The sequence below is a fragment of the Poeciliopsis prolifica genome, unplaced genomic scaffold, assembly GCF_027474105.1.
Source record: "Poeciliopsis prolifica strain line A6 unplaced genomic scaffold, Auburn_PproV2 SCAFFOLD015, whole genome shotgun sequence".
Taxonomy (NCBI): domain Eukaryota; kingdom Metazoa; phylum Chordata; class Actinopteri; order Cyprinodontiformes; family Poeciliidae; genus Poeciliopsis; species Poeciliopsis prolifica.
The window spans coordinates 750-138,062 of NW_026562390.1; the positions used below are offsets into that span (position 1 = coordinate 750).

General features: G+C 39.4%; 2 protein-coding genes and 6 pseudogenes across 2 annotated transcripts; 4 read left to right on the top strand and 4 right to left on the bottom strand.

Annotated features, from left to right (window-relative positions):
• Positions 1 to 6,663: 6,663 nt before the first annotated feature.
• Positions 6,664 to 8,182, bottom strand: LOC129366702 (nuclear factor 7, brain-like; annotated as a pseudogene).
• Positions 8,183 to 16,466: 8,284 nt separating this feature from the next.
• LOC129366701 (nuclear factor 7, brain-like) lies at positions 16,467 to 18,935 on the top strand (annotated as a pseudogene).
• Positions 18,936 to 30,299: 11,364 nt separating this feature from the next.
• On the top strand, positions 30,300 to 32,381 carry LOC129366700 (nuclear factor 7, ovary-like; annotated as a pseudogene).
• Positions 32,382 to 46,017: 13,636 nt separating this feature from the next.
• On the bottom strand, positions 46,018 to 48,339 carry LOC129366677 (nuclear factor 7, ovary-like; annotated as a pseudogene).
• A 3,319-nt stretch (positions 48,340 to 51,658) lies between these two features.
• On the bottom strand, positions 51,659 to 53,993 carry LOC129366678 (nuclear factor 7, ovary-like). The gene is made up of 2 exons (XM_055040649.1): positions 53,869 to 53,993; positions 51,659 to 53,797 (listed from the first exon to the last, which is right to left on the bottom strand). Exon 2 carries the CDS (start codon positions 53,778 to 53,780, stop codon positions 52,422 to 52,424), a length of 1,359 nt encoding a protein of 452 aa, XP_054896624.1. The 5' UTR covers positions 53,781 to 53,797; positions 53,869 to 53,993; the 3' UTR covers positions 51,659 to 52,421.
• An 8,984-nt stretch (positions 53,994 to 62,977) lies between these two features.
• On the top strand, positions 62,978 to 79,644 carry LOC129366470 (phosphatidylinositol 4-phosphate 5-kinase type-1 beta-like; annotated as a pseudogene).
• A 9,101-nt stretch (positions 79,645 to 88,745) lies between these two features.
• LOC129366443 (tight junction protein ZO-2-like) lies at positions 88,746 to 119,064 on the top strand. Its single transcript, XM_055040284.1, is given in 27 exon segments — positions 88,746 to 89,392; positions 93,607 to 93,736; positions 103,563 to 103,616; positions 105,430 to 105,554; positions 105,668 to 105,746; positions 105,748 to 105,771; positions 106,318 to 106,881; positions 106,883 to 106,973; positions 108,288 to 108,391; positions 108,668 to 108,821; positions 110,071 to 110,176; positions 110,720 to 110,847; positions 110,924 to 111,005; positions 111,533 to 111,675; positions 111,748 to 111,879; positions 111,957 to 112,052; positions 112,055 to 112,181; positions 112,262 to 112,449; positions 112,521 to 112,616; positions 113,333 to 113,412; positions 113,495 to 113,705; positions 113,791 to 113,891; positions 114,588 to 114,899; positions 115,178 to 115,393; positions 116,338 to 116,415; positions 116,557 to 116,642; positions 117,196 to 119,064. Coding segments are annotated over 27 exon segments (3,765 nt in total). The 5' UTR covers positions 88,746 to 89,285; the 3' UTR covers positions 117,347 to 119,064.
• Positions 119,065 to 120,093: 1,029 nt separating this feature from the next.
• LOC129366589 (amyloid-beta A4 precursor protein-binding family A member 1-like) lies at positions 120,094 to 133,308 on the bottom strand (annotated as a pseudogene).
• Between the last annotated feature and the right edge of the window lie 4,005 nt (positions 133,309 to 137,313).

A 137,313-nucleotide genomic window follows, 5' to 3' on the forward strand; every position in this document is an offset into this window, starting at 1 on the left:
ACCTTTCAAAGACTTATGGATCATGTTTTGAGGGATGTGTCAAGTTTTTCAGCAGCTTACTTGGACAATGTAGTTGTGTTCAGTCCAACCTGGAAAGACCACATGTCCCATTTAAAACAAGTGTTAGCATGCATTAGAGCAGCTGGAATGACTATTAACCCCCAGAAATGTGCCATTGCCCAGAGAGAGGTGGCCTATTTAGGCTACATCATTGGTTTTGGAAAAATTAGACCACAGGTGGGGAATCACAAGTAAAATTGAAAGAGCAAGTTTTCAATAACCAACAAATTTATTTACATCAAGTTGTAAATAATAAACATTCAAAACATTACAGTGGAAAACAGAAAGATATGGAAAAAGTCTCCAGTTTCTTGATTAAAAACAGAGTTTAAAAATGATATGAAGAAATTCACCAAAACCAGCAAACTATACAATCAATCATGAAACCAATCAATCATCTGATCAATAAGTTTTGATTTGGATCATCAGAGCTGCTGCTTGATCACTGAGATCTTCATCGGTTCAATCTTTATGGTTTCATTAGTGGTGAAATATGGAAACATCTTGTGAGTGAAGGTGTGTGTGAAGGTGTGTATGTGTGTTAGTATCCAGATCAGAGAAGGACAGCTTTCCTCTGTCCCAGTCCAGATTCACTCTGATCCTCTGGAGATTCTTCTGGACTGAGAGACGAGTGGAAGGAGCTGGTGGAGAGTATATTCACCTTCATTGACCAATATAAAACAATTCAGACTTATGTCTCCCTTCCTCTGAAAAGACTCTCTAACACACAGCTCCAGTATGAACTGCCTCCAAATCAACATCCCAGCTGTGGTTCCCTGAGTTAAAACCCTCAGAACTCAGAACAGTGAGAAACAAATCATCAAATCTCTCTGGATTATCAGGAAGCTGCAGTTTCTCTCCTACAGTCAAACTGGTCAGATCTTCAGACAGATGGAGGTATGACCGTGTTTGGGTCCAGAACCAGAGGAGTGTAGGTCACCATGGTCTCCATGTTGCTCCAGATGTTGAAGGCCAGGTTGCCCAGATGTTTGGCCTGGTCTATCAGAGCTCCTGAGGGCAGCTGTGGATCCTCCAGCAGGGGGCAGCGCTGGACTCTTTCCACTGCAGCCTTGTAGTTGTGCAGGAATGAGACGTCTTCAGCTCTCAGCTCCTCCTCTGTGGCTCTGACTGTTCTGAAAGAGCTGCTATCTCTCTGCTCAGAGCCTCCATCTTCTCCTTCATCATCCCTCTCTTCTGCTCCTCTTCCTCCCTCAGTGCAGCCAGCCTGGCCTCCTCTTCCTCTGCTAGAAACTGATGAAGCTGCTTAAACTGCTCCCTAATCTGCCTCTCTGTGTGTCGGGCCTGGACCTTCAGGTGTTCTGCTGTCTGATCAAACTCCTCCTGAACTTTCTTCCTGAGCTCCAGCTTCTCTTTAAAGGCTCCAGAGTTTCCTGAAGCTTCTTCTTGTGTTGCTGAGCAGCTTCATCAATGGGTCTGAATCTGTGACTGGTGTAGTTTTCTGAGTCTCTGTAGACGACACACACTGGCTGCTGATGGTCCAGACAGAAGAGTTTGCGTTTCTCAGAGTGCAGACTGCAGAGATCCTCTGAAGCTCTCTGCTCTCTCTGCTGTAAGAAAGTCTCACACAGATTCTTCAGAGCCAGATTACGTGGTGGATTTTTGATGAATGATCTCCTTTTACAAACTGGACACTCTCTTCCTGGTTTCTCTCTCCAGGATTTCTGCAGACACTCCTTACAGAAGCTGTGGCTGCATGACAGAACCGGATCCTTAAATATGTCCAGACAGATCGGACAGCAGAGATCATCGTCTGATCTGGAAGCCATTTTGTCTCAGAGTGAAGCTGAAACCACAGCAGACAGAACGTCAAACCAGGAAGTCAGTTTCCCTCCTGTAGAAACTTTATCCTCTTACTTCAACGGTGTTATTCTTGTTTTTCCTCCTGCAGCAGTCTGTGTTCCAGCATCTGGTTCCTCAGTTTTCTCTCTGTTTTCCTTGTTCATTGTCAGTCAGTGATGAAGGTGATACTGAGTGTTTTCTCAGTCAGTTTTCTCTCTCTATTGGATTTAAAGGTTTGAGGCTCTAAATATCAGAGACAATGTTTCACTGTATCACATCCTGGATGACACAAAGTGCTGCTAATCCACCTCATTTGCTTTTGCTGCTCCTCTTTAAATATATATTTGGTCAGAAGAAACAGTTTCAACTTCATCCTTCTCTCTCTGCTCTGCCTTCATGAAACCTCTGTTTTAGCTCCTCCTGGATTTGGGGTCGTAGTTCAGATTTTATCTCAGGTTTTGTGAGGTAATCAGGTGCACCTTGTTGTCATGGTTACCATCATAAAAACTGTTGGGTCAAAAGAAAACAAGAGATTTATCCAAAGTGCAATATGGCTCATTATTTTATTTCCTTCTTCCGAGAAGCTGTTAAACTCTCCAACTCTGCTGTTTTTTGCACATTTAAGTCATTTCAATTAAAATCTAAATATTTGCAAACTTTCTAAGTTTCTCAAACTATTCTATACTCTTTCACACTACTTTAAACTGTGGGTACTATATCCGCCACAGTCTTTTTCTCATTATATAAATTTGCCCTGACTGTACAGTTTTAGTTTTATGAATTTTTACCTTTGTGTATGAGTCTGCATGCTTCCATTTTGGTTGAATATACCCAGAATGTCTTGTGCTGTGGTCCACTGCTAGTTTGGTTTACTAGCAGCAAAGTCTGTTACTTTGCTGCTAGTAAACATGAATTTCTCAGTGAGTCACTGATGTCTATTGATAAATCTCTCAAATCTGGTGACAAACATGTTTACCAAAACTTTGGAGAATTGTGTAAATGAAGAAACAGGCCTGTAATTTGAGAAACGGTGTCTGTTTCCCATGGTGTTTTATTGTTCCCAGATGTTTTATTGTATGTTATCTGTAACAGGTTAATATAAAAAATAATCCCAACAAACCTGATAACTTTATCTGTTTATATTGGTTTTATTTTTGATGTTTCAGATTAATAAGAGACATTCATAAAATATAATAATTTGTTTCCATGAAGCATCTGACACATTTGTTTGCATAAAATTCTTCCTAAATGAAGAAAAACATAAAATAACTTCAGGTTTGGGTGGGAAGGAGCTCATTTGTACAACTAATAATGTAGCAAACAAAATGAAATGGATAATGTTTGGATAACAGTCCAGATGACAATGTTGAAAATTTAAGAGAATAAATCTACCTTTCTGCTAATTCTGCTCATCTGTAATTATTGCTTCTTTCAACAGATTAGTTTCATGTTATGGCAGTTTTCATGTTCTCATCCTCTGGAGATTCTTTTCTTCTGAAGATCAGGAACAATGGGAAATGGTATGAAGACTGGCAGACGTTTCAATGCATTTTGATATAAATCAATTTCCAGTTTTAATTCTGCACATCCAGCTCTCCACCCACTTCTCCAGACTCTAGAAAAGCTGAAATATCTTCTATCTCAAAAGAAAGAGTTTGGTGACTTGTAGGAACAGATTTTGAGTAATGATGTTCATAAAACGTATAAACCAACCATCCAGACTTTATTCCCTTCCTCTGAACAGATTCTTCTAACACACCGAGTCTCCAGTATAAACTGTCTCCAACATCAACATCCCAGCTGTGGTTCCCTGAGTTAAAACCATCAGAACTCAGAACAGACCAGTAATCATCAAATCTCTCTGGATTATCAGGAAGCTGCTGTTTCTCTCCTACAGTCAAACTGGTCAGATCTTCAGACAGATGCAGTTTTGATCCAGCCGTGTTTGGGTCCAGAACCAGAGGAGTGTAGGTCACCATGGTCTCCATTCGCTACAGTCTTTTTCTCATCATATCAATTTGCCCTGACGGTTCAGTTTTAGTTTTTACCTTTGTGTGTGAGTCTACAGGCTTCCATCAGTCTATCACTTTGCTGCTGGTAAACCTGAATTTTTCCACTGAGGAACAATAATTAACTTTTCCTCCAGAGCCAAACTAGTCGTCTCAGACCATAGCGCTCCAGTTTCTTGATGAATATTTTGTGATTTGTTGTATAAAATGCTTTTATAAGTCAATAAATATCCTACCAGCAGGTTTCTTTTGATTTAATGAACTGGTAAACTCTTCTATTAACTGATGAACTGTCATTGCTGTGGATCTTTGGGACACTAAATCTACAGACTCAGCTAGTAATTGATAATTATTAATAAATGTCTCAAATCTGGTGACAAATATGTTTTCCAAAACTTTGGAGAATTGTGTAAGTAAGTAAAGAAACAGGCCTGTAATTTACTTGAGTAAATGGTGTCTGTTTCCTACGGAGCCCCTAAGGGGCCAAGAAGGAAAAGAAATCCCAACAAACTCTCTGGATATCCAAACAGTCAGAGACATAATAAAATAATCATAGCAATGCAGGACATATGAGGGAGATTTATAGGTTTTTATTTTGAGTTTGGGCTAAAGTATAAACATATCAGATCAGTGCTTGACAGGTTTTCTACAAGTGAGATGCATCTGAAGAGAGTTATTAGCCGCTGGTGTTCTGAATATCTGTGCTACCCAACAATCTATCTTTGTGGCAGAGCGCATAGGAAAACCTGACCAGATGGCACAGATTATCAGAACAATCATCATCAGATTTTCATGCTATAGCGAATTTAGACATTTAGCTTGCTGTTACCTTTAAAAAACTGCTACAGTCATGTTTACAAAACCATAGCATTTAGTAAATATAATCAGAAATCATTCTTTAAGTGACGAGGTTTAAGTGGAGATTAGCAGTTATATGTAGCATTTAAAAAATGTTTATGAACGAAAACTTTCCTAAGACCACCAGATTCCTTCATTTGAAAATCTTGATAAACTATATACTGTCATCCTTTCCAGGGACAGAACGGTACTAATTATTTAATCCGAATGTCTTCCTGTGAAATATGTGTTTGTTATATCGGTGCATTAAAACACCGCATCATGTCCTTCGGTACTTCAATCTCTTTTAGCCTCTTTTATCTGCTTAAAAGCACATGCTGACGCTTACATAACCATGTTTATGGATGAGTGCGGCAGTCATACATACAGACAGAAGCTGATCAGATGACCCTTTAGGGATTAAATGCATTGCAGAGAAGAATAAAAGCTAAATTCACTATAATATTTGCCTCAGCTGGTTTCATCCATAAGGTGAGCTACATGATGGTAAATGTAACTCTGTATCTGATCCATTTGGCTGACATGGATGAATTGTAACATTTGATAATTTTTCTGCGTTAAAACTCGCTATTAAGTGAAACCAAATCTCATTATTTCTCAAGGTCATTTACACTGAGGGGTTCTGGTCAGGTCCTGAAACTGGTTCACCAATTTGGTGGTGCACAGACAGAAGCCAATGAACTTCAACAACAGCACAGTTCATGGAATCACACTATAATATCTAAATTCCAAACAGCAAGTGTTGAATCAAGGAACATAATTCTCTGAGAGCTGGTCCAGGTGAGCGTATTCATGGTTCAGCAGGAAGATGACCTCCTCAGCTCCAAGTTTGGGCTGGTAGGAGAACTGCAAGGGGTCAGGTGTGGTTGGACCAGAGTCCAGAGCGGCTCCAGGATGAGTCTCTCCAGGGTCTTCATGATGTGGGAGGTCAGCGCCACAGGCCTGGAGTCCTTGGAGTCACAGGGACGCCGCGTCTTTGGTACCGGAACCATGCAGGATGTTTTTCACGGCACAGGGATCCTCTGTAGGCGCAGGCTCATGTTGAGGACATGTGCTTTGCTTCCCTCTGCAGGACTGGAAGGTGTACTGCATGTCGTCCCGTTATTCACATTAGAAACCTTTTAATGTTTAGAAATATTAGTGGTAAATAATTGCAGTAAACTGTAATAAACTTATACAGGTTCACATATGGCCAGACTCTTATTGTAGGTTAGTCAACACTGTACTGATGTTTAGTTAAACAGAAAGTCCTTAGCTTTTCAGATTTGGATGTCGGAAGGATTTTTAGCTGCAGATGCACAAAGCCATTAAACCTAACAACCCTGATAGCGTTATTTGTTTTTACCGGTTTTATTTTTGTGGTTTCAGATTAACAAGAGACATTCATGAAATATAATAATTTGTTCCTATAAAACAGCTGACACATTTGTTTGCATGAAATTCTTCCTAAATGAAGAAAAACAATAAATAACTTGGGTTGGAAGCAGCTCATTTGAACAAATAATGATGTAGCAAAAGAAAAGAAATAGATTATTTTCTGGATTTCTGACCAGAGGGTGAAGCTGAAATAATAAATTTATGTTGCTGGTAATTCTGCTCAAGTATTTTTGTGTTTCTTTATTTCGTTTACCAGTGAAGCAGCGCAGTGTAGATGGTTGGATACATGTTGTGAAGGTAAAGTTGTTTTAATTTTCTAATTCTTAATAAATAAAACAGAAACAGCAAAAGTTCATGAACTTACTGCAAGATTTTGGTGCTGTTGAAAAACAAAAGACACTCTTATCAGCTACAAATACATTTATTAAGCATCTCATTATGCTTTCAATCTTCTGCTAGAAATTTATCTACATCAAGTTGTTGTAAATAATAAACACAACATTCAAAACATTACAGTGGAAAACACAGAAAGGGATGAAAAAGTCCCCAGATAATCAGATCATCTCCAGTTTCCTGATTAAAAACAGATATTAAGAAATCCACACCACCAAACTATACAATCAATAATAAAAACAATCAATCATCTGAACAATAGTGATTCAATTGGACTTTTTGTTCTTCATGCTGAGATCATCAGAGCTGCTGCTTGATCACTGAGATCTTCATCGGTTCCATCTTTAAGGTTTTATCAATAGTGCCGAAGTATGGAAACATCTTGTGAGTGAAGGTGTGTGTGAAGGTGAGTATGTGTGTGTTAGTATCCAGATCAGAGAAGGACAGCTTTCCTCTGTCCCAGTCCAGATTCACTCTGATCCTCTGGAGATTCTTCTGGACTGAGAGACGAGTGGAAGGAGCTGGTGGAGACCATGCTGAGTATTCACCTTCATAGAACCGTATAAACAACAATCCAGACTTTATGTCTCCCTTCCTCTGAAAAGACTCTCTAACACACCGAGTCTCCAGGATGAACTGCCTCCAACATCAACATCCCAGCTGTGGTTCCCTGAGTTAAAACCCTCAGAACTCAGAACAGACCATGACCCAATCCTCTCTGAATTATCAGGAAGCTGCTGTTTCTCTCTTCTACTCAAACTGGTCAGATCTTCAGAGAGATGGATTTTTGGACCAGCCGTGTTTGGGTCCAGAACCAGAGGAGTGTAGGTCACCATGGTCTCCATGTTGCTCCAGATGTTGAAGGCCAGGTTGCCCAGATGTTTGGCCTGGTCTATCAGAGCTCCTGAGGGCAGCTGTGGATCCTCCAGCAGGGGGCAGCGCTGGACTCTTTCCACTGCAGCCTTGTAGTTGTGCAGGAATGAGACGTCTTCAGCTCTCAGCTCCTCCTCTGTGGCTCTGACTGTGTCTGAAAGAGCTGCTATCTCTCTGCTCAGAGCCTCCATCTTCTCCTTCATCATCCCTCTCTTCTGCTCCTCTTCCTCCCTCAGTGCAGCCAGCCTGGCCTCCTCTTCCTCTGCTAGAAACTGATGAAGCTGCTTAAACTGCTCCATAATCTGCCTCTCTGTGTGTCGGGCCTGGACCTTCAGGTGTTCTGCTGTCTGATCAAACTCCTCCTGAACTTTCTTCCTGAGCTCCAGCTTCTCCTTTAAAGGCTCCAGAGTTTCCTGAAGCTTCTTCTTGTGTTGCTGAGCAGCTTCATCAATGGGTCTGAATCTGTGATTGGTGTGTTTTTCGGAGTCTCTGTAGACAACACACACTGGCTGCTGATGGTCCAGACAGAAGAGTTTGCGTTTCTCAGAGTGCAGACTGCAGAGATCCTCTGAAGCTCTCTTCTCTCTCCGCTGTAAGAAAGTCTCACACAGATTCTTCAGAGCCAGATTACGTGGTGGATTTTTGATGAATGATCTCCTTTTACAAACTGGACACTCTCTTCCTGGTTTCTCTCTCCAGGATTTCTGCAGACACTCCGTACAGAAGCTGTGGCTGCATGACAGAAGAACCGGATCCTTAAATATCTCCAGACAGACCGGACAGCAGAGATCATCGTCTGGTCTGGAAGCCATTTCGTCTCTGCTCTCTATCAGTGAGGCCTTCGGAGAAAGGAATCAGAGTTAATCAACAATACAGAAATATTCTTATTATATAATGAGATTAACTAAAATGAAAGCACAAAAGAAAGACACATAATAAAGCAATGAGAATAACAAATATTTGATTAACAATATCACAATTTCTCCAACACCGGTAGTTTGGTGGAAGGTAGGTGACACATATGATCCTGAATGTTTTCTTTGAGTTTTTTTCTCTGAACTATTTTCTGTTTTTCTGTATTTCTAGGATCCTATGGAAGATTTTCTGTTAATCTGCAGTTTTATTATTTATTTTCTAATGAGAATCAGATACAATAAGGTGTTAATTATCTCACATTTTCTGCCTTCTCTAATGTCTTATTTAAACAATTGTTCTTTTTTTGTTTAGAGGGAATGTGGTTTCTGTTTCAAACTGAATGATCTTATAAAAACATTTTTCAGTCTAAATCCTGCTGTTTAAAACCTATCAGCTCATGTAAATGCCCTTTAAAAGGGAGATATTTTAATAAAAGAGCCGAACACGGTGCTTTTGCTCCAGCGATTATTATTATCTTAGTTTAGCTTCCAACATACAACATGGCGTCAGCGTTGAGATAGCAGTATCTTAGCACGGTGCTAACAACGGAACTAACAACGGAATTTTTTAACATTAGAAACATCGAAAATAACTTACAGCTTTCCGAAAGTAAATAAACTTATTTACAATCTGAAGGTGTGTATTTATGTATGTACTCTTACCTGTAAAAGGGGGATGTTTTGATAAAATAACCGGACACGGTCCTTCTGCTCCAGCGATGATTTTTATCTAAGGAGGAAATTCCGGTGCTCTTCACTATACTAGCGGAAGCGTTAGACTCCCCCTGCTGGTTGAATCTGGCCACTGCTTCAGCCAAACAGACTCAATTCACAGCAGAATAAAACAAAATACATATACACAAACAAGACAATACATCTTCAACATAATATTAAACACTTCATTTCATACAATCATTTCATTTCTAAAAATACTCTTATAAATATCAATCCAATTAATAAATTCTAAAAGTCACAGTGCTTTGCTCCCCCTCTATATTTGGTCTCTCCCAGAACCTTATAAGGAAAGAACTGAGATAAGCCAATCTAAGTAAACAATTAAAACATTTAAACTGTCTTCCTACACGTAATGAAGACCTTCATTACAGGCTGATACCAAAAGCTGGATACGTAGAATAGCCATGAAAGCAAAATATTTGGATTTTTTTTTCAGTGGGAGCCATATAATATATTTTAAGCCTGAATTCAACTAGAAATATATAAAAATCTAAAATAATCAAATTCAACATGTTTGTGGTGCGTTTCTACTGGTAACCAATCATTTTACAATAAAAGGGATTTATTTTTGTCAAGTATGTTTTTATCAGAGCTGACAAAAATCAAATTTGGGGTCCCTCAGGACTCCATCTTGAGGCTCCTGTTAACTCAGGTTATCACAAGAATAAGATTAGCTAGAGTAGCTACGCAGATGACACTCAGCTCTACATTATGATGACTTTCAGTGAATCTTAACCATCCAAGAAGAAATCAATGCATGGAGACGTAATAAAACCTGTTTCTAAGTATTTGAAACAACATGAAAGTTTTTTCAACAATGAAAAGACTTTCATGTTTCATAGCTGATCTTCATTGTCAAAGAAGTAATAGCAGATTGAGTTCTAGCATTGCAAGATCTTCAGTTGTGTCAAACACTAGTTCAGTGGCTCGCATGAAAGAGGAGGCTAAAAGAGCAGCTCTTCTAGCACAAGCTGAATCACTAAAAAGGAAAAAAGCGATACAACTGCAGGAAGCAAAGTTAAAGGCTGAGTTGGAGGAGCTAGAGATTGAAACTGCAATAGCAGCCTCTACTGCTAAGCTCAAGGTTTTCCAGAACCATGAAGAACCCCGAGATGCAATGAATGAATATTTGAAATACAGGCTGGAAGAACCTCTGTCAAGTCTCCCAAGATCCCAACCTGTAAATGAATTCCATGCTCCAATAAAGGCTCATGATGAAGAGAGGAAAGATCATCCGATTTCTGATGTGTATGCTAGTATCACAAAACATTCGTCTCATGCATATTTGTGTCATCAGGATCACTTGGAAGGAGCCCCACCTACCGGTCCTCAGGAGCCCACATCTACAGGTGACAGAATTTATGAAGTGATGCATCATCAGAACCTGATCACTGAAATGTTGGTCAAGCAGCAAAGCCTATCACTCCTACCCACGAGAGACATTCCTGTGTTCTCAGGTGATCCACTCACATATAGATCTTTTCTCAGAGCATTTGACAATGCTATTGACAATAAGACAGAAAACGAGAAAGATAAACTCTTCTTTCTGGAGCAATATACACGTGGAGAGCCACAAGATCTGGTGAGAAGCTGTGAACACATGATCCCAGAAAAAGGTTACAGAGAAGCCAGACAACTACTTCATAAGCAATATGGCAATAATTTAAAAATAGCCATGGCTTATATCGAAAAGGCTTTAAAATGGCCACAAATAAAAACAGATGATGTTAAGGGCTTAAATGCTTATTCTCTCTTCCTGATTGGTTGTCGAAACTCAATGCAAGATGTTGACTATATGGAAGAGATGGACAATCCAACAAACATGAGAGTCATTCTGACCAAATTGCCATATAAGATGAGAGAGCGATGGCGTAATGTGGCATTTGAAATGCAGGAGGCCAGAGGAAGAAGAGCAAGGTTCACGGATCTGGTAGATTACATTGACAGACAAACAAAGATCATCTCAGATCCATTGTTTGGTGATCTCCAGGAAGTCAGTTTATCTACAAAGCAAAAGGAAAATGGTTGTTTTGAGAGGAAAGCAAAAGAACATACACCAAGAAGAAGCAGTTTTGCTACAAGTGTTGACACAGAAAAACAGAAATTTTCACAGTCAAACCAAATCACAAAGACTGATAATGGCAAAGTATCTCAGAATAATTGTTTGTTCTGTGGCAAGAATCACAGTCTTGACAATTGTGAAAAGTTCCAGAAGCAAGCACACAAAGAAAAGATTGAATATTTGAAATCCAAAGGTTTATGTTTTGGATGCCTTGTTCAAGGTCATTTGAGTAAAGATTGTTCAAGAAGACTGACATGTCAGTTATGTTCGCGGAAACATCCAAGCAGCCTACATGTACAAAGAGAAGAAATGACATCACCTAAAAAGGAAAGAAGCACCATGTCTGAATCTCCGACCACTAGTGCTGTAAGCCAAGAGATGTGTGGATACACTGGGGCCGGAAGCAAAGAAGTTTTGGCCATTGTTCCGGTAAAACTCAAGTCCAAGAAAGGCACACAAATAATTGAGACATACGCCTTTATAGATCCTGGCAGTTCAGCGACGTTTTGCACAGAAAAGATCAGGAGAGCACTGAACTTAAGAGGCAGAAAGACGGACATTTTGCTCTGAACTATGGGACAGGAGAAGCTTGTCCATAGTCACATCTTGTCAGAACTGGAAGTCAGTGGATTCGAAGAAGAAAAATACATTGACTTACCTTCAGTGTTAACACAATATGAAATTCCTGTCAAAAAGGCGAACATTCCCGATCAGAAAGACCTCCGGAAGTGGACATATTTGGATGAGGTGCACCTTCCAAGTATTAAGGCAGAAATTGGCCTCTTGATAGGTGCTAATGCTCACAAAGCAATAGAGCCGTGGAAAGTCATCAATAGCCAAGGAAATGTTTTAGCCTATGCAGTAAAAACATCAATCGGCTGGATTGTCAATGGTCCTGTGAAAGGGGAAGAAGACGTTCAACACTGTGAGAATGAGTTGCCAAGTTTAACAGCAAACAGGATATCAGTAGCCAGAATTGAGGAATTGCTGACACAGCAATATAATTTGGATTTCACAGAGCGTAGCTGTGAAGACAAAACAGAGATGTCACAAAATGATCGGCAATTTATGAAAGATGTGGAACAGTCTTGTCAGTTCGTTGATGGACATTACTGTATAAGTCTCCCATTTAAGAACAAGTCTCTAAAGATGCCCAATAATCGCAGTCTGGCTGAGCAGAGAGCTATCAGTCTCAAGAAAAAACTCATAAAGAACCCAGAGTTTCATGCTGACTACAAAGCCTTCATGTATGACATCATAGCAAAGGGTTATGCAGAAAAGGTGCCTGAAGACAGTCAGTGCAACAACGGTGAGGTGTGGTACATCCCACATCATGGGGTTTATCATCCAAAAAAGAAGAAAATCAGAGTTGTTTTTGACTGCACTGCGACATATCAGGGAGTGTCACTGAACAACCAGTTACTCCAAGGCCCAGACCTCACAAATACCTTGATTGGAGTGTTGACAAGGTTTAGAGAGGAGAAGATTGCACTGATGGCTGATATAGAGGCAATGTTTTATCAAGTCAGAGTACCGTCAAAGGACTCTGATTTCTTGCGTTTTTTATGGTGGCCTGATGGAGACTTGAATGGAAAACTGGAGGAGTACAGAATGACTGTACATATTTTTGGAGCCACATCATCTCCAAGTTGTGCTTGTTTTGCCTTAAGAAAGACAGTCGAAAACAAAGAAGATCAGACAACAGCTGAAGCAGCTAAAACAATCAAGAGAAAGTTTTACATGGATGACTGCTTGGCAGCTGTGGCTTCAGAAGACCAAGCAATAGAACTTTCACAATCTCTGAAGGTTCTATGTTTGCAGGGTGGATTCAACCTGACAAAATGGGTCAGTAACAGCAGAAAGGTTCTGTCATATATTCCTGAAAATGAAAGAGCTGCAGAGATGAAAGATTTAGACTTGAAAAAAGACACTCTGCCTACTGAGAGAGCTTTAGGAATACACTGGTGTACCGAGTCGGACACTTTCACATTTAAGGTGAACATACCAAGAAAACCTGCCACAAGGAGAGGAATTATTTCAGTTGTTAACTCAGTTTATGATCCTCTGGGTTTAATTTCACCATGTATTCTTCCTGCCAAGCTGATTTTGAGAGAACTCTGTCAAAGGAAATTGAGCTGGGACAAGAATATTGGAGAAGGAGAGTCACAAAGATGGAAGCAGTGGGTGTCAGAACTTGAAGAACTTTCCAGCTTCCACATAAAGAGATGTATGAAGCCAGATGATTTCTGCCCCACAGCTAAAGCAGAGATGCACCATTTCTCAGACGCGAGCGATGTTGGTTATGGTACTGCTTCATATCTATTGCTAATCAATGAAGATGGACGGAGGAGCTGCGGATTGCTCATGGCCAAATCCAGAGTTGCCCCTCTAAAGAAAATAACACTTCCTAGGATGGAACTGACGGCGGCAGTCATAGCAGTGAAGGTCGACATACTGTTAAGGCAGGAGCTGGAGACCCCCCTTGGGGAGTCTGTTTTTTGGACAGACAGCTTGACCGTACTTAGGTACATAGAGAATGATGCTTTACGTTTCAAGACCTTTGTGGCCAACCGGGTTACATTCATTAGAGAAGCTACTTCACCATCTCAATGGAGATATGTGAATAGTTCACTTAATCCAGCAGATACTGCTTCACGTGGCACAAAATTTACCACTCTCATCCAGAACCACAATTGGATCTGTGGTCCACATTTTCTCTATGAAGAGGAGTCTGAGTGGCCAACAAGACCTGACATACCAAACACCATGGAGAAGGACAGTGAGTTCAAAAAGACAGCGCTAGTCAGTCTCTTGACTATGACTGAAGTTTCACCCATTAAAAAACTGGTGGAATACTACTCTGACTGGCACAAACTGAAAAAAGCTGTTGCATGGATGCTACGCATGAAAGACCTACTTCACTATCTCGTGGAGAAGAGAAAGGAATGTAAAGAAGTTGCTGTCCTGAAAGAGTCAGAATCATTGAAGCAGTCCCAGAAAGTGCATGAAAAATTGATAAGATTGAGAAAGTCAGTGAAAGGAAAACCTTTGTCTGTTCAGGACCTGGAAGATGCAAAAATGGTGTTAATATGTCACAGTCAAAGAGAGATGTATCCAGAAGAGTTGTCTTCACTTTTGGGTAAGGATTCCCATCTAAAGAGGTCAAATCGACTTTCTAAATTAGATCCTTTTCTGCATGATGGCATCATCAAAGTTGGAGGTCGACTGAACAAATCAGCCATGCCAGAGGAAGCAAGATGCCCAATTGTGTTGCACAAAGAACATCACATTGCTAGGCTGATTCTGCAACAGGTTCATCGACAGAATGGTCACTGTGGAAGGAACCAGCTGATTGCAAAGGTCAGACAGCAATACTGGATACCAGGACTGAACAGAGCTGCCCGCACAATAATATCAAAATGCATCACATGCAGGAAAATACATGCAAAGCCTGCAGTCCAGAAAATGGCAGACTTATTGGAAGAGCGTGTACTCCCAGACAAACCTCCGTTCACACATGTGGGAGTTGACTATTTTGGACCCTTTGGTGTGAAAAGGGGACGGAGCATAGTGAAGCGCTATGGCGTACTATTTACATGCTTTGCACTGAGGGCTGTCCACATAGAGGTTGCTCACTCTTTGGATGCCTCATCATGCATAAATGCCATCAGAAGGTTCATATGTAGAAGAGGTCAAGCTTCTACTCTGCACTCAGATAATGGCACTAATTTTATTGGTGCTAAAAAGGAGCTTAGAGAAGCCATAGCTGAGCTTGATCATTCTAAAATAAGAGAAGAGCTAATGACAAAAGGTATCGCTTGGACCTTTAACACACCAACTGCCTCCCATCAAGGTGGAATATGGGAAAGACAGATTCGTACTGTCAGAAAGGTGTTGAACTCTGTTTTGGGGGAACAAACATTAGATGATGATGGTCTTCACACACTATTATGTGAAGTGGAAGCGATCATAAACGATCGTCCTTTGACTGCTGCATCAGATGATCCAAATGACCTGGAGGTTTTGACCCCTAATCATCTTCTGTTGTTAAAGAAACAGCCAGTCCTTCCTCCAGGCTTATTTGACAGCAAGAGACTTAGACTTAGACTTAGACTTGACTTTATGATCAAGACTCCCTCAGGAAATTATAGTTAATACATATTCGTCGACGATGGCGACAGACACAATACATGGCTGACTTGTTTTGGTCGAGATGGACAAAGGAATATCTTCCATTGCTACAAGAGCGGCAGAGATGGCGGATTCAGATGAGGAATTTTATCCCTGGAGACCTTGTACTCATTGTTGACAGTTCAGCTCCAAGAAACGCTTGGTTGACTGGAAGAATCCAAAAGACCTTCCCGGACTCTAGAGGAATTGTGCGACGGGTTCAAGTTCGCACCAAGACTAGTTTATTAGATAGACCTATTAGTAAACTCTGTTTGTTACAAGAAGCAGAATGATTCAAGGAAAGACTGCTTGTTTGTCACAGCTAAAATGTTAGATTTTTGGTAGGTTAGTATGGCTCTTTTTCAAGTTTAATTGTTATGCATCCTGCCTATACAATTAGGGGCCGGAATGTTAGAGCCTTAAATAGAAAATATGTAAGTAATTTGTTTGATGGTTTCTTTTTTATTTTATTACACTTAGATAAGATTATTTGTTCATACAATTTTTATTGTGAAGTTTAGTTTTATTTTGAAAGGCTTACTTCCTGTTGGGAATATGTTGTCAAGGAACAATTCTATTAACGGTTTGACACTTAACGGATTATTTAGACACGGTGCAATACAGTTTTTGACCGTGTAAACTGTGTATTGTTAGAAAAGAAAGAAAAGGAAATTGTAAACGGTAGCTCTAATTTTTGTATTTATGTAATTTTTATAGATAAATATTTTTCGTTAAAATTCATAGTTTCACGCGTCCTTTACTCTCCGTGTCTAAGGAATGACACAGATATTGGATCTGTTGCCATAACGCCTGTAATGAAGGTCTTCATTACGTGTAGGAAGACAGTTTAAATGTTTTGATTGTTTACTTAGATTGGCTTATCTCAGTTCTTTCCTTATAAGGATTCTGGGAGAGACCAAATATAGAGGGGGAGAAAAGCACTGTGACTTTTAGAATTTATTAATTGGATTGATATTTATAAGAGTATTTTTAGAAATGAAATGATTGCTATGAAATGAAGTGTTTAATATTATGTTGAAGATGTATTGTCTTGTTTGTGTATATGTATTTTGTTTTATCCTGCTGTGAATTGAGTCTGATTTGGCTGAAGCAGTGGCCAGATTCAACCAGCAGGGGGAGTATCCCGCTTCCGCTAGTTATAGTGAAGAGCACCGGAAATTCCTCCTCAGATAAAAATCATCGCTGGAGCAGAAGGACCGTGTCCGGGTTCTTTTATCAAAACATCCCCCTTTTACAGGTAAGAGTACATACATAAATACACACCTTCAGATTGTAAATAAGTGTATTTACTTTCAGAAAGCTCTAAGTTATTTTCGATGTTTCTAATGTTAAGAAATCCCGTTGTTAGTTCCGTTGTTAGTTCCGTTGTTAGCACCGTGCTAAGATACTGCTATCTCAACGCTGACGCCATGTTGTATGTTGGAAGCTAAACTGAGATAATAATAATCGCTGGAGCAGAAGCACCGTGTCCGGGTTCTTTTATCAAAATATCCCCCTTTTACAGGTAAGAGTACATTTATAAATACACACCTGCAGATTGTAAATAAGTTTATTTACTTTCGGAAAGCTGTAAGTTATTTTCGATGTTTCTTATGTTAAGAAATTCCGTTGTTAGTTCCGTTGTTAGCACCGTGCTAAGATACTGCTATCTCAACGCTGACGCCATGTTGTATGTTGGAAGCTAAACTGAGATAATAATAATCGCTGGAGCAAAAGCACCGTGTTCGGCTCTTTTATTAAAATATCTCCCTTTTAAAGGGCATTTACATGAGCTGATAGGTTTTAAACAGCAGGATTTAGACTGAAAAATGTTTTTATAAGATCATTCAGTTTGAAACAGAAACCACATTCCCTCTAAACAAAAAAAGAACAATTGTTTAAATAAGACATTAGAGAAGGCAGAAAATGTGAGATAATTAACACCTTATTGTATCTGATTCTCATTAGAAAATAAATAATAAAACTGCAGATTAACAGAAAATCTTCCATAGGATCCTAGAAATACAGAAAAACAGAAAATAGTTCAGAGAGAAAAAAACTCAAAGAAAACATTCAGGATCATATGTGTCACCTACCTTCCACCAAACTACCGGTGTTGGAGAAATTGTGATATTATTAATCAAATATTTGTTATTCTCATTGCTTTATTATGTGTCTTTCTTTTATGCTTTCATTTTAGTTAATTTCATTATATAATTAAGAATATTTCTGTATTGTTGATTAACTCTGATTCCTTTCTCCGAAGGCCTCACTGATAGAGAGCAGAGACGAAATGGCTTCCAGACCAGACGATGATCTCTGCTGTCCGGTCTGTCTGGACATATTTAAGGATCCGGTTCTTCTGTCATGCAGCCACAGCTTCTGTACGGAGTGTCTGCAGAAATCCTGGAGAGAGAAACCAGGAAGAGAGTGTCCAGTTTGTAAAAGGAGATCATTCATCAAAAATCCACCACGTAATCTGGCTCTGAAGAATCTGTGTGAGACTTTCTTACAGCGGAGAGAGAAGAGAGCTTCAGAGGATCTCTGCAGTCTGCACTCTGAGAAACGCAAACTCTTCTGTCTGGACCATCAGCAGCCAGTGTGTGTCGTCTACAGAGACTCAGAAAACTACACCAGTCACAGATTCAGACCCATTGATGAAGCTGCTCAGCAACACAAGAAGAAGCTTCAGGAAACTCTGGAGCCTTTAAAGAAGAAGCTGGAGCTCAGGAAGAAAGTTCAGGAGGAGTTTGATCAGACAGCAGAACACCTGAAGGTCCAGGCCCGACACACAGAGAGGCAGATTAGGGAGCAGTTAAGCAGCTTCATCAGTTTCTAGCAGAGGAAGAGGAGGTCAGGCTGGCTGCACTGAGGGAGGAAGAGGAGCAGAAGAGAGGGATGATGAAGGAGAAGATGGAGGCTCTGAGCAGAGAGATAGCAGCTCTTTCAGAAACAGTCAGAGCCACAGAGGAGGAGCTGAGAGCTGAAGACGTCTCATTCCTGCACAACTACAAGGCTGCAGTGGAAAGAGTCCAGCGCTGCCCCCTGCTGGAGGATCCACAGCTGCCCTCAGGAGCTCTGATAGACCAGGCCAAACATCTGGGCAACCTGGCCTTCAACATCTGGAGCAACATGCAGACCATGGTGACCTACACTCCTCTGGTTCTGGACCCAAACACGGCTCATCCATACCTCCATCTGTCTGAAGATCTGACCAGTTTGACTGTAGGAGAGAAACAGCAGCTTCCTGATAATCCAGAGAGATTTGATGATTTGTTTCTCACTGTTCTGAGTTCTGAGGGTTTTAACTCAGGGAACCACAGCTGGGATGTTGATGTTGGAGACACTGAAGCCTGGAGCCTTGGTGTGATAGAAGAGTCTGTTGAGAGGAAGGGAAGAATAGAGTCTGGATGGATGTTTTTATGGTTCTATAAAGGTACATACTATGCAGAGTCTCCACCAGCTCCTTCCACTCGTCTCTCAGTCCAGAAGAATCTCCAGAGGATCAGAGTGAATCTGGACTGGGACAGAGGAAAGCTGTCCTTCTCTGATCTGGACACTAACACACACATACTCACCTTCATATACACCTTCACTGATAAGATGTTTCCACTCTTCACCACTAATAACACCTTAAAGATTGAACCCATAAAGATCTCAGTGAACAAGCAGCAGCTCTGATGATGCAAGTCAAAACTAATTGATCAGATGATTGATTGGCTTTATGATTGATTATATGGTTTTCTGGTTTGAGGAATTTCGTAATGTCATTTTTAAACTCTGTTTTTTCAGGAAATGAAAGATGATCTGATCATCTGGAGGATTTTTTACATATTTCTGTTTCCACTGAAATATTTTGAAGGTTTATCATTTATCACTCGATGTAAATAAATTACTAGGTTTTTGTTGAAAACTTGCTCTTTCAATTTTACTTGTGATGGATTATAAATGAAAACTATCACATGTATCAATGTATCAATATATTTCCTTCTAGTTAAAGAATTACTGTTTACACAAATGTAGATTATTAGTTGTTTCCAAACCTGAAGATTTTTCTTTTTTTTCTTGTTAATTTTGTAAAGAATTTCATGTAAACAAATATATCAGCTGGTTTATGGGATCAAATGTTCATGAATGTCTCTTGTTTACTTGAAACAGCAAAAATAAAACCTATAAAATCAGATAACGTATCAAAGTTTCTTTTCATTGATGGCTTCAGATTAAACATGCATCAATAAATGATGCATTAATGTTTTCTCTCATCCTCCTGATAACAGAAGACTTGATTTTATTGGTCAGACTGGAGGAACGCCGCCCTCAAGCTTTTAAAGATGAAGTGATGTGAAGAAATCAAAACAAGGCGTCTAAATGGATCCTGTGGGGAACAAAGACCTGCTGCTCCACAAAAAACTAAACACAAAGGAAGGATCTCAGGATTAGGACCAGAAATGCACCAGAAACCACGTTCAGAAACAGAAAGCTAAATGTTAACAAAATGAAACATTAAGAAAGGCAGAACATTTGAGCGACTTACCATCTTATTGTATCCAATTTTCCATTAGAAAAGTAATTATAAAACAAAGAAACCAATTAGAGGCACCAGAATAATGAGGTTTTGGCAACAGCTTCAGTTACAAACAAGTTTTTACTCTGAAGTCAAACTTTTATTTGAATTAAACTCTTAGATGAAGGGACCTGGTGTGTTTTTGAGACAGAAATATAATGTTCTGATTTTCTTCTATTATATCAAAGAACTTTGTATTTTCTGTCATCAGGAAAGATAATTTTCTTTCATCAAGGATTTAGATGGTTAAATTTCTCTGAGTTTTGTAGGTTGAACATCACGTTTAAGTGAGTTTTTGAAGGGCCCTCTAGGTCAATGTCCATTGGCTGAGTTGTGTAGATGAAATATTAAAAATGTTTTATTTGCATTGTTATGGGACTTAATGTAGTTTTTGATTATTGATTGTGCACTTTGAAATGCCTTGCTGCTGAAAGATGCTATAAAATAAAATTTGATTGATTTGATCAGAATTGTTTGGTGCTTGGAGGTGGACTAGACCAGCAGCTGCTCCAAAAGCATGAGGTGGACCACAGCGCAAGGCTTTCTGGGTACATACAACCGAAGCAAACAGGCTAGCTAGCATTAGCAGGAAAGTTATTATTTACCGAATACAAAAAGGAAATCCTGAAACTGCTTCTATTTTCTGGAAGCCATTATTAAATTGATCAATGGAATCACTAAAATGAAACAATTTTCAATGAGATTTTAATGTTCTTTGTAGTTCTTTGAAATGATTTTTATGGAATAAAAGCATTTCATGCTTTAAAGCCATGAAATGATTTAACAATTTTAAAGCTCGTCTTAAAACCTATTTATTTTACTTGGCTTTCAACTCCAGCGACATCTAGTTTTATATTGTATGTTTGTTGTTTTAAACTGTATTTGTTTTTATCTATTTTATGTACAGCACTTTGTTTCAGCTGTGGTTGTTTTAAAGTGCTTTATAAATAAAGTTGGTATGGTATGGTATGGTAATTTCTAGAACTAAAGAAAGAAAACTGGAACTGATAATTAGAAGCACTTTAAAATATACGATAAACTGGGAGTAAAATAATTGCAAAGTCAGGGATGCAGAACAGATCTATGTATTTTATCCTCCACTAGATGGAGCTAAAGGACAAAAATAAGGCAGATTCATTAAGAGACAATCATCCTGTCACATGATGTATTTCAATCATGTCATAATTTGCCAAAACTTTATCTTTAGTTATGGATAAAACATGAACACCTCTATCAAAAACATTTGATAACATTGAATATTAAAGTCTAGAAATAGAAAAGGATTTGGATCCCGAAAAGAACTTTATCTATAATAATGTTGACCATTGTTGCTACTATTCTACTCAGCAATACAATTTGACTGTTAAAGCAGATAATACATTTTCCATCATACATTTCAACAGCAAAAGCTGATATGTGAATTTGACCAGCATCAAAGACTGTTTAATCCAGTTCATTCAGGCTTTAACTATCATAACTATGTCTGAAACCTGGATTAATATTAAGGCTGACTTGAACTAGATGGTTATGAAATTAGTTACATTAACAGAGATGTGAAGACAGACAGTAGACCCTGAAACATTCCAAGAACACATCAATCCATGGAGGTGCAATGAAACATTTTGCTAAGTATTTGAAACAACATGAAAGTATTGATACTCCTCCATTAACAATGGAGGAGTATCAATACTTAGTTTCTATTATACTTTCATGGCTTTTATTTAAATTTGTTGAATTTCTTAACATTATTTTGGTTTACATTTACAATATTTTTGTAATTTTTCTATCTCCGTTTTTAACCACATTATACAAAGGTCAGAAAAATAATCAAATTTGCATCAAAGCATTTTTTATTCTGAACCTGATTATTTGCAGAAGGGCAAAGTTTTCCTCAAAATCCAACACTGCCTTATCTCCAGGACTGCAGTTTTTTCTAAAACAGATTAACAGAAAATCCATAAGAGGGCGCCACATCTTTGCCTCAAGACTGGAATTCAAACAGGACACCTTGATATACAGAAAAAACAGAAAATAGTTCAGAGAGAAAAACTCGAAGAAAGCAATCACGAATCTTTCTCACAAGCCTTTCACCAAACGACTGACTCAGGAAAGATTAAAGGCGACCAGAGAGACAATTGAAGAACAAGACACTGAAACACAGACTGCTGCTGGATAAAAAAAAAAAGGAAATCAAAGTGAAAGTAAGAGAATACAGTTTCTGCACAAGGGAAACTGACTTCCTGGTTTAACATTCAGTCTGCTGTGTTTTCAGCTTCACTCAGAGACAAAATGGCTTCCAATTTGCGGGAGAATCTCTGCTGTCCTGTCTGTCAGGACGTCTTTAAGGATCCGGTTCTTCTGTCATGCAGCCACAGCTTCTGTAAAGAGAGTCTGAAGAACTGGTGGAAAGAGAAACCAGTAAGAGAATGTCCAATTTGTAGGAGGAGATCTTCAAGACATAATCCACCTTTTAATCTGGCTCTGAAGAATCTGTGTGAGACTTTCTTACAGCAGAGAGAGCAGAGAGCTTCAGAGGATCTCTGCAGTCTGAGAAACTCAAACTCTGTGTCTCGTCTGCAGATTCAGAAAAACACACCAATGATCAATGAAGCTCAACAACACAAGAAGAAACTTCAGGAAATTCTGGGTTCATGGATGATGTGGATAATGAATATAATACTGTTCTAAATATTTTTAAATCATCATAGGACAATAACTGTCCTAATAAAAACAGTAAATAATCAAGTCAGGGAACGGCCACACACTCACACACATTCTGTCCAACAACGATACGATACTTCAGGACACAATGGTCAAGTTACACCTTCCGGGGACGGCCACACACACCACACACACACACACACACCACACACACACACACACACACACACACACACACACACACACACACACACGCATACACACACACATTCTGTCCAATATGGACACGTTGGAACATAATGATAACGGTATACCCACTGCAGGGGACAGCATCACACTCACCCCAAGATTTATGGTCCTGGTGTGGCTTTGAAAGAACCAGTTTAAGGTCCTGGTGTGGCTTTGAAAGAACCAGTTTCAGGTCCTGGTGTGGCTTATTAAGAACCAGTTTAAGGTCCTGGTGTGGCTTTGTAAGAACCAGTTTCAGGTCCTGGTGTGGCTTTGTAAGAACCAGTTTAAGGTCCTGGTGTGGCTTATTAAGAACCAGTTTCAGGTCCTGGTGTGGCTTTGTAAGAACCAGTTTCAGGTCCTGGTGTGGCTTTGTAAGAACCAGTTTCAGGTCCTGGTGTGGCTTTGTAAGAACCAGTTTAAGGTCCTGGTGTGGCTCTATAAGAACCAGTTTCAGGTCCTGGTGTGGCTTATTAAGAACCAGTTTAAGGTCCTGGTGTGGCTTTGTAAGAACCAGTTTCAGGTCCTGGTGTGGCTTTGTAAGAACCAGTTTCAGGTCCTGGTGTGGCTTTGTAAGAACCAGTTTCAGGTCCTGGTGTGGCTTTGTAAGAACCAGTTTAAGGTCCTGGTGTGGCTTTGTAAGAACCAGTTTAAGGTCCTGGTGTGGCTTTGTAAGAACCAGTTTCAGGTCCTGGTGTGGCTTATTAAGAACCAGTTTAAGGTCCTGGTGTGGCTTTGTAAGAACCAGTTTAAGGTCCTGGTGTGGCTTTGTAAGAACCAGTTTCAGGTCCTGGTGTGGCTTATTAAGAACCAGTTTAAGGTCCTGGTGTGGCTTTGAAAGAACCAGTTTAAGGTCCTGGTGTGGCTTATTAAGAAACAGTTTAAGGTCCTGGTGTGGCTCTATAAGAACCAGTTTCAGGTCCTGGTGTGGCTTTGTAAGAACCAGTTTCAGGTCCTGGTGTGGCTTTGTAAGAACCAGTTTAAGGTCCTGGAGTGGCTTTGTAAGAACCAGTTTGAGGTCCTGGTGTGGCTTATTAAGAACCAGTTTAAGGTCCTGGTGTGGCTTTGTAAGAACCAGTTTAAGGTCCTGGAGTGGCTTTGTAAGAACCAGTTTAAGGTCCTGGTGTGGCTTTGTAAGAACCAGTTTCAGGTCCTGGTGTGGCTTTGTAAGAACCAGTTTCAGGTCCTGGTGTGGCTTTGTAAGAACCAGTTTCAGGTCCTGGTGTGGCTTTGAAAGAACCAGTTTCAGGTCCTGGTGTGGCTTTGTAAGAACCAGTTTCAGGTCCTGGTGTGGCTCTGTAACAACCAGTTTCAGGTCCTGGTGTGGCTTTGTAAGAACCAGTTTCAGGTCCTGGTGTGGCTTTGTAAGAACCAGTTTAAGGTCCTGGTGTGGCTCTATAAGAACCAGTTTCAGGTCCTGGTGTGGCCTACTCAGTAGCACACCTCAACCCCAGAGAAAACATTTGCAGGGAGTTGAAAGTCTCAAACCATCTCTGGTCTAGAGGAGATCTGCATGGAGGAATGGGCTAAAATACCAGCTATAGTTTGTGCCGAGACTTATGGAATATGTACTGAAAACATTTGACCTCTGACCTCTGTCATTGCCAACAAAGGATATGTAACAAAGTATTGAGGTGAACTTATGCTACTAACTAATTACTTATTTTACACCATTTGCAAGTAAATACTTTAAATAAATCAATATGATTTTTTAGATATGTTTTCTCATATTGTTTCTTATTGTTGAGATCTACCTATGATGTAAATTACAGACCTCTCTCATCTTTGCAAGTGGGTGAATTTGCATAATTGGTGTCTGACTAAATACTTTTTTCCCCACTGTATGTTAATTTCAACGTTTCTCATGGGGATCCAGAAATGTTCAGACGATCAGGACATTGCTTCAGATTCAGTGGAAATCTGGATTCAATCTTCAGAATCATGACTTTGTTACAAAGCGTTGCATTACAAAAACACTAATATGGAGAAAGGTGAATGATTTGAGGTAAACAGGGATGAATGCTCAGGCAGGATGAGCCAGAAGTCAGATTAACTTGTGACACCCGATGGAGAACGAGGCTGTGGGAGCAGAAAGTGATGAATCAGGTTTGGAGTCTGTGGCTGCCATGATGACTCCCACCTTGGGCAGAGACATAAAGTCAGCTGATCTCTTTATCACTTAGCGTTCAGCTTCATGTGTCGGATAACCTGAGACCTCCTGCACCGCTGCATTTAGCAACATTATCAAACGGCTGTGGGGTCCCTCAGGGCTCCGTCTTGGATCTCCTCTTACTTAATACCTCCATGATCCTGTTAGCTCAAGATATGATAAGAAATAAGATTAGCTGGCGTAGCTATGCAGGTGATACTCAGCTCTTCATCATGATGACCTTTAGTGACTCTGAGCTATCCAAGAACAAATCAGTTCATGGAGGAGGTGCAATAAAACCTGTTTCTAAGTATTTGAAACAACATGAAAGTTTTGTTGAGACTCCTCCGTCAGCAATAGAGGAATATCAATAGTGGGTTTCTATTATACTTCCATGGCTGTTATATTAATTTTTTGAATTTCTTACTATTATTTTGGTTTACATTTATAGTATTTTCTCCAATTCCACTGTCTCAGTTTTTAGCCACATTTTAAAAATGTCAAGAATTTATCAACTTTGCATCAAAGCATTATTTATTCTGATACTGATTATTTGAAAATGGGCAAAGTTTCCCTTAACATCCAACACTGCCTTCATCTGCAGGACTGCAGTGTTTTTCCTCCATCAGATTTACATGGAATCCTCCAAATGGCGCCACGTCTTTATCTCAAGTTTGGAATTTAAGCCTTGAAATACAGGAAAAACAGGGCATAGTTCAGAAAGAACAAAACTCATAAAGAACACACTCAGGATCACCTGTGGACGGCAGGTGATCCTGCCTTCCACAAAACTACCGCTTCAGGACCAACTGAAGGCGACAGAGAGAAAACTGAGAAACCAGACACTGGAACACAGACTGCTGCTGGAGGAAAAACAAAGAAATCAAAGTGAATGTAAGTTCAGAAAGTTTCTGCAGGAGGGAAAAGAGACTTCCTGGTTATCGTTCTGTCTGCTGTGGTTTCAGCTTCACTTGGAGACACAATGGCTTCCAACGTAGATGATGATCTCTGCTGTCCGGTCTGTCAGGACGTCTTTAAGGATCCAGTTATTCTGTCATGCAGCCACAGCTTCTGTAAGGAGTGTCTGAAGAATTGGTGGAGAGGAAAACCAGTAAGAGAGTGTCCAGTTTGTAGGAGGAGATCTTCAAGACATAATCCACCTTTAAATCTGGCTCTGAAGAATCTGTGTGAGACTTTCTTACAGCAGAGAGAGAAGAGAGCTTCAGAGGATCTCTGCAGTCTGCACTCTGAGAAACTCAGACACTTCTGTCTAGACCTTCAGCAGCCAGTTTGTCACATCTGCAGTCATTCAGAAAAACACACCAATCACAGATTGAGACCCCTTGATGAAGCTGCTCAGCAACACAAGGAGAAGCTGGAGCTCAGGAAGAAAGTTCAGGAGGAGTTTGATCAGACAGCAGAACACCTGAAGGTCCAGGCCCGACACACAGAGAGGCAGATTAGGGAGCAGTTTAAGCAGCTTCATCAGTTTCTAGCAGAGGAAGAGGAGGCCAGGCTGGCTGCACTGAGGGAGGAAGAGGAGCAGAAGAGGGGATGATGAAGGAGAAGATGGAGGCTCTGAGCAGAGAGATAGCAGCTCTTTCAGACACAGTCAGAGCCACAGAGGAGGAGCTGAGAGCTGAAGACGTCTCATTCCTGCACAACTACAAGGCTGCAGTGGAAAGAGTCCAGCGCTGCCCCCTGCTGGAGGATCCACAGCTGCCCTCAGGAGCTCTGATAGACCAGGCCAAACATCTGGGCAACCTGGCCTTCAACATCTGGAGCAACATGGAGACCATGGTGACCTACACTCCTCTGGTTCTGGACCCAAACACGGCTGGTTCAGAACTCCATCTGTCTGAAGATCTGACCAGTTTGACTTTTGGAGAGAAACTGCAGCTTCCTGATAATCCAGAGAGATTTGATTATTATTGCTGGTCTGTTCTGAGTTCTGATGGTTTTAACTCAGGGAACCACAGCTGGGATGTTGATGTTGGAGACAGTTTATACTGGAGACTCGGTGTGTTAGAAGAATCTGTTCAGAGGAAAGGAATCATAAAGTCTGGATGGTTTGCTATATGGTTCTATGAAGGTGAATACTCAGCAGGTTCTCCATCAGCTCCTCCCACTCCTCTATCAGTCCAGAAGAATCTCCAGAGGATCAGAGTGAATCTGGACTGGGACAGAGGAAAGCTGTCCTTCTCTGATCTGGATACTAACACACACATACACACCTTCACACACACCTTCACTCACAAGATGTTTCCATTCTTCTGCACTAATAAAACTTTAAAGATGGAACCGATGAAGATCTCAGTGATGAAGCAGCAGCTCTGATGATTTCAGCATGAAGAACAAAAAGTCCAAATATAACATTATTGATCAGATGATTGATAATATAGTTTGCTGGTTTGGTGAATTTATTATTGTCATTTTTAAACTGTTTTTAATCAGGAAACTGGAGACTTTTTCACATCTTTCTGTGTTTTCCACTGTAATGTTTTGAACGTTTATTATTTACATGTTGATGTAAATAAATTAGTTGCTTTTTAAAAGTTGCTCCTTCAATTTTACTTGTGATGGATTATAAATGAAAACTATCGCAACATGCATCCACATATCAATATAATTCCTTCTGGTTAAATAGTTATTGTTTACATAAATGTTGTAGATTTTCATCCATTTCCAAACCTGAATTTTTGTTTTTCTTGTTAATTTTGGAAGAATTTCATGTAAACAAATATATTTACTGGTTTATAGGAATAAATGTTTATGAATGTCTGTTGTTTACACAAAACAGCAAAAATAAAACCAATAAAAACAAATAAAGTTACACATTATTTCTTCATAGATGGCTTCAGATTAAACATGTATCAATAAATGATGCATTAATGTTTCCTCTCACGCTTTCTGATGAAAGAAGACTTGATTTTATTGGTCAGAGTGGAGGAACACCACCTTCATGTCTTTAAGAACCAGTTTACGGTCCTGGAGTGGCATTGCCAGTCTCCAGATCTGTTGGAGACACTGTGATATAATTAACCAAATATTTGTTATTCTCATTAATCTTTATAATGTATCTTTATTTTATGCTTTCCTTTTAGTTAATCTCATTATAGAATTAAGAATGTTTCTATATTGTTGAGTTGCTGGAATGCTGTAAAGCTGTTACTGTGAAGATTTACTACCTATTCTGTTTGATGTGTCTGGAACGAGATTATCACGTACAAGATAATTGTGTTGCATAGAAGGAGTGACATACACAGTACACATTCTCAAGGTACTGTCTTTGCATTTCCTGAAGGTTGTTTGTTGTTTCCCTGGGGTCGTAAAGTTCAGGTCCTAAGACACTGGGTTGTGTGCAAACGACTCATTCTTCCTGCCAGGCTGGATGTTGCCCTGGCCATCCGAGGTGACACACTCATTGCTTCAAAGATAAAAGAAACACAGATCCCATTGTAGTATCCTGGTTTTGAGTGTTTGTATTTGGTTTTGTATAGAAATCAAACACTTAGTTAGTAAATGAGAACTGGCGCTGTAGCTGTGTGATGAATTGTTTTCCCTCCCTTTAGAGTTAGAGCGTCCTTGTGATTAGGGATCCTGACAACAATAAAAAGAGAGGAACAGACAAATGTGCTTCAGAGCAGTAGGAGATTGTAACTGGAGCACATCTCTGTCCGTTCTCCTCGCGAGTAGCAAGAATACCGACTCTGTTTGTCTTTTCTGTCTTTGTTAATATATGTTCAACAGGTGTTTAACCCTAACAAGATCTAAATCCCATAGAAAACCTTTGCAGGGAGTTGAAAGCCCCAAATCATCTCTGCTCTAGAGGAGATCTGCATGGAGAAATGGGCTAAAATACCAGCTACAGTTTGTGCCGAAACTTACAGAATACGTACAGAAAATGTTTGACCTCTGACCTCTGTCGTTGCCAACAAAGGATCTATCACAAAATATTGAGGTGAACTTTTGCTATTAACCAAATACTTATTTTACATAATTTGCAACTAAATACTTGAAAGAAATCAGACAATGTGAGTTTTTTAGATATATTTTATCATGTTGTCTCTTATTGTTGAGATGTAAATTACAGACCTCTTTCATCTTTAGAAGTGGGAGAATTTGCACAATTGGTGTCTGACTAAATACTTTTCCACCCACTGTATTTTAATTTCAACATTTCTCATGGGGATCCAGAAATGTTCAGACGATCAGGACAATGCTTCAGATTCAGTGGAAATCTGGATTCAAACATCAGAATCATAACTTTGTTACACAGCGTTGCATTACAAAAACACTAATATGGAGAAAGGTGAATGATTTAAGGTGAACAGGGATGAATGCTAAGGCAGGATAAGCCAGAAAATGGATCAACTTGTGACACCTGATGGAGAACAAGGCTGTGGGAGCAGAAAGTGATGAATCAGGATTGGAGTCTGTGGCTGTCATGATGACTCCCACCTTGGGCAGACAGTGATAAATAAAGTCAGCTGATCTCTATATCACTTAACGCTCGGCTTCATATGTTAGATAACCTGAGACCTCCTGCACCGCTGCATTTAGCAACATTATCAAATGGCTGGGATGGTAAAACGAGCTCAGAGAGGCTTCAGAACCAAAACTTAGAAATGTATAAAAATCTAAAATAATCAGATTCAACATGTTTATGATGTGTTTGTAATGGTAACCAATCATTTTACAAGAAAAGGTTTTACTATTTGTTACTAAGTATGTTTTTATCAAAAGTGACAACAGTCACATGTATGGTCGCTCAGTGCTCCATGTTTGGGCTCCTCTTATTTAACACCTACAAGATACTTTTAGCTCATGTTATAACAAGAAATAAGATTAGCTAGTGTCGCTGTGCAGATGATACTCAGCTCTACATTATGATGACTTTCAGTGACTCAGTACAATCCAAGAACAAATCAGTACATGGAGGTGCAATAAATTTGTAGGTATTTGAAAAAACATGAAAGTGTTGTTGATATTCCTCCATCAGCAATGGAGGAGTATTGATAGTGGGTTTCTTTTATACTTTTATGGCTTTTATTTTAATTTTCAGAATTTTTAAAATTTTAATAGGGTGTACATTTACAGTACTTCCTGCAAATACAGTATCTCAGTTTTAGAAACATTGTAAAAATGTCAGAAAATTAATCAAAGCATTTTTTATTCTGAACCAAATTAGCTAGAAGGAAAAGTTTCCCTTCACATCAACCATCATCTTCATCCCAAGTGTTTTTTCTAAAAAAGATTTAGAGGAAATCCACAAGAGGGCACCACATCTTTTCCTCAAGTCTGGAATTCAAGCAGGAATGCTTGAAAAAAAAAACAGGAAAACATTCAGAGAGATAAAATACTCAAAGAAAACACCGAGGACCACCTTTGTCACCTGCCGTCCACCAAACTACCGACTCAGGAGAGACTGAAGGCAACCAGAGAGAAACGCAGGAACCATACACTGGAGCACAGACTGCTGCTGGAGGAAAATAAGGAAATCAAAGCAAAAGTAAGAAAATGAAGTTTCTTTCTGAGAGAAACTGACTTCCTGGTTTGACGTTCTGTCTGCTGTGGTTTCAGCTTCACTCTGAGACAAAATGGCTTCCAGATCAGACGATGATCTCTGCTGTCCGGTCTGTCTGGAGATATTTAAGGATCCGGTTATTCTGTCATGCAGCCACAGCTTCTGTAAGGAGTGTCTGCAGAAATACTGGAGAGAGAAACCAGGAAGAGAGTGTCCAGTTTGTAAGACGATATCATTCATCAAAGATCCACCACGTAATCTGGCTCTGAAGAATCTGTGTGAGACTTTCTTACAGCGGAGAGAGCAGAGAGCTTCAGAGGATCTCTGCAGTCTGCACTCTGAGAAACTCAAACTCTTCTGTCTGGACCATCAGCAGCCAGTGTGTGTCGTCTGCAGAGATTCAGAAAAACACAACAATCACAGATTCAGACCCATTGATGAAGCTGCTCAGCAACACAAGAAGAAGCTTCAGGAAACTCTGGAGCCTTTAAAGAAGAAGCTGGAGCTCAGGAAGAAAGTTCAGGAGGAGTTTGATCAGACAGCAGAACACCTGAAGGTCCAGGCCCGACACACAGAGAGGCAGATTAGGGAGCAGTTTAAGCAGCTTCATCAGTTTCTAGCAGAGGAAGAGGAGGCCAGGCTGGCTGCACTGAGGGAGGAAGAGGAGCAGAAGAGAGGGATGATGAAGGAGAAGATGGAGGCTCTGAGCAGAGAGATAGCAGCTCTTTCAGACACAGTCAGAGCCACAGAGGAGGAGCTGAGAGCTGAAGACGTCTCATTCCTGCACAACTACAAGGCTGCAGTGGAAAGAGTCCAGCGCTGCCCCTGCTGGAGGATCCACAGCTGCCCTCAGGAGCTCTGATAGACCAGGCCAAACATCTGGGCAACCTGGCCTTCAACATCTGGAGCAACATGGAGACCATGGTGACCTACACTCCTCTGGTTCTGGACCCAAACACGGCTCATCCATACATCCACATCTCTGAAGATCTGACCAGTTTGACTAGAGGAGAGAAACAGCAGCTTCCTGATAATCCAGAGAGATTTGAAGATTATTACTGTCTGTCTGTTCTGAGTTCTGATGGTTTTAACTCAGGGAACCACAGCTGGGATGTTGATGTTGGAGAAAGTGAAGGCTGGAGACTTGGTGTGTTAGAAGAGTCTGTTCAGAGGAAGGGAAACATAAAGTCTGGATGGTTGTATATACGGTTCTATTATGGTGGATATTCAGCACATTCTCCACCAGCTCCTTCCACTCGTCTCTCAGTCCAGAAGAATCTCCAGAGGATCAGAGTGAATCTGGACTGGGACAGAGGAAAGCTGTCCTTCTCTGATCTGGATACTAACACACACATACACACCTTCACACACACCTTCACACACAAGGTGTTTCCAGTTTTTGACACTTTTAATACATTAAAGATCGTACCACTGAAGATCTCAGTGATTAAACAGCAGCTCTGATGATCTCAGCATGTAGAACAAAAAGTCCAAATCAAACATTATTGATCCACTGATTGATTTGTTTTATGATTGATTATATAGTTTGGTGGTTTGGTGAATTTCTTAATGTCATTTTTAAACTCAGTTTTTAATCAGAAAACTGGAGACGATCTGATTATCCACTTGATGATCAATAAAATATGATGTAATCTAAAACCATTCATCTTTTCCAGGGCTTATGTTACCAGCTTTTGTTATCGGTCCACTAATAAACACCTTTATTTTCAGTTTTTCATTTATGCTAACAAGACACTGAAAGTCATTTTTCAGAATGTTTGATTTCTTCTTGTCCAGATCTTTGACTCACTTATCCAATCAGTTACGGTCACAAAATGTTCTTTCACAGATAACACAGCAGAAACATTTAATCAAATCTATTCTTCCTCCTCACCACTAAGTCGTAATAATGTAAATGAGTTGGTCTGCAGTTTTCTGTCTAAACTTTCAGATATCATTGATTACATTGCCCCCATTAAATTGAAGGTTGTGTCTGGTAGGATCAAGCCTCTATGGAGAAATGCACAAACATTTAGATCTGCAGGAATATTCTGACATAGAGCTGAACAAAAATGGCGTAAAACTCAACTTCATGATTATTATGATATATACAAATCACTCTACTAATCTACTAACACTCAACACTAAAACATGCAAAAGAAACATTCTTTGTACATATCATCACTAAAAACATTAACAAAGCTTGAGCTTTATTTGCAACCAATGAGAGAATCACAAAAATATATTATATATACAATTATATATATGTTATATATATATATATTATGTACACAAGTATGGCTTTGTTTTTAATCAGGAAACTGGAGATAATCTGATCATTTGGGGATTTTTTCATATCTTTCGGTGTTTTCCACTTTAATTCTTTAATGTTGTAATGTTATGTACAACTTGATGTAAAATAAATTACTAGAAGATGATTGAAAGCATAATGGGAAGCCTAATAAATTTATTTTGTAGCTGATAAGAGTGTACTTTGTTTTTCAACACCACAAAAATCTTGTAAAACAACTTTAACATAATCACAATATGCATCCAACCATCTACACTACTCTGCTTGACTGGTAAACAAAATAAAGGAACACAAAAATCATCCAGTTTGAAGCAGAAACCACATTCCCTCTAAAGACAAATAAAAAATATTGGGTAAATCAGACATTAAAGAAGGCAGAAAATTTGAGATAATTAACATCTTATTTTATCTGATATCTCATTAGAAAGGTAATTATAAAAAAAATTAAACCATTTTCAGAATAAGTTCCAGAATAATGAGATTTTGGCAGCAGCTTCAGTCACAAACAAGTTTTTACTCCAAAGCCAAAGTCTTAGATAAAGACAGAAAATTAAACTCATTAGTGGTGAAAGTTCTTAAGGTATCAGTAGTTTTAGGGACAGAAACATTAACGTTCTCATTCAAATCATATTTTAAATGACTGTCTTCTCTGTGGTCAGTAAAGCAGACAGGATTCCATTGTGTCCTTCTTGTCCTTCTACAATCTTTGTTGGTTTAGTGATCTGGTTCTTTATATTATCCTGTGTTAGAGAATCTGCTGTAGTTGGCCCAAAGATAAACACCTTTACTTTTCAGGAAATCATTTACAAAATCAAGGATAAAAACAAAGTCATGTATTTTATCCTCACCTAGATGGAGCTAAAGGACCAAAATAAGGCAGATTTCAAGAAGAGACAATCATCCTGTCACATCATCTTTCAATCATGTCACAATTTGACAAAATTTTACCTTTATTTATGGATACAAGATGAACACCTCTATCAAAAACATCTGATTACACTAAAAATTAAAGTACAGTCCTGGAAAAGGATTGGATCCAGAAAATAACTTTATCTCTAATAATGCTAACAACTGTTGCTACTTTTCCACTCAGAAATACATATTTGGCTGCTAAAGTAGATAATACATTTCCCATCATACATTTCACAACGGGGGCTTATATTTTAATTTAGAAAGCATCAAAGTCTGTTCAAGCCAGTTTATTCTGGCTTTAGGTGTCATAATTTCTGAAACCTGGATTAATATCAAGACTGACTTTAACTAGACGGTTATGAAATTAGTTATATTAACAGATGTGAAGATAGATGGCAAAGTAATTCTATATGTGGACAGCATTCTTAGATACAAAATATTTGAAAACATGACTAAAGTGCTAAAAGACATTTTGAGAGCTTAACACTAAACATATATGGAAACAATGTAATTGTTAGTTGCATATATTGATTGGGTCTTTTTTATCTGAGATTTTTAATATTTAATATTTTATGGAATCTGTGCCTTTTCCCTCAAATTATAAGACCTAATAGGATCACATCGAACAGCACAACACTAATAGATAATATATTTACTAATTTAATAACTGGATTAGTTAATCCAGTTAGTTATTAGTTAATGATATTATGATCACTTACGTCTTTCTTGCTTGTAACAACTGCAACATGAAAGACAAAAGTGAGAGCAATCCATGTTTTTAAGGAACATTTTTAAATGTGTTCCTAACAAAAAGAGCAAAAAATCAATTCATACCGTCAGGGGACAGCCACACACTCATACACCCATTCTGTCCAACATGGACTCTTTGGGACACAATGATGAAGTTGCACCCACCATCATTGGACAGCCACACATTAACACACCCATTCTGCCCAACATGGACTCGTTGGGACACAATGATCAAGTTGCACCCACCATCATTGGACAGCCACACATTAACACACCCATTCTGCCCAACATGGACTCGTTGGGACACAATGATCAAGTTGCACCCACCATCATTGGACAGCCACACACTCATTCTGTCCAACTTGGACACTTCAGGACACAATGGTAAAGTTACACCAATAATTAGAGGACAGAAACACACTCACACACATTCTGTCCATCATTAAAACTTCATAACTGAATCATCAAATTACACCATCAAGGGACGGCCACACACACACACACACGCACACACAGACGGTTGAAATTAGTTATATTAACAGATGTGAAGATAGATGGCAAAGTAATTCTATATGTGGACAGCACACACACCCACACACAAACACACACACAAACACACACACACACACACACATGGACACACACCCATTCTGTTCAACATGGACTCTTTGGGACACAATGATGAAGTTGCACCCACCATCATTGACAGCCACACATTAACACCCCATTCTGCCCAACATGGACTCGTTGGGACACAATGATCAAGTTGCACCCACCATCATTGGACAGCCACACATTAACACACCCATTCTGCCCAACATGGACTCGTTGGGACACAATGATCAAGTTGCACCCACCATCATTGGACAGCCACACTCATTCTGTCCAACTTGGACACTTCAGGACACAATGGTAAAGTTACACCAATAATTAGAGGACAGAAACACACTCACACACATTCTGTCCATCATTAAAACTTCATAACTGAATCATCAAATTACACCATCAAGGGACGGCCACACACACACACACGCACACACAGACGGTTATGAAATTAGTTATATTAACAGATGTGAAGATAGATGGCAAAGTAATTCTATATGTGGACAGCACACACACCCACACACAAACACACACACAAACACACACAACACACACATGGACACACACCCATTCTGTTCAACATGGACTCTTTGGGACACAATGATGAAGTTGCACCCACCATCATTGGACAGCCACACACTCATTCTCTCCAACTTGGACACTTCAGGACACAACGGTAAAGTTACACCAATAATTAGAGGACAGAAACACACTCACACACATTCTTTCCATCATTAAAACTTCATAACTGAATCATCAAATTACACCATCAGGGGACGGCCACACACACACACACACGCACACACACACACACACACACACACCACGCACACACACACACACACACACACACACCACACACACACACGCACACACACACACACACACACACACACACACACACACACACACACACACACATGGACACACACCCATTCTGTTCAACATGGACTCTTTGGGACACAATGATGAAGTTGCACCCACGATCATTGGACAGCCACACACTCATTCTGTCCAACTTAGACACTTCAGGACACAACGGTAAAGTTACACCAATAATTAGAGGAAAGAAACACACTCACATAGATTCTGTCCATCATTAAAACTTCATAACTGAATCATCAAATTACACCATCAAGGGACGGCCACACACACACACACGCACACACACACGCACACACACACACACACACACACACACACACACACACACACACCACACACACACACACACACACACACAGGACACACACCCATTCTGTTCAACATGGACTCTTTGGGACACAATGATGAAGTTGCACCCACCATCATTGGACAGCCACACACTCATTCTCTCCACTTGGACACTTCAGGACACAACGGTAAAGTTACACCAATAATTAGAGGACAGAACACACTCACACACATTCTGTCCATCATTAAAACTTCATAACTGAATCATCAAATTACACCATCAGGGGACGGCCACACACACACACACGCACACACACGCACACGCACACACTCACACACACACACACACACACACACACGCACACATGCACACACACGCCCACACACACACACACACGCACACACACACGCACACAAACATTCACACACATATTTTGTCCAACATTGACACTTCAGGAGTCAATGATCAAGGTACATTCACTGTCAGGGGACATCACACAACCCACTGTGTGCCACTGAATATTGGCAACTAATTTTTTTTAATGCCCCTATTAAACATCACTGTAACTTCCAGGCTAATCAGTGCTGTTCCTCTGTTATTGATCACATTATACACAAACAGCAGTTTAAGTACATAAATTAATATGTTCAGTACATGCTGTCAATAATAAAAAGATCCCACATCGCTTTTGAGCCCCCTCTAGTACAACGCCCCTATGCGTTGCATACAGTACATTTCCACCTTTTGCACCACTGACACCGCCCCAGGGTCTCTAGAACCCAAGAGCATTCACCTGTTCTCAACGATAATGAAACTCAATATGACTTGCCAATCACAGCTTTATTTTTGTTAGGCAATAGAGGATCTTGTCAGACCCAGAATAAATAGTTCAAGGGGATTCCCTTAGGACTCTACAACCCTTATTATTTTGAGGGGATTTTAACTTTCAAGCCTCTTCAACCCACCATGAATCACAATATTGTAGCATTATGACACTGTTTATGATTTAGGATATGAAGAAAGTTTTTGGGGATTTTTGTTTCCGTAGAAAACAGATACCATTTCACGAATTACAGTTTATTTACTTACACAATTCTCCAAAGTTTTGGAAAACATGTTTGTCAGGAGAGATTTATTGATAGACATCAGCGACTCACTGAAAGTCAGTATATATTTAGTGTCCCAAAGGTCCACAGCGATGGTAGTTCTTCAGTTAATAGAAGAGCTTACCTGTCCATGAGATAAAAAGAAACCTGCTATTGGGGTATTATTGACTTAAAAACACATTTTATACAATAGATCATGAAATATAAGAAACTGGAGCGCTATGGTCTAAGAACATTAGTTTGGCTCTGGAGGGAAACTTGATTCTTGTTCCTCAGTGGGAAAATTCAGGTTTATCAGGAGCAAAGAGACAGATTGATGGAAGCATGCAGACTCACACTAAGGTAAAAAATCATCAAAAATAAAACTGTACAGTCAGGGAAAATTGATATCATGAAGAAAATACTGTAATGAATATAGCACACCCAGGTTAAAAGAAGTATTAAAAAGAGTAGAATAATTTGAGAAACTTACAAAGTGCGCAAATATTTAGGCTTTAAGGTAAATGAGTTAAATGTACAAAAACAGCAGAGTGTAGAGTTTAACAGCTTTTCGGAAGAAGGATAACCCATAACAATCCATATTGCACTTTGGATACATCTCTTGCTTTCTTTTGTCCCAACAGTTTTTAGATGCTAACAAGGTTTTTTTACAACAAGGTGCAGCTGATTACCTCACAAAACCCAAGTTAAAATCTGAACTATGACCCCAAATTCAGCAGGAGCTAAAACAGAGGTTTCATGTAGGCAGAGCAGAGAGAAGACGAGGAAGTTCACACTGTTTCTTCAGACCAAACAGAGATTTAAAGAGGAGCAGCAAAAGTAAATCGAGTGGATTAGGAGCACTTGGTGTCATCCAGGACGTGATACAGTGAAACATCGTCTCTGATATTTAGAGCCTCAAGACTTCAAATGCAACAGGAAAAAGATCGGAGAGAAAAGACTGATTGAGAAAACACTCAGTATCAACCTCATCCTGGCATGAAGGAGAACAGAGAGCTGAGGAACAAGACGCTGGAACACAGACTGCTGCAGAAAGAAAGACAAGGGAAACACTGTTAAAGTAAGAGAATAACCTTCTGCAGGAGGGAACTGGTTTGACGTTCGGTCTGCTGTGGTTTCGGCTTCACTCTGAGACAAAATGGCTTCCAACGTAGAGGAGGATCTCTGCTGTCCGGTCTGTCTGGAGATATTTAAGGATCCGGTTCTTATGTCATGCAGCCACAGCTTCTGTAAGGAGTGTCTGCAGAAACACTGGAGAGAGAAACCAGGAAGAGAGTGTCCAGTTTGTAAAAGGAGATCTTCTAAAGATCATCCACTTACTAATCTGGCTCTGAAGAATCTGTGTGAGACTTTCTTACAGCGGAGGGAGAAGAGAGCTTCAGAAGTAAAATTTAAAATACAACCCAAAATCCAGAGATGTAGTCTGCACTCTGAGAAACTCAAACTCTTCTGTCTGGACCATCAGCTGCCAGTGTGTCTCATCTGCAGTCATTCAGATTTACACAAACCCACAGATTTAAACCCATCGATGAAGCTGCTCAGCAACACAAGAAGGAGCTTCAGGAAACTCTGGAGCCTTTTAAAGAAGAAGCTGGAGCTCAGGAAGAAAGTTCAGAAGGAGTTTGATCAGACAGCAGAACACCTGAAGGTCCAGGCCCGACACACAGAGAGGCAGATTAGGGAGCAGTTTAAGCAGCTTCATCAGTTTCTAGCAGAGGAAGAGGAGGCCAGGCTGGCTGCACTGAGGGAGGAAGAGGAGCAGAAGAGAGGGATGATGAAGGAGAAGATGGAGGCTCTGAGCAGAGAGATAGCAGCTCTTTCAGACACAGTCAGAGCCACAGAGGAGGAGCTGAGAGCTGAAGACGTCTCATTCCTGCACAACTACAAGGCTGCAGTGGAAAGAGTCCAGCGCTGCCCCCTGCTGGAGGATCCACAGCTGCCCTCAGGAGCTCTGATAGACCAGGCCAAACATCTGGGCAACCTGGCCTTCAACATCTGGAGCAACATGGAGACCATGGTGAACCTACACTCCTCTGGTTCTGGACCCAACACGGCCTGGTCAGAACTCCATCTGTCTGAAGATCTGACCAGTTTGACTAGAGGAGAGGAACAGCAGCTTCCTGATAATCCAGAGAGATTTAATTATGATTACTGGTCTGTTCTGAGTTCTGAGGGTTTTAACTCAGGGAACCACAGCTGGGATGTTGATGTTGGAGACAGTGAAGGCTGGAGCCTTGGTTTGTTAGAAGAGTCTGTTCAGAAAGGGAGACATAAAGTCTGGGTGGTTGGTTATATGGTTCTATAAAGGTAAATATTCAGCAGATTCTCCACCAGATACTTTCACTCGTCTCTCAGCCAGAAGAATCTCCAGAGGATCAGAGTGAATCTGGACTGGGACAGAGGAAAGCTGTCCTTCTCTGATCTGATACTAACACACACATACACACCTTCACACACACTTTCACTCACAAGATGTTTCCATTCTTCAACACTGATAAAACCTTAAAGATGGAACCGATGAAGATCTCAGTGATCAAGCAGCAGCTCTGATGATTTCAGCTTTAAGAACAAAAAGTCCAAATCTAAAATTATTGATCAGATGATTGATTATATAGTTTGCTGGTTTGGTGAATTTCTTATTGTCATTTTTAAGCTGTTTTTAAACAAGAAACTGGAGACTTTATCACATCTTTCTGTGTTTTCCACTGTAATGTTTTGAATGTTTATTATTTACAACTTGATATTAATAAATTACTAGCTTTGTTATTGAAAACTTGCTCTTTCAATTTTACTTGTGATGAATTATAAATGAAAACTATCACAACATGTATTCACATATTAATATATTTCCTTCTGGTTGAATAATTATTGTTTTCATAAATGTTGTAGATTATTAGTTTTTTCCAAACCTGAAGATTTTTTTTATTTTCTTGTTAATTTTGGAAAGAATTTCATGTAAACAAATATCAGCTGGTTTATGGGATCAAATGTTCATGAATGTCTCTTGTCATCCTGAACACAGCAAAAACAAAACCAATCAAAACAGATAAAGTTGCAGAGTTCAATTTTATTGATGGCTTTATATTAATTTGAATCCTTCTGTTTAATGTGAAGATTACAATCACAATGTACTGATGTCACTGCACAGCACAAACATTTTATTTGATTTGTTACCAAAAATGTTTTTGCTCAATTTTTTTAAGCTGAATTTTGTATGACTCAGGTTTGGTAAACATTTTATGCAGATATTTTGTTGAATATGCACCATATAAAATTAAATGTTTTATATTAAATTACTGCAATTTATTGAAATATATTTTGTTTACCTGATCAAAAATGTGAGAACATAACTATTATTTGTTGTTATAGTACATTTCTTTCAGGATTTTCAACATAAACACACAGTAGTTCATGTAGGAGTTATTAGGCATGAATAACCACAATAGTTAAGTAATAATGGTTATATGAGGCTAAATTAAGTGAAGTTGGTATAAAGTGCTATCAAATATTTTGCTGCCTCTGTTATGTTTTTGGAAAAACTTAAAAAAATACCCCTGAAGATTGTTACCACAGATTTCAGATGTTTAACCTGACGCCAAAAAAATTGTTTTCCGCTTCTCAGGAAAGAGACGAAGAAAAGTTTCTTTGTTCCCCCAATAAAATGCAAATTTTCCCTGTTGTATTTGATATTTATGATTTTAATATGAACCATTTTACAGAGTTTGTCTTTGTAATTGCTTCTGAACTGCAATGAAGCGAATCAATCAAATAATAATAATAATAATAATAATAATAATAAATAACGTCTAAGGATTCAGATAAAAGAAGATTTTGGGGATTTTGGATCTGGTACTAACTGGTTTGAGTGGTTCAGAAAATGTCAACATAAAATACTCCACAAAAATAAAATCATTCACTAATTTATCTCTCAAAGCCTCCAGTATCCTGGAGGTCACAGGGCAGTTGTTTTAAAGCCAGCTGCTTCTAAAAGTTAGGCCACCAGAGGGCGCCACAGGACTTCAGAGGGAAGATGAGAAAATTTAATCCTTATGATAAAATAAAGGCTAAAATAACTTATTTTAATCTCAAAATATTACTGAGTATTTTTTTTAGTTTCCAATGCAAATATATTATTGGTCTTGAAATAAGACAAATGATTTGACTATTTAACTAGAACGTTTTTATCAATATAAAGAAATTATTTACTGTAAAAAGTTTTTATATCTTGGACAAAACATCCTTATAAATTAAATGACGTAGTCCTTGGCACAGCCAAGATACTGCAGGACCCTCAAGCTCCCAGGCCTCTGGTAGAGGACCCGGGCTCAGAGGATCAGAACCACCACCGGTGGCTGAGCAGGGAATTTTTTTCTATTATATATAATAAACTTTGTCTCCATCCATTATGTTTAAAATCTGCCATAAATTTATGAAAAAATAAACAAATGTCAAATGTTTGATTTCTTCTCCATTCAACAGTGGAATCAAACCTCACAATAACTCAGTAGGATAATAACTGCTATTAGCTGGTAGGTTGTAAACAGCAGGGTTGGATTTAAAGTGAAAAATTATTATTTTATAAGATCATCCAGTTTGAAGCAGAAACCATATTCCCTCCAAACACAAAAAAGAAAAATTGTGGAATTAAGACACTAAAGAAGGCATAAAATGTGAGATAATGAAGAACTTATTGTAGCTGATTCTCATTAGAAAAGTAATTATAAAAATATTAAACCAATTAGAGGCTCCAGAATAATGAGGTTTTGGCAACAGCTTCAGTCACAAACAGGTTTTTACTCCAATTTAATATTTTAGTTAAAATTTTACATAAAGATAATAAATTAAACCCAGTAGTGGTGAAAGTTTATCAGAGATGTGGTGAATTTTAGAGCCAGAACCATTATTGTTCTAATTAAAATAAGATTTTTGTGAAGTCAAATTGGGAAAAAAAAAAAATCACTCACTGTTCCACACGGACTTAAATGAGGGACGGACAATATGAAAAAGAAAGCGGAAAGCGGAAAATGATTCAGAACTCCATCTGTCTGAAGATCTGACCAGTTTGACTAGAGGAAATAAACAGCAGCTTCCTGATAATCCAGAGAGATTTGATAATTACAGATCTGTTCGGAGTTCTGATGGTTTTAAGTCAGGGAACCACAGCTGGGATGTTGATGTTGGAAACATTGAGGACTGGATGCTTGGTGTGTTAGAAGAGTCTGTTCAGAGGAAGGGAGGAATAAAGTCTGGATGGTTGTTTATTGGGTTCTGTTATGGTAAATATTCAACATATTCTCCACCAGCTCCTTCCACTTGTCTCTCAGTCCAGAAGAATCTCCAGAGGATCAGAGTGAATCTGGACTGGGACAGAGGAAAGCTGTCCTTCTCTGATCTGGATACTAACACACACATACACACCTTCACACACACCTTCACTCACAAGATGTTTCCATATTTCTCCCTTTATTATAAAACATTAAAGATTCTACCCATGAAGATCTCAGTGATCAAACAGCAGCTCTAATGATCTCAGCATGAAGAACAAAAAATTCCAAATGAAACATTATTGATCAGATGATAGATTTTATGATTGATAGTTTGTTGATTTGATGAATTTCTATATATAATTTTTAAACTCAGTTTTTAATCAGGAAACTCTAGATGATCTGATCATCTGATGACTTTATCATTTCTTTCTCTGTTTTCCACTGTAATGTTTTGAACATTGTTAATTATTTACAACAACTTGATGTAGATAAGTTGCAAGCAGATGAATGAAAGCATAATGGGAAGCTTAGTAAATGTATTAGAAGCTAAAGAGTGTATTTTTTTCCAAAACCACCAAAATCTTGCTGTGAGTTCATAAACTTTTGCTGTTTCCATTTTATTTATAAAGAATTTGAACATTGGAATAACTTTAGCATCACAACTTGTGTCCAACCATCTGCACTGCAGTTGTTCTAATGTGAATAAGGGTTATAGTACACCTTCCAGTCCTGCAGAGGGAAGCAGAGCACATGTCTCCAATATAGTATGCACCTATAGAGGATCCCTGTGACGTGGAAAACACCCTGCATTGTTCCGGTACCAAAGGCACAGCATCCCTGGGACTCCAAGGACTCCAGGTGCTGCCCTCCCACTGAACATCTGAACCAGCTCAACGTGACAATGCAAGGCACTGGAAATAGTTTTATCCCTTCACCAAGCCGTGTTTGCTTTTGAAAACAAGCTGGAGCTCTTTATCATGGATCTTGAAACAGGTTGTTTACTACATTTTGAAAAATTGAGAAAATTTAAAGATGCATGCACAGCAAGAGAGCCCACTCAAAACTTTGATCTCCGCCGGCTAACTGGCTTTACATCCAGTCTCCTACAGTCGTTCAAAGCACGTTTTGGACAATTTTGTGAGCACACTCGTCTTTTCAAGTTCATCACCCATCCAAACAAGTTTTCACTGAACACAGCTGAACTGAGTTACATTCCTGGTGTCTCCATCAGGAGATTTTGAAGCAGAGGTGGCTCACTTGAAGGCCTCAGACATGTGGGTGAATAAGTACACGTCACTGAATGAAAATTTGGAAAGAATTACACAATTGGTGAGCAAGCACATGTGCAGAAATGAAAAAACTTCAACCCGAAGACCAGCTGAGTATCAAAACTATGAACGTACTTCCTGTCACATACCACACACTTCAGCGTGTGCGTATTGCTGTATTCACCATGTTTGGATCTACGTATGCATGTGAGAAGTTATTCTCACATCTTAACAACATCAAGTCCGACCTGGTTTCTCTTTCCACCAGTTCTGCAGACACTCCTTACAGAAGCTGTGGCTGCATGACAGAAGAACCGGATCTTTAAAGACATCCTTACAGACTGGACAGCAGACATCGTCCTCTAACTTGGAAGCCATTTTGTCTCAGAGTGAAGCTGAAAACACAGCAGACAGAACATTAAACCAGGAATTCAATTTCTCTCCTGCAGAAACTTTATTCTCTTACTCCAGCTCTCAATAAATTGAGAGCTGGAAACTAGGCCACTCCAGCATCTTAAATTCTTCTTACAAAGCCACTCCAGGACCTTAAATGGTGGGTGAGTAAGTTAGTGTGTGGTGTCCCTTTACAGTGTAATTTGATTAGTTTCTAAACTGTCATATTGGACAGAATGTGTGTGTGTGGTTGGGGGGGAGGTGTAGGTGTTTGTGTGTGTGTGTGTGTGTGTGTGTGTGTGTGTGTGTGTGTGTGTGTGTGTGTGTGTGTGTGTGTGTGCCCCCTGGGTTGTGTGTAGGTGTGGGCTTGCGCTTGTGCGTTTTATACGCGCGCTTGTGTGTGTGTGTGGTCATCCCCTGACGGTGTAACTTGATTATTTAGTTCTGAGGTTTCAATAATGGACAAAATGTGTATATGAGTGTGTTGCTGTCCTTTAATGATTGATGTAACTGGACTGTTGTGTCCTGAATTGTCCATGTTGAACAGAATGAGTGTGTGAGTGTGTATTACTTGATTATTTACTCTTTTCATTGGTGTGGGGGACCAACTCAAACGAGGACAAAAAGTGTTCAAAATAGAAAAAATTCAATTTAATACTTCAGAAAAATTGGTAAACAAAGATGAAAGATGTAATACAAAAATGAATCAAAAGGATAAATAACATACTTGGAACTAATGTAGCTGAGGTCAACTGAACTCTAACTAAACACAAAAACTGACCTGAAAACAAAAAACAAAAGGCTGCTTAAGTAGGGCAGGAGTAGCCTAAATCGACCACATGAGGGAGGTGCAACATAATGAAAGAACCAATACAAAATTAGCTAGTGTTTTATGAAACAAATAAAGCAAAGTAACTTTAACTTAACCCAAATAATAAGTGATTATGTAAATGACAAAATTAACTAATTAAGAACAACTTAAAACAAGTTTCCTCCCTCCAGTCCTTCAGACAACAAATGGTTTGTTCCAGTTCCTCTTCCAGCTGGTTTGTCATTAGCACCTCAAGCAAAAAAAAACAAGTGTAAATAAACCATTCAGACAGACATTGACTAAAGTGTGAACCCATTAGAAAATATATGTCTAAATGAAATAACTACAGTAAATCAAACAGACTATAAACTGTAACTAAAATACAAAAAAAATATTAACACTATGTGGTGGTGTTAGGGGCATCCATCACAATTAGGAGAGTTATTGTCCTATAATGATTTTAAAATATTTAAAAAGTTATTATATCCATGTCATTTTCTTTCAATACTGACACCCAGATTGTTTAGATAATTCATTGTTAAATGTGTTTATGGATTCAGTCCTTATTCTTTTAAAATATGAATTGGGCTCACTTTTACATTTCATGTAGGAATTGTCACAAGCAACAAAAACAGGTTAGTGATAACTAATATCATTGACTAATAATCCAGTTATTGAACTGTTTTGCATTAAATTAGTACATATATTATCTATTTACGTTGCGCTGTTATATGTGATCCTGTTAGGTCTTATGATTTGAGCGATATGGCTCTGACTGCATTTAGGATTACATATTGCAGTAAACTGTAAAAAACTTATACAGGTTGCTATGGCCAGACGTTTATTGTAAGTTATCTGTAACACGCGAATATAGGTTAATATAACAAATAATCACCATATCAGCAAACACTGTATTGATGTTAAGTCTAGCAGAAAGGCATAAGCTTTTCACATTTTGATGTTAGAAGGATTTTTAGCTGCAATGGCACGAAATCATTAATCCCAACAAACTTGATAATGTTATTTGTTTTATTGGTTTTATTTTTGCTGTTTCAGATTAACAAGAGACATTCATAAAATATAATGCTTTGTTCCCATGAAGCAGCTGACAGATTTGTTTCCTTGAAATTCTTCCTAAATGAAGAAAAACATAAAATAACTTCAGGTTTGTGTTGGAAGCAGCTCATCTGAACAAATAATAAAGTTGCAAAACAAGTAGAGTATTTTCTGAATTTCTGAAGTTGAAATAATAAATGTATGTTGTTAGTAATTCCGTTCATCTAGTATTTTTGTATTCCTGTATTTTGTTTACCAGTGAAGCAGTGCAGTGAAGATGGTTGGACGCATGTTGTGATGATAAAGTTATTTTTATTTTCTAATTCTTAATAAATAAAACGGAAACAGCAAACGTTCATGAACTCACTGCAAGATTTTAGTGTTGAAAAACAAAACACACTCTTATAGGCTGCTAATACATTTATAAACCTTCACATTATGCTTTCAATCATCTGCTAATAATTTATTTATGTCAAGTTGTAAATAATAAACACAACATTCAAAACATTAAAGTGGAAAGTGTTTTCTGTGTTTTCTGAGTGAAAACACAGAAAGAAATAAAAAAGTATCCAGATGATTAGATCATCTCCAGTTTCCAGACTAAAAACAAAGTCTGAAGATGATATTAAGAAATTCACCAAACCAACAAACTGTCAATCAAAAAAACAATCAATCATCTGATCAGTAATGCTTGATTTGGACTCCATCTTCTTCGGTTCAATCTTTAAGGTTTTATTAGTGTAGAAATATGGAAAAGTCTTGTGAGTGAAGGTGTGTGTGAAGGTGTGTATGTGTGTGTTAGTATCCAAATCAGAGAAGGACAGCTTTCCTCTTTCCCAGTCCAGATTCACTCTGATCCTGTGGAGATTCTGGACGGAGAGACGAGTGAAAGGAGCTGATGGAAAATATGCTGAGTATTTACCTGAATATAAACGTATATACAACAATCCAGACAGTATGCCTTCCTTCCTCTCAACAGACTCTTCTAACACACCAAGTCTCCAGGATGAACTGTCTCCAACATCAACATCCCAGCTGTGGTTCCCTGAGTTAAAACCCTCAGAAGTCAGAACAGAACAGTAAAAATCAAATCTCTCTGGATTATCAGGAAGCTGTTGTTCCTCTCCTGCAGTCAAACTGGTCAGATCTTCAGACAGATGGAGTTCTTTACTAGCCGTGTTTGGGTCCAGAACCAGAGGAGTGTAGGTCACCATGGTCTCCATGTTGCTCCAGATGTTGAAGGCCAGGTTGCCCAGATGTTTGGCCTGGTCTATCAGAGCTCCTGAGGGCAGCTGTGGATCCTCCAGCAGGGGGCAGCGCTGGACTCTTTCCACTGCAGCCTTGTAGTTGTGCAGGAATGAGACGTCTTCAGCTCTCAGCTCCTCCTCTGTGGCTCTGACTGTTTCTGAAAGAGCTGCTATCTCTCTGCTCAGAGCCTCCATCTTCTCCTTCATCATCCCTCTCTTCTGCTCCTCTTCCTCCTCAGTGCAGCCAGCCTGGCCTCCTCTTCCTCTGCTAGAAACTGATGAAGCTGCTTAAACTGCTCCCTAATCTGCCTCTCTGTGTGTCGGGCCTGGACCTTCAGGTGTTCTGCTGTCTGATCAAACTCCTCCTGAACGTTCTTCCTGAGCTCCAGCTTCTCCTTTAAAGGCTCCAGAGTTTCCTGAAGCTTCTTCTTGTGTTGCTGAGCAGCTTCATTGATGGGTCTGAATCTGTGGCTAATGTGTAAATCTGAATCTCTGCAGACGACACACACAGGCTGCTGATGGTCCAGACAGAAGAGTTTGAGTTTCTCAGAGTGCAGACTGCAGAGATCCTCTGAAGCTCTCTGCTCACTCTGCTGTAAGAAAGTCTCACACAGATTCTTCAGAGCCAGATTACAGGGAGGATCTTTGATGAATGATATCGTCTTACAAACTGCACACTCTCTTGTTGGTTTCACTCTCCAGTATTTCTGCAGACACTCCTTACAGAAGCTGTGGCTGCATGACAGAAGAACCGGATCCTTAAATATCTCCAGACAGACCGGACAGCAGAGATCATCGTCTGATCTGGAAGCCATTTTGTCTCTGAGTGAAGCTGAAAACACAGCAGACAGAACGTCAAACCAGGAAGTCAGTTTCTCTCCTGTAAAAACTTTATTCTCTTACTTTCACTTTGATTTCCTTGTTTGTCCTCCAGGAGCAGCAGTCTGTGTTCCAGAGTCTGGTTCCTCAGGTTTCTCTCTTTTCAGCTTCAGTCTGGCCTGAGTCGGTAGTTTGGTGGAAAGCAGGTGACAAAAATGACCCTCACTGTTTTCTTTATGTAATATTCTCTCTGAACCATTTCCTGTTTTCCTGTATTTCAAAGGTTCCCGTTTTAAATCCAGCTTTTAGCCACAGATGGGGCGCCCTCTGGTGGACTTCCTGTAAATCTGTGGTTTTTGACCAAACACTGCAGCCCTGGAGATGAAGATGATGTTTGATTTGAAGGGAAACTTTTCCTTTCAGCAAATCTGGTTCAGAATTAGAAATGTTTTGATTTAAATTTGATTGAGTTCCTGATATTTTTTAAATGGCTAAAATCTCAAATATTGTCATAGCAAAAAATACTCCAAATGTAAACCAAGATAATATTAAAAAGTAATCCAGAAAATTTTAATAAAAGCAATACATAAATACCCACTGTTGATACTACACCATTGATGCTTGAAGAAGTTGCTTCAGTGTTTTATGTTGTTCCAAACACTTAGAAACAGGTTTTATTGCACCTCCTTGGATTGATTTTTTGTACTTGTTCAAAGTTCGGATGGTTCAGAGTCACTGAAGGTCATCATAATATAGAGCTGAGTATTATCTGCGCAGCAATGCTAGCTGATTTTATTTCTTGTTATAACCTGAGCTAACAGCATTATGCAGGTGTTAAATTAGAGGAGGCCCAACATGGAGTCTTGTGGAACCTCACATACGATTTTGGTCAGCTCTGATAAAAATTTTGTTATTGACAAAGAGAAACCCCTTTCACTGTAAAATGATTGGTTACTAGTACAAGCACATAATAAACATGTTGAACTTGATGATTTTAGGTTTTTATACATTTCTAATCGTTTTAACATCACAGCCAATTGATAATGTTGCTAAATGCAGTGACAAGAAGTCTCAGGTTGTCTGACACATGAAGACGAGAATTAAGTGATAAAGAGATCAGCTAAGTTTATTCACCTCTAATCATTCACCTTTCTGCATATTAGTGTTATGGTAATGCAACATTGTTAAGTTCTTTTCTAATTTGTGCAGCTTCCCCACTTGAAAAGAAATGGATAAATCGATGCAGACTTTCATCAACATGGTTTTACTCTAAGGACCAAGCAGTTTTCTTCATTTTATCCTCCATTTATTTTGTGTGTGTCAGGACATGTACACATTTGGTCCAACAGCAGGTAAAAACCGGCTGCGTCTCTCCAACTACAGATTCATCCAGATCTGTACAAGTCGGCCAGGATCTCTGATCAAAAGAGTCCTCAAACTCCTGTCTTTTTTGTTTAGCTTTCTCTTTCACTTTATTTAATTGCATTGTCTGTCCCTTATTAAGGTCTGTGTGGAACACAGTGAGCACATTTTTTGGGGTGGGGGTTCCAGTTCCAGTTTGACATCACAAACGTGTAACAACGTCATAATTCTGAAGTTTAATCGAGATTTCCACTGAATCTGAAGCATTGATTTGTTCGTCTGAATGTTTTTGGCTCCCTGTGTGAGACATTGAAATTATCATACAGTGGGAAAAAAGTTTAAGTCAGACACAAATTGTCCAAGTTCTCCCACTTATAAAGATGAGAGGCCAGAAATTGATGTCGTAGGTAGATCTCAACTATAAGAGACAATATGAGAAAATATATCAAGAAAATCACATTGTCTGATTTCTTTCAAGTATTTACTTGCAAATGGTGTCAAATAAGAATTTGGTTAATAGTAAAGTATTATATATAATTATTATCAATACTTAGTTATATATCCATTGTTGGCAATGACAGAGGTCAGAGGTCAAATATTTTCTTTAAGTCCTCACAAGTTTGGCACAAACTGCAGCTGGTATTGTAGCCCATCCCTCCATGGAAATCTCCTCTAGAGCAAAGATGTTTTGGGGCTTTAAACTCCCTGCAAAGGTTTTTGATGTGGTTAAGATCTGGAGACTAGGCCACTCCAGAACCTTAAATGGTGGGGTGAGTGAGTTAGTGTGTGGGTGTCCCTTGACAGTGTAATTTGATTAGTTTCTACACTGTCATATTGGATAGAATGTGTGTGTGTGTGTGTGTGTGTGTGTGTGTGTGTGTGTGTGTGTGTGCGTGTGTGTGTGTGTGTGTGTGTGTGTGTGTGTGTGTGACTGTCCCCTGCAGGTATGACTTTATTATCTACTCTTATTCTCTGTTACGTCCACCAGGCTGTTTTGGTGGGGTAACACAAGGATGATCTGATGAAATGAAAATTTAATTTATTAAGTAATACTAAAGAAATAAAACCTGAAAAGGAATACCTGAAATGAGAAACCAAAATTGATTAATGCAAAACCCATAACTAACCAGAAATAAGGAAATGCAAAACAAACCTAATAAAACCCAAACATATGATACAAACCAAACCAAATGGGGATCTGAGGAAGAAGAGGGAAAAGCCTCCTATCTGCTGCATGCATGGCAGCTTTTAAAGCAGTAGAGCACTAATCAGGGCAAAACTTAACACCTGCAGAAGGTCTGTCTCCAGACCCCAAAAGGAGAAAGGGCAGAGACCCACTGCAGCCATAACATGTCCTATGATTTAAACATTTTCAGAAAAATTATTATATGCGTTATTCATGTTGTTTTCTTTCAATAGAGACACCCAGATTGTTTAGATAATTAATTTTAAATTTGTTTATGGATTCAGTCCTTTTTCTTTTAAAACATGGATTGCTTTCACTCTTTTATCTTCCATGCTGCAGATGTCAGAAGCAAGAAAACAGGTAAAACATCTAATATCATTAACTAACTGTCCAGTTATGGAACTGTACGTATTAAATTAGTAATTAATGTTACCTTAGCTCAGCTTTGATGGATCTGCTTTGATGTATAAAAAGCCACTTTGTTCATGTATAAACAGTGACCAGCCACGTCTGAGATTCCTGGTGGAGGAGAAAGTCTTGATGACACTTTAAAGATACCAAAAGACAACAACTCTTTCCACACAGGCTACAGCTGATAGGCTTCTCTCCTGTGTGGACTTTCTGATGACTTTTCAGTTTTCCAGAGACTCTAAATCTGGCAGATGTTACAGGACCTCAGCCACCTCAGAAAATAGCGGAGACTTTAGCCCTTCCTGTTCATAACGTCAGTGTTCTTGACCCAGTCAGTTTGTTGTCACTGTGGACTCCCAGATATTTATAGTTCTCTACAATGTCCACACTGACCCTGGATGGTAACAGGATGTTTTCCACGTCACAGGGATCCTCTGTAGGCGCAGGGTCATTTTGAAGACATGTGCACTGCTGCCCTCTACAGGACTGGAAGATGTACTGCATGTCGTCCCATAGAAAACCTTAAATTTGTACTAATATTAGTTGTAAATAAAGCAGTAAACATTAATAAACTTACACAGGTTCCTATGGCCAGACTTTTATTGTCGATTATGTATAACAGGTTAATGTAACAAATAATCACCAGATCAGCCAACACTGCATTGTTGTTAAATCAAGCAGAACGGCCTGAGCTTTTCACATTTTGATGTCAGAAGGATTTTTAGCTGCAGATGTACAAAGCTATTAATCACAGTGAACCTGATAACTTTATTTGTTTTTACTGGTTTTATTTTTGCTGTTTCAGATTAACAAGAGACATTTATGAAATATAATAACTTGTTCTCATGTAGCAGCTGTCACATTTGTTTGCATGAAATTCTTCCAAAATGAAGATAACATAAAATAACTTCAGGTTTGGGTTGGAAGCAGCTCATTTGAACAAATAATAATGTAGCAAAAGAAATTAAATAGATTATTTTCTGGATTTTTGACCACAGGATGAAGCTCAAATAATAAACTTATGTTGTTTCTAATTCTGCTCACCGAGGACTTTTGTCTTTCTTTATTTTGTTAATCAGTCAAGCAGTGCAGTGTAGATGGTTGGACACATGTTGTGATAGTAAAGTTGTTTTGTTGTAAATAATAAACACAATGTTCAAAACATTACAGTGGAAAACAAAGAAAGATATGAAAAAGTCCCCAGATGATCAGAACATCTCCAGTTTCCTGATTAAAAAGAAATTCACCAAACCAGCAAACTATCAATCCATCATAAAACCAATCAATGACCTGATCAATAATGATTCATTTGGACTTTTTGTTCTTCATGCTGAAATCAGAGCTGCTGCTTGATTACTGAGATATTCATTGGTAGGATCTTAATGTATTAAAAGTGTTGAAGAATGGAAACATCTTGTGAGTGAAGGTGTGTGTGAAGGTGTGTATGTGTGTGTTAGTATCCAGATCAGAGAAGGACAGCTTTCCTCTGTCCCAGTCCAGATTCACTCTGATCCTCTGGAGATTCTTCTGGACTGAGAGACGAGTGGGAGGAGCTGGTGGAGAATGTGCTGAATAGTTACCTAAAACAAAACGAATATACAGCAATCCAGACTTGTTGCCTCCGTTCCTCTGAACAGACTCTTTTAACACACCGATTCTCCAGGATGAACTGTGTCCAACATCAACATCCCAGCTATGGTTCCCTGAGTTAAAACCATCAGAACTCAGAACAGAATAGGAGTAAAATCCAAATCTCTCTGGATTATCAGGAAGCTGCTGTTTCTCTCCTACAGTCAAACTGGTCAGATCTTCAGACAGATGGAGTTCTGGACCAGCCGTGTTTGGGTCCAGAACCAGAGGAGTGTAGGTCACCATGGTCTGCATGTTGCTCCAGATGTTGAAGGCCAGGTTGCCCAGATGTTTGGCCTGGTCTATCAGAGCTCCTGAGGGCAGCTGTGGATCCTCCAGCAGGGGGCAGCGCTGGACTCTTTCCACTGCAGCCTTGTAGTTGTGCAGGAATGAGACGTCTTCAGCTCTCAGCTCCTCCTCTGTGGCTCTGACTGTGTCTGAAAGAGCTGCTATCTCTCTGCTCAGAGCCTCCATCTTCTCCTTCATCATCCCTCTCTTCTGCTCCTCTTCCTCCCTCAGTGCAGCCAGCCTGGCCTCCTCTTCCTCTGCTAGAAACTGATGAAGCTGCTTAAACTGCTCCCTAATCTGCCTCTCTGTGTGTCGGGCCTGGACCTTCAGGTGTTCTGCTGTCTGACCAAACTCCTTCTGAACTTTCTTCCTGAGCTCCAGCTTCTTCTTTAAAGGCTCCAGAGTTTCCTGAAGCTTCTTCTTGTGTTGCTGAGCAGCTTCATCAATGGGTCTGAATCTGTGAATGGTGTGTTTTTCTGAATCTCTGCAGATGTGACACACTGGCTGCTGATGATCCAGACAGAAGAGTTTGAGTTTCTCAGAGTGCAGACTGCAGAGATCCTCTGAAGCTCTCTTCTCTCTCCGCTGTAAGAAAGTCTCACACAGATTCTTCAGAGCCAGATTTAAAGGTGGTTCCTCTTTAGAAGACCTCCTCTTACAAACTGGACACTCTTTTGCTGGTTTCTCTCTCCACCAGTTCTTCAGACACTCTTTACAGAAACTATGGCTACATGACAGAAGAACCGGATCCTTAAATATCTCCTGACAGACCGGACAGCAGAGATCATCGTCTGATCTGGAAGCCATTTTGTCTCTGAGTGAAGCTGAAAACACAGCAGACAGAACGTCAAACCAGGAAGTCAGTTTCTCTCCTGTACAAACTTTCTGAACTTACTTGTACTTTGATTTTCTTGTTTTTCCTCCAGCAGCAGTCTGTGTTTCAGTGTCTGGTTCCTCAGTTTTCTATCTAGTCGCCGTCAGTCTCACCTGAGCCAGTAGTTTGGTGGAAGGCAAGTGACATAAATAATCCTGAATGTTTTCTTGATGAGTATTTTTCTCTCTGGACTATTTCCTGTCTTTCCTGTAAGTCAAGGTTCCTGTTAGAATTCCAGACTTGAGTCAAGATGTGGCGCCCTCTGGAGGATTCCTGTAAATTTGTTTTCGAAAAAACAGCAGTCCTGGAGTTAAAGGCAGTGTTGGATGTTGGGGAAAATTTTGCTCGTTTTTAAATAATCAGGTTCGGAATATGAAATTTTTTGATGCAAATTTGATTGATTTTCTGACATTTTATAATGTATCTAAAAACTGAGATAGTGTCATTGCAGAAAATACTGTAAATGTAAACCAAAATAATATCAAGAAAATCAGAAAATTAAAACAAAAGCCTCTTCAATTCTTGATGGGGCAGTATCAACTGTAACTGTAATGTTTCAAATACTGAGAAACAGGTTTTATTGCACCTCCATGCAATGAGTTGTTGGATGGTTCAGAATCATTGATGGTCATTATAATGCATAGCTACACTAGCTAATCTTATTTCTTGATCACCCCTCGTGGGGTCATGAGTTGGTGGTGCCTATATCAAGCTGCGTTCCAGGTGAGAGGCTGGGTACACCCTGGACAGGGCGCCAGAAACAAACAGGACAAGCAGCCATGCACACAGGGAGAATTTGGAAAGACCAATTAACCTAACAGTCATGTTGTCAGACCGTGGGAGGAAGCTGGAGTACCCAGAAAAAACCCAAGCATGCACAGGGAGAACATGCAAACTCCGTGCAGAAAGACCCTGGGCCGGGAATCGAACCCAGGACCTTCTTGCTGCAAGGCAACAATGCTGCCAACTGCACCACTGTGCAGCCCCTTAACAATATTATGTAGATACCCCATAACAGAGCCCTGAGAGACACCACGTGTGATTTTTATCAACTTCAAGAAAAACATTTTAAAAATCCCTGTTGATTCCATATATTATTGTTACCTTTTTCTGGTAACCAAAAGGTTGGTTAGCAGTACAAATACATCATAAAAATGTCAAATCTGATAGTGTTTTACATTTTTTAATTTTAAAGCTGTGAATCCAAAGCCTCTCTGAGCTCCCTTTCCCATTCCAGCCTCATATGTTTGATTTTGCTTAATTCAGGTGTCACAAATAGATCCAAATTCTGTCTTATTCAGCTTTAGCATTCAACCTAGATCCATCTTCTATTTGCTCCTCAATCTAGTCATTCAACGTTTTGCATATTTGTGTTTTGGTATTGCAGTTCTGTTTGATAAGGTCATAATTTTGAAGTTTGAATCCATTTCCACTCAGCCTGGAACTGAATCTCCTCTGTAGAACATTTCTCTTGTAGATTTTAGATACAAGTAATTCATCAGAGTTCAGCCACTGAAAGTCAATGCTGCGATCCCTGAATGTATCATTCTGTTCTTCTTAACATATGAGACGTTGATATGAGCATACATGAAAAAAAATAATATGTTTTATGTTTGAAATCCCAAAAGGGAAATTTCTAAAAATGATAGAAATCTGCTCTCCTTGTAAAGGACTAATTATCTCACAATGTAAAGTTTTTGAAATTGTAATATTTCTGAATTCAGACGTCACCATTGATATATTTTTCAAAGTTTTAGTTTCCTGGATTTCACTTTGGCCAAGATTAGTAACACTAGAGCATCTCCTTTGAAACCAACAGTCAACATTCCTACTAATCATCCATGTGGGAGCTGTTTCAAACATTCTGAAAAATGACTTCAGTGTCTTGTTAGCATAAATGAAAAACTGAAATAAAGGCGTTTATCAGTGGATCGATACCAAAAGCTGGATATGAAGATTAGAACAACACCATTCTCTAACACAGGACAAGATAAACAGCCAGAACATTAAACCAGCAAAGACTGTAGAAGAACAAAAAGGACAAGGTGGAATGCTGTCTGCTTTACTAACCACAGAAGACAGATATTTAAAATATTATTTTAATGAGAACATTAATGTTTCTGTCTCTAAAACTGACCACATCCCTGATAAACTTTCAACACAAATTAATTTAATTATTGTATTTATTTGAAACTTTAACTAATATTAGAATTTGGCTTTGGAGTAAAAGCCAAATTCAGTCAGTTTTTTTACTGAAGCTGCTGCCAAAACCTCATTATTCTGCAGCCTAGAATTGGTTTAATTCTTTATAATTACTTTATTAATGAGCAATCAGATACAATAAGGTGTGAATCATCTCACATTTTCTGCCTTATTTTATGTCTTAACCAATTTTTCATTTTTGTGTTGAGAGGTAATGTGGTTTCTGCTTCAAACTGGATGATCTTATAAAAACATTTTTTACTTTAAATGTAGCCCTTCTGTTTATAACCTACCAACTAACAGCAGTTATTATCCTACTGAGTTATTGTGATGTTTGATTTTACTGTTAAATGGAGAGAAAAGAAACCAAACATTTGACATTTGCTTGTTTTTTAATGAATTTATGGCAGATTTTAAACATAAAGCCTGGAAAAGTTGGATGGATGGATGGATGGATAAACAAATGGGAAGGTGATCTTGAGGTTATCTCCAAGAGTTAGCAGGGGCAACCAGATGTAAGGTGTTTGGCATTCTGCAACTTTGAGCGGAACCCCTCAGACACAACCCATGGTCAACCCACTCAGAACAGGTCAGCAGAAAAATTTTATTTATGCCGATTTGTTATTTCCAAATTGAGGATCTTTGTCTGTGATGGAAAGCCGCTAAGTTGAGAGTCTACTGGATGTTTGCTTGCATGAGTTTGACGCTCATGGAGAAAATATGGTGATATATGGTGGTCTAAGACAAGGGTTTAAGAGGCTTGAAAGTTAAAATCCCCTCAAAATAAGGTTTGCAAAGTCCCAAAGGAAATCCCTTTGAAATATTTATTCTGTGTGTAACAAGATCCCCTGTTGTCTAAAAAAAATCACACTATGATTGGCAAGTCAGTTGTGTTTCATTTTGTTTGAGGACCACTAAATGCTTTTGGGTTTGAGAGAGACCCTGCGGCGGTATCTCCTAAAATACTGCATTTAATCAATTAATTAAGTGACAGGAAAACAACCAGCATCTTCCATGATGATTGGATATCGTTGAAATCTGTCCGGGAATGTTTTACAAAATGTGGGTCAGTGTGTGTGTGTGTGTGTGTGTGTGTGTGTGTGTGTGTGTGTGTGTGTGTGTGTGTGTGTGTGCATGTGTGTGTGTGTGTGTGTGTGTGTGTGTGTCTGCCGTCCCCTGATGTAATGACATTATTTAGTTCTGAATTTTCAATGATGGACAGAATGTGTGTGAGTGTGTGGCTGTCCAATGATGGTGGGTGTAACTTGATCATCATGTTCCCCATTGTCCATATTGGACAGAATGTGTGTGTGTGTGTGTGTGTGTGTGGGTGTGTGTGTGTGTTTGTTGCCATCCCCTGATGTTGTAATGTGATTATTTAGTCCTGAAGTTTGAATGATGGACAGAATGTGTGTGAGTGTGAAGCTGTCCCCTTATGGTATGACTTGATTATTACTCTTTTTGTTAGGACAGTTATTGTCTTATAATGATTTAAAATATTTTGAAAATTATTATATGCATTATCTGTCATTTTCTTTCAATACTGACACACAGATTGTTCAGATAATTAATTTTTGAATGTGTTTATGGATTCAGTCCTTATTCTTTTAAAACATTACTTGCTCTGACGCAGTTGTCACAGGCAAGAAAAACACGTGAGTGATCCCTAATATAATTTACTAATAATCCAGTATTGATTAACTGTTATAATATAACTAATTTCATAACCATCTAGTTAACGTCAGTCTTGAAATGAATCAAGGTTTCAGAGATAGTGATGACACTGAAAGGCTCAATGAACTGGCTTAAACAGACTTTGATGTTGTTAAAATTGACATATGAGCTTCTGAAATGTATGATGGAGAATTTATTATGTGCTTTTACAGTTAAAACTGCACGATGTTATAAAAAAAACCATTTTCGGTTGAAATCCAGCCCTGCTGTTTATCACCTACCAGCTAACAGCAGTTATTATCCTACTGAGTTATTTTGAGCTTTGATTTTACTGTTAAATGGAGAGAAAAGAAACCAAACATTTGGCACTTGCTTACTTTTTAATGAATTTATGGCAGCTTCTAAACATAAACCCTGGAAAAGATGGATGGATGGATGGATGGATGGATGGATGGATGGATGGATGGATGGATGGATGGATGGATGGATGGATGGATGGATGGATGGATGGATGGATGGATGGATGGATGGATGCTACAGGGCAAATTGTTTAGCTGAAGTTGGATATATACATTGTAAAGATGAAGGGAGAGAGGACATTTCCCTGTGTTGCTACCAACACTTGCAGACCAGAAACTGTGGGCTGCTAGTTCGATATACAATCCAAGACACAAGGGAAGCACTGGAGAATCTGAGAACATAATTCTCTCAGAGCTGGTCCAGGTGAGCGTATACACAATTCAGCAGGAAGATGATGGCATCCTCAACTCCAAGTTTGTGCTGGTAGGAGAACTGCAAGGGGTCCAAATGTGGTTGGACCAGAGTCTGGAGCGGCACCAGGATGAGGCTCTCTAGGGTCTTCATGATTTGGAAGATCAGCGCCACAGGCCTGGAGTCCTTGGAGACACAGGGAAGCTGCCCCTTTGGTTCCGAAACAATGCAGGATGTTTTCCACATCACAGGGATCCTCTCCAGCCGCAGGCTCATGTTGAAGACATGAGCTCTGGTTCCCTCTGGAGGATTGGAAAGCTATTGCATAGGCCCAATTTTTAGAAATAATGGTGATAAATAATTGCAGTAAACTGTCATACGTTTATGCAGGTTCATATATGGCCAGACGTTTTATTGCAGGTTATCTGAAATAGGTTAATATAACAAAATCTCTACATCAGTCAACACTGAATTGATGTTAAGATAAGCAAAACGGCCTGAGATTTTCACATTTTGATGTTAGAAGGATTTTTAGCTTCAGATGCACAAAGCCATTAATCCCAAAAAACCTGATAACTTTATTTGTTTTTATTGGTACAGAACATTTAAAAACATTACAGTGGAAAACATAGAAAGGGATGAAAACCAGAAAACTATCAAACATAAAACCAATCAATCATTTGATCAATAATGTTTAAATTGGACTTTTATTCTTCATGCTGAAATCATCAGAGCTGCTGTTTAATCACTGAGATTTTCATCGGTACAATCTTTAATGTTGCATCAAAAGTGTCGAAGTATGGAAACATCTTATCAGTGAAGGTGTGTGTGAAGGTGTGTATGTGTGTGTAGTATCCAGATCAGAGAAGGACAGCTTTCCTCTGTCCCAGTCCAGATTCACTCTGATCCTCTGGAGATTCTTCTGGACTGAGAGACGAGTGGAAGGAGCTGGTGGAGAATGTGCTGAATATTCACCTTCATAGAACCGTATAAACAACCATCCAGACTCTATGATTCCTTTCCTCTGAGCAGATTCTTCTAAAACACCAAGTCTCCAGAATGAACTGTCTCCAACATCAACATCCCAGCTGTGGTTCCCTGAGTTAAAACCATCAGAACTCAGAACAGAACAGCAATAATAATCAAATCTCTCTGGATTATCAGGAAGCTGCTGATAATCTCCATAAGACAAACTGCTCAGATCTTCAGACAGATGGAGTCCTGACCCAGCCGTGTTTGGGTCCAGAACCAGAGGAGTGTAGGTCACCATGGTCTCCATTTTGCTCCAGATGTTGAAGGCCAGGTTGCCCAGATGTTTGGCCTGGTCTATCAGAGCTCCTGAGGGCAGCTGTGGATCCTCCAGCAGGGGGCAGCGCTGGACTCTTTCCACTGCAGCCTTGTAGTTGTGCAGGAATGAGACGTCTTCAGCTCTCAGCTCCTCCTCTGTGGCTCTGACTGTGTCTGAAAGAGCTGCTATCTCTCTGCTCAGAGCCTCCATCTTCTCCTTCATCATCCCTCTCTTCTGCTCCTCTTCCTCCCTCAGTGCAGCCAGCCTGGCCTCCTCTTCCTCTGCTAGAAACTGATGAAGCTGCTTAAACTGCTCCCTAATCTGCCTCTCTGTGTGTCGGGCCTGGACCTTCAGGTGTTCTGCTGTCTGATCAAACTCCTCCTGAACTTTCTTCCTGAGCTCCAGCTTCTCCTTTAAAGGCTCCAGTTTCCTGAAGCTTCTTCTTGTGTTGCTGAGCAGCTTCATCAATGGGTCTGAATCTGTGATTGGTGTGTTTTACTGAATCTCTGCAGACGACACACTGGCTGCTGATGGTCCAGACAGAAGAGTTTGAGTTTCTCAGAGTGCAGACTGCAGAGATCCTCTGAAGCTCTCTTCTCTCTCTGCTGTAAGAAAGTCTCACACAGATTCTTCAGAGCCAGATTACGTGGTGGATCTTTGATGAATGATATTGTCTTACAAACTGGACACTCTCTTCCTGGTTTCGCTCTCCAATATTTCTGCAGACACTCCTTACAGAAGCTGTGGCTGCATGACAGAAGAACCGGATCCTTAAATATGTCCAGACAGACCGGACAGCAGAGATCATCGTCTGATCTGGAAGCCATTTTGTCTCAGAGTGGAGCTGAAACCACAGCAGACAGAACGTCAAACCAGGAAGTCAGTTTCTCTCCTGTAGAAACTTTCTGAACTTACTTTCACTTTGATCTGCTTGTTTTTCTTCCTGCAGCAGTCTGTGTTCCAGCGTCTGGTTCCTCGGTTTTCTCTCCATTCTCCTTCAGTGTTTTCTGAGTCGGTGATGAAGGTGACCTTGAGTCTCTTCTCGATTTGTTTCTCTTTTAACTTCTTCCTTTTTTCATTGTCTTGAGGCTCACGTGTGGCGCCCTCTCGAGGATTTTCTGTTAATCTGAACTTTTAGAAAATGGTGAGCACTACATATTATGCAAATTTCACATTTTGGGCACTTTTATTCTTCCATTTGGGTCTCAGCTGCTTCTACAAACAATCCAACTGATTAAGAACCAATTGAGCCATTTTCTGACTATGCTTGTTTTTTTGGTGTCTGGAAAATGAGCTGTTTCAAAAGCCTCTATGTTGAGTCACAATCAATGGGCATTGCCCCATTATCAAGCAACCGTAGCTGACTTCCAACATGTTTGGTTAACTGGTTTTACACTTGTGTGTCGTGTACAATGGCTTCTGGAAAAGACAAGAGTTTTGTTGTTCCCTATCCCTCCAAAAGCCGTTTGCTGTATTTTTATTGGTTGTGCAGGAGGCTCCACTTCTAATTTTCAAGATGTCCAGATCTGTTTGCAGCTATTTTTACATGCAAGTGTAAAAGTTGAGTTGGGGAGGCATGGCCAGCAGCTCCTTTTTTAAATTTAAAGTGACAAGACACCATAAAACAGCTAAAAGTTTCATTATTTGTGAATTACTTTGTTAAAAAAATGAAACATTGAAACATCTGGAGAAACACCAAAATTCAAGTTTATAACCTTATTAAATCTTTGAATTGTCTGGTTTTGATGTGGATGTCTTCCCTCTGCTAATCCAAACTAACATGCAGCCCATTATCTTCACAATATTCAGCTAAAATTTGTTCGGAAAGGTTCGAGTCCATAATGGGATATGCTGTTGCTTTTTAAAAACAAGAAAAAAACGACACTTTTCTTGCCTTCAGTTTTTGTGTTTTGGCTCAAAGATTCACAATTTTGTTAAAGATGGTGAACATTTGAGGAAGACAGAAAACATGCATGATTAAAATTCAGTACAGTACAGTGAACACATCTGATGATAAAGTCCTGATTTAAAATTTTTTAAATTTTAAAGAGGAACCAAAATACCAGAAAAAAACAACAACAACCGTTCCTGAAATATGGAAGACACTGGAGTGTTTTAGAGCGTATCAGTTAAATAAAAACAAGATTAGTGGATTTTATTAAGGTTTCTTTAAAAAGGTAGGTTGAAATTTTTTACACCCTTCTCAGTAAACATAGTAGACTGCTTTCCTTTGTATGAAAGCAGTCAAGCCTTTCTTATAGTAGCTTTTCGGCCTTTTGCATGTCGTTGATATTTTGAATCTTTATCTTTAACGATAAGCTTCAGATCTTTGAGGTCAGTCTAAACTTTAGCTGAATACATCAGATTCAACACAAACATCACTTCCTATCATAAGAACATTTTTTCGTAAAATTAAAAGATGTCACTTTGCCTATTGCCTCAGAATAAATTGTGGACTGCAGTGCAAAATTTGCAATTTCAATGAACAAATTCTGGCATTAATAGGTTCAGTGTGTAACCATTATAAAATATGTTTTTTTACATATTTGTGAAAAACATCGCCATGTCATGACAGAACGGCATGAAACAGATAATCTGTGAACAGATCGAACTCCTCCATGAGCTACTATTGAGGCCTGGTGTAGCACTTTAGCATTAGTTTTAGCTAAATGCCTTCTAAGTGTAGCATTTTAGTGTTAGCTACTGTTAAATACCATCTTGGTGTAGCATGTTAGCATTTGTTTTTCCTAAATATCATGTTGGTGTAGCGTTTTAGCATTAGTTGCTAATAAGTACCATGTTGGTATTGTTCGCTAACATTAGCTAGTGCTAAATATCATGTTAGAGTAGTGCTTTAGCATTAGCTTGTGCTAAATAATGGGTTGGTGTATCACTTTAGCGTTAGTCCAATTCATGTTCATGATTAGTTTTCGGAGGGTTTTTAATTAGCGGTGCCCCCAACCTGGAAATGACTTTATAAACTCATGGATGTTTTCTGGCATATTCCTGTAAATTAAGCTCTAAATTCAGGAAACTTTCACATCATCGTTTGGGTTTTAACAGATCTGTGAAACTTTCATCAAACTGTGTCTTCAACAGGAAAACCAAGGTTTTTTTCTGTTCAGGAGGTTCTGGTGTGTTTTTAAATTCAACATTCGCAGCAGAACAAAACTCCAGCTCGGATGAGGATGATCACACCAGGTGGGCGGAGAGAGGCGCGAACAGAGGAAGACGGAGGGGAAGTGGTGAGGATGCCTTACAGCAGCAGCAGCAGTCGGCTCTTCGTCTCTCAGGAGCTCAGCTCACGTCAACCTGCTGCTGGACTTTCCTCACACCACAACTCAGCATCCTGACGCTTCAGGTAAGACTTCTGCTTCTCCTCACACATCCAGCCTCTACCTGCCGGCTGACAGGTTGACGTTTCCCCAGCCGGTTCCACTCAGCCGCCGTCCGGCCCGTCGGCTGGGCGTCCCACTGTGAGAACATGAAAATTGTATCACAAGAGGAAATCAGCTCCACTTCCTCAGTCAGGCACTAAAAAAGTAAAATATCTGCGACCGGCTTGTAAGGAGCACTTTGTGACATTTACATACATGTAAAGGCAGCAGGCAGGTTTAAATATTTGCTTTCCCTCACCTGAGCGTCTAGTTAAACACAGGCCTGTTTGCGGTTTACACCCAGCTCTAATGGAGGCCTCTTCAATACAGATACTCCAGGAGCTGTTGGTTTAACGCCGGGTGTAACTGTTAAAAACGGAAAGTCAAAACTGAAAACAGGTTTATGAAATAAAAGTTACAGTTCCTCAAACAGAGATCAATGAGAAATGTATTACTATACTGTTTTGTCTCATCACACAAATTGATTTAACTCCTTAGTCAGCTTTAATCCAAATCCAGTCCATTTGTTTAGAAAGTCCAGTTCATTTGGGGAGGTGTGAACGCACAACTGGACCATAAACCCGAACTCTGGTCCACCAACAAACCTCAGGCTGGGTTCAGTTGAAATGAACTCTGGTTCGGATTCAAAGCATATGTGAACACCAAGCGGATCGGAGGCTGCTCTAGAAGCAGATAGTGGACTACAACACAGAGCATTCTGGGTAATTTAAACCAAAACAAACATGTGAGTCTAAAGCTAACAGGAAAAATGTCTCATGGTCTTTTACCACAAACAAAATAAAATATCTGACGCTACTCTATATTTGATTGCATTTTGTGAAGAAGGAAGTTTCACACTGTGTCTTCTTCAGAGATTTTTGTTTTGTTTCCTTCAGTAGTTCTTGGTGCAGCGCCACCACAGGCTGGGAGGGGAACAGAGGTTTCAAAAGATTTGGTCAGTTTGACTCGGTGCAGTTTGAAGGTGACCCACAGAGGCTGAAAATGTATCAAATGTTGCAATTTTGGTCCCAAATGGAACCGAATATATCAAGCTGTGAGATGGGAAAACAACTTAAAGATTAAACAAAATGTTTTGGATCAGTTCTAGTGGAGATGCAGTGTACACATCACACTCCAATCTACGGAAATACAAGAATAGATGAAACACAAAGTCATTTTAAAGTTTCAGGATTCCAGAGAACCAGCATGAACAAATGGGGAAACCAGGAAGTGTTTGCCTCATCAAAATTACCTCATCAAAAATGTCTCAAAGAACCGAGATCAACATGTACTGGAGGCGACACTGCCTCTGTTACGGTTCATGACAGAGAGATGGGAGGGGCACCTTTCTGATAATCTACTAATTAGCACATTTAGTGCTTTTGCTAATTTTGAAAACTTTTTAGCACACTTAGCTTCCCCTGAACTCTAAAGCACTAATTTGCTGTCTTGTAAGCCTACAGGTTTTCTTACCGAATCCCTATTGTGGTGGAATAAATTGAATTAGCATCCGAGCTAGCAAAACTCAACAACTATAAACTTTAAACCATTCAAATCCTCCAGTCTGAGTGGATCAAACCAGTGAACGACCATCATTAGAGTCCAGTCTGCCTCTATGAGAACAGTCTTCAAACATCAAGTTGGTCGTTTTTGAATTAACTCAAAGAAACAAGTTAAATTAAGAATAATTGCTCCAACAGACAGTAGACAGATTGTGTAATGGTTGTTGTTTACATTATACAACCTGATGTTGAGGCAAAGGGCACATCAGCGCTAACTTCCTCACTTTCAGAACCCAGACCTGACACTTCTTCATCGAGTCAATTGTTCAGTTTGTCTCTTCTTCCACATGGTGATTTTTGTTTGTCATTAGCATTTCACCATGAGGGGAAATAACTAAAAATAACTTTTATGTTTTCCTTACTTTAGTTTTTCTACTACTGCCATTTTGCAGCAGTAGAACCAAACATGCTGGAGCTTCAGTTGGGTCACCAGGTAACAGGTGAGCTCACCTGGGGTTGCTAGTGCCTGCTGATTTGTGATTCGACATGCTGAAGGATTTTGACACCAAAACCATGAACTTAAAAACAGATGTATCATTTTATTTTAGCACTTGGCTGTTTTTAGAAGCAGCAGTGGCAAAAATAGAAAGATAAAAACGACCAAAATGTTTAACATCAGATATTGATATTGGCCCAAATTTTAAGATAAGCGCTCCCACAGTTCAAATATTATATTTTATTGCATGAAAAGATTGTATGATGACTACAAATTTGGTTAAAATTCCACTTCACTGTATTTTTTTATTTTTATCTACATTGTGGAGGGAGAATGTTATTGTCATTGTAGAGGAAACACTGCAAAAACACCAAATCTTAACAAGTATTTTATTTTATCTTAGTGCAAAACTAACAAAACTAACTTACAAGTAACTTTTCAATAAGATAGAGAAGTTCATTTTAAGTAAACAATTCCTTAGTTTTGATTTTAAAAAATTGTTTCACTTATAACAAGACATTTTTCCAGTGTTGTAAAAGTGAAAGTATTAATTTTTCATAAATATAAAGGATTTATTGACTTAAAATAAACTCCTATATCTTGCTGGAAAGTTACTTGTTATGGAAAAGTTTTTTTATTTCAAGTGTTCTCAGATGTTTGGACTAGAAACTTCAAAAATAATTAGTGTCTTTTTTATTATTTATGTGTTTGCCTAAGTTATTATTTTGATTTGCTCCACCTCGTTCTGTTTTACTTGGATTATGTTCTCTCTCTATTTTCACACCTGCATCCTGTTAGCCAATCAGCTCCAGAGTCTCTCCCAGTATTTAACCTCCTCTCTTTCGCTCTGTTATTTACGCTTCCTGTTTGTTTACCGGCTGTTGCACATATTTCTCCTCATATGTAAGTTGATGTTTATTTATCATTAAATTCACTTTTACTCGCCTCTTAATCTGCAACACCATCTACAAACCAAATCATCAGCCAGAAACCAAAAACTCTCACTGGGTCATGTTTTTATGAAAGGTTTATTCTTCCCTTCAGGTTTTTCTGCCTTGAATATCAATATGGAAACTAACGTCAAGCTGTGAGCGCAGATCCCTGAAAAACGTTTCTCTTTATCTTGACGACCCTTCTCGACCCAGTTCGCCTCTCCTCGAGTCAAAACCACGAAACCACATCCTGAAGCAGAACCTTAAAATAAACAGAGCTGGTTGTCTGTGCCGCTTTCTGCAAGTTTACTCATCGCTCCAAAACATTTAATCTGAAAGATATCTTTAAAACAAGATTAAATGTGTTGAGTATGAAAGTGCCTCTTGCATCAGAAACCAAAAGAAACAAAAAATGGGTAGAAAAAAAATGTTAGTTTCATAATTTCTGGTGGTTTGTTATAGAAGTATGTTCTGGTTTTAACTGAATGAGTTTGTAGCCGATTAAAAAAAACATCTGGAAAGAAATGAGTTAAATGAGGATTAAAATACAGTGAAAAATGATAGAAATTCATGTCACTTCCATTAAAAACACTTGGTTCAAATACAGAAACATGTTTTGTTTTTGGAAATAATTGGGGGAAAAAATTACATATCACTACAAACAATGACCTTTTCCAGATATAATCTGGGTTCAGTAACGTATGAGAAGAGTGTTAACTTTACCCAGTTGAATAACTATATAAATAATCTCACACGAGTGTAGATCCACCATTTTATGAAGCACATCACTATATCTGCTCCAGATAAAACAAACTGTAATCAATGTCTGGAGCATAAATGTGATTAAGAACAACTCAGAGGTGAATAAAACTCATTATTTTGCTCCAGATGAAAAACAAAACTGAGTTTTTACAATAAAACAAACAGCTTCATTGATAATTTCAGGTTTAATCTACTTACCAGAAAACAACTGGCTTAGCTAATGCTAGTTAGCTAAGCTGGGCTGATACATAATTACAATGGCTATGTGTGAATTTAGTAAATAAAATCAAATATGATGCCGGAAGGTTAAATCAACAATAAATGTATTTATTGCTGATTTAACTTTCAGGTCTGTAAACAAGTTAAGATTCAGATAAAACAGATGTTAGCTAGTAGATGTTAGCATTTCCTGTCTCACAGGCTCCTTATGCTCCTTTACCATTATGCTAAAACGATGAAAAATGTTAAATAATAAAGAGTAAAATATGTGCATGACAAGATATTAAACTTTAAACTGATTTTCACAAATTATGATGCCCTGAATAGTCAGTTCCTTTGAAATTTCACCACTTCTCTCCTTTACTTCTGTAATACGTAGTTTGTTTTTCTGCTCGCTCAGTTGAACAGAGCTTCTTTTCTCCAACATGCTAACCTCATCCAGGATCTGGATTTGAACCCAGAACCTTCAGAGCCAAGATCACAGAGATGAGGAAACCTTCTCAGTCATGAACAATCCTTTGTTTTGTCCCGGGTTGCATTTTGGGAAACTCGGGATCTAAGCTGTAAGCCCTGATTGCTGCTCATTGTTCTAAAAATGGGAGATTTTTTTATTGTGTGTGTGTAACAGGTTTAACAATCCTTATTAATTGGGACCAAGGGTTATTGTGGAGGATTCTGGAGCTACAGGCTTACAAAAACTGAAAAGTACCTCAGAGTTATGAAGTAGCTCAGACAGAACAGCCTGTACAGGTCAGGCTCCATGCAAGGAAAATAATGAACATCTTCTTTTGGTTTCTACAAACCAAACTGATATGATTATATTCATGCAAATGTCTTCTCTCTACAGGAGCTGCCAGCTGGGGAAATGAAGTTTCCATGAAGCCCATCAATCGTGAAGCTCTGCATCGTTGGTTCATTCATTAGTGAGCTCAATAAAACAGGAAGTCAGTGAAAGTTGGAGGAAGAACAGCCGAGCTTCCCTTTGAATAAGTTCTCTAAATCTAAGATGTCAACGGAGACCGTCGACAAGGAAGGAAGAGGAACCAAAACCTCTAAAACGTCAAAGGATCACAAAAAGGTAAAACAAAATCCATCATTTGTCAAATTAGTTCTGACTTTCTAGTGGATTTTAAACTACTATCTCAGAAATATTTAATTATCATCAGCATTTCTAATGTTGAAATGTTAGGTGCAACTTTCTCCCTAAGCTTCATGTGAGAGTCGTTTATCAATGCAAATGTTTTGGTATCAGGCCAAAATATTTAAAAGGTTTAGCCATGGCAATGAGTTCACTTTACTCTAGTTACAAGATTTCAATAGTTTTATTAGATAAAATAATCCATTATTAGTCCCACAAGTGAGAAATTTAAGCCGCTACGGCATAAAGTGAGACAGAACAAAAGATTTACAAAAATGAAACACAGGGCAGTGCAGAAAAACACCAAACTAGCTAAACTAGACATTTAAATATGAACCTTTCAATATATTCTAGTTTGGTGTAATCTGCAGCAGTTGCAAGATTATTAAAATGTCTGAAATATTTTTACAAATCTGTGTTGAATCCATAATATAAAGAATTAGGTCATTTCCTGCTGCTGGTTGTATATAATAATTGACCTGCAATTTGGGACGATTTTTACAATGACTGGTACTGATGTCATCATGGTTTTCAAAATTAATCTCGAGCAACCTCATAATATCTCGTTAAAATCGGTTTTGAAGGGAAAAGAATGTAAATAACTTTTTCCAGACAACTGTAGATCTTTGTGTAAACTGGTGAGTTTTGAATCTTAACTCCTAATTTCATAGTATTCTGGTGATCTGTTTTTTTTTTTTTTTTTTTTTTTTTATTTTAGGTCAATATTAAACTTTTCAAATAAACATTTCTGGGGATTCCTAAGCCAGTTTTAAAATGTAGGAGTTATCTTTAGGTTAACTGTAACCATCAAAAGCAGTATTTTCCTAACTTTGATGAATCTATGAACTGTTCTAAATCAAATGTAGTATCCCGTAATTATTTTGAGACTTAAATCTTATCATACAATGCTAAATGTTACATTTCATTATTTGTTAGCACTTAGAAATATAGATGTTTTCTTTATTCTGTCTTGATTAAATGAACAAGTTCAGTTGTCCTCCACAGTAAAAGCTAATAATTTTGTATAGTTTGATGTGTATATGTTGCCAAATATAAAATATTGTCAATAAATTTTGTTTTTTTTAAATTTCCTTCTTGTTTGCGCAAGCTAGCTCTATAAGGCTGCTAGCTTTAAAAGGCTGCTAGCTTTAAAAGGCTGCTAGCTTTATAAGGCTGCTAGCTTTAAAAGGCTGCTAGCTTTATAAGGCTGTTAGCTTTAAGAAGTTGCTAGCTTTAAGAAGCTGTTAGCTTTCAGAAGCTGTTAGCTTTATGAAGCTGCTAGCTTTAAAAGGCTGCTAGCTTTAAGAAGCTGTTAGCTTTAAGAAGCTGCAGGCTATAGGTAGGTGTCACTTTAAAAATACAAACAAATTGACACGGATAAGATCAGATTACATGCTGAACTAGTCCAGTATATATGAAGAGGAACATGATATTGTGTTTTTCCCAAAATGGATCTAGGCTATTTACACTAACGTTCAGTTAGCAAGTGGTGCAAACCGTTAGCGGCTACATGTTAGCATAATCCCAAACAACAACACAGCCTCTGTGTGAGCCTGAAAGTGGTTAAGTATTTGTTTGTTTATGAGGTCACCGCCACCACTGAACATGTTTACAAGCTAATTAACACAAAGCCAAGTACAGCTGAGGGAGTCAACAGTCATTAACATGATTCATCCCGAGGGGAACGTGCTAACCCCGACACTTTCTACTAGACCAAATGTTACAGATGCTAAATATAGCCTGTTCGTGAGGGGGAAATGTAAAAGTTATGCGTTCAGACAGGAAAGAAGTAATTAGATTCTTTTTATTATTTATAAATGTGTCTGTCAGCCCACAGCAGAGGCCCTGAAAGGAGCCATCCAGCTGGGAATCGGCTATGCTGTTGGAAACCTGAGCTCCAAACCAGACAGAGATGTTCTGATGCAGGACTTCTCCATGGTAGAAACCGTCTTCCTACCCAGGTAAACATTTACATGCAGTACAAATAGAGGTAAATCAAGATCAACTGTCAGTTACCCACTGGTGGGTTTTATTAAGGGTGAAATGGCTCACCACCCAGGACTGCACGTCCTGTGGGGGCGGCTGCACGCCGAAGACATTTTCTATTACTTCTTAAATGGATGCAGAATGGATTAACATACAAACTGGTCAAACATGGACTGAATTAATGGTTTCTGTTGCACAATATCAAATTAAAGACAAACCGTTAATTTGTTTTATTCATTAAATAGAGAGAAAAATACAATATAATTATTTTCAACCAAATAAATTAAGTTAAAGCTGATAAATGATTGAACTTTCTGTTTCTCTGAGGTATAAATAAGACTTTCTGTTCTACCATCACAAACATAAATGTATAATTTGCTAAATGCTGCAGGGACTTACCTTACAGATGCACTATAATTGTGTCTGGCATGAATTGTTAGTGTGATAATATGAAATACCAGGATATGTTGGAAAGAAATCTAGTTTGATCTGTTAGAAAAATTAAAGTGGGTGTTTGAACTGAATAACAATTTATGGTGGAAATGATTCACCAGGTGAAAAATCAACTTTATTCGTCCAAATAAAGTATTTGACCAGATCTAATGACAAAAAAACCTGCTTTGTGATTCTGAGAGAAGAAAGTTAAAGGTTCAACTCCAACCTAACGAAATGTAATAGATTTTGTCCTGCTAGTTTCCAGTTGTACAAATATTACCAACATGTGTTCCAGTGATTGTGGCACAATTTACTTTGTATGAAATATTTTTGAACATTTCTAGTAGCTTAAAGGCTTTGATACAGAACAAATTGGTGTTGGTTTAATTTCACAAGCCGTCACGCTTGGTCAGAAACGTGGAAACGCTTTAGCAATGTTTGGTTTACCCTCTGACTGGTCAAACAGCCTCACCTGTTAACTAACTACCATATTTTTATTACTATTATCTCCAGTGATGGCAGCAACCTGACTCCGGCGCATCATTTCCCAGATTTCCGTCTGAAAACGTACGCGCCGCTGGCCTTCCGCTACTTCAGGGAGCTGTTTGGCATCAAGCCTGACGACTATCTGGTGAGCTGAAACCACAACGTCAAACTGACTCATCACTGCGCTGATGTGAGTTTCCTTGTAACTGGTTGCGAAATGTTGCGTCTCTCCGTCTCAGTACTCCATCTGTAAGGAGCCGCTGATCGAGCTGTCCAACCCCGGCGCCAGCAGCTCCTGGTTCTACCTCACCAGCGACGACGAGTTCATCATCAAGACGGTGCAGCACAAAGAGGCGGAGTTTCTGCAGAAGCTGCTTCCTGGTTACTACATGGTGGGTTGCTTAGTCAAACGTTTCCCAAAGTGACTTCACAAGACGCTCGGCTTCCCACAAAGCGCTTTGCAGTCTTCTGACACTTAAATCTTCTAGATCACGTATATAACCAGGATAAAAACTAAATCAAATCAACAATTTATTTAATAAGGAAAAAATATACTGAGAAATATACGTTTAAATTCACCTATTAAGCTTCTCTGAACAGGTTAGGATTAATGCATGGCCTATACAAAACATGTTCTTTACATTATTTGCACAACATCTATCATGGATAATGAGATTTTAGCTGTTTTAGGGCATCAAACCCCTGAACTTAAAATTAACAGCAACATAAACTCAACATAAAACGGATGCAAACAGATGGATAACATATTTAACAAGCAGAAGTGGAGCCTCCTGCACAACCAGCAATAGTTTCTGCACGCCAAGTCAACAATTAAACTCCACCTTGTCTTCATGTCATCTTCCCTGCTTGTTCTCATTTCAGAATCTGAACCAGAACCCGCGGACGCTGCTGCCCAAGTTTTACGGCCTTTACTGCATCCAGTGCGGCGGCGTGACGGTGCGCGTGGTGGTGATGAACAAACGTTCTGCCTCGAGCCATGAAGATGCACTTCAAATACGACCTGAAAGGCTCGTCCTACAAACGCCGCGCTTCACGCAAGGAGCGCGTGAAGAACTCGCCGACGTTCAAAGACCTGGACTTCCAGGAGATGCACCAGGACGGGCTTTTCTTCGACCCGGACACATACAGCGCCCTGATGAAGACGCTGCAGAGGGACTGCAGGGTGAGCAGGAAACGCACTGCAAAACACTAAATATCAAAGCATTCCTCAAGGTTTTAGTGGAAATTTAAAATTTTATTTAAAATAAGACAACACTAACTTACAAGTAACTTTTCAGCTTGTTTTAAGTCAATAATATTGATGAAAAACTTCTAGTTATAAGCAAATCTGCCAGAGGAACAAGACATTTTGGCTTTTAACATGGGATAATATTTATGAAATAGAAAGAATAACATTTTCTTTTTGCAGTTTTCCATTAGTAAAGCACTAATCATGAATATTAACTCCACTAATGTTAAAGTGCAACACAAATATAGCATCATGTTGGTAAAGCATGACGACCAAATTTAACTTTTCAGTCTGAATGAATCTTAGAAAGTATTTCTATTCAAATTTTTACTCCAAATATCTTAGCATATCTGATGCAAAACTAACTTAAAATGAACATTTTAGTTGTTTTAAATAAATAATCCCTAAATAGTTGTTAGTAAAATAATCTTTCAGTGGAACAAAACTTTTCCTTATATGGTAAAATGTTCCACTGGTTGATAATTTCTCTTACAACAGGAACTTTGTTCATCAATATTAAGGAATTATTAACTACTACAGTCTCATATTTCTTGCTGAAAAAATATTTTAAGTTAATACAAAGTTTTTTTGTTGAACCTTTTTAAACTTTAATGTCTCCCAAAGTTAATTTTCTGTCTTTTTAAGCTAGAAATGCTTCAAACAAAATTTTAAAATGTCAGATTTCAATAATTCTGAAGGATTTTATCTCTTCATCCCACTTTAGGATTTTTATTTTAAGTGAACTAAGATATTTATACTACAAACTAGACTAAAATACTTGGTAAGACAGCAGCTTTTATTAGTGTTGTCTGGTGGGAACCGCAGACTAAACGTTAGCAGTGCTGCTAACCGGAAAGCGCTAATCATAAATATCACTTCCACTGTTGCTCAAGGGTTTTTCCAACACAGCATCGTGTTTGTATGAGCAAAGGGAAACTCCTGGTCTGAATTCAACTCTGCAAAAACAAAAAAATCTTACCAAGTGGTTTTTTTAGTCTAGTTTCTATTCAAATATCTTTTATTGTACATTTTAAATAAAACAAAACTTGCAAGTAACTATTCAGCAAAATGTAGGAGCTTGTTATGAATACATAATTCCTTAATTTTGGAAAAATAAGTGTATTGTATGTGTATTTTTACTATTACTTTAGTAATTTTATTAGGAAGTATTTCTACTCTTGAGTAAAATTGATGGTTACTGATTGTAACATGTAAAAGGACAACAACTCTAAGCCAACAGCCAGAGTGGTTTTAGATAGAAAGGCCTAGTCAAAGTCACAAAAGTGGTTGCGTTTGCATCGTATTGCTGTAGGAAAAACTGCAGAAGTTTCCAGAATCTACATTTTAACTTCATGTTTCCACGTAACTGAAGATCATGTGGTTCTAAAATACAGAAATGAAGGTTTGTGAACACAAAGGGAGCGAAGAGAACTGATTAAACGGCTGATCTCTAATAGAAACAAATCTGAGCTTACACAGAAATATTCATTAGTGGTGAGAGACTCAGCAGCTGGAGCTGATTCCCACTATCAGCTCGTTTTACTTGCTTGTTGTTCCATCAAATTCCCCGGACCAAACACTCAGAGAAACTGAGACTCAATCAACTTATCGCTTCAGTCCACAGCGGGTTTCGCTCTTTGCTCCTCGCTAAGCCGATGATCGCCCCACAATTCTCCACTTTGATGACGTTACGCAACACAACAGAGCAGCAGGCTGCGCCACGCCAACATCCCTGCTTCTCTGTCTGTTGTTTTATTAAACAGAAGCAACAATGGCCACTTGATTAAGAATTAGCACCTGAGCAGCTCTAACCGGTCTGCTGTGTGTAACATCAGTCTGTGTGTTGGGTAACTGGGGGTATTAAGAGTCTTTTTGTTTGTGTTCAGAGGCTTAGAGCGTTCTGTACTTTCTGGTTTAACCTTTTTAAACTTTAATACCAGCTTACATGAATCCCAAAGTTCATTTTCTGTCTTTTTAAGCTAGAAATGCTTCAAACAATACTCTAAAAAGTCACATTTCAACAATTGTAAAGGATTTTCACTCTTTATCCCTGTTCAGATTTTTTTTCCCAAACTATGATGTAATGTTCAATGCATACTCCTACAGTGGATCTTCACAACCACATAGTAATAGCTGAATTCTGCAAATTCGCTCTAAATAATGTTATAATTGCCTATTTTTAAATTCAAACACCAAATATTAACTTAACATGCACCGATATATGCAATGGAAACTATCTTAGCACTAATGCAGAAGCTAATAGCTACAAACTTGGCTAATAAACTAGATTCTGACCAAGCTAACGGCTAATCAGAGTCAAGCTAAGGGCTAATCAGAGGTAAGCTAAGGGCTAATCAGAGTCAAGCTAAGGGCTAATCAGAATCAAGCTAAGTGCTAATCAGAGTCAAGCTAAGGGCTAATCAGAGTCAAACTAACAACTATTTGCTGTTAAGCTAAAAAGCACTAATCAAAACTTTAGTGTCAAGCTAATGGCTAATTGTTGGTCAGTGAAAAAACAAAGAAATTTCAGTTTGAAAAGTCAAAAATTTACTTTGGAAATTTTTTTTAATTAATCTGAGAAATTTCTGATTAATTTGAAAAGTCAAATTTTCAATTGCCTGAGTTGAAAAAATTTAAAATTTTAAACTTTTGAAATTGAGAATTAGCATAGCAAACATTTGAGAAAATAGAAAATACTCATTGAAACGGAGAAATCATATAGAAATTGAAATAAAAAGCTTTAAATCTTGCATATTTTGGTCGATGTAGGATGACTGTTAGCATTAGTTAGCGTAGCTCATGAGAATTCCTCATTGATGCTCCAAACAGTCTTCTAGCTGGTATTCGACGCTCCTCCTGACTTCTGGCTCTTCAGGTCCTGGAAAGCTTCAAGATCATGGACTACAGTTTGCTGCTGGGCATCCATGTGCTGGACAGGAAGCCGCTGAGCCGAGGGAACCGCTGCGACAGCAGGAGGACAGAAAGTCCTCTACTCCACCGCCCTGGAGTCCATCCAGGGGACGGTGAAGGACCCAGAACCGGTCGCAGACGACGACACGTGAGTTTTGTTACAAACAAACCCGGATTATTCTCCAATCACACTAAATATGTTTAAATGTATCAAAATAATCATCACTTTCTCTACAGGTTGGGTGGGATTCCTGCAAAACACAAAGATGAAAACCTGCTCATCTTTTTAGGAATCATTGATTCTTCAGTCATACAGGTAACAAAAAACACAGGTAGCGTTTTAAGGCCTTGGTGGATGGAGAGACAGGAGTGAATTTCTGCCAAACATTTGAGGTTTTTTTACATTAATCTCTGAAATTTTCAAGAAAGAAACTTAGAAATTTCTCTTTGCTTTCTTTGAAAAAAAAGAATTTGACAATAACCTGAAATGTAAATTTTTTTTTATGGGTCTTGTGGCACTCCATTGTTTTCTGTTGACATTTGCTGTATCTTTGCTCATTTTATTGTTTTTTTCCAGGTTCATTAAGAAAGTTGAGCACTCCTGGAAGGCTCTCGTGCACGACGGGGTCAGTTTGTCGACCTGCGCTTCCATTTCACCCACAGATTCATAAAAACATTTTATTTGACCCTTTCTCTGCTTGCAGGACACCGTATCGGTCCACAGGCCCGGTTTTTACGCAGACAGGTTTCTGAAATTCATGGGAACGACTGTTTTCAGAAAGCTTCATCGTACGTTTAACTTTCTGCTTTATTTATTTATGTATTATAGTCGGTTTGTGTTTGATGAGTTTGTCTTTTCTGTTTCTGTGACGTCAGCTTTAAGAGGGGCGTCTTCGAAGAGGAAGAGGAGTTCCCTCCATGCAGGGAAATCGGCGTCTCAGGAGTTTCTGTCCATACAGAAGGAGAAGGAGGAGAAGAAGGCACAGAGCATGGACAACCTGGATGGAAACTGTAACATAAACTTACCCCCATTTTTTAAAAAACTAAATATCTTTTTATCCTTTCTGATTCCCTTTCTGGTGTTTCAACAGTTTACAGTTCCTCCAAACAACCGGATCTTCTCCCCAAATCTGCTCTGACTGAATCCATCCGAAACGACGACGAGGAAACTGAAAACAGGTACTTTGTCTCCTGGCAACCATCTTGCCTCACATCCTTGTTTTCAACAATAACAGGAAAAAAAAACTTTTTGTTTCCTGATATGAAAACCCGCAAATACTGAACTGGTTCACCTGATTTTGACGTAAAAATAATTTTGGAGTCATTTTCATTAAGACGTCTTGCATCTGAAGTGACAACAATTTTTTTTTAAAGCAGATATTTTCTCCTAACATGCACTTAGAAGAAAAGAATCAAAAAGTTCTCATCCAAGAAATTACTCAGAAGTAAAAAAGTATTTGGTAAAAAGTACTAGCTGATCAAATTATCAATCATTTAATATTTTAAAATTGCATCATTAAAACAAATGACATGGAAAACATGTTTGTTTTTCATTCAATGGGAAAAATACCCAGAAATTTTACTCAAGTAAGACTGGAAATACTTATAATAAAATTACTCAAAAGTACCTCAAAGTAAATTTACATATAAAAGTGCATAATTTTTTCCACAAAAGTTGCTGTAATTGAGGTAATGTACTTATTACATTACATGAATACTCTGAAAACCTTCAGTACATAAAAATCTAAAATGTGTTTTTTCTTCTGTCCAGTGAAGATCGCAGGGACTCCAGCTCCACTTTAGCTCTGGATGATCCGCTGCCGTCGCTCAGCAGGAGCCAGTCAGACTCTGAGTTGGATGTTTACTTGGTATGAAATGTTTTTATCCACAAGTTACTGATCATAAACAATATATTTTTATGAGATCTGCGTTGGTCCTTTCTGCTAAATGCAACACTGCTGACCAGCTAGAATAAAAATTGAGATAATCTAATTTATTATCACTTGTGCTTGATGGAAGAAAGAAGATTTAGACTCATAATTCATCAGGCTGGTTTGTTTTTTTAAAAATAAAAATCCATCCATCTTGTTAATTATTAATGAAGAAAATAAAAATGACAGGTGGTTTTCATGTTTCACATGAAAACATTATGAAAAGTGCCCCGCAGTCAATAAAACATAAATAAAATCTAGATTTTTTTTTTGTTATGTGCAGTGATGATGAAAAAGTTAGCTATGCTAATCAGAAAGCTCTAATCATAAACAAATAGCATAAGCTAATGCTTGATTGCTAGTGCTGGGATGCTAACACAGTATTTAGAAGAAGCTAATGCTAACCCGCTATCTTTAAATTATATTTGTCCTCGTAACACTACAACCCTTGAGCAACCATTTAATTTTTATGTAGCAACTAATATGCCCTATAATTGCATGTTTATCTCATTGTGTCCGTTTTTTATTTTGTTCTTGTACTTTTCATATTTCAAATAAAGTTATTGTGGAAAAAACGGACAAAACGTGAGGAGAGGAAACGGAAACAGCATTTACCTCCTTCACAATAAGAGCTTGAATATAAATGTTAATCGTCGATAATCGAAATTTAAACGCAGATGGCGAACTTTTTTCAACTTCGTTTACAAAACAGCTGAGAAAATATCTGAAAAATTGATTTCCTGGAAGCTAAGTGCTAAACGTTTTGGAAGAAAAAGCAAAACAAAAAGTTAGCTTCACTATTAGCATATTAGCAAAAGTGTGCCCACCACTGCCTTATATATATATTATTAAAATATTAAGTTTATTGTTACACAGAGGAGGAAAAACTCATATTTTTATAAACAGATGCCAACATTTTAGTTCTAAGATACTTTTGTTTTTGTAGGCGGTGTAGCTTCTAATATTTCCTTTCTTTGACAGATTATCACATACACCTTTAAAGCTACCAGCTTTTTAAAAAAATAACATTCAACATTTCTTTACAAAATGTGGCCTTAATACATTTTCAGCCTCACACAGACTCGCCCAGGCGACCCAGCTGGAGCTGATCACGTGTTTGTGTTGCAACATCCATAAAAATGTAAGCATTAAATTACATCTACAAACATTTCCATTCACTTGTTTCTCTTCTTCTTTAAAGACGCTGAGGGTCTTCTGGGCTTTCGGTTTTCCCTTCATCAGACGTTCTGGGACAAAAATAGAAACCCGTAGATTATACTCAGTGACTCATGATAAGTGAACTCCCCTGCAGCCATGAGATGTTACTGTTAATGACACGACTTCATCTTCCTGTTTGTCACGCTCATGCAATTTGTCTCATCGTTAAAATACTTTCTCGCTTGATGGTTGCGGTTTCTGGGGTCAAAAGTTCCCGCTGTCATCGTCCAACCTGAGTGACTCAGACTTTTTCCCTTTTTGCTTTCCAGCCTGGGAAAACCTCAGTGAATTTGCTTACATAACCATCAAATCCTCATTCGGCTTATATGGCGCTGTTTTCCAGCCTGTGTTGAGCAGACGTCCGAGTTAATCTGATCTCAGTGGCTCAGGCGGAGCACAGAGAAATTCAACAACTGGAACACAGACACAAATAAGAAATTTAGTTCGCATGAACTTCTCTATATGCTGTCCTTCTACCAGTTTGGGCAAAACATTTACCCTATTTGTTTATTTTCCTCCATTTTTGAATCTATTTGGAACCAAAATAAATCTTTTTGCGGATTATAAACAATCTTATAACCCATAAGAAATTTTATCTGACTAAAAATGTCAAATTAAATAATAGAAAATTGCATATAAACAGTGAAAATACTTTGCAACAGTTAATCCGCTTAGTTTTAAGATGCAATAAAGAAGCTTTTTATTTTAAAACAGCCATCTTGTAGTATAAAATAACACAAATACCTGGAATTGACAAGTTAAGTTGAAAACGTTCAAAAGCAGAAATATGTGGAGAAACAAATATGAGCCACCAGGGGGCGACAACGCACGTTTTTAAAAACTGATTTTATTTTATAAAGATAATAAATGTAGGATTTTTGCAACAATTTTTAACAGACCATACAAAAACTAAGAACTTACATGTAACAAATGACATTAATAAATGCTAAATAAATATAAAAAGTTCAGTTATGAGACACAAAGGGTCAGGTAGGAGGAATAATAGTCATTTGTGTTTTTCCTGAAAGGTATTAAATAGGAATTATGTTTTATTTTTCTTTTCCAGTGAGGAAGAACCTATGAGCAAACTTTTAAGACTACAAGCAGGAGCATGCTGGTTGCCGCCTCCATCATCGTCATTTTCTGTGTCATCATCAATGAGGCAAATCACTGTAGATCCATTTTCATTCTATTAATAGAAGATGTTTGTGGTTTGAGATCCACTGTTCTGACAAAAACAAAACACTAAGCTGCCACTGCTTCTCCCTCTTCCATTTTGTTGTTCACTGTGTGGGCAGTAAATATTTAATTTCACTTTGTTCTTTTGCTTGTTAGTCTTTGTTTTAATGTAAATATGGAACTTTCTCAGCGGCTGGATCCCTGAGGACGGAGATTACTTTCCCAGAAATGATGTTCAGAGGTGATTCTGTTACCTGTAGCATCACAGTGCAGCTTGGACTGCTGTGTACTTACAAAACGTATTTCAATGAAGGGTTGTGCTCTCCTATATTTACAGTATCATGCAAAACATCTGATAGCACTAAATAATACAGATTAAACTTTCCTTGAACTTACTGCTTCCTGTACTGGGTGCCTTCCTGAGACTTTTCCCAGATAGCCATCAGATCATGTCCTGAAACCTATCAGTTATTGGCTTAAAATATTTCTGGAACCTATTCTGATCCTGGAATCATAATAGGTTCCCGGTACTTTCCAGGAACCTTCCATGGACCTTGATGGGCACATCCCTGGAAACTACAGGTACTTTTCTTGTAACCTGCCAGTTATTGGCTTGAGAATGGACCAGGTACCAACCAGGAATGTTCTCAGGCTAATCACTGGTAAGTTTCAGGCAAGTATCTGGCATTTTTCAGAAATGTAGCTGGTATGTTCTAAGTCTTTTCTGAAACTTGTGAGGGATTGTCCTGGAACGTTCGTAGAAGATTTCTCACAACTTAACAGAAACATTTCTAGAAACTGTCAGGTTCTTTCCTGTAACTTACCAGTTATTGGGCTGAGACTTTGCTGGAACTTATCAGGTTCTAACCTAGAACATCATCAGAACGTACCAGATGCTTTCCTGGAACTGTTCCTAGAATTTACCAGGGACGTTCCTGGAAACTTCCAGGTAGTGTACTGAACTTTCCAGGTGCTATCCTGGTATTTTCATGGAATCTACTAGGCACTTCCCAAGAACTTACAACACACTTTCTTGAAATCCAGTGGTGCTTTCTAGTAACTTAGTTACTGGCGTAATACTTCTCTGTAGCTTATCATGTACTATCCTGGAAACTATCATGCAATTTTCTGTAACTATGCTGGAATATTCTCAGCACCTTTCCCTGGACCTACCAGACACCTTTGCCTGTAATTTACCGGTTGCTGACCTTAGACTTTCTGAAACCTTTCCCAGAGCTTACCAGCCACATTCCTGAAAAATCAGGTACTTTCCTGGGATGCAACATTTAATTTCCTGAACCTTATGAGAGACCATCCCTGAACATGGCTCATGTCTCAGAGTCCAGGTGGAAGTCCAGCGTTAAGTTTCCAGTCAGCGACTGTCTGGGTCGCCATGTCAACTGCTGGTTTGGTCTACTGGGTTTTCTAAAGGCCAGCAGTCTAACATTATTTTGGTCCTTCTAGAGCTTATGGACATGCAGATATTTTCCAGCAGGACTTGGAACCTGCAAAGCCTGTCAAAGACACCAAAATCTATTTCAGTGACAATATTACTTTGCTTGATTGGCCAGCAGATGGACAATCAGGACAATTTAAGACAATTTAAGATTGTCTAAGTGCTTGGAAGTTAAACATAAAAATTCAGGGATGAATAAATAATACCAAACATTAGCTTTCTTAATTTGAAACTTAGTCTGTTAGCATGCTAAAGATTAGCATAGCTGTTTTGTAGTTACTGTGTGAGCCTAGTAGCATCTGGACACAGCTGTACATTTTTGTGACATGAACTAATCGGTAAGTCTCCATAGCAACACCCATATGTACGAAAACTGCTTTGAAGGAAACAGGCGAACATTAGCATGTTAGCATGACATGCTAATTTCTCAGCTACAAATGCTATAGATAGATACAGTAGTAGAAATATTAGTTTTAAACTTCCTGCAACATGTTATGCAAACTGTCAAGACGGAGCATCTCAGCCTTTAACTTTGTTTTTAACTATTCAATTTTCAAACTGTGTTGTCATAGTAACACTTTACAGCCACTGTCTCGTTTTAGCTACATTGTCAAAAATGTTTTGATTATCCAATAAAAGGTGATTGTTTAAAATACCTTAAACAAATTCTGATTTTATGTGAAAAGGCTTTTTTTTTTGTCTTTGTTTGGCTTTAGTTCACATATTGTGTTTAAACCAAATTTGTTTCTCTGTGGTGTTTAAGAATAAATTTGTAAATTTCTGGAAATAAATTATTTACAGTCCTAAAGTTTATCTGTGATCTTTTGTTTTATGTTCACTCATAATCAGGAAATTCATCTTTATATATAAATATGTATACATAATTATTCTGATTTGACTTTAATCCTGAGTACTTAGCATTATGCTAAGGGTTATTTATTTTAAAAATGAGTTTATAAATTACTGATAACCCCTGTTTTTATTCATTTTTTATATAGATTATTAGGTCATAGGACAATTGGAGTCTCTTTGATTAATGCAGTGATAAAACAAGCTATGAAAGCTAACCAGGGGTGTCCAAAGTGTAGCCTGGGGCCCATCTGTGGCCCTCGGATAAGTTTTGTGTGGCCCTGACCACAATTCAAGAATTGCACAAAAAAATTTGGCCCTCTAACATTTTTTTCTTTTCTTTTTTTCATAAATGAAAAACATCCAGCAGATCCTACTAAATAAGTTTTTGTCTCTCATGCAAATATCTTAGTTTTCTCTAAATAAGACAAAACTAAAATGTAACTTGAAGGAAATAATTCCTTAATATTGATAAATTATTATTTCCCCTGGCAGATTTTGTCACATGTTGTAAAAATAGCCATTATTTATTATCTATGAAGATTTTTGTGTAAAAAATTGTAACATGTTTTAAGCTAGGTTTTAGTTGCTAGGTGACAGGGGTTTCTGCTGGGGTTGCTGGGAAACGGGCAGATTATGTCACTATAACGAGATATTTTCCTCCTCGTTATGAATGACATAAACTGCCTGAGGACATGTTGCTTTCTAAGAAATATTAAGGAATTAGATTTTTTTCCCCACTGAAAAGTTACTACAAGTTAGTTTAGTTTTATTTGAAGTGAACTAAAGTGTTTGGATCAGAAACTGTAACATACTTGGTAAAACTTTGAGTTTTTCCAGTTTGTTTTTTCCAGTGACTTTCCGCCTTGTTGTTGTCAGCTGACAGAAGTGTGTGTGTGAAAGGCAGAAGACAAAACGCCGTCGGATGCTGAAGAACCCGTTGACAGGAAAAGGAGGCGGCTCTGCTCCTTCCTGCTCGGCGCTCGCGGCGTTCCTGCTCCAGTCCGGCTTCCTGTCCCAGTGAGTTCCCAGTGTTTGTGTCCAGTATCTGATCCTGGATCTCGTGGTCGAGGGAACGAGGCGCGGCGCCTCCACCGGACCCCCACAGGGACCAGGGAGGTTCGGTTGATGCTCAGCGGAACCGCAGCAGGACGATCTGAGACCCTGGAGAAGCACGGCAGGGAGGGGTCAAAGGTCACAGAGGGAAACAAACTTCATCCATTAAACAGCCCTAACCATCCACTCATCCATCCATCCACTCATCCATCCGTTTTTGTTGCTGTATCTGTTATTTAATTTGTTAAATAAATAAAATAAATACTACGAGGACAAAGTCAAACAAAACTTTGTTGTTTTTTTCTTTATTGAGGATCAATTATTAATATGCTGCACATAATCAGACAGACATAGAAACATCACGGACTTCCTGTGGTTTTTATTCAAAGTTCAGAATCAGAACCTGGACTCAGTTCACCAGTTTCAACATGTTATTTAAATAAATAGATTTTATTTCATTGTTTAATTCATGAATCCGTGTTCAGTGTGACTGAATGTATTTCCCTCTGCAGAGCAGCTGGGTCCGAATCCCACTCAGTAAATCAGTGATGAGTCAGAGCAGCGATACCATCAGCCGCACCCACCGCGGTTTCAACTGCACACCTGAAATCACTAAGCCACGCCCACATACCTGCCACAACCAGGAAGAGCGATTATATATGGACTTCTCCCGAACGTCCACCGATACCTTTCCCCGCTGAAGACCCCTTCCCAGCCCACCTCCTCCCCGCCCGGGCCGGTAGCTCGGATAAAACCTGCGTTGGACCGGGAGAACCGGGAGAAAGTCGCGGTTTCGCCAGGTGAGTCCGCCCTGTTCTGCGCGCTCAAATGTCGCCTCTGTTGTTTTTCTCTCCGTGTTTCTCAGCCATGTTGGATCAGAAAGCGACACGGACGAGAAATAATGACTTACTGAGGCGGTTTAAGGTGGAATAACCACCTTTAGTGCGCTTAAGGTGGAATTAAGGGGTTAGTTTATGGTAATTTGACCCAGTTCGAGTCCAGGCCGGTTCTGTTGGCGTTCATCCAGGAACAAACGGCGTGTCTGTCTGTGTGGCCTTCAGGTGAGCCTCAGGTGTGTCATGCATGACCAAACAGTTCTCCACTGCCTTTAACCTCTAATGGGGTTTATGGAAACATATTTAATTCACTTTCACATTTTCAAATGACCTTTCAAGGAAAAATGGATTTTCACAGAAATAATTTAATTTCTTCTCAACTTTTAGGCCTTAAGCATAAATTCAGTTTTGATACTTTTTCTCTTTTCGCGGTAAAAATGACAGAAAATGTTTCAGACATGGAGTTTCAATATGTGGCAGTTATTCAAAATTCTCTGATTTGGTGTAAAATAGTTTTAAATGAGGATCAATACAAACATGCAATTTGATTTTATGGCTTTTAGATTTGAAAGACGCTGCAGATGTACATTATTTTGTATTGGAATAAAGTCTGAACAGCGTAAAACATTATTTACAAAAATAATTTGCCTTTCCTGAACTATAATTGTTTAGGCTTCCTTTGGTAGTCTAGCTTTTAATACTTTTAGTAAAATAATTTGCAGTTTATTATTATAATAGAAATCTGATATATTTTCATGTTTCTGTTTTTTACTAAACTTTTTCCTCATTTTTTTTTTATTTTGCAAAACCAGTTTAATGTTTAGATTTTGAAAGTTTTGAAGTTAAAAAAAGTGTTTATTTTAATTGCAAAATATTTAAATAATTGGATTTTTTTTTAAAAAGAAGAATTTTAAGTTTTTAGGTTTGTAAGAATTAGTTTAAAAAGATGAAGAATTAGAAATTTTCTTCAGAATTTATAAAATATTTAACTGCATTTTTAAAATTACAAAATAGATTTTTATACTATGGAAGAAATAAGAAACAAAAACATCTTTTAAAACTGGTCAGTGATTAGCATTTATAACTTTCCAAGCCATAATCCTGTTTGACTCAAATAATTGTATTTCCTTTAAATAACACGGGAAAATGTGATAATATGAGGAAAACCTTCCTGTTAGTCTTTAAATTCCTGATATTTAGTCGTTTATTTTTAGGTTTATGGTCAGTTAATCATTTCTAATCACTGGAACTTCTTCAGTTTTAATTCCATTTCCTCTTCATTGTTCCCGATCTGTTGGCGTTCAGTTCTTGTTGCTTTTATTGGGCTTTTGTCAAACATAATGACCTTTTCTGACGTAATGGAGGCATATAGATGCTGATCCGTGGAACCGGTTGGAGAACCTGCTGAATGAGTCAAATTTCTTTTCTCCTGGTTACTAAAACTGAACATTTCAGGGAGAAGTGGGCTGGCTGCAGTTTTCCATTGAGCCGAGGAAGAAGAAATGTTTTTTTAAATGGGTTAAGAAGAGGCAGTGAGGCCTGCTGGTTAAATATTTGATCCTCCCTCTGTGTTTGTTATGGATCAGCGCAGCAGGGAGGCGTTTTATCTGCTCAACCGGCTGCGTTTGCCAAGCATTGCTTTGAAAAGAAACGCTGTGCAGTCCTGACCAGCTCTTACTGGTATTAATAACACAAAGAAAACTGAGATTATGCAACAACTTTACTCAGTTTTTTTAAATGCAGTCTGAGTTGTTTATGTCCCCCAGTTGACAAAATAGACAATTTAAAGAGACTTTAACTGGACAAACTGGTCAGACTATTAAGTCTACAAGCTGAAATCGATTTATTGATGTAAGAATCAGATAAACTGATTTCAGAGGCTTTGAAAACAATCTTCAGATTGGATTTTATTTTATATTTACAGAGAGAATTGATTTTATGTTTTATTTACTTTGGGTATTTAAAATGTCTTAAATGTTCAATAGCATTTCAAGTTTATTGGTCTTTGCGAATGTGTTCTTTATTATTATGCCATTAAATCACTTAAATCGTCTCAAAACGGCAATTAATCCATAGAATAACCATCAGATTAAATGCAACAGATTCTTCCTTTACTACAAATTGTCACTATGCTAATGTGCTGCATTTTAGGCAATAAAATGTTTATTTTCTTATTTAAAAAGCAATGTAAATATATATTTTAATATATTTATGATATGGTAGAAAAAGGCTTAAATGAAAAGTCTTTTGTTTTTGATTAATTGCCAGAATAATCAATTATTAAAATAATCGTTAATCTTAATAGGATGTTAGAAAATCAGATTTTTCTCGTTCATATGAACAACGCCAGGGTTTTTCTCCTCCATTTGTTGGAAACATCAGATACAGTATCAGATAAGTTGCTTATTTAATCTCCTTGCCGCCGCCGCAGGAAAGAGAAACAACTTTTCAGTCCCTGCAGATTGAAAAATCAGACATTTTTTCCCGTCTCTCATCCCTGATGATCCCGACTCCACCTGCGCAGAGCATGTGCTCGCCGCCTGTCAATCTCTCTCGTCCACTTCCTCCCTCGCTCCCTCCGCACGCTCTCGCCACAGAGTGGCGGCTGGCATGTGTCCCTCCATCTGGCGCGCACATGCACTGCATTTGGGCGTTGCGTAATGGCCTCGGGCCGGGGGAACGCGGCGCCACCGTGCCACTACGCCACACGTGGGGAAGTGACAAGGACCGGAGAAACAACCTGCTTATGTAAAGGCATTAAGACGAGCAAGCAACTCCCGCCACATTCGCTCACCCGGTTGAGGAAGTAAAAATAGAAAGTTGGTGAGAAACAGAAAACGTGCAGCAACAAAGGAGTTAGCTGCAGGGCTGAGTCGCGCTCCGCCGTCTTCTATAATTAATCATGGGAACCTCAGACGCTTTTAGTCCTTAATGCATGATTAAAGTCATCTGCAACATATTTTGGAGATGAAATCGGTTTAAAACGCATTTAAATATCATTTCGGGGTGATTTATAGCTTCACAATTCATTTTGATGCCTGTGGGGCAGAAACGATCGGATTAGCTTTGATTAATCAATGATTGAAGCATCAACTAGTTTAATAATTTAATTAATTGGAATATATTTAGACTTGAACAAAAGCCATTTGCTTAAAAGACAAAATATCCAGAGTAGTAATTAAGACATGAAATTTCAGACAATTTAATATCGTTTGTTTTTTTTTCTGGATGTTTTGACACTAGTTCTGTTTAATCAGCTTTAATCCAGCTTCAGTTCACTTGCTTAGAAAGTTTGATTTGTTTGAGGAGAGGCGGATTTACGATCGAACTCTGATTCGGTTCGACCCCATATGTGAACGCCAAGTGGACTGAGACCGTTCCAAAAGCAGGAAGTGGACGACAGCGCCGGCAGTCTGGGAAAAATGCAACCGAAACAATCGCATTAGCCTAGCGCTAGCAGCAGAAATGGTTTGTGGGATTTATCCAAAGAGGAAAAACAAAATTGCTAAGATCTGATTCCATATTGGTTTACATTTGTCTTCAAAGGTTTTCATGTCGTTTCCTTGAGTGCTCCTTGGTGCAGCGCCCCCACAGGCGAGGAGGGGAACAGGTTTTTCATCGTTCATTTGACTCTGCAGTGGGAAAGAACAGCAGCTGAAAATGTAACTAATATTGCAATTTTTCTCTGCAGTTGAACCAAATATGGTGGGAAAGCTTATGACAAAATTAAGACAAAATGCAAAAACTCTTTAGACCATCCTAAAACGTCAGCACAACAATGATAACTTTCTCAGTTTATTCCCCCTGGTGGTTTTCTTCCTTGTTGTTATTTTTCCTGCTCTGAAATCTGCAGCAGCTCTCGTGGCTCGACCATCCAAAGCCGTAATCCAGAGGCCCAGGCTGGTCGAGCACAAATCCCATTCGGAGTTGCATTAGCTGGCATCTCATCGGGAGGGCACATAGATTAATATTTTATTATCTGAACCCCCCAGGACACGCATATCTGCTGTCATCTGGAGACTGGATGGTGGATTATTAATCTGGCTCTGCTGACTTTACATCAGGAGACGATACAAAGTTTATTTTTAAAAACTTAATAATCTAGAAACAAAGATGGGAAAAACATGCAGCAAAACATCATAAATGTGTATTTTTTGAGCCTGGTGGACGTTTGAGCAAGTCGGGGCCAAACGTGTAGCAAACCTCAGCACATTCTTGGCTGATGAAACGGCTCCAGTTTGACTTCAGGCTGCTTCTGAATACTGAGCAAGTAAAATCCTGGCATGAAGCAAAGTCATAATTCATGACAAAATGCAAATAACCAGCATGGAAACAATTTAATTTACTTTATTTGATCATAATATACTTTATTATTGCATATTTTAGCATTATTTTCATATTTAGCTTAGCTTATCTCGGTTTACTTTGGCTTAGATAACCTTATCTCAAGCCAATTATCTTATTTTAACTGATCTTTATATATTTGAGCTGGTTTTGACGAAACAACTTTGCACATTTTAGCTCTGTTGATCTTTTATTACAGTTTGGATTAAAAGATCCAAACTGTTCGCTAATCAAGAAATTAAAGTAGTTGACAAAAGGTTTCCATATCTAGTTTAAGAAAGACGCGACCACGGCATGATTTTTAATTATCAAGACATTCACACATTATTTTTAACTGTTTTTAATTTAATTGTGAAATAAAACGCACAATATTATAAACTAATTAGGTCACATTTGTAATGTAAACTCAACTCAGGCAAAATGTTTCCAAATCAGTTTCTTTCAATATAAAAACTTATGAAACTTTAACAAAAATTGCAGGTGTTGACTGTGTTTGAATTTTGGCTGTAACATGTTTGTTTTTCCTTCAGTGAGTAGAAAATCCAGAAATTTACTAAAGAGCAGAAATACTTCATAATAAAATTAGTAAAAAGTAAATTTCTCTCAGAAAAGTAACGAGTAAATGAGACCAATGTGAAGATGTGTCTGAGTAGTTTGGACATTTCTGGTGTTCCGTAGCTGTGCTGATGGAGGGGGGGGGTGTCGGCTGAAGTAGACGGGTCGCTGTTTAAGTGGCGAGAAGACTAAGCCTCGATGGGGGGGATTATGGGGGCGGGGAGCCTCCATGATCTGTCAGAGCTTAGTAACACAATTATCCCAGCGGCTCCGACAGCAGCAGCGACGATGATGATGATGATGGTGGCGGAGGCAGAAGCAGCGTTTTCATTAGTGTAATGCCCAGAGACGCTCCGCTGTTATTATGTATGCGTGACGCCATCCCAGCTCCCAGCGACGGCGTGGCGGCTCGCCTCCCGCTCTGAGAAGCCAAAGGGACGTCGGTCCGTCAGCAGCGGCGGCGGCGGCGGTGATGTCGCCGACCTCCGCTCTGGATCCCAGCCTCGTTGCCATGGAGAAGCGGATGCTGTGAGGAGCGGAGACGGAGCATCTGATGAGTCAGACGAGACGAGACGAGAGGACGCGAGACGGACGCGCGGCAGCGGCGGTCTGATGGATGTTAGAGATTTAAAAAAAAGAGAGAGAAGATGAAGTTTAAGAAGTTCATCACCATCATGCAGGCGGCCATCGGGGTCGTTCCCCTCAACAAACGGGAGCTGATGCCGCCCGGCAGGAAGCTGTGGAGACCCCCGGGGTGAGATGGACGTCTCCGTCCAATTCCCACAAATACAGGAAACAACAGTGTCTGAATCAGGGAAGGAACAGGTGGATTCTGTACCTTTAAGATTTCAGCTTTTAAAAATAACATCAGCACCAAAAATCTAGAACAAAAAATATTTATCACCATTATTTTCTATTTTTGTAATAATTTGTTCACTGCAATCATATTTATGCTGATTGTATGGATGGGATCCAGCCTAAATCTGGGCTGAATTTAGAGTAATTCAGTCATTTTAAGCAATTCTGCAGCCATATTGTCAAAAAATGAAAGGAAAAAATGCTTTAAATTAAAAATACTTTCACAAGAGCCAACATCAACAGCTCAAAAGTATTTATGGGTCGAAACAATTTAACTTAAGACAAAAACCAACAACAAAAATAAGATAGTTCATGGTTAAAACAGATCTAGTTTTTTTCAACAATAAACTAAAGAGAACTATTTGAATTACATATATTCTTTTTTATTTAATTAAAATTGCATGTATTTTGGGCTCAATTTTCAAAATTTTGTCTTTTCTCATAAATAAAAACAGGATCTAATTTATTTTAATTCCCTTCCTGTAGTTTCAATACAGGAATTCAGAACCGATTTGGATACATCGATCTGTAACTTGGATTACAAGTCGTCGTGTGGATTGTGTATCGGTTATCATGACAATGTAAGGAAAGCAAGAAACTTGGAAAAGCTGATCACTTTTGTGTCATCTAACAAATTTGTAAGCAGATTTCAACTCCAAATTGTCGTTTTTCTCCTAATTTAATTTGTTTTTTAATTTTGATTGGGTCGGCCGCAGAAAATGTACTGAAGGGCCACAAACGGCCCACGGACCCTACTTTGAACATCCTTGATTAATAACTTGGAAAATACCCCAAAAACTCTGAAATCTGTTTTAAAGGGTGTTTTATTTTTGGTGAAAACTGGAGCCTTTTGTTGATATTTTGGATGAGAGTCCAGACTTTGTTGCTCCAGTGAACTGAAAGCAGCAGCAGGAGGAAGAGGAGGAGGAGGAAGAGCTGAATATCTGGTGGTTTTGACCTCCCTGCGTCACGACAGAATATATTGAAACAGAAACAAAAGGAGACGTTGTTGCATTCATAGATCAGCTCTTTAAACTTTCAAGTCTTTTTGTCCAGTTTCCCGACTGAGCAGAACCAGAATGGAAATGTTGTTGCTTTAGAAATGAGGGTTGCTTTAAATGTTGCAGCTGTTGAGTCATGAGAGGACAGTTCAGTTTTCTTCCAGTCCTTTGGCTTGATTTGATCTTTGTTTTTAATCTAATATACTTTTGCTTCAGGTTTATTTGAGTGGAGCAAACAGAGATGAAATGTCAGGACGACTGACCTTTTGTTTTCTGTTTTATTCTCGGAGGGAAAAATCTTTGTCTGAATCGGCCTTTTTGTGCACCGACACACATGAAAGGAATTTAATAAGAAACTTCAACTGCAAGAGGAATTACTGAGAAATATCTGGTTGAGACGGCGCTCACTTTTTGTATTAGAGGACAAGATGCTCCTTAAGAATGTCTGATTAAAGCGTTTTCTGCATCTGTCAGCCGTTCCCGGAGAACAGTGGTCTGGTTTCCCATATTCACACCTGAGACCTTTGGTTCGTTTCCCCTATTGGTCCTTTAGGTGTGAATGCACTTCAGAAAACAGTCGGCCGAAGTATAAAGTGAGAATAAAACGTTGCAAAGTCGCAAAATATACGTACAACAATGAGAATAAAGTCGTAGAAACAGGAGCAAGACGTTAAAGATAATAGTAAGATTACATGAGGATGCATGTTACCAATTAACTCGTTCAAGAATATTATAAAAATACAACAGTAGTTTAATGACAGTTGTTTATTAAATGACAATAGACGTATTACAAATTAAACGTAATATTTAGTAGAGAATAGTTGTACAACAGTCATAATATTATGAAAAGTTTTAATATTTTTCAGAATAAAGTTGTAAAACAATGAAGTCGGATAAAGTTGTACAAAAAAGACGTACCTCAATAAAATATTACCAGCACACAGTTGTGATGTTGGTTACGGGGATAAATTTGTGACTTTATGATAAAACTTTAAGAAGCTAGTCGGTGCGACAAAAATGGAGGAAAATGTTTCCCAGGATCGTCTCAGCAGCTGATTTCCTGAAACGTCGCCATCAGAAACCCTCCCACCGTCTCCCACATCCTCCCCGCTGCGGGCGCGTCGCTGCGGGCGCGTCGCAGCGGGCGCGTCGCAGCGGGCGCGTCGCTGCGGGCGCGTCGCTGGCAGCATCAGCCATTGTTCGGGGACCGGTTACCATGGGAACCGTGGCGAGGGAAGCGAGAGCCATGTTGGCAGAGGCCTGATCATGTCGCTGACGGTTAGTCAGGCTGAGAAAAGAGCGAGAAACATCTTTGTTTTCATCGTCTGTAGCTTCGTCCGTCATCCAATCACAGCTGATGTTCACTAGATGAGTTTATTATTGGTGAAATAAAAGGATGGATAATGATGTTCTGACCCAAACGTTGGTCTGGTTGCAGGTTTTAGAGGTCGGAGTGCGTTTTGGGCTTGCTAAAGGCGGATCCTGAGAGTCTGAAGGGTTTGGTGATTCAGACTGAAGAGTTGACAGTTTGACAGTTCGGCCGCTGAGACTTTCCCTCTAAATATTTCAGAAGCCTCGTTAAAAATTTAAAGCTTGGGGCCACAGCGTCTCAACGGCTCATCAGCATCCAGAAATACAATCAGATTTCTGTTTTATAGTATTGCTGACAATGACTGTGCAATGTTGGGTTTTCTCTGATTTTTATTACATTTTAAGCTAAAAACTGAAAATGGTGTTTGTGGTTTTTATTGGCACAAAGATGATAGTTTTTATTGCTATAGCTTAATCTCTTACTTTAGAAGCAAAAGTTTTAATAAACCAACTTTTAAATTAAATCTGGAAAAATGCATTTTCTTGGTGTCTTGCGACCCTTCAGAGGTCCCTGACCCCCATTTTGAGAACCTCTGTGCTGCAATAATTAAGTGTACAGAAAGTAATTTATTAATAACCATCATTTATGTCTTCGCAGCAGTTTTCTAAATTTATTAGTCTCATTTGGGATCTGCATAATTTTCAATGGTGACGGGATAAATTTGGGTCCTTTCATACGGCGTCACATTGATGCTAAAAATCTTCACGGTACAATTAAGTGGAAAAAAATTACAACTATTCCTGTTCTTTACCTTCATATCTTCTTTGTCATCCTCCTCCTCTTGTATTGTTGTTAATGTTGGCTGTCACTGTACTTGTGCTGAAAATGAGAATGAGAACCTTATTCTCCCCTCTGACAAATATTCAGTAAACATTAAGCACAAGTTTTCCAACAAAAATGATCAGAATGAATAAATAAAAATGCCTGCGATCAGTTTATAAATCTGCAGTTTTAATTTGCTTAACATGCTCCTCAGCATGTTAAATTAAATCTGGAAAAAATGCATTTTCTTGGTGTCTTGCGACCCTAAAGAGGTCCCTGACCCCTATTTTGAGAACCTCTGTGCTGCAATAATTAAGTGTACAGAAAGTAATTTATTAAATATCCATCATTTATTTCTTCACAGCAGTTTTCTAAATTTATTTAGTCTCATTTGGGATCTGCATAATTTTCAATGGTGACGGGATAAATTTGGGTCCTTTTATACGGCGTCACATTGATGCTAAAAATCTTCACGGTACAATTAAGTGGAAAAAAAATTACAACTATTTCTGTTCTTTACCCTTCATATCTTCTTTGTCGTCATCCTCCTCTTGTATTGTTGTTAATGTTGGCTGTCACTGTACTTGTGCTGAAAATGAGAATGAGAACCTTATTCTCCCCTGTCTGACAAATATTCAGTAAACATTAAGAGCACAAGTTTTCCAACAAAAATGATCAGAATGAATAAATAAAAATGCCCGCAATCAGTTTATAAATCTGCAGTTTTAATTTGCTTAACATGCTCCTCAGCACTTTTGGCAGGAATATGATTCCGTACAACCCTTTTTAGCACACTTCTATTGATTTCCAAGCTTTTCATTCATTATATTCAGTTTAATGAGATAATAAATTTGTCATGATCCAGATAATTGATTAGTTTTACCCAGCTGGTCATGTTGGGATCAGTTTTTATAACTTCATAAATCGACCTTTACCCTCTGACACGCCCCTGATCTGAGTTTTTCTTCTGCTCAGGGACCAGAGTTGCTCTGACCAGACCAGTACTGACCTGCTCAAGTCCAGTCGTAAGTTCTGCTGGTCCAGAGAAGCCCAGTACTTGTATCTTCGCCGCCTGTCGTCGAGGAGCTTCTCCGCCATCACCATGGTACGTTGCACAAGCTGACAGTGGGAGACGGAGCGTCCGCCATGTTTAGGGGTTAACATGGGGTCAGCGCTTGGGGTCAGGAAGCTTTGCTATGACGCTGCAGCTGCTGTGAAAGGGATTTTATTTATTACCCAGAGTTTAAAATGTCACCAAATGAACATCGGTTACGGTTGCAGTTGAGATGTTTGTCAAATTCAGTTTGTAGATCTGAATGGGTTGGTTTTTTCCTCTTTTTCCATTTTTGTCTTGTATATTTTTTCTTTTTTTCCTCTGTTTTTAAAAATATATTTTTTTTACATTTTTGAAATGCTCAATCCTAATTTCTGTAAAGTTATTAGTAACAGATAAAGCATTTCATAATGGTGTTTGATGGCTTATGCTTTGTGTGAAGAATGTCATTTCAGGTCATATCACAGCTTTTTTTTTCTGACACACTTTTACCTTCCACCAAACTTTCACAATAAGATACAGCACTCTGTGAACATTCAGCATTGTTGGAAATGTTTTCTGATTTATTCTTCTTGCAATGGAGGATAAATAATTTATTCTCTGGAAGGTGAGAGGTTTCTTCTACAACACTTCTTCCTTCCACTAAACTTTCTCTCTGTAAACAAAGCATTTTGTGATCAGAAAATATTATTTACAATGGCTTTTTGTGTAATTCTCCTCATGAAGAATGTCCTTTACATTCTGGAGTCTTTATTTATTTATTTATTTTCAACTGTCATTTTTTCTTCCACTAAACTTTCCATTTATATAGCGGTTAGAGCGTTCTGTGATTGTTGGGAAGGACATTTGTGGCTTATCTATCTTGTGAACGATGTCATTTATGCTCTGGATAACAACTATCAGGTTTTTCTACTATACTTTATCCTTCCACTAAACTTTCCATTTGCATACAGTGCTGTATTGAAACCAGCATTGTTAGCAATAACCTAGTGTGGCTTGTTGTCCTTGTGAATAATGTCGTTTACATATCAGGTTGGAGAGATTTTCCTTCCACTAAACTTTTGTATTATTAAAGGCCTTACCTGGAAAAACTAGCAAAAAGTAGTGCCTGGAATCACTTTGTGTGTCATTAGTTTGTATGTAATGGGTTCGACTAAAATGCAGTGTTTACTGTCATCCTTGAGTTTAACTTCATAGATTGTTGTTGAAGCTTCCTTTAGGGAAATGTTAGATAGAAATCTGGTTTAAAATGGATGCAAGCCGTTGAACTCCAGTAAACTTCCCTCTGTTTGTTTAGTTTAGGTCTGATCATATCTTATGGATGTTGCTAATTCTCTTCTGGAAGATTAGCATCAGTCTTTCTGTCTTTGGTTCATTTTGAGCTTCTGTCCAAATGGAAATCGCAGTTTTTTACCTTCTAATGAAGCCGCTTTGTAATCCTGTAACGGATGATTCAGAAAGCAGAGTCAGTGTGCTGACATGGATTAAAAGAATCAGTGACTCAGTGTTTCCCAGTCTGCTGCTTCTTTCCTTTTTTATCATGGTTTTTGAACACTCCTCTCCTGCAGAGATCCCCCCTGCTGCTCTCCCCCACCCAGGATGATGATTAACCAGGGAGACATGTCAGAATGCAGAAAGCTTCATTGTTTTAATGGCTCAGTCTTACAAATAATTCAGGTCAGGGAGGCTGCTTTGCATAAGGTTGGCCTATTTTGAGCTGTGCCTGACATTTTTCAGCAGCCCTGGAATGTGTTTATTTCTACTACACTGACTCCTCTTCCAGAAAAAAGTCAGAGGTGTGTCCACAGTGCAGAGGAGCTGCATTTGTTTTGAAATTAACTTATTTGTGTTTCACTGTAGCTATAACCTGAAACAGATGTTTCATCCAGGAAGTTAAACTGCTGAGATTAAAAACTTCTTTAACTTGATTGATGTTTCCAAAACAGGCTAAAAATAAAATAATTTATCAGTATTATTACTCAAACAGTGAATTGCGCTTATTTGCGGTTTTGTATTCAGATTTTTATGTGACTGGAAGCTAGAAAGCTTAGGTACAATGCTACGTGACACGCTATTGGCTGCCGTTTTTATAAGAGCCAATCCAGGAGCGCCTTTTATTTTGCTCTGCGCTGATTGGCTAATACGCCAAAGGAAGACTTGTTAGCTTCTGCGGCAGCGCTAGCTAGCTAAGACGATCTCCACTCTGTGAATTAATGTATATTTATTATATTTGAGGTTTGTGCGATTAAAATAAACAGCTATAAACGTTTTGAAGGAGTTTTTAAGGGTTTTAGCTATTTTGGCGCTGGGATCGATAACCGGGTGAATATTAGGAGCTAACTGCTAAAAGAAAACAAAATACTGCATTCAATTCAAGTAAAATATACAATAAAAATTCAAATAAAGAGGAGCAAAATTAACTATACAACGAAAGTGAAAATATGATATAAAATAAATGGTAAAAATTTTCATAAAGGAGTAAAAGGAGGCACAATAATAAAAGAAAAAAATTAAACATATATAAAAACAATTTGTATGAGAAATACAGCTACAATGAGTAAGAAATGAAATGACAAAAATCACATTTATATGGGATAAAGGTTTAAAAATCAATGAAAACAATCTGCTTGTTATGAGTCAGAAATAATCCTTCATTTTCAAATTGAAATAATTGCAGCCATGATTCATCTGCTAGACTTTGGATTCATTTTTTGTTTTAATTGGGAACCTCTTTTCATGGACTAATCCTTGATTTTATAATGGGATAATCCCTGCTTTATCTGCCTGGATAATTCGACTTATAGTCTCCTTTTATAGTTCGGCAGAGTATGGAAACAATTTGGTTTGGTCTTATTAGAAGATTATGACGAGGTAATATTTATTTAGGACAACAAACACCCTAAAGATCAAATTAACTGACTTCTCCACCTGGATAATACCAAACAATTTTGTACAATTATTGACAAAAGTAGTCATAAAAGCAACTATATTTAGAATGCAACATACATAAAATTAAATTTGTTTTAACCTGTTAGAGACAATTCATAGTTTAGTAACTACATTTTATTTTTAAAGTATTCTAAATGGATGTTTAGGGAGAAATTATTATAGCATAGTTTCATAAAATATTAATATATCTTAAACTTAACTTTTAACTTTCAAAACCACTAATTTGGATGCATTTTGTTTAGTTTTTATGTGATAAACCAACACAAAGTCCAGCATTTATGCCAGTACTCTTTGCAAAATAGCTCCAACTCAGATTGGCTAAAGAACATGTGTGCATACCACATTCTTCAGATTTTTATTCATTAACATATAAAAACTTTTCCTTTTGTTTGCTACATAAAATCCTAATAAAATAAACTAAAGGTTCGGTTGTAATGGAACAAAATGTGGAAAAAGTTTTAAAGCTGTGAATGCTTTGAATGCTAGATGTTGCAGTTAGGGATTTTTTAAAATTTGTTTTATATGTGGGAGTGTAATAAGTCATTGCGTTGTGTCTGTGATGCAGATTTATTTTTAGCCCGTTTAAAAATAGATAAATAACGCTCAGATCTCGTTTTCCTGTGTCATATTTTGTTCTGTCCGCCTGGGAGCTTCATAGCTTTAAAAATCAATGGGAAATTCGGACTAGTCCATCCGACAAGGGGTTAAAAACCTGACATCTTTTGTGTAAATGTATCTTTATTCTTCCGGTTTGATTTTTAATGGCTAGGAAACGTTTAAATTTGAGTGAAGTGGCTTAATAGTGTGGTGATAAGGAGGTTTTCACATCGGAGTGGATTTATCCTGACTATTTGTGAAGGCGTCTCCCCCCCGCCGCTGCCTGCGTTGGTTCAGTCCGGCTCGAGCTCACAGCCCTCGGCGCTAGTTTTTTTTTAATGTTTTTTTTTTAGGGAGCGAAGTTCGTGATTTAAAGTCAAGCCGAAGTGGCTCTAAATCTTTAAACTTGTGTATTTTCCAACTTTTATCCGTCGCTTCGGCCGACGTGCCACCCGGAAACGTTCGTCCAGTCTGGGAGTTCGGTTGGAAACAGTGGTACCAGTCCGGGACGGTACAAAGTGCGTGATGCCAGTGAACAGAGGGGCCCTGCTCCCTCTGAGAAGATATCCGCCCCGCAATTTAACCGTGAGTATCTTCCGTTTTTCAAACAAACCGGACTTATAAACCTCCACCGGGAGTAGAAGTGACACTGGGGCGCTCATAGAGGTTCGTGTGGCCGTTTTTAGGGGGAGAAAACCGGGAATGTTGGTTTTTTTTCCCCCCCTAAGGATCCAACTGAAGCCTGTTGCATCCTGCCGCACCTGCTGATAGGACGGCGCCGAAGTTGGCGTCCGTTTGGAAGCTCCTGTAAAGGGCTATTCCACAGTTTTTAAATGGATAATTAAGCAGCTCCAGGCCAGAACCTGAACCCAGTTACTGAAACTTAACAATCATTAAAACACAGTCGGTGATCCTCTGGAACTTTTTCACTCAAACCTATAAAATAAAAACTTATTATGAACATCATGTTGGCGTTTATGACAAACTGTGTATCAATCAACTAATAATCAAAGTTAGATTGATTCCACTTTTTTACAACTTGACCTCATCTAGGCTGGCATTTTGAAATTAAGACCCATTTTAAATGAATAAAACTGCACCTTTCTGTTATTAGAAACCACATAACTTTGTCACAAATATGACTTTTAATCATCCGTGGGAAGAAAGTTTGATAATCCCTGCAAAAATTAGAGTATACATTTACCAGGCTGTTAAAATATTGTTGTATTTGCATGTAAATATTTCAAATTGATTGTTTTGTGTGACTAGATGCATTTCAAAAGCGACAAATTAGTTTTCTTGTCAGTATGAGAAAAAAACATGGAGGTTTTTCAGCCAGCTGGCTGACTGTCTGCAGCAACATGTGCAAAACTGTGCTTTAAAATGAAAAACTGGCACATTTTCTGCTAAAATCACATTTCTATCAATAAAAACTAAAAATTGACCATAGTAGCAGCAACTGGAATTTCTTTATTGGGTTTGAAATGGTGGATTAAATAATAAAAAAATTTGATTGGTGTAGGATATTTCAATCCAAATTGTCTTTTTCCAGTTTTTACAAATAGATTAAATGTTTTAAACCTCATAAGAGACTTTAAGGATTTCCTAGGAAGAGTAGAATTTATCTGGGTAAATGCATGCATAAGAGATATCATGTAAAATATCATCATAAAATGGCAATTAAAGCATTAAAATTTCTATTTATTTTTCCTATGAGTCAAAAAATTGATGGCTATAGTTGCTGTTTCTTTAAAAGCAGTGAAATATCTCATGTTAGATGCTAATGTCAGAGTCATCTGATATTAAAAGTTGTGAAATCTTTTTTTTTCTCACTAAAAGATGAATATTGTTGGTATCTAATTTATGCTGTAGCTTTTTTTTTATGGTCAAAAAATATATTTTTTCTTTCAATTCTTTACCTTTGTAAATTCCATCTGTTCTTGGTAAGAAGAGAGTTTTTTCTGTAATTAAATTTAGTTTTTTGTCCATAATTTGTTTGTTCATTTTAAAATTGATGGTGTAATGCCGCTTTGTTCCCAGCAGAGGGCGTGTACAACGTTTCCCCAGCATCCTCTTTAGATTTGAGTTTGAGATTTTTCTGGAAAGAAGTCAAAGTATTTTAAAAAAGACTAATTTAGTTTTTCACATTCCTTGCAGATTGTATTGTCTAGTCGAATCGTCTAATCTGACCTTTGACCCTGAGTTTGTTTACAAAAACTACTCTTGTTGGTTACAGTTTGAACAAAATGGATCTGATTTCTTTGTGACACAGAAATGTTTTTCTTTCTTTTTATGCTGAGTTTAGGCTGCTGACTTGTTAAAGTTTTATCTGTTTTGTGGATAAATTTGACTTTTGTTTCATAATTTCCTGTAACAGTGAGTCAGCGCTCTGAAGCATCCACTGTTTGGTTTTAGTGCTTTTAGCGCCTCCTGCAGGAAGACATGGCTCCTTATTTTAGTTGAATCTGACTGATTACTGTTGTATCATGTAATATGAAATGTTCCTCCTTTTTGTGAAAATTGTTTTCATTGTTAAATAAGTGGAAAAGCCTGGGATCATAACTGGGGGTTTCTGATTCTGTACAGTAGCCACTCGCTTTTCTTAACTGAGTCTTAAATTTAATGTTTTAATTTAGATTTTTTTTTACTCTTGTCTCTGAAAATACCATTTTTATGCAGGTAGAATCTAAGCTGTAGTTGAGTCTTATTTTAAAGGCTTACATCAATTTTTTCTATCAATTGTGATCTTTTTAATAATTTTTGTGCTTTATTTACCCATTTAAGTTTCTTTTAGACATCCGTGTTTTAGTTTGTAGCATTAGCTCAGCTAGCATTGCAGATCGTTAGCATTTCCTGTCTGTTTGCTTCAGAGGAAAGTTTCTTGAAATGACGCTGCCGTTCTCCTTGGCGGGTCAGACCCAACTAGGGGCACAAGTCTTCTGACCTACTAGCAAAGTTTCCCCCAGAAAACCTGCTGACCCGGTGGTTGGGGCGCTCGGCAGTCATTCATCCAGCGACGCGTCGTCTTTTTGAGTTAAATATGTTTAAAGTTGACATGAAATTTAAAGAAATGATTTCTTTAAATATTGGAAGATTAATACCTGAACATCAACTATAAAGTCCTAAAAAATGCAAAGTCTTTAAAATGTAAGCAATGCTTAGCCTGGTGGGGCACAAGTAAAGCCTGGTGGCCTGCCAGGCTTATAATACACTGGAGGAAACCCTGCAAAAGGATTTTAGCCTGGAAATCAGTGCTAAGCTTCGCAAAAACAACCAGATGTTAACCTTTTAACCTCTGGCTCTAAAGAAATCATTTAAATGTAACTCAGCACATTTATTCATAGATCTGTTACAATAACACATTTCCCTGGATGATAATTGTACCAGTTATTGTTGCGATTCTTGTTTTAAGATTATTTTTAAGTAATATATTAAGACATAATAGACATAATAATGAAAGTGAATCCTATCAAAAACACAATGAAATTTATTTTATATATTTGTTTAGCACTAGAAATGGAAGATACAATAAAACATAAATAAAAACCATAAATAAACTCTATTATAATGTCTCTGTTATGGATCTCATTTTAATCCGTCATGCGATTAATTACCCAAATAGTTTATCCTGTTTCTAATCTAGAGGTTTTTATCCACGTCTTTATGTGGCGACTAAGAATAAACCCAGAGTAGATTTTTTTTCCCCCTCCTTCTTCTTGCTGTAAATAATTAGTTCAAGTCACATCCTGTGATTCTGATCCTCATCAGAGGAAACGTTTATCACATAATGACTCCCGACATTCAGAGGAAAAGCTTTCGCTGATTTATTCTCAATTATTCATCTTCTGTTCTCTGCATTTTTCATCTGTCTTCACACGCATCTAAACTCAACAGTTTTGGAATATAATCTAAAAGCCTAAATTTGGAAATTATTTACAGTTGAAACCAGATAAAACAAACTATTCTTTTCTCAGTGTCTGAAGTTAAATCAGATTAAAGGTTGGTTTATATCAGGGTGTCCAAAGTGTGGTCCGCGGGCCATTTGAGGCCCCTAGATGGATTTTAAGTGGTCCCCGACCCCATCGGTTGGTAACAGAATGAATTTCTGTAATTTAAAGAAATATTACAAGAAAACAACAAGAATGAATTATGATTTATTTATTTAAGTAAATGGAATCATAAACATTTGGGCATTTTCTCACTGTATTTTTAAGAGGATAAAGCTTTTTAAAAACAGTTATTCCTTTAGAAATATTAAGTTATATATAAATAATGTATTTTCTTTGAAAAGACAATAAAATCTGTCAATTAAAAAAAAAACAATTTTAAAGAAAAAAAATCTGGTATATTTAACAAAATAAAATTAGTATATTTTAATTAATTTTTGTTAAATTTGTGTTTTTGGACCAATCAAGCATTTCTTAACATTAACTGCGTTTATATTTTAGCTGCAGTGGAGTGCAGAACATCATAACAATACCTTAGTAACGCCAGTAATAAATAACATCACGTTTATTTATTTTTATCTCTGAATTGCGGTGCTGTGAAAGTTTCCAAACTTCCTCTGAAGCGGTGGGGAAGTGCTGGAGTTTTCCTGGCGGAGCGTTTCAACGCAGCCCAGAAGTCGGAGCGTCTCTGCTTCCTCTTCCTGCAGACGGTGGGATTTGTGCTGAATGTAGGCCAGCAGAATCCCGCTTACGTCAAAGGCGGTTAGGCAGGGAGAGAGCTGCTGCTGCTGCTGCTGCTGCTGCAGCTGCAGATGTGTGCAGATGTGGTCATGGAGGCTGTGGCGCACATCGATCCGCCGCTGAACCAGGAAACGCGCGGATAGGAAGCCACCATGAAGACCGTCCTCAGCCTGCACAGGAAATGGGCGCACGCCGTCAAGACCATCCGCATCCTGCAGGGACTCGTGAGTGCCGCTCCGCCGCGGCGGCGACCCGGTTTGGGTCCGAGTCGCGCCGCTGGACCCGGCTCGTCATGGAGGCTGTGGGATGGATTTGATGGAGAATGAAGGGATTTAGATTTAGTGTTTTTAAGGTTTCTGCATTGAAAGTTTTGATTTAATTTAATCCTGACATAAATTTTGCCTCTAATTTCTCTCTGTATCCTGAACAAGTTTAATATTAATCTGCAGGTTTTAAAAAAATCTTTCATACAGATTAACTGGTCGGGGTTTCTATGTTCTGTTCTGGTTTCTGGAGGTTTTAAGTCAGAAACTTAAAGCCAAACTACAGATTTGTCTCTGTGGTGATTTCACTGCCTGGTGTCTTTCACACATTTAGGGAGAATCTTGAAAACTTTAGTTTCTAGTTTCTAGTTCTGTTTTCACAGGTTTTCTTCCTGCTCCTCAGGTGTTTGGTCTGCTGCTTGTTTTGAGTCAGACAATATATATATATATATATTTTGGAGGGCAATAAGTGGAATTTAATTTTCTTTTACGAAGAAAAACATATTGTTTTGTTTCTTTTATTTTTTTAACACATAGCTGCAATTTTTTTAAGGGAAACCCTTTTTAATTTTATTTTAAATGGGGGAAAAGAACTTAGACAAATTCTGTATTTTTATTCATTAATACTTTTAACAATTTTTTAATCAGTTTCTGTATTTTGTTAAAGAAACTCTTATTTTCATTTTTGCTTGGGGCAAAAATCCAATTTTTATTTTATGTCTTCCTTCAAATTATTTTTTTTTCAATTCAGTTTTTTCCCATTTATTCAACTTTTAAAAATGTGACATCATTTCCTTTGAGAACTTGATTTATTCAGACAGAAGTTTTTCTTTTGCTGCTACAAAAGGCTGATTCACACCAAGCCTGGTTTTTATGCTAATGTTTAAAATCTTTTGCTTAAATTGACACAAAATGAAAATATTTAAACATTTTCTTCACTTTACATAAGAATGCGTAATGAATTTTTATTTTGTCCTGTAAAGAAAGAAGCTTTAGTTGTTCAGATTTCTGCACCTTTGTAAAGTATTTTAATAGTTTTAAAATGTTACTAAAGTTGATTTACTGTTAGCAACTTCATTCAGACGCACCAATCAGATTTTTTTCTCGCTGATCTGAACCAATATTTCTCTTCTTAAAAGTCCTTTGAGTTTCCAGCCGAGTGTTGCATGACATATCGGCTCATATGCCGGAGTGAAAAATCGTCTGGTTCCGGTCTCTGGCCGGTCGATCGGTGCGTCTCCAGCTGGAAGCGGCCGGCCGTCGCTGCCGCCGTTCCTCTGCTTGTGTAACGACGGGCCCAGTGGAGCGGCTTTGTTGGTTACATCACAGAATGCATTATTAATCTGAGTCTGAAATGGAAATGTTTGTGTTGTTCCCCAGAACCCGGTCATGGAGCAGACGGTGTGGGAGCAGTACACCGTGACCCTGCAGAGGGTGAGTCTCAGGCGCCACCATCTTTACATTATTCACCACAAAGACGACGATGCCGGGAGCGCTTTGCTCCGAGTGCTGATGAATTATTGCTGAGTAACGGCTAAAGATGGACACACTCTCACTTTTCTTGTAAAAGCAGAAACTGATGCATGTTCAGGCCAACAAACACAACAAAGTTTACTGGACCATAAATGGTCCCATTAGTCACCGTGATAAACGATGAGATTGTTTTGAGACCATTTTCAACTAATATAATGGAAATAAAAAAATAATAGTGGATGAAATTAATCTCAAAGATCAACAAACTTTAACATTTAATTTAAATTTTAATAAACATTAAACACTGGACCTGAAGGACATTTTGGAGAATCTTCAACGCTCTAAATTAATTTTAAAAGTATATAAAGCTCCAAATCTGAACCATTTTGTGCATTTTTAAAGTATCTTGCTTCTCTAAATCTGAACTGTTGTGTCCATTATAAATATCCCAAGTAAATAAATAAAACAAATAAAAATAAAGTGAATTAGAAGTTTCTGTAAACAAAATTATCCTTAAAAAAAAAAAGGCCTAGTTGGCACCAAACTGAAGACTTTTATCATCCAGTTTTAGAGAAAAAAAGGACGATAAATCATGAAAATGGAAATTATTGCGCTCGTTTTAGTTTGTCATTTGATTTATTGATAATTGTATCAGGTCTCTGCGTGTTTTGATGGTGTTGGACTGTGAACACGTGCAGTGCAGGGCAAACGAAGCTGATTTAATGCAGGAAGAGGTTTTCTTTCTGCCCCCGCCCCTCCGGCAGCCAGCTGTCGCTCTGCTGCCGTTCATTATCTGATGCTGCTGCTAATGCCTCAACGCTGCGTGATATTTGTTGGATTAGAGTCATCAGGTGAGGCGGGCAGCTTCACCGGATCTGAAATACTTTCTCTCAAACTATTTCAGATTCAACACATTAAACACAATTTGGTTGTTTTCCTGATGGTTCGGTTGATTCGGGTTTGATTGGGGACCAAAACGCTACGTTTGTACAATTCTTCAGCTGCTGCCGTTCTTTCACTTTGCACCGAGTAAAACAATCCAAACTAATTGAAAAACCTGTTCCCCTCCTGGCCTGCGGGTGGCGCTGCACCAAGAACCACTGAAGGAAACAACACAATAATCTCAGACACAGGGAGCAACTTCCTGCTTCACCAAATGTAAACAGAAATGGAGTAGCATTAGATTTGAACGATTATAGGATTTCTCCATTGATATAAATTATTGGTTTGGACATCGCCTGTTAGCCGCTAACGCTAGCGACGCTCCTGCAGGCGGCCATTACTGAGAGTCATTGAGTCACATCCACAAAACCAGATTATTTCTCACCCTGATTTCTGTAAAATATGGCTTAAATTGAAGATGAGAGAATGGCTGATATTTTCTCTCCAGATATAAATAAATCTATAAACAGTTTGGATTCTGTCAAGATGCAAGACATGACTAAGCAAGTTTTTCTTATTGGAAAATAATTTATTATTACATAGTTCAAAACCAAAATGGCGGCTCGTCTTCTGTCTCTGCGCTCTCTCTCCCTCCCTCTGCTCGATCGGCCATCTGCTAGCAAAACGGTGAATTGTTTTTATAAATGGTTCAGATTGAAGGGAGGGATAAAGAGCCGAGGTCATCAAATCTCCAACTTAATCTCATCTGGTGGGAAAACCGGTTCATCACCAGGTGGAATAAAAACCAGATTAAATCGGGTCGTTAGTGGAAAAACACTCTTCTCCTGGAAATGATTTTAAATGTTTAAAGTTGTTTTTTGTTTTTTTCCAGGATCCCAAAATGGGTTTTGGGATCGCGGTTTCAGGAGGACGGGACAACCCGAACGAGGAAACGGGCGAGACGTCCATCGTGGTGTCGGACGTCCTGCAGGGCGGCCCGGCAGATGGGATGCTGTTGTGAGTTTCATCTCAGAGGGTCGGGGACGGACCTGTGTGTGTGTCAGAGCGCTGACCCGTGTGTGTGTGTGTGTGTGTGTGTGGGGGTGTGTGTGTGTGTGTGCGTGTTTCAGTGAGAAGGACCGCGTGGTTCTGGTGAACAACACACCCATGGAGGGAGCGCTGCACTCCTTCGCCGTTCAGACCCTCAGGAAAATGTGGCAAAACGGCCAAAATCGTAAGATTGACATCAAAACTCAGTTACACTGGATTCATCCATCTGTCCTCGTTTCCTTCTTTCCTTCATGTTTACTTATTTACTTACTTGTTCTTGTCCTTCTTTCTTTTCCTCCTTTGCTTTTATTTTCTTCTTTCCTTTGCTATTGTTTCCTTACCTTGCTCTTGTGTCCTTCCTGCCTTCTTCATGTTTCCTTTCATACTATTCTTATTTCCTTCCTTTCTTTGTCCTTGTTTCCTTCTTTCCTTCCTCTGTCCTTTGCTCTTGTTTCTTTCCTTTGTTGTTAAAATGTATATTTCTCCTCCTGGCCACTAAATGAAGTATTTCATGATACTATCATTGTGTTACTGCCATGTTAACATCGACAGTTGGTTTTGTTACATGAGGAAAAACAGAACTGCGTCGCGTAGATCTCTGTTTGGACGGCTTGTTGTGTTTTTCTAGTCCTGCTCTCAAAGAAACCTGGGAAGTTCTGTTGGACCCGTGACTTAAAGGAACCCAGACTGCGAGGTTTCTCTCACCATTTCTTCTCTCCGTCTTCTGCAGACGGTCAAGCGCCCCAAGAAGGTCCCGGTCAGTGTGATGCCCGGCGCCGTCTCGCCCGAAGTCTTCAGCAATGACAACTACAGCGACTACAACTACGACGCCGACCGCCACAGCATGATCAGCGGCCGCGACAACAGCCTGGAGCGCCGCGGCTACGGCGACTCTGGCTACCAGACCCGCGGTAGGAGCGCCGAGCGCGACCTGAGCCCCGACCGCGGCTACCGGCGCGACGGCAGCAGGGGCCGCACGCTGGACCGGGAGTACAGCCCCGATCGGCCAGACCGCCGCTACCGCAGCGATCGCGCCCTTGACCGGGAGTACAGCCCGGACCGCCCAGACCGCCGCTACCGCAGCGATCGCGCCCTCGACCGGGACTACAGCCCCGATCGGCGCTACCGCAGCGATCGCGTCCCGAGCCCGGAGCCGCGCTACGGCCGGGACAGCTACAGCCCTGCCAGAGGCCACAGGCGCGACCCGAGCTACGAACGCGACCGAGACCAGAGGTACAACGAGCCGGTCCGGCGGACGGCGAGCAGAGACCGCCTGGACCGGTCGCCGTCGCCCCTGCTCCCATCCCGCTGCCCCGACCGGGCCGCGACCAGGAGCCGCTGGAGAAACCGTCAACGTGCTGCTGCTCAAGAACCATCCCAACGAAGGTGAGCGGCCCAAACTGTTGTTCTGTCTGCGGTTCTATTGGACTCAGCTTTGGACCGCTTCAGGACTAAACGATTCATCGCTACTAATTAGATTAATCACAGTTGATCAGTTACTGAATTCAGCAGATTAATAATCAGTGATTGTCTGTAACATGTTTAATTACTTAGTCACAATTAATCATGATTTTAATAATTGATTGTGATTAATCTATTTTTAATGATCAAAATGCTTGATTAACCATAATTAATTGAATTAGTCATAATAAATCAGTTATTGAAATCACAATCCAAATAATGTATTTAAATAATTGATTCATTGATTATTGATATAGTAACAGTAGTCCTCAATGTGTGGCTAATTTGCTGAAATGATTAATCAATTGCTGAAATTACAATTATTCAAATTGACGTTAATTATTTTTAATCAATTAATCGTGATTAATTGGATCACTTGTGATTAATCGATTAGAAATCGTAGTAGTCCTTAAAGCGTGGTTCAATTTATGTGCAGCACAGTTTGGTGATAAAATACGTTGATCAGATTTGACTTTATAATTTTAATTCAGATCTTAAACAGCAGGATGGAGATGAATTTGCTCGTTAACATGAAACCTGAGAGGTTAATTAATGGCCTTCATCTCTTCTTTGAGTCTGATTTAGTTGCTGACAGATTAGCAGAGCAGCAGCTCAGATGTTTGATTAAAGCTAAGCTCATAAAACGAGATTATTACAGTATAACTAAGGATTAGGTTTAATGTAGTTTTTGCAACATATTAACAGTTTCACCAGAATCCAGTGGTGATTTTTCTGATGCAAGTAATGAGTTTACTGAAGTAATAAAGGAAAATATAAGTTTTTTCTAGCTTAAACCAGGAGGGATTTATGCAGAAATCGTCATTTATGAACACTTTACTGAGTTTAAATGTGACTTCCTCAACTTTTAAATCTTAAAAAAATGTAAATCTTCTCATTTGAAGTGTGAAATGAACTCTGATTTATTAAATTTGATGTATCATAATTATTAATCAAATTATTAATCTTGGACAAACAGGCCAAAAATATGAGAAGCTTTACATCTTTCTATAGAGGCTGAAAATATTCAACATTTACTGCTCTAAAAATTACGATTATTTTCCTTCCTCATTAAATATGTTCAAATCAAAGGATGAATTTTCAGGGTGAACAAAACTTTTCCAAAAAATTGTTGTTTTTCTTTCAGATTCAAACTAGATTTGTCTTTAAAATGTGACATATTTGTTTAGCCTTGTCCAGGTTTGACGGTGAATCTGAAATGTCTGTGATCTTCTCCTGCAGAGTACGGCCTGCGCCTGGGCAGCCAGCTCTTCATCAAGGAGATGACGAGCAGCGGCCTGGCCGGCAGAGACGGGAACCTGCAGGAGGGAGACATCATCCTGAAGGTGGGAGCCAAATTCACTCAGTCAGAGTTTATACAGCTGAAAACAGAATCACTTAGAATAAACACAGAGAGAGAGAGATTACTCTTCATTCTTTATCTGGGTTTTCTTCCCTCCTTCCTGTTTCTCCCTCTGAATCCCGCTCTCTCTCATCCCTTCGTTCCGATCTTCCTCTTTCTTTCCATCGATTTCTCTTTCTAACTCGTATTTATTTTTCCATCTGTCAACACAACCGGTCCCTCCTTCTCTCTGACCTCTGACCTCCCTCTGCTGCCTCAGATCAACGGCACGGTGACGGAGAACCTCTCCCTCAGCGACGCCGGGAAGCTGATCGAGAAGTCTCGCGGCCGGCTGCAGCTGGTGGTTCAGCGCGACCGCCGCCAGATCCTGATCCGCATCCCGCCGATGGTGGACAGCGACTCGGAGCTCGATGGTGAGAGACCCTCCAAACTGAAAACCAGCAGGACCTACCCAGTGTGAATGCTCGTCTCCGCCGCCGCCGCCATCATCATCACCGCCATCGTCATAAACATACTTTTTAAACGTTTAAAAGAGAAAAAAATAACCTACCGCATGTGAACTTCCATTTGTGAAGAAAATTGTTGCCAATAATGTTGCTGTAACTTGTTTTACGCTCATTAAATAAAAGCTTTTACCTTTACTCTCACCCGCTTTTAGTCGTATTTAAATATTTAAATATTCACTCCATGCAGCAGCAGCAGCTCCTCTTTTATACCTGGTTTTTTAGGGTCACATGACTCAGTCGGAGGACTCTGATTGGTCCAGCGTGACCCACTTTGTCTGGTTTGTGTTTTCATGTGTGAAAGTGTTCATTCCCCTCCAGCAGGGTGATCTCATCCCAGATTATAATCCTGCTGTTGGATTTTCACAATACAAGGATTGTTTTGGGGGTTTTTTAGCTCCCAAACATCGTCCATCCACTTCATTTTGTTCCCTGCACTGCAAAAACACAAAGTATTTTTGCTTAGTTTCTTGTGTAGATACTTTAATACACTTGAAATAAGGCAAATCTAACTTAAAAGTTTAACTTAAGTTATAGCAGCTCGTTTAAAGTGAATAATTCCTTAAATGTGTTTGTTTCATTGATTATTTTATTTAAAATTTTTCCATGTTATAACTGAAACAACCAGAGTAAAATCTTATTATCCACAGATGATTTTGTGCAAAAAATAAAAATGCAATGACCATATTTGTGTAGACCAGGTTTTTGTTGCTAGGTGACCATGGAATTCCACTGAGGTTGCTGGGTAACGGGCGGAACTCTGCTGGGGTTGCTAGGTAACGGTCAAATTTTTTTTTTTTCCTCTGGGTGAAATAAAATGCCAATGTAACTAGTAAATTTTTGTCACTTTTAAGGAATTATTCACTTAAACTCCTATATCATTGAACAATGACTTGTTAGCTGGTTTCTCTTATTTCAAGTGCATTAATATATTTACAATAGAAACTAGACTAAAAATACTTTGTAAAACTGTGTTTATGCAGTGTGCTGCTGTCATTTTCTGATGCTTTTCAGTTTAAGATCCACAGATCTGCTTATTCTCGTAATTTAGTCGGAGACGTTCGATTTCAAAACAGGTGAATCTGTTCTGCGTCTGTTTCGGTTTCTCGTTGCAGGAAAGAGACAATTTTCACTTCGTCTGTCGTGCTTTTTTTTGCAGATATCTCAGAGATCGAGTCGTACCGCTCTTACTCTCCACAGGAGCGAGGTCATCCCTCCGACCTTTCCTCACACTCGTCCAATGAGAGGCTTCGAGACAAACCCAGGTACGCTTTCATGCAGCCCAACGCGGCTCGCTTTGGTCTATTTTCAGCATCTTAAAATAACACAGTTGAGCTTTGATTCAGGTATTCAAAGCAAAGAATAAGCTACTGTGTACAGCTGTAAAAGGTGTGTATTCTCTCTGTTTGCCAGTAAAACTTTATCTATTTCAGGTCAGTCAGCATTAGCAAAATTAATTACTCAATGTTGGTGGCAACAGCTAAAGTGGCAGCGTAAAAAAAACTTCTGGTTTTAAGTTACATTAAAACACCTTTTAATTCTCATTTTCCACTTTGATTTTCTTGTTTCAGATTTTATTTTTTGCTCCCATGAATTAAATCACTTAGTGTTCTCGTGGGTCCGAGAACACAACCTTGTGGTACTCCTAAAGATATTCGAGTTCTAAAATATTTGTTTTTCTCATTTTATGACATTATTTTTGGTATTTCAAGTTTATTCCCATTGTTACAACACTTAAGATTTTATTCTCATAACATGACTTGTACTTATTTGTAGCATTTCCTGCTAACTTTTATTTTTACTTTCAGAGACGATCCTTCTAGCAGGATGACAAAAATGGGTGCGATGCCGACGCCTCTCAAAAGTCTGGAGAGGCGTGAAGATTCCTCCCCTTTGCCGCCAGAGAGGGACGAAACTCGATCTGCGTCGCCGCCTGGTAAACGTCTTTCTGCCTCTGAAGAAAAACAAGCTGATTATGGCTGAGCTGATTGTTTTACCGTTTTCATTTGCAGCAGCAGCAGCAGTCGCCCCAAGAGTTCGGGTTCCTCCAAAAGTCCCACTGAAGCCGAGCTTGGAGGACCAGGAAGTCTACGGGTCAGTAGGTTAATCTGCCACATGCATGTTATTGTTTACAGCGCTGGAGGGTAAACAGACGATTCTTTAACATAGTAGAACAACTTCGTTCACTAAATTAATGCAGAAAAGCTGTTGAACAACTAAGATCATTTTTTCTCGCTCTCATGTCGGCTGTGTTACAGGCAGAATTGTTGCAATTTATATTGTAACTGAACTAAAACGGCAAATTCCACAGCACATCTACATGTCAGGTTGTCATAGTCAGGCTAGCATCACTGACCTGCTTCTGTCTTCCTTGCTATTTTTTTCTCTTACTTAAAACTTTTTCCTGACCTTGTAATCTTGTTGTAGTGTTAAAAATCAGCAGAAAAGCACTTTGTCTCCTTTTCTTTTATATAACAAGCAAGCGTACATTTTAGATTTAGCACATTATGCTAACAGCTAAAGCCAATGGTAGTGTTCTTCAGCCAGCAGCTTTTCGTCCTCCAGCCAAATTGGTCTATATGAGTAATTAAAGGAGAATTTGTCTGTTTTCGTAATAAAAGCCCGAACACCATCATGGTGCGCTTCAAGAAGGGCGACAGCGTCGGGCTGCGGCTAGCCGGAGGGAACGACGTCGGCATCTTCATCGCCGGCGTTCAGGAGGACAGTCCGGCTGAGCAGGAGGGTCTTCGGACCGGAGATCATCGTTAAGGTGCCGCCTTTAGGTCCTCGTACTCCAACGTTCGTTAGCATGGCATCTAAACGAAAACCCTTCCAGTGACTTTCTGGTCTCCGTTTCAGGTGAACAACGTTGACTTCAGAGGGATGGTGCGCGAAGACGCCGTGCTCTACCTGCTGGACGTTCCAAAAGGAGAAGACGTGACCATCCTGGCTCAAAGCAAACCCGAAGGTACGAACACAAGAACACTGAGAAGTACAATATAAAGTATCTGTGAACCTGGATCCGACATGATTTCCTGGTTTCAGTGTATGAAGATGTTCTGGCATCCGGACGCGGCGACTCGTTCTACATCAGAACCCACTTTGAGTACGAGAAGGAGGCGCCGCAGAGCCTCCCGTTCGGTAGGGGGAGATCTTCAAGGTCATCGACACGCTGTACGACGGCAAGCTGGGCCACTGGCTGGCCATCCGCATGGACCAGGACAGCCAGGCACCCGAAGTGAAAAAGGGAATCATCCCCAACAAGAGCAGGTGGGCGGTCAGAGAAACGCGTCCGAGACGTGAACCTTCCAGTGCTGAAACCTCTGAGGTGGGCTTGTTTTGTGTCTCAGAGCTGATCAAATGGCCAACGTGCAGAACGCTGCCAGAGCGGCGTCAGGCAACGACAGAGGAGACTTCTGGAGGCTCAGAGGTCAAAGGGCGGGGAAGAAGAAAGACCTGCGGAAGAGCCGAGAGGACCTGAGCACCGCGCCGGTCGCCACCAAGTTCCCCGCCTACGAGAGAGTGGTGCTGCGAGAAGGTAGCGGAAAGCTTTCCTCCCGTCTTGTCTGCTGACGACGGTGAATCCTGACGTCCGGTTTGTGTTTCCAGCTGGTTTCAGGAGGCCGGTGGTGATATTCGGCCCGATTTCCGACGTCGTGAACGAGAAACTGGCCAACGACCTTCCCAACGAGTTTATTATTGCCAGTAAGTATCGTCTAAACTTTTTCTGCTTGTGCTGGAAACTGTTTAGAGTAACAACTGCTTTACTTTGTTCAAATAGAAATACATTTTGGATTCGTCAAAAATGAATGAAGCACATTTTAGCATTTATTATTTATTATCTCCAGCAGCAACTTCGGTTTAGTCAGGAATCCTCAAAGACCTTCGACGTCTTATTAATATATCTCTATAATATTCATCTACTGCTACTGATTCAGGCTGATTACAGTTTCTGCTTTGGAAAGATGCTAAAATATGGAGCTAAATTGGGGCCATAAAATAAAAAAATAACTAAAATCTGAACAATTTTAACCTGAAAAAAAATCAATTCTTTTTTTTTTTTTGTTTCAAACTTATTTTTTTAGTTACTTTAAAAAAAAATTAATTCACATGTTTGTATCATAGTTTTTAAACAGAAATTTTCAACTTTGCTACAAGAATTTGAATTGGGACTAAAATGTTTTTTTTAAATCGTTAAAAAAAAAGTAAAAAGATTTAACTATGAATTAAAACTGAAAGGAAATTAAAACTTTATTTTGCTGTTTTCTGTTGAGCCTTCCTGTTATCAGCTGGACATTTTTCTCTCTTGCTTTGAATCAACTGCTGAAATTTACACTGTAAAAACTCTTATTTTTATAGAATTATATAAAATTTGGTTTGTCCCAAAGTTTAAAACAAACTTAAAAACGTCTGTTTTTCAGAAACCGAGCCCAAAGACGCTGGAAGTGAGAAATCGTCTGGAGTGGTGAGACTGAACACCATCAGACAAATCATCGAGCAGGTAGCTGGTTTATTTTTTGTTACTTTTACCTGAAAGTCTTTTTCTGGTGGGAATAAAATCCTAAAAATGCGGCGTCACGTAGGACCTCCACGCACTGCTGGACGTCACTCCCAAAGCCGTGGACACGCTGAACTACACCCAGTGGTATCCCATCGTGGTGTTCCTGAACCCGGACAGCAAGCAGGGCGTGAAAACCATGAGGAGCCGCCTGATCCCCGGATCCAACCGCAGCGCGCGGAAACTCTACGAACAGGCGGTCCGGCTGAAGAAGACCTGCTCCCACCTCTTCACCGGTCAGTGGCGCCTCACGGCGAGTCCCGTAAAGCTTTTAGTCCCATCCGCTCACCGATTGGATCTTCCTGTGTGTTGGGAATCCAGCCACCATCGACCTGAACTCGTCGAATGACGCCTGGTACGGCAGCGTGAAAGAGTCGATCCGGGAGCAGCAGCAGAAAGCGGTGTGGGTGTCGGAGGGGAAGGTGAGTCTGACCGAATCAGAATAAAAGACAAAATGATCCATGTGCACAAACACATAGTACAGCTAACACTGAATCCAAGAAGGTTTAGTGGAAGGAAAAAGTTAACTGCAGAAATTACAAACCAGCAAAGTATAAAATTGCTTTAATTATTGGTCTATAAATTGTTTCAATAGCTGAAGAAGAAAAAAATAAACTTTTTGTTGGATTTTGATCTTTTTGATTTAAGAGAAAAAGTTAAATATATTGGAAATTAAAACACAACAACAAAATTCAGATTAGTTATCTAAAATTAGATGGATATATTGGTAAATAAATTAACAAAAATGTTTAAAAACTCTAAATTTCTGTTGAAATTAACAGTGAAAATGACATTTTACTGGTTCAACATCATCTGTTTTTATCCAACAACCATGTATAAATGAGACTAAAGTATAGAAAATTAACATGAGCTGAAAATATCTGTGATTAAATGGTTTAAGGTGCTGAAGTAGTTCAGCTGTAATGAAAACTAGGATTTTATTTCAGTTTTAAACTAGAAAAAGTTAAATATTTTAGGAAGCAAAACACTTCAACAACATTAAAGTAGCAGTTTCTGAAATGAGGTGAAAATATTGTAAATTAATGAAATGATTAAAGTTAAATTCCACCAGGATTTTGGAATAAATAAGTTTCTGATTCTGTTTTCCGTCCCTGCAGATGGACGGGTCGGAGGAGGACCTGGACCTGCAGGACGACCGCATGTCCTACCTGTCGGCCATGAGCGCCGACTACCTGAGCATGGACAGCCGCCTCACCAGCGACTATGACGACACGGCGGACGAGGGCGGGGCTTACACCGACAACGAGCTGGACGAGACGCTGGACGACCCGACGCCCGTCTCCGCCATCAGCAGGTCGTCGGAGCCCGTCCTGCCGGAGGAGCCGCGCCGCGCCAAGAGGCACGGGAGCCGCGAGGTTCTGAACCGGGACCCCAGCCCGCCGCCTTCGTTTGTTCCAGAACCACCCAAGGTGAGCAGGAAGATCTCAAACGCCTGGCTGTGACTCCTGGGGATGGTTAGAATATTGTTTTGTCCTATTTTGGATAAAAATGTCCAAGGTGGCGTCGCAGCAGAATCGCTGCAAAATGTTTATTTTTCCTCTCATGACCTCTGGAAACATTTATAAATATCTGTAAAATGACATTTTAGCTGCACAAAGTTTTGTTGGATCAGGAGAAGGTCCCATCTTGGTGAATGAATTCCCGTCCTCCTCCTCTAACCCGGCGTTGCTCTGCCGGTCCGCAGCAGGTCCGCGCTCAGGCCCGGACCGACTCGGTGCGCAGCTACGAGTCCCAGTCCAGCAGCACCATCAGCAGCATCGACGCGGCGGCCGCCAGCAGGCCGGCTCCCCCGCCGGTGGCCTCGAAGCCCAACGTCGCCCGCCTCCACCAAACCTCAGAGGAGCAGGCGCCGGCGAACCAGCAGGAGGAGGAAGACCCCGCCAACAAGTCCTTCCTGGGAAAGGTGGGAACAAAAACCAACCCGTTTACCTCAAGACTCCTTAAAGTCTCTCTTCTTTCTTCCTTCACGCTTCGCTTAATAAACTTGTCTCCTTTTCTTCCTCCTTTGCTTTTTCTCTCTTCCTGTTATGAAATAGAGAATGGCCAATCAGGTAACTGCACATGTCCACTTCCTGTTTCAGGGTTCCTGCACAAAACTTGACCGTTTTCTGAACTTCACCAGATCTGAGCTCAACACACTTTAAGCTTCTTTTGTAAATGATGCAGCTGTGATTAAAAAACTGTAAATTCAACATTAAATATAAACCTTTAAGTAAATATTTGAGAAAATAATGTGGCATTTATGCTGCCTGTAAACAAATGAATGTGAATTAGTTTATTTTACACAAAACGAACTTGCACAATGTTTTATGGGGAGAATTTGACGTTTTTGATTTATTTAATTTGGACAAAACTAGAAAAAACAGTTAAATTTGGAAATTGTAAAACAAATCAACAAGATTGAAAGTAGGAGTCTCTAAAATGTGCTGAATACTTTGATAATTTAATTTACAAAATGGTTTAAACTGCTGAAATATCTTTAGAAAGAACTGAATTCTGAGTGGATTTTAAGGTTTTATTTTCATTTTAATGTCGTTTTTTCCCCTAAATATTGGTGAAGAGGTTTAATTAGCTTTATAGAAAATCACATTTTTACTTTTTATTTGCTTTTGAGGGTTTTGGTTAATTTCATGTTGGCAAAGTTAGACAGAAAATATAAAATAATCAAAATGAGATGAATGTATTGGTAATTAAATGAATGAAATGAGCCGAGCGAATACCAGAATGAATAAATAAATCATAGATGTGTAGGAACTCCGTGTCCATCAGTCCCAACCAGCCTCTCCATGTCGGCCATCTTTCCTTCTTCCTGTTTCCTTCCACTAATTGAGGCTCGTTTTCTTCCAGATCAAAGCTTTTGAGAAGATGGACCATCTGGCCCGAGCGCAGCGTCTTCTGGAGCTGCAGGAGGCGGAAAAAGCTCGAGTCAGTGAAAACCCGCCGCTCGTTTAGTCTGCGTTCGGACCCGTTGAGGTTTCCGGGTCCGGCCTTCAGAACAATAGCTTCCTGAAAGGCTCCTCTGTAGTTTTGCTGCGATTCACTCTGACGTTTCTGGGTCTGTTCCAGTTGGAAATCGCCCAGAAGCATCCAGACATCTACGCCGTCCCAGTGAAGCTGCCAAAGACCAACCAGAACCGGCCCCAGCCAATCGGGTCAGAGCCTTTTCTCTCTCGTTTTCCACACAAATGGAAACAATTTAAATTCCTGTCAATAGCAAGAATACAAGAAGCACAAACTGATTAAACCGTCTCTTTGTTTCCATGAATCAAAATCAAAGCAGCAGAATCTCCTTTATAAAACATCTCCAACTAGAGCTGGACAATAAATCAATAAATCGATAGATCAATACCAATAGATGATACATCTTATAGAATACTCAGAGTTCTGATCCAGAACCGCTCAGCATTCTGGGAAATGTAGGCAGAGGAAAGACGTTAGCTTTCTAGCTAGTCTGAGCTTTAGTTTAAAGTGTAACCGCTGTACCAGTTGAACTTTTTCCTGTTTACTTGCTGATGATTTAAAATCTGTTTCAGTTGGAGACGTCCACAAAGGTTCAGATTACTTCGCTTGTAAACCATAACTGCTGTGAATTTGAGCTGCAGAGACTTTTTCACATTTTATAATCTCACTGCCGTTAATCATGTGCTGCTGAAATCGTATCAGTTTCCCTTTTCCTCCCGATCCGACTTGTTTCTGTGTTTTCAGCTCGAACGCCGAGCCGCAGACAACGTCCCGGCCCACGTACTCGGAGACAAGAGGAAACGAGGACACCGAGGCGGAGTACCGCCGCCAGCTGGCAGACCAGACCCGGAGGGGATACTACAACCCTCAGAAGTACAAGGACACCGAGCTGTGAGGCTCCGAACAGGAAGTGAGGTCGTTCACCAGCTTCTGTCGCTCTCTGAACTTCTTCTTTCTCACATCTTGGCTCCGAGTCCAGACTCTCTTCAAGCTGGCGGCGGCGGCGTTAACCGCCACAGAGGAAGAAATGTTGGTCCTGATTTCCAGAGACGAAATGTTCAGTTTGGGTTTAACAGCCTCCGTGTTTCACTGGCGAGTCCAGAGTTTCTGAATCCGATCCATCACAAATATCAAGCAGAAGTCCTAACTTTAATTCTTTTTTTTTTCCTCCAAGCAGCAGATTTTCTGCTGGTTTGGTTAATATTCATCCAGAGTTTCTGAAGGTCTTTAAAAGCTGCAGGAACCATAAAAGTTCCTGGAATGTTTTCCTTCCAGTAAATTTTCACCAGAGCTGCTACCTGGTCCTGCAAGGTGAGAGATTTAAAAACATGTTCCACCAATAAGAAAGTTTTATTTCTATCTAAATATCCAAACAGAAAAAAACAAAATAAACAATTGTTTTTGTCTTAAAACAGGATTTTATGATAGATTCTTAAACTAATTCTTATTATTCACCAAATGAATCTTTTTTGTTTTTTTCAGCAATAAACATGAAATAATTGAACCCAGATTCTAAAAACTGAAACAGAACTGGTCCAATTGAGTCCTGGAAACCAAACAAAGCGATGAAACTATTGTTTTGGTTACAGTTTAGCGTGGAGGACTTTACCTATGTTACAAAGAATAACCGCTGTTTTATTTTATTGCTGAAAATCACAAATCTTATTTTTGCAGTTGTGGCTTTTTTCCAGGTTTCTGCAGATGACTTAAAATCTTGTTTGATACCACAAAATTTGAATGACTTTGCTTTGCTTGTGAACTATAACTGCTTTGGAACTGAGCTGCAAGAGTTTGACTTCAGTTTTTATTCGCACTTTGACCTCAGCTGCTGTCAGGGTGAATAAAATAATCATGTTTTTGCTGCTAGAACCATTTTCTGTCCGTTAATCTGGAAAAAAGAGTCCAAAGAAACACTTCAGACCTTCAGAAATTGTGGCGAATTATTGATTAAATTATTCAGTTTAGAAAATCTGGATGCCTTGAAAGAAATGAGGAAAAACTAGAGACTTTTGTACAGAATTATTTATGTAATTTCAGCATATTTAAGTGTCGAAGAATAAGTAAACTGATAAAATATTTACCGTCTCGTGTCACAATTGAAGAAGAAATCATTCCCCTAAAAACAGAGTTTAATAACGATCAGAGGAAAAGCTGTAAAGTAGTTTTTTTTTGGCTTCACTTCTGCAGCAGCTTCTTGATTTCCAGAATAAAACCCGATTTGCTGGAGGAGAAGTTGCATTCTGGGTAGCAGAAACTGCTGCGGTGCCTTTCGACTCCTGATTCTGGCTGGGAAACGAAGCTGCTGTCAAATTCAGAGGCTGGACGGAAAACATGGAAGCATTTTGGGTTTCCTGTTAAAAACTAAAACTTTTAAGCAGACGTCATTCCTGCGAGCCGTTTTACGGCCGTTCTAGATGGAAAGAAAAAGGAAGTAAATGTCTGCCTGAAATTTTGAGAATTTTTAGAAAATTTATAGAAAATAAGAAAATTTCTGAGATCTGAAGGTCAAAAAGTTGAGAAAAAATTTATAAATTTTGGTAATTTTCTTGAAAAAAAAAAGGAAACTTTCTTCTTTTCAAACTCTGAAAACTTCCAAAAGTTTTTTTTTTCACTTTTAAACTCAGAAATCTCCACCTTTTTTTCTAGAACATTTCAGCTCAGTCTAAATATTTCTCTGTTTTTGGCAGAAATAAACTCCTGCTTTGTCCTCTTAAACTGGCCGTAACGAGACGCTGTCAGTTCCTGCTGTTACTGTTTTATTGAGCTGTTTCTACAGTCTGGAGGGAAAGTTATTTCATTTATTCCTGGTTTCCTCTGGAACAAACTGAGCGAGGAATCGAAAAGACAATCACCTTTTTACTGCTTCTATTTTTATACTAAAGACGATGTAAACCCACTCTAGTCTCAGTGTTTGTGCACAGGAGGGAAGAGGCGACAATCACGATGTCTTTTTAGTTGTGATTTGTGGTTTTTGTAGTTGGTGATCTCCCGAGTGTTTCACTGCTCACTCTTGGAAAATTCAGACGAATAAAACATTTTTTTTACACATTCTTCAAAGTTTCGGTTCTGTCTTTGTTTCACTTTTAAACCTTTTGCAGGGGAAATAAAACGTGAAAGATGCTGGATTTTTTTTGTTTCTAGATTTAAAACGATGTTTAGAGATTGCAGTACTTTCTAATGTTAATATTTTAAATACTTTTTTCAATATTTAGATAATTTAACATTCGCAAGATGCTCAACATTCCTTATTTAATTACTGTGTAGGAGTTGTTGTGGCATTACGACTTTATTCTGGTATTACTGACATTTTTCTTTTATTGCAGCTTCTCGTAAAATTACGACCAGTCTGGCAATATTGTGAATTAATTTTTGCATTACAATGTTTTTTGTATTTTACTGTTCAACTTTTCTTGTAACTTTTGTATTTAAGATGCAAATTTATTAAACATACAGTAAAATATTTACATTTTATTTGATATATATTGTATTGAGGAAAAAAAGACAGCATAAAGTTATCAAACTGTTGCCTTTTGACACCAATATATCTCCATATATTAGATTTTTTTTCTATCTATGACGTATGTAACCTTCATTACCTCAGTAATTTTTACTTTTTCTTTCTAATAACCAAAAAGCCCAAAATTGATTGTATTTTCATACATTTATTCTGCAGAATTGAACATGCAATCCTCTTTCGTATTATAGGTCCATCATGATTGAAATACATTCAGATATTACGGCTATTCAACCTGATCTAATATCGTCTCTGTTTGCAGCCTAAATATTCACAAGAAAAAACAAACAAACCACAGATTATCTTTGGTCGAACCTAAAATGTCACATTAACACTCGGCCTAAAGTGAGACGGTTTGCCTTCTGCTGCCACACCGCAGACGATTTACACGACAGCCAGCTGTACAGATTAAGGCAAATCCAGTGAGATCGAGCCGGAACGAGGGGCGGGGCTTAAACTGGGGGCGGGGCTTAAAACGGCAGGAGGCGGAGCTTGGAGAAGAGCAGCTCAGATGTAGACGGGTTGCTCCTGCGCCGTCAGCAGACGGTACATGGCTGCAGGCATCGTCTTCATGTGGATCTGGAGAAGAAACCAGAACATTGTTTTTTATCTCTGAGTAATAGAAATTCTGCTCAAAATGAATGATTTACTTCATGGAAGACATTTTGTCCTGGAAACCAGTTTGGAACTGGTTTCTGTCCTCACCTCTCCCATGGCGTTGGACAGGATCTGGACGATCTTCTCGTGAGGCGTCGCCACGACGCTCTGCCCGTTGATCTCGATGATGCGGTGGCCGACGCGGACGCCGCCGCGCTCAGCGATGCCGCCTCTCATCAGGCTGCAGATCTGCAGGAAGAAGAGGAAGAACGGCCAATCAAAACGTCCAGGAAATAAGAAATGATCTGAAACCCAAAGTAAAAGTTAAACCATTAACTTTCTAAGATGTCTTGTTTTATAGAAAGTATTCCTGGTCCAGTGTTTTTCTGTTTTGCTGTTAATGATGTGTAATTTTTTTGCCTCATACAAAAAAACTATATTCCTCCTTGTTACTATTTTATTGAGATGTTTCAATGAACGGCTAATTACAAAGTCTTACTAATAATACTTTGTGATTAAGTCTTATTACTAAGACTTAATATTGTGACTTGATTCTCATGCAGCTTTTTTCCCACCATGATGCAAAGTGTGACAAAGTACTGGTGTTTCTCGTATTATTCAAACTTTATTCTGGTAATTTGACATCTTTTTGGTTTCTCCAGGTTTTGGTTCAGGGTTGATTGTTTAGAACTTTCCAAAACTTGGTTTTCTTTCCCACAGGAAGTGCCTCCGTGTTGTTTCACCGTCTGCTTCCTGTCATTTCCTGTTTCTGCCAAAGTTCTGTCCGTTTTCGTTACTTACGATCCCGTTCTGGACACTGAAGCCCAGCTGGTACCGCAGGTCCGGCCGTCGGATCAGCACCATGGTGACCGGAGGACAGCGGACGATGTTCATCTTGATCCTCGACTGAGACTTCAGACCCTGAAGGAAACAAAAACACGGTTACGTTTGTTCTCAGGAGGGAAACCAGGAGGAGCAGGAGGAACGTTGCAGGTACCTTGATGATGCTCTGGCAGGTGCTGAGCGGTAATCCCACCAGGCTCGTCCCGTTTATCGTCATGATTTGGTCTCCGATGTTCAGCCTGCCGGACTTCTCGGCCGGCCCGCCGTGCATCAGGCTGGCGATGATGACGGTGGGAAGAATGGAGCCCCAACCCGACTCCACGATCACCACACCCAGGATCTCGCCTTTCTGCTTCTCAATGTAAACCTGCAGTGGGAAACGCTTGAGAAATTCACCTTCGCTCAGATCAGGAAGGTTTTTATGAAGCTGCTGCACAGCTGTGTGAAAAATCCAGCTGTTCATTTTAATCTGCTGGAGGCCAAAAATAACCGAGACCAAGAACAGAAGAGAAGGAGATGCTGCTTTATGGTAAACGCACAACAAATTCATGTTTTGTTTTTATTTAATATCAAAAGTAGTTTTGAACTTAATTTTGAGTTTTGTATTTTTTACAGTTTCAAAAAAGAAAAAACATTTTATAGCTTCACATCCTTTGGTGTCTGGTTTGCAAAAATTTCTCAACAGTTACTTTTAATATAATTCTGGAAAGCAGTTTTGAACTTCATTAAATGTTTTTTTTAGCAAACTTTATGGCACCATCGTAGCACCACAATTCTTTTTTTTTTTTAAACTAAATCTAAAAATTTGTTTTTTAACTTAATGTTCAGTTTCTTTTTGGAACTGAACATTTTTGGGCCAATTTTAGAGCAAAATTGGAGCCATAAAACTGAAATAACTGAAAAAAAATACCTTTCAATTTTTTAAAATATAATTTTAGTTTTTTGTCTTTTCTTTTAAACAAACTTTAATGGCCCAGTTTCACTCCATACTTATTTCCTCTGGGCGTCTGCAGTTTGGGGAGAAAAAGACTTTTGTTGCTGATTCTTCAAATGTTCATTTAAATCCACCAGAGAGTAAATCCTCAGCCAAAGCAGAGCTGCTAATGCTCTTTTAGAAAACACACAATAAAGTTCAGTAGAAGAAGTGAATATTTTCATGCATAACAAAGAGGGGAACCAAACAAAGTTAGTTTAGCTCCCTCTGGTGGCAGGCTTACGTCTCTGCAGTTCTCGGACTTGGAGAAGTGGATGAGGTCGTCGTTGTACATGTCCTGAGTGTTGAGCAGGTCGCTGTACTCCCTCTGGCTCAGGTCCTCGGGGTCGATGCCGTTGGCCCTGAGGAACTCCTGGTAGGCCACGCTGAAGGACTGGCCGATGGACTGAGCGATGAGCTGCGCCTGAAATGAAACAAAAACTGTTTAAAACACGGTTTATTTAACTAATATTTGCTCAAATTACTAACGATTTGGCTGTAAAGAGATTACACTCCTATTTATGACGGTATTCCAAACTTTTATGGAGTTAAATTGGGGCCATTAAGAAAATTTTGAAACTGGAAAAATAAAAAATAATTTTTAACCTTCAATTTATGGAGCAAATTTGGGGCCATAAAGTTTCTTTAAGAAAACAAAATAATAAATAAAACTTTCAGTAGTTTCTAAAATGTATGGAGCTAAAATTTTGCCATAAAGTTTGTTATTGAAGCATTTTTTGAAATATGTAGAAACTAAAAAAATAACACATTTTAAACAAAATTAGTTAATTTTTTTTTCACCATTTTGTGTTTTTAATAATGCACAAAAGATTTCAAAAATAATTTCTATGTTTTATAAAGAACTTGTCTAAAACAATTAAATCTGGATCCAAAACTGAGAGAAATCAGTCAGAAGTAAATAAAAGTTTATAATATTGTATTGGAATAAGTTTAAACATTTTTAAAACGGGTTCAGTTCTTCGTTACGCCTCGATGGTGACTCACGTCTTCGGACTCGAACACGTGGCAGATCATCCTGTACATCCTCCTGTCGTCGTGGTTCAGGTCCGTCTGCTCCGATGTCTGGTCCAGGTTCTCCTGAGCGCTGCGCGACCTCACCATCTTACCCCTCGCCATCAGAACCACCATGTTGCCGATGTCGGCGATGTACGATATGGTTCTCAGCGGCAGGTCCATCAGCGCCTCCTGCAGGAGACAAATCAGACCAGGCGATATCGCCGTCTTTGGTTTAATCTAATGCAGATACAATTGCTAACTTTAAAAGCCTTTAGCTCACATAGCTTCTCCTTTCGTTTTGTAAACTTTCCGTTGAATAAAATGTGACATTTGTGTTTTCAGCTGCTTCTATAGAAGGTGTGGTGGTGTAGTTTCCTGCTTTGCTGTGCTTTCAGCTCAGATTTAGTTTTTTACCTGCGTGTCTGCATTGAGGACTTTGATCCTCTGAGTGGACATGAACAGGTCGACCTCGGCGGTGGACGGACTCTCGCTGTCTGGACTCTACGGAAACACAGAAAGGAAAAAACCTCCGGTTGCAAATCAGCTCCAGTTTTCACAGAAACGCAGCCGCCCAGCATCGACTCACCTTCTTCCTGTTCTTCGCCTGTTTCTGAGCCGCCTGCAGATCAGAAAGCAGAAAACATCTCAGAACAACTCAGTCCACTGCAGATTGACTCGAATGCCAAACAAAGGGACAAAAGAGGCTTAAAGCTTTCTGTTTTGATGTCTCCGTGCGTGTGGGAGGTCAGCGGCGGCCATGTTTGGCAGCAGCAGGACGCCGGTGGCGTCTGCGACCGACATCATCACCGGTTTCCTCTGCATCGGAGTGACACGACGCGGCCTGAGGACACAACGGACTGCATGTGTTTGAGGCGGCCGACGGAGTCACAATGCGACCAAAATTAACTCAGAAACCTCTGGAAATGTTCAAATAAAGCAAAAATTAAAAACAGATTCTTTTCTTTTTGTTGAAAATGTTTAAGATTTTAAGATGCATCTTAAGGGTTAGGAGGACATATTTGATTTTATTCATTATTTTCTGCAAAATTAAAAATTTTCAGACTCGGAAATGTTTTGGGTTTTTTTTGTCTGATTTTTTTTTTTATAGTAAATTTTAAACTTATTAAACTCAAAAAATTGTGAATCTTAAAATGTTAGTTTTTCTTTCCTGTAATATTTTAGACTTGTTGAACTACAAATTTTATTTTTTTCCTCAAATTTCAGATAACTGCACATTCTCAAAATGTGAAGTTTTTTTTTTTAGCGAATTTTAGACTTTTGAAAGTCATAAATTCCTTAGCTTTTCCTCAAATTTCTTAGATTAATTGCAGAATTTCTGAGTGTTTTTCTGTTTTCTGTTTTTCTGTCAATTTTTTCCAAAATTCTTTAATTTAAAAAAAAAATTAAACATTTGATAAAATCTTTTACATTTTTATCAAAATTAAAGAGTCATTGACTTAAATCTAACTCCTCTAACTTGCTGAAAACTTATTGTAAATTAGTTTTGTCTTATTTTTAGTGAACTGAGGTTTTTGCACTAGAAGCCAAAAATAATCAGTAATATTTTGTGTTTTTGCAGTGTAATTGTATCCACAATTACAGCCAAATTTCAGCTCTGATTTCTCAACTCCTTTATTTCTGGAGTAAATAAAGTGTTTCTGGATCCAGGCTGCAGGATGAGCTTGGGCTGCAGGAGGAATGCTAATAAGATCTGGACCCAGATCTATAGAAAACATTTAAAAGAAGCTTTAATATCTCGTCTCTCCTCTCTGCCTGCCAGCTCTCTCATTTCTCCACTTTATCGTCTCTTTTTCATATATATTTGTGGCTTATGCACCATTTACTTCCTGGACGGTAATACAAGCAGAAATCTTGGTGGATTGGTGGTTCTGCTCCCAGAGAGAGAAGCTAAAAGCTTCTCGCTAACCATGTTTGACATCTCTGGGGCCCCGGCGCCGTCGCCGAGCAGCGGGGCCCCGGAGGAAAAGCCGGACCGACTCTGGGAAGGACGCAGCGATCCAAACGTAATCCCGTCCCACAAAGCCGCGGGCAGCGTCACCTGACTTCAAAAAGAGCAACGTGACAGCGAGTCTGGAGCACGAAAACAAAAACTATGAGCTTTTAATTCATTGAAAAAAATTTAACGAATCTCTGCAGTGACTTAGAATTACATAATTTAGTAAAAAAGTAAAACTCTGAGGTTATTTATGCTAATTAACCCAAGAGTAAAAAATAAAAGACTTCAAGATGCAGGCAGGATGTTATACTAATGAGCTGCAAGGCCAATCAGTGAGGAAGAAGAAATTAATATAAAAACATAAAATAGTTTTGGATCAGAGTGTCGTGGATCCCCTCCAGTGAAACGTTCCCGTCACGTCTGTGTCGTTTCTCACCCGGACTCGGCTCATGGCCTCCTGCGCCTGCTGCATGCGCGCGCTCTTGGAGGGCGTCCGCTCTGACAGCAGGTGGGTGCAGCCCAGGTAGGTCGCAGCAAATATGATGCCGTCAATCAGATCCTCAGGGTCACACGGTCCTGGAACTGCAGGAACCACGCAGACGTTAACAGCAAAGTCTCCATGTCAACGGTCTTTGATTTGGATGTTCACGCTAATGATCAGGAGTTTCCCAACACTTAGTGTAGCTAATGCTAAAATGCTACACAAACCTTTGTATTTACCGGAAGCTAATGCTAAAATGCTACACCAATATGGTATTCCGGAGAAACTAATGCTAAAATGCTACAAAAACATTTTTATTTACCAGAAGCTAATGCTAAAGCTCTACAAAAACATTTTTATTTACCGGAAGCTAATGCTGAATGCTACACCAATATGGTATTCATCAAATGCTAATGCTAAAATGATACACCAATATGTTATTCAGGGGAAACTAACGCTAAAATGCTACAAAAACATTTTTATTTACCAGAAGCTAATGCTGAATGCTACTACAACATGGTATTTACCGAGAGATGATGCTAAAGCATAAAACTCAGCCATGTTGATAATCACACGTCGCACTAAACCCTAATTTGTTGGTGTTTGGAAGGCTTTTCTATCAAACTGGATCCAGCTGTTTAACTGGTGCTACTGCTTGTTTAGCACCAGTTCTATTGCCCCAAAGTCTTTTTCTGCCCTCCCAAAACCAGAAGGTTCAGACGAAAGAACACTTTTTAGCTAAAGCTAACGATCGAGCAGGCAGGAAAACCGGTTTATGGTTTTCAAACAAAAGCATCCACACCAAAACAAAACAAAATGCACAGGAAAAGATTTAACTGTGTATTTAGATTTCAGTTAATTTTACTGTATATGCAGAGCAGCAGTTTATATCTGAAGACATTCTTCTAAAACAAAAAGGATCATTTGTTTTGTTTATATTGAGGATTTCACTCACCGTCCACAAACGTGGGAAAGGGAGGAAGAGCTCGTCGAATCTGAGAAATCACAGAAACACAAAGCGTTCGGGTCACTTTCACACCAAAGATCAAAACTCATTTACACAAAGCAGGACCTTAGAAAGGTTTTCCTTCCACAGGATTTTCTGCTGTTTTGAGGATTTAACTGACTATAATCTTTAAATTGCTATAACTAAGTTGCTGAGCAGAACATTAAAGTTTAACTCTAAAGTTGAGAATAGGATTATGAATTAACTAAAAAAAAGATACTTTGAGTAAATATTGTTGCTTCCACAAAGTAACAGGTAAAGTTTTTATAAATACTTTGGCATATTAATAAATTATAAATATTTATTGAATAAGTTAAGCTCTTACTTCCTGTATCGACGCCTTCTGAAGGGGCGACGATGGCTGCGCTTGAGCAGAAGATTGCTCCGGACTCTGCTGTTGCTGCAGACGTTGACTTGGCGGATGCTGAGTCGGCGTTGTGGGTGTGTAGGTCTGCGGCGTCCGTGGCTGCGACTGGTAGCCCTGGTGGTGGTGATGGTTGTGTTGCGGGTTCCTGGACGTCTCGGCTCTCAGAGGACTGACGCTGTAGCGGGACGGAGACTCCAGAGCCGAGCGAGACGGGGAGTGAGGAGACGTCTGGGCGGGGAGATGGCGGAAAGAGTTGCATGTTAGTACCTAGCAAAAAACTTCTAATGGACCAATCGGCAAACAGAAGGAGAAATTCTGAACAATTCTACAGAAAATTGACTGATTCTCTACCACAGACTGAACAATCTCACTTGGTTTGCAGGAACAGATTCTTCACTGGAAAAAGTTACAAATTCTCACCAAAGTTAACCCAAAATAAGCCCAGAAAGTTGTACTAACGTTGGCTTGCATTGCGTATGCGTCCTCCGTTGGGCTGATTTCTTGTCTCATCACCCAGATCGGCTCCACCGGTTGGTCAGGTGTGTAGGGAGACCGCACCGCCTTGATCTTCACTCCCTCAATTGCCTCTTTGATGTCTTTAATTGCCAGGCTGATGGCATCTCCCGATCCTTTCGTAGCGTCGCCTGACAGACCCGTCAAATTCCTGTCTTCGCCCAAACCGGCCGGTCCGGTGATTGGGTCTTAGACTGGGGTTGTGGCGGCCTGGATGCCAGCCTGCCGGTCTTGGATAGAGGGCTTTTATCAGCGCCATCGCCCTCGCTGTCGGACTGCCCGTCGTAGTGGTGCAGCCGGCAGCCAACAGAGCGGTCCACAGGGAAGGGACGGGACCCACGGTTCCTCCCCGGCCTCGGAGTGGGGTGGGAACTCTCCGTAGGGGAGGATAGCGTCCCCTTTTGAACACTCTTCAGTCTGTCTCTGACAAAGGTCTCCTGCTGGGACTCTTGCTGGGCCTTGTTAGACTCGGGTCTCCAACCAGATTGTCGACAAGCTTCCTGCTGCATTTCGGGGTAGGAGGTCTTCAGAGGCTCGGGGAAAGAGTTTGGGTGACATTTTGGCTCCGAATACGACTCAAAGCCGGACTCCGTGTACGTCTTCTGGTGGGACTCCGTGTAAAACTCTGCATAGGTTTTAGGGTGAGACTCTGAGCAAGAAGTTGAGTGAGACAGTGAGCAAGATTCGGAGCAATCCTCTTCCTCTTCTTCAGGTAAAGGGTTGTTGTCAGGTAGCGAGCTCAAACTGACGTCCTCGCTGAAGTGGTCCAGCTGGGGGAAAGGCGGGACGTCCGGAGAGGAGGGAGGAGTCGGTGATTGTAAAGGAGGCGGGCTGTGAAGAGGTCCATCCATGCTCAGCGAGGCGGCGCTCTCCGTGTCTGAGCAGAGATCTGTAATTTCACTTCCCTGAGCCGTAGGATCCTCTTCTGCGTTCTCCATGACGCCGACCCGGTCCTCCTCCACCCTCTCTGCTTCTTCTGCTCTGTCATTGTGGCTGCAGCTTGGGTTTCCTCCAGTGGGCTGGACGGTTCCGTCCTCCTCTACTTCTTTGTGTTCCTCTTTCTCTTTCACTTCCTCCGATTCCTCTTCATGCTCGGCTTTGTACTCGCCGTAGTCTTCAGCTTTAGCCGTGCGTTTTGGGGTTCAAGTTGCACGTCACCCATTGCAGGAGCAGAACTGACATGGGTAGGAGTAACAACGGCAACTGGAGTCTGATGAGGAGATCCTCTGTCTTGTGATTGGTTCAGGACAGGATCAACAAAACAGACTTCCTGCTCCCGAATCTCAGATGCACCTTCTCTCTCCCCGGCGCCAGGCGAAGTCACCTGGATTTCTCTAAACTGCTGCCTCGGTCTGTGATTCCTAAGTCTGGGGTTCGGGTCACCATGCCGGCGGTAGCGGGTGACGGCAGGGCGGTGTTGTTGCACGGGACGGGGCTCGGCATCCTGACCCTCGGCCCCGTCCGGCCTGGCGGGGACGACGGTCGGGGCCGAACCGGGACTCTGAACCTGCCCTGACGGAGGCCGGCGGCGGTGACGAGGAGGTCCGCGACCCGCGGGGTGGTGATGGTGATGTGCAGAGTGGTGGTGGTGCCGGTGGGGATGGTGAGGAGGCATTTCCCCATCCTGGTTCTGCATCTGACAAGGCCTCCAGGAGCGACGGACGGGCGTTCGCCGTTGGTGTCGTTGGACTGCCTGGTCCTGGGAGGCACAGAGGCCCCCATCTGCTCCTCGTCTGCTTCGCCTGCAGCATCTTCCTGATACTTTTGACTCATTGCTGGGACGGGATTGGACTCGGAACGGCTTTGCAGATCATCAACCCACTCACAGACCGACCTGGAAGAGAAAGAGACGAGAGACGGGCGTTTGTTCATGAGGCACAGAAACACTTCTGCTAATGTCCTAATAGTGAATATTCTGTTTAGCACTTCAGCATTTTTGCTAACTTTGAAAATGCTTAGCTTCACCTAAGTCATTATTTTTCCTACAAGTTATAAAACTCCTTTTTGCTCGGCAGTTTTGGAAACGTTCAGTCGCACAAAGTTTGACATCAGTGTTGAAGTTTCTCTTCATGAAGTGCAATGTCTGCGCGGCGCTTCAGTGTTAGCAAAACTACTGTTTATGATATCAGTTAGCAAACTGTATATTTAGCTTGCTAGCTAGCATAGCTGTCTGCTACCATTAGGAAAACTATTTAAAACAAGCTGACAGGTTTTATTTTCATGTTTTTTCTTTTATTGTAAAGATAATCGGCTGAAGCTAATTTTAGCTATCTAATTATTTACTTAGCATAGAGAGATAAAATATTTAACATATAGCTTTATAGCTTAGTAGAGGTGAAAAGACATATTTATCTTCTACCTTGTGTTTGGTGTCACATAAAATCCCACTGAAATAAACTAATAAACGTTCAGAAGGTAAAAAAACTCTGACGTTTAACTTTGGCCCCGCCCTGTTTTGTTTCACTAATACTAAAAATGTAAATCCTCTGGGAATCACTTTAATCTCCATCGTTCATCCGTCCACCGGCAGCTGGCAGATGGTACCAGGAGGATGAAGAGGAGGAGGAGGAGGAAGGGCAGGAGGACAAGGAGGGACCTTTATCTGGTACCTGATAGGAGCTGACAGAGGGGAGCGGGTCGTGCCGCACTCTGAATAATAAATACGCTCTGTGAAGGAAAACCACCGGATCCGTTCTGACGTTTATTTAATCCGATGTCCAGGAGATGACCAGCATTTACTGCAACTTCCCCGGATATCAGATGAGCTCCAGAAAAGGAGGAACAGAAACTAGAAAACCTGGTTTAAGATTAAAAAAAACCTCTATAGTTATTTAAACATCAGATCATTTGTTTCATCGTTCTCCTGGTTCCATTGTTGCATGTTTGAATCATTTCAGGTGCAGGGAGGAGGATGTTTTTACTTTTTTTTACTTTCTGACAGTTTCTACGACAAGTAACCATGGCAACAAGGTGCTGTTTTCTTTGGGTTTTTCACCAGATGCAGCAGCAGATCAACATTTCAAAAACTAGAATAAAACTACCTGAACTACGACCTTTCAACCCTAAGGAGTCGAAACAAGAAGGACTGATGGATGCAGAGCAGAGAGAGGAAGAAAAGTCAAACTGTCTCTCCTCCACAGGTGTCAAACTCGAGGTGCGCGGGCCAAATCCGGCCCGTTGCAGTGAACTCGAACTTAACAGTTGTGTTATTTTATTATTCAACTCAAATCAGTTAAAAATGTTTACGATTCAAGAACCAGAAATGAAACAATGAGGCTGTTTTTCAGAAGCAGAAATTAAAGAACCAAAACATGCAAAATGAATGAATTTTGAAGAACAGATCCCCTTTAAATGTGGACATAACAACGTCTGGACTGGGGACAGATGAACCGGTTAAAGGTTAAAGGTTAATGGCGATCCGGTAATTTGAGCACCAACTGCCAGGATGGGACCAGAAAGGCTAATAGTCGTCCCTGTTCGGGGCTTAGAGGTGGTGGCGAGCAGCAGGCATGTGGAGAGAGTCGGGAGGAAAAGGCAGTCTGGGTCACAGATGGCCCGGCAGCGAGACCGACGGCTGGACACGGCCGGAGCCGCCTCCATCTGTCCAACTGCAGTGAAAGCTGCTGGGGGGGATTGGAGGCATCATTAAGTTGCTGAACGTTTCCTGACGACGCCTCAAGCTGCAGCGGATTCTGGATGCATGTGCTGAGCGGACCAGACGTCCAGGACTATTTTAAATCCCTACAGTTTGTTTGCACAAAGAAACCAAGTGTAAATCTTCCTGTTCTGGTTTTACTTCATGCAGAGACGCTTTCTGCTTCTCTCTCTCTCTGACCTGTCAAAGATGCTCAACATGAATAAAATAAACATCCAAACCTGCGGAGAAAGAGGAACATGAAGCATATAAATTAAATATGGTTTCTGATTGTTGTGCCGTCTGAAAGCAGGCTGTCAGAAACCAGGCTGTCAGAAACCAACAGTCAGCAGATTGAGTCCACTGCAGAGGAGGAACCGGGTTAGCGCCTCAGCCGGCTGCTTTAGACGCCCAATCCACAAAAACTGTCTGACCAAAGCCATTTTTAATAAACTTCTCATAAAATCATCATTTTTAGAAAGATTTTCATCCATTCAAACATATAAAGTAACCTGGAATGCAGTAGTAACTACTCCAGGCCTGTAGGTGGCGGTGTAATGCCTGTATTATAATACAAAAATCAGACATTTTCTACATGTAATGGCTGTGAGACTTTAATTTTTAGCTTTCTTCATCCGTCTGCTCCTGAACATGTTTTGTTTTTGTTAGCAAAACCAATATTCTTGTATCATTACGACTTTTTCTCATATTATTTCAACTATTTTATAACTATTCCATTAATATTATGACTTTAATCTCAAATTTTTTCTGCAATATGCGTTTATTCTGATATAACTGCATTCTCTATGTATCCTGAGTTTATTATTGTGTTATTACAATGTTATTCTCACAATATTACATTATATTAATTATTTATGTTTTAATTCGCCTGGCTGTAAAACTGCATGGCAGAACACGGCAGTTTTTTCAGATGAGACCAACTGAAAACATTCAACATGTGCAAAATTCTTTACAAATTCTTCAAAATCCATAAGACGTGAAAAACAGGCAGAAACAGAACCCAAAAAAACCAAAAAAGGTGATTCTACAGGTGTGATTACTGTTCCAACGCTTGAAATCCGTGAAAATATGAAACATTTAGGAGAGAAAGGATTTTTAAAAGGATAAAAACTGATTATATATCATTTTTTTTTAAGAAACCTTCACATTAAAGGTCATGTGAGTATTTCTGCCTAGCCTGATTCATTCAGGGAGGGTGTGTGTGTGTGTGTGTGTGTGTGTGTGTGTGTGTGTGTGTGTGTGTGTGTGTGTGTGTGTCAGTCAGTCACACACCGTGACAAACACCAGCAGCATATGCTCTGTGTTGGGATGCATCACTTATCATCTTCCAGGCGTCACGACCGCTCAGGATGATGAATTCACGAAAATAAATACGTAAGAAGACAGGCAGGTGCTTTTATTTTGAAGACCTTAAATCCGTCCTGTGGTTCGGTTTCATTTGGGCCCAAATGTTCCTGTTTTTTAAAAGCTGTGGTTCCGGGCCTGTTTGGTCATTTAGAGGCTGAAACCAAACGTCCTTGGCCGCCTTGTTTTACAAATTCATGACATTTATTTTGAAATGCATCCATCCAAAAATGTCGGAGGGTTTTAATAAACGTCGCTGTTCCTGATTCCCCGCAGGTGCAAAAATAATCCCAGAAACAGAAGAAATGAGCGACAGTCGGACGTGACAGCCGCCGCTTTTACCTTCATGTTGAGGAGCAGAGGCCCGGCTCCGGTCCACATCGTCCCGCCCGGGTCGGCTCGGTTCGGCTCGGTTCGCTTCCTCCTCCGGACAACCTGGTGGGATTAAGACGGAAAGCTGGGCCCCCTCCCTCCGCACCGTGACATCAGAGCGGATTAGCGAAGCACAAAGCGCCTTTAGCGGCAGCGGCAGCAGCTGATGCTGGAAAACAGCGGCTCGACCCGCCTACTCCATCAGCAACCTGCAGAGAGCTGCGGCACGCTGCCGCTAACGGCGGCCGCTGGGGGCGCTGCGGCGCGCTGCCGGCGGCCGCCGCTGGGGCGCTGCGGCGCGCTGCCGCTAAAGGCGGCCGCTGAAATGAAATGTAACTCAAATAAATTCATATTTTATGCTATACAATTAGAAAAGGTTTATTTATTTCAGTAATTTAAATAAATTGAAACTCATAAACAGATTTTGATATTTCAAGTGTTTATTTAAACTCCAATATTATTCAGTTTCCCTAAATAAATAAATTCATAAATAAATATTGCTGTTTTCATTTCCTGATAATGGAGGACTGATATGTCCACATTGGCAAAAATAGAAATACATAAATGGCTTCATAAAGTAATTTCTTATTTTTAATATTTGTTGTGTCTCTTGGATTAATAAAGTATTATCTTAGTTAATGTGCCCAATTCTGTCCAAAATATGAAAAAGAACATATGAGAGAAAATAAATCAGTGTGTGATTAAAAAAGTGACAGAAAACTAATTAATAAAACAATATTATGGCAATAAAATTGAAAATAAAATAATAGTAATTTGTATCATGTCATTAATAAATAAATTAATCAGGTAAAAACAGCAGTTTCTGATTTATCAGCTTGTATTTGTATGATTATATCTGTTTTTACTACATTTCTGCCCACAAATCACCAGTTTTTCATAAATAAAATCTGTTTTTTGAGAACAAACATTCTGATTCTGTGTAGATTTTAAAAAGTGTTAGTGTCGTTTTAGGGGAATATTAGGATTCTTGTCTGAGTTTGGACTCAGAAATGATGCAGCTGTTGCTGTGTGTGTGGAATGTGGAAAACGCAGGAAGTTCTCCAGAAACGTGGATGGATTGGCCTCCATCCGGATCCTCCGGCATCAGAGCCCCGTTTTCACACGCGGCAGTCGACTCGTCTGCGTCACCAACGCCTCCGTCTCCCTCAGGAGCTCCCCGTTGCCGTGACGACGGCCCGTGATGCAGGGATAGTGGTGATGCGGCCGGTAACCATGGCATCCGGTGTGTTATTACCATCCGGCGCGACCTTGATCCCACACAGAGGGGCCGCCACTCTTCGCTGTTGCCAGAGGAAGTGAGAAAACCTTCAGGTTAGAAAGAGAGCAAAGATGATCAATCAGACACGTAATCTGTAGCTTTTATTCTCCAGATTATTTCCAGATTATTCTCCAGATTATTTCTCCTACTGTCAGAGAATGAGTCAATCATTTCTGTAAATGTGTTGGAAAACGTGAATAAAACGTCATTTGGAACTAGACAGCCACACAAAACTGTAGCTTCTGTCATCAAGTTATCTGGGATCAACTGGAGAAAAAACGACAGGAAGACCAGGGGTCAGACTGGAGGTCAGACCAGGGGTCAGGCTGGGGGTCAGGCTGGAGGTCTGACTGGGGGTCAGACTGAGGGTCAGGCTGGAGGTCAGGCTGAGGGTCAGGCTGGAGGTCAGACTGGAGGTCAGGCTGGGGGTCAGGCTGGAGGTCAGGCTGGGGGTCAGGCTGGGGGTCAGACTGGGGGTCAGACTGGAGGTCAGGCTGGGGGTCAGGCTGAGAGTCAGACTGGAGGTCAGACTGGAGGTCAGGCTGAGGGTCAGACTGGAGGTCAGACTGGAGGTCAGGCTGGAGGTCAGGCTGGGGGTCAGGCTGGGGGTCAGGTTGGGCGTACAGAGTGAAGATAATAATAATAAAAAAAATACTTAATTACTAATCAGAAACATTGGTTCCACTGATGTTTACACCAACAAAGGAGTTAGCAGAAGCTAATGCTAAAACACTAATCACAAACGTTAGGTTTGCTAACTCTTAAGGTGCTATCCCAAGACGGTACTTAGCGGAAGCTAATGCTAAACCGTTACTTTGATTCAATTTAGCTTAGATATTGTATTTTTGTTCATATTTTGTTCTCTACTGTCTGTTTATTTTGTTCCTGCAGTGAAACCGCTGCGAATGAGGCGCGGTGGTGAAACATGAAACTGCTGCTGCGCAACTTACTCAGGGAGTCGTTGCTAGGCAACCAAAGTTTGGGGGGGGGGACTTTAAACTGCTTTTTACCCAGCAGCTTGTTGCTAGGCAACCAATGAGCGATAGTTACCCACCAACCTAGCTTAGCTGGTAGTTAGAGGAGGCTAAAGCTTAATTATGCATGTTATCATGCAAAATCCAAATAAAATATATAAAAGTTTGTATTTTTAAGATACAAAATGTGGAAACTTTGAATGAGTGAAAAGGGAAACATCTTAAAAGTCAGTGTGAAGTGATTTTTAGCTCCTGTAGGGCTCCAGCGTTTTTCCTCCAGCAGCGTTTTAGAGGTCAAATCATGCTAACCGTATAAACGCCTCTGGATGGACGGCATGTCGGTTATTCCTGCTGCGTTCGCCTCGCTGACGCAGGAAATTAAACAAATAAACCGAAGACTAAAGTCGGAAATACAAACCAGTTGGAAATTACAGGCGATTCAGAAGGTTTTTAATCTGCTGCGTCTCTGAGCAGAACCAGCTGGGCAGTGAGTCAGAAAACACATTGAGGGGGAAAATGAAGCCCTGGAGGAGATCTGACACTGAAACGTGAATTAAAACACAGAAATGTGTGACTGAGGAGAGATCGGAGAAATGTTTCTGTTTCCTCATCGGCTGCTGAAGGAAAGTGGAAAGTTTGTTCCACTGCACGGCGTCTCCAGAGGAAGAGGACAGCTCTCCTTTTGTTTCCTCCGCCGGTCAGAAACCTGCAGCTTCTGCTAGGATTTCACTTTAGAGCCAACAGGAAAAAATTACAGGAAGTTTCATATTTTACCCTCAGACAATTCAATTCTGACAACAAACTGTTTATTTATCTCTTTCCTTCCTTTTATCCTTGTTTCCTGCAATCATCCCTTCATTCTATCTCATCTTTCATTCCTTTTCTTTTCTTCCTTGTTTTTTATTAACCTTTTCTTTCTCCTAACCTTGTGTCCTATCTTTATTCCTCCCTTTTTGTCCTTCGTTTGTTCCTTCCTTCTTAACTTCCTCCTTTCCTTTCTTATTTGTGTCCTTCTTTATCTAATTCCTTCCTTTTTTCCTTTTCCCTTCCTTCCTCCCATGCTTCCTATTATCCCATCTTATTTTCTTTCCCTTCGTTCCTTCCTCACATCCTTGTCTCCTACCTTCCTCCCTCCATTGAATCCTTTTTCCCCTCAAACCTTTCATTCCTTGTTCCTTTCTTCCTTCCTTCCTTCCTTCCTTCCTTCATTCCTTCCTTCCCTTGTGCCCTACTTATATTCCTTTCCTCTGTCCTTATTTTGTATCCTTCGTTGAGTCCTACTTGATACTGAACAGTTTTTTTTATTGATCATCACGCAAACATTGAACATTTATGTCATTTTCTCCAATAAATTTGTAAATGAATAACTTTAAACTAATGTAAACAAACTGATCTTTTTCATTTTTATGGGCAGAATTAGCTTCCAAAACCAATAAAGCTGAAAATGCTGCAGATTTCAGCCTCAAATACATTTTTTCCTAAACAGTTTCAGCGTTTTTTCTTTCTTTAAAGCGAACATTTGCAGCAGTTTTTGCAGGTTTTCTTCCAAAGGAGGCTGCAGTCCTGAGACGTGGCCACTAGGGGTCACTGCATCCTTCAGTGTCGTGTCTTTCAGCCACTTGAGCCTCATTATCTCACTCGGTTACCTCATTGTTAGTAGTTCACTTTATTTAAGCTGCTGATGCCCGGCAGCGTCTCTGTTTAATATTGTTTGATGAAAAATGTCTGTTGCTCGGTAACAAAGTCAATAAACTCGTTAGTCGTTTATGGTTTTTTTTATTGATATGTTTCCAATTATGGGGGGAAACAGCATTACCTGATTAAAAGGGAGAACATGAGGAAAAACCTGACGGCTTCAAAGGAAGATGGAAAGATTTACGTCTATAAAAATGAAATCTAAGATGAAAATGCTTTTAAATAATATTTTATTGGAGAAACTCCAACAGAAATCAGGAACCTCAGAAGCTTAG

Bases quoted from the DNA above. Each gene is read 5' to 3' on its own strand.
- LOC129366678 (XM_055040649.1), bottom strand. From the start codon at position 53,780: ATGGCTTCCAGATCAGACGATGATCTCTGCTGTCCGGTCTGTCAGGAG.